General features: G+C 41.2%; 1 protein-coding gene across 8 annotated transcripts; it reads left to right on the top strand.

The window, feature by feature from the left end:
* The first annotated feature begins 15,734 nt into the window (after positions 1-15,734).
* ENPP2 (ectonucleotide pyrophosphatase/phosphodiesterase 2) lies at positions 15,735-85,831 on the top strand. 8 transcript variants are annotated; one of them, XM_042869377.1, is made up of 26 exons: positions 15,735-15,965; positions 30,125-30,227; positions 36,117-36,272; positions 38,323-38,448; positions 40,455-40,515; positions 41,741-41,838; positions 42,821-42,900; positions 44,077-44,196; positions 53,029-53,084; positions 55,260-55,325; positions 56,000-56,072; positions 60,719-60,874; positions 64,367-64,478; positions 65,868-65,993; positions 68,114-68,145; positions 68,769-68,896; positions 70,887-70,974; positions 71,134-71,221; positions 72,078-72,250; positions 72,524-72,575; positions 75,020-75,156; positions 75,582-75,717; positions 76,820-76,897; positions 79,251-79,383; positions 79,965-80,121; positions 85,220-85,831. In XM_042869377.1, exons 1-26 carry the CDS (start codon positions 15,735-15,737, stop codon positions 85,388-85,390), a joined length of 2,937 nt encoding a protein of 978 aa, XP_042725311.1. In that variant the 3' UTR covers positions 85,391-85,831. The 8 variants fall into 8 exon arrangements, with proteins under 8 accessions (XP_042725311.1, XP_042725305.1, XP_042725303.1 ...); XM_042869371.1 differs by lacking the exon at positions 60,719-60,874 and having other exon boundaries at positions 72,527-72,575; XM_042869369.1 differs by lacking the exon at positions 60,719-60,874.
* The last annotated feature ends 36,882 nt before the right edge of the window (positions 85,832-122,713 follow it).

Below are 122,713 nucleotides of genomic sequence, written 5' to 3'. Positions count from 1 at the left end.
AGGGTGTCAAGGCTTTACATTCCATTGAGATGAAGAGCAGACCTGGGAGCACCAAGATTTTTTCTGCAGAAAGTATGAAACAGCCTCTCATGCCCCTCAGATAACTACAAAGATGGTTAAAACTGTACATGTACATGAGAGCAGTCTGCTAATTAGATGCTGCCTGCTCTCATGGTTTGTTGTTTTACTTTTCCAGATGTTTTGACTTTCTCTTGTGAGTTTTTTATTGCCTGGTTCAGTGGTGTTCTGCCTTTGGCTGTCTGGATCACCTCTGAAATGTTGGAACTGAGCTGAGAGGCGGACTTGAGCAACGATAACCCATTTGTATGATCAAGGCTCAAGCAGCTCCTCTGCTCAGAGCACGCTTCCAGCACTGCATTTACAGGCAGGCCTGTCTGGGCAGCATTTTGGACTGACCAGAAAATAGGCAGGTTTGCTGAATGTCAGAGATACATATATTTCTTTTTTAAAGCCTTCTGTTAAGCATATGAAGCATGTAAAGCTGAACCTGGTCATGCATTATCACAGAATCGTAGGGGTTGGAAGGGACCTCCAGAGATCATCGAGTCCAACCCCCCTGCCAAAGCAGGTTCCCTACAGCAGGTCGCACAGGTAGGCATCCAGGCAGATCTTGAACATCTCCAGAGAAGGAGACTCCACCACCTCCCTGGGCAGCCTGTTCCAGTGCTCCGTCACCTCACTGTAAAGAAGTTCTTGCGCACATTTGTGCAGAACTTCCTATGCTGCAGTTTCTGGCCGTTTCCCCTTGTCCTGTCTCCACTCACCACTGAAAAGAGTCCGGCCTCACCACTCTGCCCCCCACGCCTTAGATATTTATAGACCTGGATCAGGTCCCCTCTCAGTCTCCTTTTCTCAAGGCTGAACAGACCCAGTTCACTCAGCCTTTCCTCATAGGGGAGATGCTCCAGGCCCTTCACCATCTCTGTGGCCCTCCGCTGGACTCTTTCCAAGAGATCCCTGTCTTTTTTGTACTGGGGAGCCCAGAACTGGACACTTACGTCCTTTTCATACAGATTTTTTTAACAGTATTTTTTAAACAATTGTAGGATTTCTATATATGCCTATATACATAATAGTTACTACATGTATTATTATATTTACATATTAAATACAAATATATAAAGAATTTTTAGTTTTTTTTACGTACTGCATATACATAGATTGACATTATATGACACTGATGATGTTCTAAGCCAATAATGCCCATACTAAGGCTTGATTCTGAAATACAGCAAAACCTCAGTAAGGCGTATGGAAACGAGAGGCCTCATTGTGAGCTAATGACCTCTGAGAATGAGTGAACATGTCAGCACCCCAAAGTGAGTACACTTAAGAGCTTTTTACAATGGATGCTTGTATATGATACACATCAGTGTACTGTGAAGTGGCTTGTTATGATAAGACCATAATAAAAAACTTTTCTGTTGAAATGGTTCTCTCTCCCTACTTCTTGGGAAATATTTCTTCAAATAAATACATGGGTTAGTAGAGAAACAGATAGTTATTTGTCTCTCAAGTGTGAGTAATGTAATATGAACAAGCATTAATGACCTAACTCCTTAATTCAACAGGAGATCCTTATTTTTCTTACATGCTAGCTTATTTCTTAATACTTTGGAATCCATTGCTCAGTTTGCGTTGTGTGTTCCCAAGGGAGCTGAACACAAGCTACAAGCTTTGGATAATTTTCAATTCTGTTCAATTTTATCATCTCTTGGACTCTCTCTTGGACTTCTTCTCAGTGGCTGGCAGCTATGTGTATCTGAGTCCTGAATCATCCACTGACATCTGCCTGAAATAATGACAAGACTTGCAATTTTCAGTGGATTTTAGAGGTAGAATTGCCCAAACCATTCACGTGGTTCAGAAGTCTTCACCCAATTTCCAGAAAAGTCTTATGCATGGTGAAATCTAAACCCCATGAATTGCCAGGAGACTTAGATCAGGGGCTGAAGAACTTTATGAAATCACTGCCTGCAGGGCAGGGGCAGCAGATGGGAATGGGTTCTTCAGCCTAGGTCGTTCTGGAGAGAATATCTGGTGGTTAGGTTGACCCCTGCCAGAGGTGACCAAAATATGAAATTGAAAGTCAAGTTAGCTCGGGGAGCGAGGGAATAAAGTCATTGGGCGAGGAGCTGGAACAAGGAAGAGCTGACAGAGAATGGAAGAATGGTCTGAGAGAGAACAGAGGCAAGGTGGAGATGCTGAACAGTGAGGGACAACGGGTGAAAATGACTGGACAAAATCCCCTTGAGTCACAATCCATTACAGAAATTGGGCTATAACTGGAGATTCAGGAATCTCCAATGCTCCTTGACAGTGCAGTCATTTGCTAAAATGTTACATGGTTCTCTTCAGGTAACTGTTACCAAACAAAGAGGGCAATCTGGAACAGCTGTGAGCTGCCAGTCTTACCTTGTGCAGTCCTGCTAAGTTTCAAACTACTGCTATTGAACCAGGAGAGGGGCAATTTGTGTCACATCATTGAGGCAGAGTAGCAATTGCTCTTCTAATTCAATCTCTGAAAGAAAACAGAACAAACAAAACCAACAACAAAAAAAGCACACCAAAGTATTCTCTTTGGAGAGTATGATTAAGATTGCAATTCAAGTGGACAAGAGACCATCTGGGGCCCCTGGCATCAAATTTTGATGAGATGACCTGAAAGCTGTGCCTTGTGGGGCAGGAGAAGTGCAGTCATGCTCAGCTGAGTCTTGCTCTGGAAAGCTGTATCTGTTTACTGTATCGTAGACAGAACTGTGCTGCCAGGTCACTTCAGCTATAGTTTTCAGAAAAGGTCATTTCTAACTTCTTCACTCAGCACTCAGCTTGAGATACACAGTCCTGATTTGGTGGACCCAGCAGCTCTGATAACTCTGACTGGAGACAACAGGGGTCTGTGCTTACCCCAGCGCAGCTCGTCTGCTCGTGCCTGTTATGGGATGTCACAGAACTGTTACATACTGCTATGCATTCTAAAAATTGGGAATAGTAATGTCCTATGCCAGGTACAATTAGTTTGTTAATTTCTCTGTGTCTCATCTGCAAATGCTGATAATGCTGCCTTTTCCTCAAGGTGTAATATCTTAGAAATCACTTGGGTACTTCTGCAAAGATATCTCTTGAAGCACAGAATGGTTTTGAATGGCGTTCCTTAAATAAAGTCAGGTATTCATAAGTAGGGACCATGCTGGGCATTCCTGAGCTGCTGTTGGTGTCACATTTAACTGGTCCTGCTGCCCATTGCGCAGCTGTGCAGCACAGGAGCAGCAGGGCTGTGATACCCTGCCCCTGTCTGCTCAGCAGCACTGAGCACTGCAAGATGGATTAACTGAAGAGTGTCACTACTGGAACATACCCCTCATTCTGTCTGCAGAGTGGTGTTGATGAGGGGAATCAGACAGACCAAAGGGACTGTAGCACCACCTACTTCGCTGTGGAGAGCATAACTGGAAACAAGGTTCCACAGCTGCAAAAAGCACCTGAATACACAGAACACATCAGGTTTGGAACAGCAGAGTGCATCCGTGTCTTGCTGGAAGACAAACTCTAGTAGGAATGGGGGTACACCCTGGTCTGGGCGATGGAGAGTGCATTTAGGGCAGTATATTTTGCATGTAGGTGACCAGATCAATACTTCTAAGACCAAGCTAAGCTGGCTGTTGCAGAGGTATGAGCATACTAACATTTTCAGGAGACTTACTGGCTTAAGCGAGTGTCTTCTGGCAGCACAAAATTGGTCTGTGTCTCAGTCAAGTTCTCGGCACCAGAGAAACACCTGATCAGCCAAGAGCAGCTCTGTAGAAGGCAGGATGCTGTCCCTCAGCTGAGCTACAGGCCCCTCAGTGCTGCATGCTGAACTCTGTGCATCCTCTCCAGATTTGATTACCATTTGTGTTTGACAAGCAGCCTTGGAGCTGGGATGCAGTACAATTCACGTCAGTGGCTACTTGCCATCCCTTGTTATATCTGTCTGCTTTAAGGTCATTGCAAAACATTAGATGGACTTCTGGTGAAAATAATTGGTTTTCTCTTTGGACAGCTTTCCAAATTTAGCACATCCTCTCTCTGAAGCTTAGCAAAACCCTTTCTTGGAACTGCATCAAACTCCAGTGTTCAGAGTTTAGTGTTAATGCCTGCTGGAGATGATTTTGTAACAATTTGAAGTCCCTGTCATATTTTGAGTGATGGTCTTGTTTTCTGAAAGCTCTCTAGCACCTTGGAGATGTCAAATTTTGGAATCAAATGCTGACTTTAATGGAGGAATGTTTCCCATGGGCCCTGCTGTTTTATCCAAAAATCCAAACCTTTGTATACAACTGTTGCTGTTATTTCCAGTCTTATGGGACTGGCTCAAATTTCCCCTCAGCTCCCACAGAGTTTGATGTCACCAAAAAAGCTCACATCTCTTTATAGTTAATCAGACAGAATGACTGGGTATTACAAGATCATCCGAGTCCGAAGACATTAAAGGAACCCTGGATTAGTGGCTCTGGAACTGAAGATTTATAAAGTGACTTTATGTATTTTATTCCTTTTACTGGATAGACTGAATCCCTCTCTGACATAACGAACCATCCCTTTTTTGCATCCCCATTCTTGTGCAGTTCATGTTCCCTGGGGATGGGAGGAGTTCCTACAATGAAATATAAACCAAAAAGAAAAAAAATCTAACATGGAGATTAGCAATTAGCACTTAAATGGTGAACTTTGAAAGTCTTTACATCTATTAAACTTCTTACAGGTGAGGAAATTGATTCGATTTGAAAAGCCCAGAAAGGCGTGGGTAATCCTTCTACTGAAACACAGAATTTCTTCGTGCAATGGATAGAGCACAAGGCTAGGAGCCCGAAATGCCAGTCCACACACTGGATCTTGAAGACTAGAAATGGATATGGATTAGTTGAGGGAACTCCTTGTTTCTGTTCTGAAATGTAAGCCCAGATACCAAACAGCTTTTTCTCCAGTTGAAAAATATTTAGATAGAAGCAAAACCCACGTAACACATCCAAGCTGCTTTGCTTTGCTGTGCAATGCAGGGTGGGATTTACTGTCAGGTAAAGGAAGGAATCCCTCTTCTGAATGAATGGTTCAGCTGTGCCCCACTGCAGTGTCTGTTGTTAGCGTTATTCTGATGAGGCCTGTTTACTTACTTTCACCATGACTGCCCAAAAATCCCATGGCAAGCAGTGTCAGAACATTTGCCAAATCACTACTTCACCCATTGAGCTGATTGTTTCATGTTATTTGGTCTGGTTCACATTAAGGGTTTGCTCCATCTCTGCTTTTGCTCTTCTGGGGTATATTGATTACTTGTGGTATTTTATAACAAACAGGCTTTTTTGAGGGATTACTCCTCCCCTGCCTCTCTCACTCAGCCTGTGGTATGTTAGTAAATATGGTCCTAACCCCTTCTGCTTCAAACACCAAACACATGGAAACCAGTGCGCAGAGAAGCATGGAGAAGCATGTTTTGTGCTTAATTTTACTTCTGCAATTTGTACTGCTCCCCTGGAAGATATACAAAGGCTAATGGCTCATCACCAAAGTTCTACTTCCATAGTAATCAAATGTTTTCTAAAGGTGGTGTGAGCATTCTCTGAAAGGTAAGATGTGATTTTTGCACCACAGTATTCATATGCTAAACAGTATGAAAGTCTCCACAGGTGAGAAGAGAAAATGGAAGATAGACTGGTACTACCACCTGTTCATCTGGGGTTAGCCTACGTTAAATGTTTCATAAATTCAAGCACTGAATTTATGGCCATTTATATTAATAAGAGGCATAAGAGGCTGAGGCTTGGTGTCTCAGTTTTATGTGCTCTTCTGGCAATATGGGTGTGTTGCAGAAGAGGTTACAGCAATCTCAACTGGACACGCTCACATCCCTGGGGTTTGCTTTTTGAAGCATGGAGGAAGATTATGTTCTAGGCACAAGTTAAAAAATGAGTGTGTTGACACCACCTGAGCTCAATTTGAGCTTTGATCAGCTGAGAAGAAACCAGTATCTCTCGTAACAGGAAACTCCTTGTAACTGCATTCTGCAAGAGATCCTCACTGTCCCATTCCCCAGTGTGCCCACCATGAAAGCAGCTGAGAGCCATCAAAACCACAGTGCTAAGAGACAAGAAGCACCATGTAAGAAAACAATGAGCTCTCACCCACCCCAAGCCTTACAGCTTATCTCTCCACTCCAACCTAACCAAACTTTATCCTGTGCACATAGAATAATAGAATGGCCTGGGCTGAAAAGGACCACAGTGATCATCTAGTTTCAATCCCCCTGCTATGTGCAGGGTTGCCAACCACTAGACCAGGCTGCCCAGGGCCCCATCCAACCTGGTCTTGAACACCTCCAGGGACAGGGCATCCACAGCCTCTCTGGGCAGCCTGTTCCAGTATCTCACCACTCTCATAGTAAAGAGCTTTCCCTTGACATCCAAACATGGACTGCAAATCTACAGCTTCGACTCCTTTTCTTCAATGAAAAAGTCCCTTGTCTTCATATCTAGCCCAGACTCCCAGCAGATTGAGAACTTCTATTCTGGGCTGGTAGGATTGCCCTGAAGTGGCACAGCCCTGTAGAACAATAGCCCTGTGCTTCTGTGCACTCTGATCATTAATCATTAGAACCATCCAGATAAATATATTTCAAGCCCTTTGTTGATTAAGAGCTGACTTAACAAGCCAACGTGATCACTTCATATATTCACTATATAGGCCCTTGTCTTCACAGAGATGCCTGGGCATCCTTTTGAAAACAAATTGACAGAAGTGGCATTGATGGTAAAAGATCCTGCAAGAAGTAAAGTGAAACCTCAGGACATGCAAATGAACATCAGTTTCTTGGTCTTCCCATGCAGTTGCTTGCTGCTTCTTGTGAGCAGTACAGTGCAGCAAAGAAATCTGATCTCATTTCTCAGTTCCTGCTTACTCTTTACCCTCGTTGGTAGGAATGCAGTGCCACTGATTGCTTCCATCATTTAGGCTGCCATTCTGTAGTATTTCATCTCATCGTGCAACTAATGAAGTATGCAAACACTTATTATAAATTATAGCCTATCAAATGGGAAAACGCTGTCGCAGATAAGTCTCCAAATTTGCTGCTGAACATTTTGAATGGCTCATTGACGTGCGGTTAAAACACAGCAGTAAATCTCTTTGTGAGACATGCGGTGAGGAAGGAAACACATGAGGTTTTTCATGACAGCAGTGAGAAGGCTCAGAGCGCCTTGCTGCTGCCAACCTGATCCCATAGGTGTCTGAAGTAATTAACAGACTCCTGTTTTTGTACCACAGCTGGAAAATGATAAAAAGCAACAATCGGGTCACTTTTACCTTGATGCCCGTCACTGAGAAGTGCAAACACCAATAAAAGCTGTCAGATGTTTTCACTTGAGTTCAAGTCAAACATTGCAAAGTTTGCAGTTCCCACCCCTCTTTTTGATCTGGAGCACTATGTTATCAAGCTGTTTGCATCTTTAATAGTACTAGCTAATAGCTAATGCCTGCTAATTCTGAAATATGTTTAAACACAGATTAAAAATTCACCCAGGTGCAAAGACTGCCTCTATTTTGAGGAAGTCTTCAACAAAATATTTTCTCATACTTTTGTATTGTGAAATGCAGACATAAAGGATAATGTGGGAGATAGATGAGTTGCCCTGTGCCTCTCTTCTCATTGGGGTGTGATTTTGCAAAGAGCTGATCCCATACTGCTGAAGGTGGTAATCCTGTCCTCCTCCTGTTCCACTTCTGGGGATTCCCATGCGTCATCAGCCCAGCGGCTGGCCTTGCAAGGTGACTCAGCTGGCTAAATAGCCAGAGATCCAATCCAACTAAAATCAGATAGGAAAGAAAAAAGTGTTTTCTGCTGGTTGGTCAGCCAAAGTCAACCTTCTGGAGTGAGTGAGAGGCACTGAGGCGCAAGGAGGGGCAGAGGTACCAGGCTGGATGCCAGCCCAAGACGTGCAGGTCTGTGGGTGAGACTCCACTCCTGGGAACCAGAGGGGACCAAGGTGTGGGGGAGTTTAAGCACGTGGTGGTGTTGGATACTCAATGGTTCCCTGCAAAATAGCCTCCTTCGCATCAACAACAACAGTAGAGATGTGAGCTGGAGGATTGAGCGTGCTGATTTGGAAGAGAAGGCGAGCATGTTTGGGAACTACAAGTGGGAGGCTGTTCCATGTGTGCAGTGCGGGGCAGCAGCTATATGAAAGGAGGCATTAATCTGGAGTGCGGCTGCAGCACCAGCTCAGAAAAGCCGTTCAGTGCTCGCTTACGTCTCTTCCATTTCATCAAAGATTGAGCACTTCGCTGAATAAAGGCATATGGGACCAATAAAGCATATTTAAGGAGATGTAATCCAGGTGGCAAAAGGGTATAATGGGAAGTGACTTATGGGAAAATGTTGCATTCAAAACTCTTCTGTTGGTTTAGGTGACCCTGTAAATTCGCGCCCTGCTTTTAGTCAATGGGACTACTCATGAGAGCTAAATTGCTTATGTTGCAGGATCGAGCCTACTGAAAGGAAGACTTTTCAAGGAGGTCCAAATAGATGTTGTAAATCATGCTTATAGTGCTCTTGTTTTTTGCACTAGCACGGTTGTGAACACAGCCAACCAATTTGTCATAATCTGTGTATTTGTTTGGCATGTGTTTACAGAGGGGAGATCTGTTTTTATTTTAAAGAACTACTTTACCCCTGGTTTCCAAATCCTCACCTTAATCCTTCTCCACAAAAGGAGCTCAAACAAAAACCTCCCAAGATCCCATCCCCCCCCTTAGCTGAAAACTTAAAAGAAAACCCTGCACAGTATACCTTTCATATGCACATAGGTACCTTGCATGAAATGAGAAACAGCAGAAGAGCTTTGCAATATCCATGACAGAGTGGATGAGGGAAAAACAAAAAAGCCTTCAGTAAAATACTGCTTTGTTAGATCTTAATAACAGAAAAATTCCCCCTAGAAATAAATCCTCAACACGATTCTCATATGAAAGAGAATCCTTCCACGTTGAAACCAAATGTTCAAAAGCTCAGCTTGTTTTATTAATGCCCATAATTTATTCTTCTTAGAAAACAGCCCTCTCAGGCTGCCAGAGCATTCAGCATGGTGTGCATCATAATAAAAACAACTTAGAAGGCAAAAACGTTGGAACAAAAACAAAACTCTTAAAGCTTTCGTGAATAAAAACCATGCAGGGGGGTCTGGAAAAAGGACACAGATGTTGTGAGGAATCAAAAGCAGAAGATAAATTATAAGCAGGAGTATAAACCAAGCTTTGCAAACAAACTGGAGTCAAATTAGAAGTCTCAAATAGTACAATTCATCTCAGAGACCACTTGCTTAGTCTAAAAGCCTTCACTTCACAGCAGCTCCTCCCTGCAGTGGCCCAAACTGAGCAGGCCAGCGAGCTCTCTCTTTTTCCCCCAGGCCTGAGTGCATCTTGGTGCAGGAGTGGCTGCCACCACGCTACCCATTCTGCCTAGCACTCAGAAGGCTCCAACCCACACTGCAGTGGGCCTTGTAGCTTCTTTTTACAAGGTCTTTCCTTGTAGGACTCAGTCGAAACTCTTGGAAATGAAAGTGTGAGTTCACTTGCATACTTTCTTCACAAAATGTTGGAAATCCAGGGCTTCATTAAAGCACAAATTATTGTAATGGTGGCCAGGCTTGTGTTATAAACATTCATTCTTGTGTTATAAACACTGTATGAACAACTCAAGTTGTGCCATGGCTGGTGGGCCACCAGCTTCTTGCTGGCACAGCAACTGGTGGGTAGCTGAGATCCCTTGGCATGTTTTGAAGGCTGGGATGGTGTATGACCTACAAAACCAGCTGTGCATCCAGCCCTGTCCTGCAATGAGACCTCTAGGCTGCTATCATCCCTTAGCCTCTTCTGGATTTTCCTCAGTTCACAGCTCTCTGGGGTATGCTGGCTTTGTTTGTTGGCTGCTCTCACCTGAACTTTGTGTTATCTGGTGCATTACTCTGTCAAAGAGGAGAGAGTCTGTGGGGAATTACATTATTGGTTCATAATTTTCTAAAGTTTTCACTGCGTGTTCCTTATTACTCATGAAATAATTATTTTCAAGCTCTGACTGCCAGCTTCTGACAGTAGATTTTCTGTAGAAGATAAAAGCAGCCTTGAAATTCATACTGTTCCCTTGTGGGACAGATTCATGTCAGGTTTCTTGAAAGATTTTATTAACTTGGTCCCTACTTACAATTTGTGAGTTATTGTTTCATTTAAGAAATCTGTACATTTCACTCAGGATGTGGAATCTGATAGAACTTGTACATACTGTACTAGACCAAAAACTTAAAAACGAGGTGGAGCAGTTTCTTCTGTGTTAGATTACAGATGTTATTCAGGACAGGACATCAGTCAAGAAAACAGCTGTGAGAGGAGAAAGATTGAAGGTGTAGAATGATATGGAAACAAGATAAAGGACTCATGGTTTCAGCCCTAGAGCTAAGGAGCAGAATCTTGACAGTGATACTCTGTTCTTCCCTACGTCCTTTTCTGAGAGAGATAAAGCTGTAAGCTATCTCAGCAACTTCACACTTTCTCAGAGTAAGCCTTGCAGACCGTTTTTCATGCCAGTGAAGGAGAACTGAACTGAATGGTTCATGATCTTTACAGTTATTCACATCTTTGCACTTGTTTCCCTGCATGAGAGCTCCTGTTCCTGGCCATTTTTCTTCCATCCCAAGTTCTCTGTGGCAGATACCCACTAGATATCAGAGAGGTGGATCCCAAGAGAGTGCAAATTTGTAAAGGAGTGTTTCTTCATTGCTGTGCACAGCCCAGCATACTGTGATTAACAGAGCTCATGAGTAGAAGATTAATTTTATTGACAGAAGCTCTTTAAAAGTTGTGGATCTGATGACTTTTCTATGTGAAGATACATTTCACTTAAGTTGAGGATAAAGGATGTCATAATATTACTGCTAATGGACAAACTGCATTGCAAACAATGACAAGGGTAAGTGTTGATTCCTACATCTATGCAGGAAAACTGCATGCATCAGTAGAGGTTAGGGGCTGACCTCCTGGGACAGAGCTCTGCAGAGAAGGACCTGGATGTCCTGGTGGACAACAGATTGACATGAGCCAGCAGTGTGCCCTTGTGGCTGAGAAGGCCAATGGTATACATTACGAAGGGTGTTGCCAGCAGGCTGAGGGAGGTTATCCCTTCTGTCTACTCCTCCATGCTCCCTAGTTGGAGGAAGACAGAGAACTTCCAGAGAGAGTACAGCAGAAGGCTTTGAAGATGATTAAGGGCCTGCAGCATCTCTCTTATGAGGAAAGGCTGAGAAGTCTGGGACTGTTCATCCTAGAGCCGACTGAGAGGAGACATAAATATCTAAAGGGCAGGTGTTAAGTGGATGTGGCCACACTCTTTTCAGTGGTACCCAGTGACAGGACAAGGGGCAATGGGCACAAACTGTAACACAGAAAGTTCCATACCAATATGAGAAAAAAATGTCCTTACTTAGAGGGTGATTGAGCACTGGGACAGACTGCCCAGAGAGGTTGTGAAATCTCTTTCTCTGGAGATATTCAAAACCTACCTGGATGCTTTCCTGTGAAGACCACTGTAGGGAACCTGCTTTAGCAGAAGGTTGGACTGGATGATCTCCAAAGGTCCATTCCAGCTCTTACCATTCTGTGATTATACGAAACAAATCATTTCATTGCAGGAAAAATGTTGAACAGGAGAAGTGGTAAAGCTTTGGAGTATGAGCAAAACTGTTAGGAAGCCATAATACTATAAACTAAGGGTTAAAAATTGGAAAACGTGCCAAAGCAAAGCCAGAGATACAAGACCACAGAATCCATTCAGGTTTCAGAAGGGGTAACTCCAACCATGCCTTGAAGGTAGTCAGGCAAAGTATGGTTTTTCCATTAGCTCAACTTGTGCAATTAAGCTTGTTCAGAGTTACATACTTCTGCACAGTTCTGGCCACAGAAGTCATTTCTTCATGCTCAGACCTGTTTGCAGGAGGTGAAACTGAGCTGGGACACTGGAGCTGCAGAGAAACTCCTAATGAAGCAAAACCGCATGAGGTTGTTCTTTGCAGGGGGTGGACGGCTGGATTAGGCAGTATATTAAGTAATCCCTTGGGATATTTTTCAACTGTAATTCACGTTCAATCAACAAATATGGAATAGATTAACTGTAGGAGGGGTCATATATTTCTTGTAAGTCACAATCTTCTTTTATTCGTGACTATCTACAGTACAATATTTTTGAAGCACTGTTTTTTTTGTGGTTGATTTTAATGCTGTCCTACCCACGGCAGTTTTAACTGCCGGTTTGATTTTCTGATGAATTTATTTCCAACAGTACTGTTTAAAAATGAATGCAGAAAATGAAGGGATTAAAAGGGGTAATGTTGAAACGATCTTTATTTCTAGGGGACTGGGATATATGTAAACACAGCTTTTTAAACCAGGATCTTAATATTAGCTCTGGAAATCCATATATAGGCGCTCAATGTTTGGCTTGATTTAAGTATATAGCTGCTCCCTCTGATTGCACAAGATCAAGAGATGTTCAGAATCCCAGACTCCGATTCTGGTGGGTAGGACAGTTGCTTTAAAGCACAGCCTATATGCCATTTTCTTCAGGTTCAGTCCCACACAGTATAATCCTCTTAAATTCTGAGTCCTGCAAAGGAAAGTGTACATTTTATTCTTCCAGTTAACCTTCCAGCATAGGCTGTCCTGTGTTGCAAACAGAAGCTTGAAACCATGTCAGAAAGTCTTCTCCTCAGTGCATTTCTTGTAAAATCAAATTCCTGAATACTCATTTCTGAACCTAGAGTATCTGGAACTTGTACTTTTTTATTAGACCAAATGTTTCAAAGGTTTTGCATTATAAAGATAAGACTTGAGAGGATTTTCAGTTCCTAATCCAAGACTTGCAGTCCCTTGTCTCTCCAGCTGAGCTGCTCCTTCACATGGGAAGAACCTGCCTGCCACACATGGAAATTTCCTGTGTGTAGCAGTAACACTCCTGAGAATGTCCAGCATTGTCCTGAGCTGAACTGCTTGTGCCTTGCTGCTGCCTAAACCAAGTGCACAAAGCAGCTCCAGCAGCTCTGCTTGCAGCTCATCAGAGACAAAGCTGCAGGGAAGGGATATTTGATAAATACAGCAATGGTCACAGGCTTTGAAAGAGGGGTGGCCTGAAAGCCTCTTACTCATGTATCCCCACGTGAACCATCTGGTTCCTGGTCATTAATTCTAAACAAGCTTTGTCCAAACTGAGCCCTGCTGCTCCCAGTGACATCTAGAGATGGCAGCGCCTGACTTTGTTTTTATAGCATGAGAGAATTGGCTAAGATTTATTTTAATGGAGTGTGACTCAGATAAGTAGATAGCTGTGGTACCAACAATGTGGTGTTAAACAGGGGTGAGTATCTACTAAAATATTTTCAGATTTCAATTAATAGACTGGGGAATGTTAAATCATGCTAGTACCCACTAACAGTGCTGGAGGGGAGGTTTGTGATTGCCTCCAAATGTTGATAAGACACAAAAACATAATAATAATAAAAAAGATTAAAGTCAGATGGGGATCTGGGAATCTAAGGAAAAAATTGTCAGTGATACAAAAAGCTGCACAATAGATTCTAAGGGAAGCAAGGGGAATCCTCTTTTAAATGGAATTTAAACAAACATCAGGGAGTAGGATGCTGGGAACAGCCTGCTATGAGGTGGGAAGACCTTGTGTCAATTTGTTAATTTGTTTCTTCTCCCATACTTTGCTTGCTCCCTTGCACTGTAGGATGCTTCTAGACCTTGCAAAATAATCAGTCAAAAAAAGCAAATGTTTGCACGTAGCACTCATAGAACTCTGCAATTACTGGATCTGACATGCAAAGATACTGACACTGCATTTTAGGATTTCTAAAACACTTGAAATCTGTCTGCCTTCATGGTGTCTGTGTATTGTAACCTTCACGTGGTGACAGTGTCTGATCAACAGCAGCCCTGTTCTGTGTGTGGCACAGGACCTGCCATCTTTCCAGCAGCTGCTTGTAGCATTCATTTTATCCTCCTTCTCGTGCGAACACCTCAAAGGACCAATGGTGAAAGAAGGGGCTTTAAGAATCATAGAATCATAGAATGGCCTGGGTTGAAAAGGACCACAGTGATCATCTGGTTTCAAACCCCCAGCTGTGTGCAGGGTTGCCAACCACCAGACCCAGAGCCACATCCAGCCTGGCCTTGAATGCCTCCAGGGACGGGGCATCCACAGCCTCCTTGGGCAACCTGCATCACCACCCTCTGTTTGAAAAACTTCCTCCTAATATCTAACCTAAACCTCTCATCTCAGTTTAAAAAAGAAGTAGGGAGGATGTTGTGGAGGGTTGTGGAGAGAGTTCACAGAGGGATTAGGTTTAGTTTTGGGGATCTATAGAGTCAACAAGCACACAGTTTTTATGGGTAAGATGTGGGCAACTTAATCTGAAGCTTTGCTGGGAGTGGGTGACCCACTCCTGGTTTCAGCTGTACATCTTTTGTAGGTCCTTTCCCTTGACATAAACCTGCAGTGCACCCCAGGCTGTAAGGGGCTCAAAGCCAACCAGAAAAGCTGACCTCCAGAGAGCTCTGTGGTTAAGTGTGAGCAAGTTGCACACAGTGCTGAGCATGCACAAAGATCTCTACAAGATTTATGACTTGACCACATCCAGCTGGAATTTGGTAGGGATGGATGAACGTATTCACTTTAAAAAGGCCATTCTTCCCTGATCCCCCATATCCAATCTCTTGCTTCGAAGATATATAATCCTGTGATTTGTTCATGGAAAGAACAGAGAAATGTGTATAATGTCAGTACAGCAAAGTATTCACCCTTTGTTTTATTCAGAAAAAATGGTTGGCATATTTTGACTCAAAAATAAGTTTAAAAAATCCACAATGTTTCCAGCACAAAAATGGCCAGTGAAAAGCAATAAAGTAAAACGGCCATTCTGTCAGAGCAGTACAGCAAAAATCAAGATCTTAGAATGGAAAATGTTATTTAGCTGTCTAATGAAATAAATAAGCCCTCCAAGGGAGCTGCCTTTGAGTGGCTACAGCTGCTGTGTTTGCAGCATCCCCATGTCATGGTGACAAACTCCTTCATCCCTCTATCTCCAGCACAGCTACAGCAATATCTAGATTTTACATGTGCTAAATACTGACAGCTTCCACTTTATGTCCTGTCAAGTAAGAAACGTCAAAAACACTTTAAAAATCACTTTAAATTTATAATACAGGAATTCATTTTCAAAAAAAGTATCCTACAGATCTATGGAAAAAATGAAAGAATGTTCTTATCTGGATGCACACATTTAAAACTCAGCTGGCCTGAGTTTGGAAGTGGCTCAGGGCACCAGATTGGAAGTTAGGGCTCTCTGGATTTGTACTTAAATTCCTAAATGCAGATAAAAGCAGTCCAGCTAGCAAATTCTGGTGAAAGACTTTGAAAGTGAAGAAAATAACCCTATCCATTACTGAATAGCACTATTAAATGATTAGAAAGGGCTCAACACCACCTTGTTATCTGCACATGACCTCTCCTGAGGCATTCGTGGCCAAAAAAAAAAAAAAAAAAGAACAGATTAGGCAAGAGCATCAGTCCGCTGCATTTGAAAGCAGATCTTCAGGACAGGGACGCTTTCCATAGAGTCATTTCAGGCAAAGGTCACATGTGTGCATATAAAATCAATCCTGAAAGCAGTGCCTTTGTCCCCAAGCTCTGTCCCAATGGAGCCATTGTCCTGCGGGGCAGCTGGCACCCTGACTCCAGCTCCCAGCCCAAGGCGGCCGGGCAGCTCCCAGCAGCCGGCCCGGGGCCAGGGCAGCCGCTGCAGGGGCCGGGGAGAAGCGAAGTTTCTACGTCAAACCTCAGCCATGGAGAAAAAAGACCCGCTGGTACGGTAGGCACGTCCTCCCTCCCCTTCTGCCCCGTGTTTTTCTGCCTTGTGGCAGTAGGCTGAAGTAAATATAATTACAAGCAAAGTCAGGCTGTGAAGCGGCGTGAGTGTATTTCTGCCAAGCGCAGCTCGGACTGGGACTTGGCAAGCTGAGCGTCCTTTCGATGTGCATTTAGGGGTGATGATGGGAGTCCTCCGAGTCATAATTAAAGTAGAACACGTTATTTAATGCACAGAGCAGTAAGGATATTTAAAAAATCACAGTAGATCTCTTACAGCTTGTTCTGCTTTATGTAGATATCCTTCCCTCTTAACCTTTTACATTTAAACTGCCTTTCCTATCTTATTACCCTATGGCAGTGTTAAAATTGGCATCCAGTACAGACACAAGCAAAGAAATGTCTGTTTTGTTTGTACTGACCTCCTGCAATATTAACGTCACGTCAAGAAGTGATGATGAGTTCAGCTCCACATCACCTGGCATTTGATTTGTATAAAATCTTCACCATCTGTTGGGTGTAAAGGCAATCTGTTTTAAATAAGGTTCCCATTACAAGCACCTCTACCTATTCCTTGTTTTCCTGAAAGAAATGGATAAAGTTTCTTTAATCACTGCAGTATTACAATATTTGTGTTTGTTTTTCCTAACTCCCCCTGCCAAAGATGCAGAGTGCTGATTAGAGGTGTAAGTCGATAAGGAGTTAACAAAGCCATGCATACCTTGCAGTGCTCAGCGTGGTTGGAATTAAAATGATTTTTTAAAAGTTTGATTCTGAAGTAATCATCATTGGTTCCCTCTTCTGAGTCTCTTTGGCATCTGATTTGCTTAGATTTTAATTGTGATTTCCTGCAATTACTTCTGTCTCTGCAAGCTTCCTTTCAGTGTCCATCAGCACTGAGGGTGCTGGGTAGACAGCTGGAGCTCTGTATACCTAAAAGAAAACAAAAGAGGCTGACTGTGCTCTGAGCTGCCTATGAGTGACCTGCTGATCTTTTAGGGATTATTATGGACATTTTAATATTAAGAAGGAGCTTCTTTTGAAGTGCATGGCTATAGAAATGCTTCCTCCCAGCAGGTTTATCTGTATAGCGTGTTAAGAAAATAAAACTACTCCATTTTGTATGCTACAGAATTCTGCCTCACTTTAGAGCATGTAATACAGTGCTTAAACTATGAGTTTATGTCACTGCTGTCACTGCAGCAGAGGTTTCCAATTACTCCTAAAGGACGCTAGCTGAGCTCGAATGCCAGACAGATAAAGATAGGTTAGGGTCATTCTTGAAAGCTGTAACTGTTAGCAGCAATGCTCACGTAGCATCCTTAGCCGGAGTGCTCCTTGTAATCCTTCCCACATCAAACTGAAGTGGAGGTACTGAGTGGTTCTGAGGGAACAATGACAGGTGGTGGCATGAAACCGCTCCTGGCAGTGCTGGAGCTAGCACCACCTTGTCTGAATTTCCATTTTGAGTGCTCCTTCATGATGCTTCACCAAATTAACAACCACAATGTGACTGTGTTCACGGGGTGTCAGATCTCACAGGCTTTCACTGTCTCAAAATCCATGAAACCGTGTGTGCTCCACTCACTTTGAGTAATGGATGACAGGGTCACTGTCACTTCAGTACACAAGGAAATATAAATACATAATTACATGTGGTCCCTGTTGGCATTGGAGAATGACTTTGCTCTTCTGTACTGTTTGAATTCCAATAGGAAGATCCATAGTCAGTGATCTTTTGTCCTAGCAGCCTTCATATTTCAAGACACTGATTTTCTTCCAGAAATGAAAAAGTCCTTAGAAGTTTCAGTTGCTGAATATACAGGAATAATTCAGTTCAGTACATGAATAACTGGATGAAAGATTTAAAATGTAGCAAGTATGATTAGCTCCTGTGTTCTGTTTCTGAACCAAATAGAGCTGTTCTGCTGTGGATGGATCTTCCTCACTTATGCAACTGGAGAGAAATTGTGTTGCCTCTTCAATACAATTCCTGTCTAGTTCAGTCTCTTTCCATTTCTGTAGCAAACTTTATGCCTTCCTTCCACTCTTTCTATTGTGAAGTACTTCAGAAATCTGCAGGATTTCTCCTTTGTTTATCTAATTTCAAACTATTGTGTGAAGATTTTTTAAGAGGAAGCTGTGGTGGGTTGGCTTGGCTTGGCTGTCTGCCCGGGACCCACCAGGCTGCTGTATCTCTCATTCCTCAAGAGAACAGGGGAAGAAAACAGGGTGGAAAAGCCTGGGGGTTGAGGTAAGGACAGGTTGGGTGAATGTACTCCAGTGTGAGTTTCTTCCATGGGCTGCAGGGGAACCCTGCTCCAGTGCCCCCATTCCTTCTTCCTTCACTGACTTTGGCCCTGCAGCACCCCTGCTACCAAACCCTAGCACAGACACGCAGTAAAGATTTTAACCCTCTCATTTTGGAGGCCACCTCTGGCTTTGCTATCAAGCAACTCTTTGCTGGTTTTCACTTTTTAAGTATGCTCATCCTTTAACATAACCTTACGTTATACTCCCACGTCATCTGGTAGAAACCTGCACACTACTGGCAGAACATGGCCAGAGCTATTCCTGCCATTCTTCTGCAGAAACCCTCCCTCCTGCAGCAGTTACATCCCCTCTCCATTACTGCAATTTCCTGTTTTATTCTCTTTGTGTCTCTTTATAGAAATCAAAAGACTGCTGCTCGTTCTTTAACAGTACCTTCATCTGAGGCCCTTCCTCTCATCTCTCTAATGCTCGAAGAACTCAGGATATATAAACTATCCTGGATAAAAACACTTTTTGCTTGCAGGCTTTTTGACCTAATAACAGTTTCTGGTCTTTATATTGGCACCTGCTAAAATCAGACAGATGTAGGACAAGGCCAGGGCACACTTCCTACACTGCTGGGCTGTGCTGCTTGCACTTTGTCCAGAGGTAGCCCATGGAGAGGTTGTTTACACACAAGCACACCCACCAGCTCATTCTTTTGCCAATCACTCCAGGTTTTCCAGAGAGCCCAGCGCAAATCTGGGACAGGATCTGCTTCCCTGGGCACTTTGCATGCAGCATAACAAAGCAGATGGGAGGAATATGGCCTATGGACACCCCATCCCATCCCTATGTATTCAGTGACTAGATTCCAACAGCTCATCTCTGCCAGGATTGCTCTAAACTGCCCAATTTACGTGTGAGTCCTCCAGGCAAGAAAAGGCAGGAAAAATTAGCAATGCTGACTAATAAAAAGGCAAAGAGATTAAGATAATTTAAAAGTAGAATTTAATATCTGCAGAATAGCTGCTTACACGTGCTGTATATTTTTCCCTGGGAAAAACCATTTCAGTTGTACTGGCTACATGTGCCTGATAGATGTGACACTGATGAATGCAATATCTTGAAAATGCTTTATGGGATGAAGAGAAAGAATTCTGATGAAACAGTGCACTGCAAATAACTAAGCTTGAATCATCTGTAAGTTCTTGTTTTCCTTTCTTTACAAACTGCTACCAACAGAGCTAAGGTGGCAGTGAAGACAACAGATGAACTCAGGACAAGGTTGGGCAGAGGAAAGGGATCACTGCTATGAAGTTGGGCGAAATTCCTTTGGAGCTGATAGCCCTTCATTCAGCATAAATGTAAGAAGTCCTTAAGTGCCTTTTAGATATCCAAAACAATAGGATTCCTTTCTGTGCTCAGGGAAACTGCATTTTTTGGACATTCTTTGTAAACGACAGGATTGTACCAAAGAATTTCTTGATGCCACAATCTAAGACCTCTATTAAAGGAAACATGTCCAAAAGGATTAATTATTCAGGTCACTTGTGCTTCCCCAAATAAATTCAATTCACCTACATAAGCTCTAATTTTGTTATGTCCTTCAGCCTATATTGGACTTGTGCACTAGTGCACAACAGAAAAAGAGCATTAACAATAGAAGAGAGATTACAGGGATGGTTTTATCCCCTGCAGTCCCCCAAAACAGGAAACAAAAAGGAAATATTTCCTCTTTTGGAGTCTCCAAAGATCTGTCCTCCTAACATACTGTCTCTTTTCACCCCTAAATTCAAGGTTAACTTTTCTGCCCTTGCATCACATAGGTTGGAAAGTAAATGTTCTTTAAGGTCCTTCCAACCCAAGCCACTCTGATTCTATAATTCTCTGCCAGCCATTTCCTCAGGGATGCTGGAATACAGCTCTGACTGTAGTAGGACATTGGGTGCCTCCAGATATTGCTGGCAGCATTAAGTCTAGCTTGTTTGCTGAAGCTGCTGCCTCTCCAAAGACCTCCCACACCTCTGCTCTATGCCCTCTGTTCTTACTATGTAACAAGCAGTTTTCCTTGTTTAATTTCTTTTTGCCTTATATCTTCTGAAATCATCTATAGAATCAAGCAGATGTTTCAGCAGGCTCAGATTGCTTACAAACAGGGCTATGAACATGAGGTTTGGTCTGATACTCATTTGCAGAACAGCTGTTGTGACTTAAGCTACTATAGAGGAAGCATGTACGTGCTCCTGCTCTTGTCATAACGCAAAGGGATCCAGGTTTGCCCCAGGGATAGGGATCCACCTTTTATGACTTCACCTAAAGGTATTTCTGCTCCCTATCAAGTTCCACTGCTCATCCCTGCTCCTTTACCCAAGATCTGTTTATTTGTTTTTCATTTTATATGTAAGGTGATTTTATCATAGAATTCCTCAATACCAAGTTGGAGGGAAGATTAGCTGAGCAGTGAAACTCCTTTGGTTGTTGCAGCGCAGTGCAGAGGGGACAGGGAGAGACAACTGGAGTGGGCAACTCTTCACCTGAAAGGAATAAATGTTGAGCTTGCAGATGTCAGCAAGGGCAGCAGGCCTTTCCTTCAGCTGCCAAAGATGGGAAAAAAAGCTGAAAAAGCTGGAAAAATAGCTCTTCACCAGAGCTCTATTTCACTCAAGTCCATTTTACATTGCATTAGAACAGGCACTACTTTCAAGGGTGTTACGTTGCAGCATCTTGGAGAAGGGGCAGCAATGAACAGAAGAAAGAATACAAAATTAAACAGCCCCAGCTGTTCTGCAACCTCTATATGAATGCCCAGGAACATCTGTCTCTGCTCTGAGAAGCTTCAGCAAGTATAATTTGGAGTTGACTTTACTTGTGTTTGCTGTGGAAAAGGGATTTACTGGGGTGGGGAGGAAACATGCATCTCTTTTCTGTGAGGGCTGAGCAAAGCAGGGCTTCTTTTATTGTACAGCAGTCAGAAATCATTAAATGGAAGAACAGATTAATTCTGAAAATCTTGTATAATTCGATGGAAAAAAATGAATTAGAAAAACAAAACCTAAGTCTGTAAAATTATCCAGTTTAAAATATTGAAGAAATCTGTTAATAAAGTGGCCAGTTTCACTGCAGTCACCTTGTTTAATCCATAAAAAATGACTCTTTGTTCCATTCCAAAGTTTTATGCTAAATAGATGCAAAAAGAATTTACAACAACAACAGCAACAACAGAAAAGGGCTGATAATCCTTGAGTAAATCCATGCAAGCAGAGAGTTGCATACTTTTGCTTTCTAGCACTTTCCTTCATGGCTCTTTCTTATTTTTTTTTCCCATATTGCACTCCTGCACAGCTTGAAATGTATTCAGTTACACATTATGATACGGGTAGGAAAAAAAAAAACCAGCAATGGATTGCATTGTTATGTTGTTGAAACGTTGCTTATACTTTTCTCACCCTGAGAATACAGGGAGTACTGTTCCAACAGGATGTTTTTCCCTTTGTTCCTACATTTGTCATCTTTGCACTCAGCCGTCATCAAAAAAAAAAAAAGCTGGCATGACACAGTTCAACTTAGGAAAATTTGTGATGCTTGGAAAATGACCCATCTGTCCAAAATGACCTAAAAAGTAATATGCAATTGTTTTAAGCTTTTGTGCTTTGCTGTTATAACAGGCAGTGGCAGATGCATGATAGGGAACACAAAGAGCTATGAGGGAAGAGACGAGTTGCTCTGTGCTGTCTCCAACCAAGAGATGCTGCACATTGACATTACCCAGATCCTAGGGTTCAGAAGCAGTAGCAGCTTGCAGCTTGCTGCTGTCTACAGCAGACATGCTACTCCCAGGTCTGAGAACTAGAGCACAAAACTCATTCAACTGCAAAAACCAATGAAAGAAAGGATTTTTTTTTTTTTTAACTCACATTGTGACCCTAGGTAGGAGTGAGAGGAATTGAAGTGATTGCCAGCCAGTCTATGGGATTGTTCAAATAAGAGCAAAGATGCTGTGAAGGGTTTGGAGCACAAGTCTTATGGGAGTGGCTGAGAGAACTGGGATTGTTCACTATGGAGAAGAGGAGGCTCAAGGGAGACCTTATTCTCTACAACTGCCTGAAAGGAGGCTGTGGTAAGGTGAAGGTTGGCCTTTTCTCCCACGTAACAGTGATAGGATGAGAGGCAGTGGCCTTAAGTTATACCAGGGGAGGTTTGGGCTGAATATTAGGAAAAACTTCTCAGAAAGAGTGGTGAGTTATTGGAACAGGCTTCCTGGGGAGGTGATGGACTCACTGTCCCTGAAGGCATTTTAGAAATGTGTAGATGCGGTACCTAGTGATGTGGTTTTGTGGTATGGTGGGGATGGATCAACAGTTGGACTTAGATGATAGTTCTTTACTATAAGAGTGGTGAGGTGCTGGAACAGGCTGCCAGAGAGATTGTGGATGGCCTGTCCCTAGAGGTGTTCGAAGCCAGATTGGACGGGGCCCTGGGCAGCCTGGTCTAGTATTAAATGGGTAGGAGGTTGGTGGCAGGAAGGTTGGAGGTTCATGATCCTTGAGGTCCCTTCCAACTCTGGCCATTCTGCGATTCTGTGATTCTATGATTCTGTGATTCTCTGATAGAACCATCAAAGAATCAAGTCCACCAAGGTTGGAAAAGGCCTCCAAGACCATCCAGTCCAGCCACCCACCTACTACCAATATTTCCCCACTAAGCCTTGTCCCCTAATACAACATCTTGTGGCTCTGGGCAGCCTGGTCTGGTGGCTGGTGACCCTGCACATAGCAGGAGGGTTGAAACTCGATGATCATTGTGGCCCTTTTCAACCCAGGCCACTCTATGATTCTATATCATTCTACGATTCTATGATCTAAATGTGTGGAATCACCTCATGGTATGGTGATTCCACCAATAGGCAGCCCATTCCAGTGCCTGACCACTCTTTTGGAGAAGAAATTTTTCCAAACATCCAACCTGAACCCCCACTGGTGCAACTCGGGGCCATTCCCTCTAGTTCTTTTGCTAGTTAAACAGGAAAAGAGGCTGACCCTAACCTCACCACAACCTCCTTTCAGGGAGTTGCAAAGAGCTATAAGGTCTCCTTTGATCTTAGAGTGCTTTTCCAACCATGTGATGGTTCTATGATTCTATGACTGCTGACAGGTGCCTAACATTTGGACTGTACCTGCTGGTTTTATTCAAACACCTAATTCCTCTTCGTGGCTGGGGATATCTTCAGATTGTGGTATAAAATGAGTATTTCAACTATATGACAAAGCATTCCATCTAGAATGGTTCTGCATCTGTGAGAGCGTTAGCTGTGTTGTCATTTTATCGATTTTTCTTTAAGCAGCAGCCTGTGCAGTTGCTATTGTATCCTCCTCTGCATGAGAAATCATGGGGACATTCAATGAATAAGATCCGGAGTGTAGCCAGCTTTTAATAAATGTGTAGGCTTTTCTGTTGTTGTTTTGGTGGTTTTTTCTTTCTTTTTCCTTTTTTTTTTTTTTTTTTTTTTTTTTTCTTTCACCAGAGTACATCTCTTCTTCATCAGCTATTCTGATTTCTTCAGAACTTGTTTTTAGTAGACTACCTTCTCTTTGTATTGGACTAAATGCACCACTGCATTTAGTACTCGACTTTTGTAGGCCCTCTGCAAATAAAACAGCACTGAGCTGGAATCAGACTTGTGTTCATATGAAGTAGGTTCAAGCTTCAGATGGCCCATAGCTCTTTTCTGTGTAACTGCAGCTCTGTCACAGCCTGTCGCAGGACTGCAGCACTGCAGTCCAACATACCTTCATGCATCCATTCACTGTGCCAAAAAAGCTTTCACAGGTACAGGCACGGGTTGCTGTAAGAGCAGGCAGTTCTTCAGTCTTGAAATACCTCCTTGTGCAAGTGCAGAAACAAAAGGAGAATGTTCCCAAACGGGGACATGCCGCTGCTGGTTGAGGAAGAATCAAGCCTGATCTCTCTTTGCTATTTCCTCAGAACATGCATTGGTGCTGGAGAGCACAGATGGCCAAAGCAAGTTGAGAATATTATTCTCAGTGACGTATCTCTTTAAACTGAAATCAAATAGAATTTTGCTGTTTAGAAAACAACAATTATTTTTTTTTTTAGATTAACAAGAAGAAAAATATCAATTAAAATACTTTTCTTGATCCAAATGCCAAAAACTTTTTAAAAAAAGAGATTTGAAACAAAGAAATAGAAACTCTTGTTTGGAAAAGAAAACAAACTGAAAGTAAACAGCGCAGTATTAATTATATCCATATTTTACTTGAAGAGAAGAGATTAGCACTTGGAAGTTTTTTAATCATAACCAAGCCTTGAGCTTGGAAAGAGTGCCAAAATGAAGTTTGGGCTGAGAGTAAATACGCTTACGTAGGAGAGCTATCTTACAGGATTATTGTAGAAGTTCTCACAAGTTATTTTATATATCCAGGAAGTTCAAAGCTGATATTCTTCTGAAAAAGGGTCAAACATGGTAAAGGATGTTTGCACAAGTTACAGAAAGAAAGTAGGAACGTGGTTTGAGGTCTAGGAAACCAGCTTTCTTGCATCTTTAAGTAACGCTACCAGCTTTGCTCTGTTTTTTAATTTTTCTTTTCTCTTTTAGCTTTAACTCATTGTTCCTAAAGGACTGTGGTTTTCACAGAATGGAAGAGATTGTACACTTTGTATAAAAATCAGGAAATTAACAGTGGTTATGTAGGCACACGTTTGCTACCATATAAAGCCATCAAGACTGGCTGTGATGAACTCACAAGTGCTTGTGCTGCTTCTTAATAATAACATTATGCACAAACTGAATTCAGAAGGTGTTAACATATTTGAAGGTGATGAAAGCATGTGTGTTGGAGTGATGTTTACGCTCTTATTCTTGTATGTGTGGCTCTCAAGGACATGTTAACATGTGTTGGACCAGCTGGTCTGTTAGGTGCCATACTGCTGGAAGGAGGGAGGCTCTCAGGTACACACAGCTTTCTAAACTTGCCTGTTTTTTATTTGACTTAGCTGCCTTTGCTCACAAAGCTTGCTTTGCTTGTGTATGGTCACAAATGTCAGGTGTGTGTGTTGCACTATTGATAATGTCCTGCTATGGGCATCCCAGGCAGCTTCAGGAGCTGCGGTGCTCTCACCAAACTCACAGCTCTCTCTCAGTCACTGAAGCAGTCATGTATGATGTGGGGTGTTGTGGAGTTTATCCTTGTATTGCATTACACCCTCCTGTTCTCACTGGGCCAGCTACTGGGATTTCAGTCCTCATCCCAGTGAGGACGAAGCAGAGCATGATCCTCTTAGGTCAGTGGTATCTTTTCTCTCTCAGGATAGGCAGCAGTTTAGGCCAGGCGTCTGGACCTGTTACACCTATGTTTCATGCATGTTTCATTTTGTTTGGTAGCTAACCATCCAGGAGGGCAAAGTGAGGAGGACGGCATGTGCCTTGCTGCTCCTTCTCAGTAATGTTCAGTCTGGATTTGGGCACTCCCTGTGGGCCTCCTATAGGGTGCTCAGAAATGCTGATGGGCCTGTAGGTGCCTCAGGCACATCTTGCCTCAGGTTGGACTGCAGAGAACTGCAATTTTGAAGACTGTAATTTGTCCATGATCCTCCCTGAGGGTCTGCTGCCTCTTTACAGATCTTTCTGGCCCAAAAAGTCTTTCTCAGCCTGCTCTTTGGGTGCACTTGAGCACAGGGTTTGCATACCTTTCCCTTCAGGATGGTGATGAGCAGACAGATAATTGATGAGGCGTTCGTTAAGCCCTCAGGCACTGCTGGGTGGTGTTTTGAGGCTCTTCATAAGCAGGCACTTTCATGAGCGCAGCCTGGCCTGTGGGTCTTCCAGTCTTACAGGGTAGCAGCAGACATGGTGGAGGAGCCCATCATCCCTTGGACTGATGCCCTCTACAATGGAGATCACCTCCTTGACAAAATGGAGCTTTTCCATGTACAAGGAAAAAAGATCCTTGCAGAAGCTTCTGTTATTCTCACCACATGTTCAACAACCCAAAGAAGGGACAGTCTGATTCTTGTCTTTCCTAACTGCTTCTTGTGCTCTACACCATGCCTCCACCTTCACGTATCCATATGAACATCTGTATCCTTACCTACCCTTTAGGAATGGATTGCATGTTTTTGTTTTCCAGTACAGCTTGCCAGCCATTTGAAATTTATCCCTTGCTGGAGAATACAGTTCCGTTTCTGGGCTCCTGTATGGCTGTGGCCTGATTGCCAGGCTTGTCTCTGCTGAGGTGCTGTTCATTGCAGGCCATTGCCTTCCCTCTTGGCTCTCCTTCTGTCCTCTGACACTGATGGGCCTTGTCTCTTCATCATGTTGGCTTTGCTGAAAATATTGGGTGTTTTCAGTGAAGTGCCTGCATCTTCTCATGTTTGCTTCAGTTGCTGGAAACTTATTTGTTTCCACTGTACGTGGATCTGAGGGCACTCAGTTTGGAGATTGCTGGAATTCTGTGACAGAGTTTCTGTAGCTTATCAAAAGATTTTGTGATTAGAAATTTTTCTACCTAACAAAACTTTTTTTCTTGGCCACAACTATAATGAAAGATGTTTATGGAGGGAGAGATCAAATTCACGTTTCTGCTACTCGTGTAGCTATCAACTACACTGGAAACATTCATGCTGGTCCTCTTATTATTTAATTGCTCCCAGCAGTGCACCATGGAGATGAGGAACTAAGAGGGCTCATTTCTTCAGAGCCTATTCTCCATTCCCAGCTACTGACTCAGCCAATGTACTTGATATCTCTGTAATTTCCTTTCTCATTAAAAAACAGAAACCAAGAACAAAAACAGACACAAACAAACAAATCACAAAACAAAACAGGTCAAGAAAAAGCCAATTTTATATAAGACAGTAAGTATTGCCCTTCTTATATTAACTCTGTGTATTAACAGAGATAAACTAACTCTGGAACTGTCATAATATGAATTTCTCATTTAAAGTGTCACCTAGTGGCTGGTTGAAAGTTCAGCATTCTGAATTAAGCATTTAGTACCATTACATGTATTAAGCAGACATAAATGCTAAATCCCCATGCTCATGGATAATAATTGATAAAAATGCATTTCGTATTCTGTTGATCTTGTTAAAATCCCCTTGTCATGTGTTTTATTTAAGCCCTAAAACTCATACTGAACCACTGCGTGACCAAAGGGTCAGGAACATATTATTTCTACTCTATTATTTCTTTTTCTGATGAATAGAATGGAAATTAATTGCTAAAAAGTTAATTGCCAGTGCTCCCAGCAGTGAAATTTTCCCTGAACAAAATAATTAAACCTTGTTTATGCTAATAGGTTCCTTGTGCATCTGCGGGGTGGCTTCGGGCAGAATCCTTGTTACAAAAAGATGATTGTGCATCTGAGGATGCGGTCAGTTCAGAGCTACTGGAAAATGTGTCTTACATAACACATAAGAAAAATATTAGCAGTTTCAGGATCGCTGTCATCTATAGTTCTCAAAGGATATTGCAAAGGATGTTAATTAATATAACGTACTTGTAGTGTGAGCCAGGAAATTTAAAATGAACTTCTCCATTAACATGAAATCGTGCAGTTTATAAGCTGCAGATGTTACGTGAATGAAAAAAAAAAGATATCTATATTTTTACCTGGAGAAACCTATTCTGATATATATTTTGGTTTTATTTCTTGCTTCATTTTTCTGGGTGGTCATTTTTAACTTTTTTTCCAAAGAGCTAAGCATTTGCACATTAGGAAGACATGCAGAAACTGCACGGGCTTAGCATCTCTGAAATTGAGGCTAGATATGTTGCCTTGGTCACTCAAAATGGACAACTCGATTTGAAAATTCAATTGTGTTTTGCCCAGGATCACTTGGTGATCTGAGAATCCCAGGCTGGAAGAGCTCAATCTGCTGATTCTCATGCTTTACTCATCAAGTCATGAACTTCATCAGTTGTGATAATTGACATTGTAGAGTAATTTGGTGTGTGCTTGGTTTTCTTTCTGCTGCTGACACGCACTGCTGTAATACCTAGCACTTGCTGGTGAAGATGTTTAAGCAAGGATATATCAGAGGCTAAGAGTGAATAATGTTATAGGAAAGCTAATACAAAATCTGGTTATTACTCTTCTCTAGCTCTAGACCACTATACACAGGTCTTTCAGTTTTGTTTTTGTTTTTGTTTTTGCTAGAGAAAGACTGCCTTCAGGACATTATGCAACCTGTACTTCAGCTGCCTATTTCATCTTCAGCCAAGGTGGTGATAAAGCAAACTTTAGAAAAGTCTTTACTTCAGACTCCTGATCTGTGCAAGGGGAGGAATACAGTGTCCTGGTACAGCTAAGATTGAGGTCTTCCCATGCTAATAACATTTCCCTGAAGCTTGCAATGCAAAGATACAGCTGCCCAATGGATCCTCTCTTGGTTAAAAAACTGCATTAAAAAACATAAGCTCTGAGCCACGGGTGTCAGGCAGATGAATTGGGAGAAGCAAAGAGGAGACTCAGCCCTGCAAAGCTATGCAGTGGAGAGGGACAAACACTGCAGCAGCTAAAAAGTATCTCTTAGCAGAGCTGCAAAATGCGTGTGCTTCATATTGCAAGATGGCTTAAAGAAATCTGTTATGTATTTCTCAATGCCACTATATAGTGTGACAGTGTTGCAAGAGAAGATAAGTCTGTCAATAGGCTTAACAGCCTTGATTCTGTCCCTTTAAATGCTATTGTTAGTAAATACCTTAATGAAGGGAACTCCCATCAGGAAAAAAAAAAAAAAAAAAAGCAAACCACACTGGTCAATAATTTGCCTTGGTAAACAATATTTAAACAACTGATTTGAACCATAATTCTCAGCATTACCGTCTGCTGTGTAAATAGAAGCGCTTCTCCAAACGCTTTAGCTTTCTGCTGCTGGGGAAGAAAATGGGAAAATGTGGGGCAGAAGGAACGTGCCACTTCCCTTCCTTTCCGAAAGGCTGTGGTTTCCAGCCCTCCGAATAAAACCGTGTGCGTTGCCATCGCTCTGCGCCTTGCACCGCGCGGGAGCTGAATAGCACCCCTGCGCTGGCGTGGGGACACTGCGACCCGGCTGGCAGCGCAGAGCGAGAGCGGTGCCCAGGTCGCTGCCCCACGCTTTGTGGCACTGGAGGGTGGCGTGGGGATATTTCCATTTCGCAGCCTGGGCGAGCTTCCCCCCCTTCTTCTTCTTCTTCTCTGAGCCAGATGGAGACGCATTTGGTTTCTCTTTTAGCCATGTTACTTTTGCGAGGAGAATAATATGAGCAGGAAAAGCTATTGGCCGCAGTGAGAGAAGAAAGCCCTGCTTTGCCAGAGGAAACCACATAAAAGCGTGCGTGTGTGTGTTTGGGGGGAGGGCGCAGCGAGGGATGATGCCTGGAGCTTCTTGTACTCGGAGCTGCGATTTGTGAGTGAAACATGATGAAATCACCCCCTGGACAAATCACACGAGCCTGTCAACCTCACCAGGTGGGATTACTTGTAGCTAATAGCCCGAACTCTCAGAGCAAACAGAGCTCTGCTCTCACTATAAAGCAAAAGGGACGGTACCGTACGGGCTTTTCAAGAATCCTCTAGTATGGCTAAGAAGGGCTGCTTCCACTTCCACCAGGTAGGGAAGGAAAAGAGCATGTTTGCTTTTAAAGGAGGAGTAACCCGTCTCTCCTGAATAAGGTCCTACAAAAAGGAGCGTTTCAGCTTCAGAAAGAGATGTTTTATTCATAAACCCCTTCTGGTTTGTGCGACTCTAAAAGGGTGACTCTGTCAGCTGCTGTGCCAGTGATGGGAACTGCAGCGCTGGGAAGCTCGAATGTACAGGGACCATCTCTGCCCCTTTAATCCTAATGCTCTTGGCTTGGAAGTCTGGGGATTTGCACCGTCTGATCACTCTGCTGTTTTGCTTTTGCAGGTTATATCTTTATTTGCTTTTGCCTTTGGAGTAAATGTCTGCATGGGATTTACAACAAATCGCTTTAGGAGATCTGAAGAATGGGATGAGGGCCCAATCTCAGGTACAGTAACGGGCGTAAATTGTGGATCGCAATGTCCTTGTGTTGTGTGCAGTGGTTAGAAGCCATTCCTACTCTGAAACAGTAGTTTGCTTGTTCCTTTTACCTCTAGAATATAATGAAGAAATAACTCACTGAGCCTGAGTCAGTTGACCTTTGGGACTCACCTATAGGTCTCCTATTTACTTAAACTTTTGCTCTGTGTGCATGCGACTATGGAAAATCTAGCCTATTTTAGGATTGAGCACCATCAGTCTTGCAGAGATCGGTTTCCTTAGCTGCTTCATCTCTCCCGTGCTGTTTTGTGCTCTGTACAGTTTCCCCTTTAGATCTAAAAGAAACAGCCGTATCAGTTTAACAGTGCCGGTTTACTTTTGGTAACTACTGAAGCAATTTCTCTAATTTTGAGTAACACTTTCAAGAATGTGCTGCTGAGGAAAGCTTTGGGGATTTCTGTGGCGTCTGAGGTCATGATAGCTTGTGAACAGTAGAAGGCAGACATCTGACAGTGGCGAGGCTGAGCAGGTGCTAGTGTCCTGCACTCAGCAGATGTGCTGTCTAGGGGAGGAGAGCAAGAATGTGCCATAGAAGGGACTGTTTGTGTTTGGAAGCACTACAGGGTTTTGTGAGCTCAGGCATCGTTTGAGTGGAAATAACATATACAATGGAAAACTGGTGTTTTTCTTAACAAAACCTAAAATAGATGTAGAGTTGAGTTGTGTCTCTGTTCCTTCTTTTGGGAGGAGAAAGGGAACCTGTGGTTCTTAGGGCTGGGTAATATAACTGAAGTGGAAGGGTTTCATTTCCAGTACCCATCTGTAATGATAGCCTGTGAATTTTCATTGTAAATTTGTTTATGGTGGCCTGAGTTTGTTGTGTTCCTGGTGAAGAATATTGTGATCTCCTTTCCCCTTCTATCACAGAAACCAGTCGCATCCAGGCTGCTGATCACTGAGCAAAGGTATTTTAGGTAACTAGAAAGATAGTGGCAGTTACTTTTGGTATTTATATCACAGTTAAACAAATTTGCTCATAAATCAAATTTCTTTCTAATTTAATCTCTAGTTTGTAGAGCATTTGGGTAATGTGTGTAACAGTGATGCGAAGGATTTACATTTTATACTTGCAACACCTGACTGCTTTGCTTTCACTGGTGGCTGTCTAGGTTTCAGGCAGAGATGCCTTGCCTTGAAGTCCCAAAGGTCTGATACTGGGAATCAACTGCAGCTCATCAGTGCCAACTCTGCTGAGCACACCAGCACCATTCAGCGCTGCCAGGGCTAGGAACAGCAGCTGTGTGCTGTTTCCAGTAGCAGGAAGGTTAGCTCAGTATCCCACGAGAACAGCAAGCGATACAGGATATCTCCCAAAAAGGCTTAATATAAAAATAACCCAAGTAAGGGTTATTTTGGGGCAGTCTGTTTAGGATTTCACATATGGTTGGGATTGGACCTGAACCTGGCGTTGACATCCTCTAGTCTAAGTGTCAACAATGAAAGACAAAAGGTAATGGAGGGTTTTGTCCCTTGTGTGTTTGGGCAGCCTCGTTACTTTTATTGCAGTAAAAACTGGAAGGTGATAACAAAGACAAAATTATTGCCACATGAGTCTGGAAGAGAAAGTAAACTCTTATGATGGAGAGGTGCATTTTTAACAAAATAAAAACACTATGATCAAGTAAGCTATTTAGATTCTTGCAGTTGTATGACTTCCAGTTGTACTTCATCAGAAGCCCAGCGTTAGGAAATGTTCAGAATGAAAGGTTGCCATAAATTCTTTCTCAACTCTAGTCTGCCTTGGCTTATTCATTTCCAAATTTGTTGGTGTTCAGAATTAATTGTTTTGCATTGACTCTCTTTACCAACCATTGCCACATATTACCAAGTTTTGAATTCTCTAGGAGTATGCCATGATTGTAGGCAAACTTCAGTTCTCATCTAGTGTAGAACTGCTCTGTAAGTCAAATCCAACACCTGTTTTTTTTCCATAGTCCATTATACATAGTACATGCATGCCATAGAAGTACCATAGTGCCTATAAATGTTTTCTTGGTCTCATTTTATAGTGTATACATAGTGTATAGATTTCTCTCTAATATATATAAAAGACAATCATTAGATGTTTTTTTTTTTTTTTTTTTGAGTTTAGTTGGACAAAAAAGAATGCTTGAAAGGGATATGGAAAGCTCTATCTATTAGAAAAGAAGAGCAGGATCTTCATGTGCGAGGTTCCTTTGCCTGTTGCATGGAGGCAAATGTCAGTGTAGAATTTGCAGACAGATACAGGAATTTTAAAAGAAAATCTGAAACTGCATAAGTTTGTTCTGTACAAGGGCTTCTGTCAGTATGAAAATGCTAACCATGAATGGGGCTCCTGATGATATATTTTCAAACTATTCTGCATGCACCGGTAGTTGTGCCATGGCATTGTGCACGACCTGAAAATCATGGTCTGGCTGCAAAGTTGAGGTCAGGCATGGTAAACAAAGGAATGATCTTAATGTATAATATATAACGTATACAGAGATTAGGGTGTTAAGCCACATCTACTTTTGTATTGCTGCATGGAAAGTGTTTTACATTGACTCATGCTTTGTATTTGCTATGGAATTTGGGAAAATTTGGCACACCGCTAATAGAGAGGATGCCAAAAGATCTGGAAAAAATGACAAATGAGGTAGCTAGGCTAAGCCATCCTCATGTGAAATGGAAACCCTAATTACAGTCGCAGAAGATGGAGCTAGAAGGAAGCTTGACCAGCTCTGTAGACATTATCCCAAGACATGGGCAGTTATTCCTGAAGTGCTGCTGACAGATCTTGGTCTAACCTGTTCTTCAAATCTCCGAGATCTGAGATTGCACAGCTTCTGTTAACAATTTGTTGCAGTGGTTTCCGGATAAGTGAGCTGCCCTTTACAATAGCTAGGCATTCCTTTAGATAGAATTGATGCTGTTACTTCTATAATCGGCAGTCAGGTTTACACCTTCTTCCTAAATCTATGTTAGTGTGTGTCTCTTTGCCTTCTGAAATGGTGTCCTTCTCATTCCTTTGAAATGAGGAGAGCAAGGCCAGTGTAAGTACAGTAGAGTGGTGGTTTTGGTGGAAGGGGAAAGGGCGATGGATGTCATCTACCTGCACTTCTGCGAAGCCTTTGACACGGTCCCTCACCACATCCTTCTCTGTAACTTGGAGAGGTGTAGATTTGAAGGATGGACTGTTTGATAGATTAGGAATTGGTTAGCTGGACACAGCCAAAGGATTGTGATTAATGGTTCTGTGTCAGGGTGGAGACTGGTCACAAACAGTGTCCCTCAGGGGTTGGTCTTGGGACCGGTGCTCTTCAACATCTTCATCAACAACAAACAATGGAATCAAGTGCATCATCAGCAAGTTTGAGGATGACATCAAGCTGAGCAGTGCAGTTAATACATTGGAAGGAAAGGAAGCCATCCAGAGGGACTTGGACAGGCTGGAGAAGTGGGCCCGTGAGAACCTCATGAGGTTCAACGCGTCCAAGCGCAGAGTGCTGCACTTGGGTCAGGGCAATCCCAGGTATTTATGCAAACTGGGGGAAGATCCGCTTGAGATCAGCCCTGTGGAGAAGAACTTGGGGGTCCTGGTGGACAGGAAGCTGGACACGAGCCAGCAGTGTGAGCTTGCAGCCCTGAAGGCCAACTGTGTTCTGGGCTGCATTAAAAAAGGGGTGGCCAGCAGGGAGAGGGAGGTGATCGTCCCCCTCTGCTCAGCTCTTGTGAGGCCCTATCTGGAGTACTGCAACCAGGCACTGGTTACACACTGGAACAGGTTGCCCAAGAGGTTGTGGATGCCCCATCCCTGGAGACATTCAAGGCCAGGCTGGATGTGGCTCTGGGCAGCCTGATCTGATGGTTGGCAACCCTGCACACAGCAGGGGGTTGAAACTAAATGATCTTCGTGGTCCTTTTCAATCCCGGCCATTCTATGATTCTGTGATACTATATAGTCTGTCGTTGTATGTAATACCTTTGAGTCCAGATTTGCAGTTTATTCAATCTGTGATTATACGAGTATGTTACCTATCTTCCAAAAGGAATGTAACAGGAGAGGTTAAATAACAGAACCATTCTTTAGTAACATATATTCAGGAGCATTTAGCACAAAGCAGCTGCCATTAATAGGGACTAATACTTCATATCTCTGAAAATCCGAGTGTTTACATGCTTTGAAACAATTCTCACGTGATTAATTTCTGGCAGAGACTTGTGGCCTTTTTGTGTGACCAAAGAAAACACTGGTCTGTGTATTGCCAGCACAGATAAACCACTTTTAGCTCCAAGGAGGTCCAGGTGACCAAAATATTGAGTGGAAGTTAATTATTCTTCTGGGTCCCTTCCAACTCAGGATATTCTATGATTATTTATTTATTTTTTTTTTACCTTTACCAGCCTGCAGATGAATGTGCCTTCCCACTATCGTGATCCATGATGACAGCCGTTGTCATCCCAGCCTCCCACTGTAACCTTGCTGAAGGATTGATCTGCTGCCCAGTTTGTTCCTTGAAGTGATTAATGCTGGTGTCCAACCTGCGTTGTTACCAGTGCCAAGAGAAAAATAGTGGATCAGTAGTGCTGGTGATGGCAGCCGATAGGACATATATCACCTCTAACCTTCCTCTCCATCTTCTTTTCTATCCATCCTCTTTTCTATCTTCTAATGCTAAAAGTGTTGGAATAGTGCCATTGTGTTTGGAAATAGTTTTTTTTTTTCACAGTTTATGTGGAGACTAAACTTTCAACCATGTAGAAGAGTAGGGAAAAAATACATGAAAGATCAGAACAGCTCTTTTCCAAAAGTGCCATTGCATCAGTTCTCTTAAAATCATACTGCTAACTATGCTGAGCTTTGCCAAAGTCGAAGCCAAAACATAGTCTAAAAGAAAAATACTTAATTTAATTGGTTCCTCAAAGTACCAGTGAAATTGTGAAATATTCCTTGGAACACTTCTGTTTTTAAGGAATAACATGAATGTGTCTCAGTTTATTTTATAAAATAGCATTACCCCAATAGAGCAGCACACAACTGTCCTGCTTTATACAATATACTATGCTTTATAATGTGCTGCTACATAGGAATCTTTGGTAGGAAAAATGTGTGAGATAATAAGTTTTGAGAAAATAGCTGGGAAGCACACATCAGCTCTGACAATAAGGGCCACAGCTAGTAGATTATTGAAGTCTAATGCATTATTCATGGTTTCAGACTATCCATCTTCCATTTAGTTTTACACATCAAATACATTGACTTCTTCTATATTTCAGTCTTTTGTTTAGATATTATAATTTAACGCTCTGCAGAAGCCCATCAGAAAGCCTTGCTTTACTTGCTTCTCCATTAATTTATAGAGCATCTTATGGTTTTCACCCATGCTTGACATTGATTTGGCACCTTCTAGTATAGCAGACCAAGTCCTGCTGACTGCGTGTAGATTAATTGCAGTTCTTTCCTATGTGAACTGCCCAGCCAACCATGAAAATGTCACTTGGTTTTTGAAAACAAAGGCCTGCTTCTAAGGAATAGCTGCAGCTCCTGGAATTGGGCCTTGCAGATATTAATACATTTCTGCTAACGATCTCTTGATTGTTATAGGTAAAGCCAGGTCCATTTCTATACGGAATGTTATGACAGCATGCTGCTTCCTCTCCCCCCCCACCTCCCAAAAGCTGCCTTTTTGCAATCTTTAAAATTTTTTTAATTATTTTTTTTGTTCTGCAAGCAACCCTTTTCCTTTCCCTGCTCCCTTCCCTTCCTTCAGCAGGCAGCCGAGGTTTCACTCATCCAAGCGGCTTGGGGCTGAGTCACCTGTCCCACTGCTACTGGCCTGACAGATGTTGCCCTGTTTTTTGTTCCACACAGTCCTGTCAGATTCCCCCTGGATCAGTACCTCTGGCTCCTGCAAAAACAGATGCTTTGAACTTCAAGAGGCAGAGCCTCCTGGCTGCCGCTGTGACAACCTGTGCAAGAGCTACAACAGCTGCTGCTTCGACTTTGATGAGCTGTGCTTAAAAACAGGTAGGATGGGTCTCCTGCCCCGCGTTGGTGGGGGCTGATGATGCCTGGCTTATGTGAATAGTTGGGACTGGCCGCTATAATCCAGCACTCCCTGCCATAATCCGGGTCTTCTTCTGCTCCCCTTGCTGTCTGGGCTTGTCTTGATCCAAAATGCAGCCCACGTATCCTTGCTGGGAGTGGTAGGGATATGCATCTATTGCTGCTGAGCTTCTGCCATAGTTTCTGCAGAAAAAGGCAGGGTACTGCTTGTACTATCTGAAAAGGAGATATTTTGATACTCATTCACAAACAATAATTGGTATTCAGGCACCAGTTGTCCTTCCAGATTACAGTGTAGAGATAGTAAAGATGGGAGGTTGGTCTCTCAGTGTCAACCATCCTTTTTTCTCCAAAGTGATAACTTAATAACTGAGCAGTTCATGCTTGCTTTTGGATTGTTCATTGCGTTTATTTGTGAAAGTACCTTGGAAGCTGGGAGTGCTAAAGCAGTGCAGGTCTGTTCAGAGGTGACAGGCTGGATTTGTTACCATTGCTCCAGACTCTAATTTCCAGATGTCAGGACAAATACAGCACACCGGTAAAGACGTTTACCTTCTATTCATTAGACCCCAGGGAATGGAAATACAGCTCTACATTCACTTTCTTTTTTCAGGACTCACAGGAGAAGGGAACTTCAAAGAGTGTTATGAGTGATGCTTTGTTTCTTAACATAGTGCGTCTGAATTATTAGTTGTACTCATCTCTTTGAGGGTTGGCTTAGTGGTCAGAGTTGACACAGGTGCCTTTCTACTTTTGCCATTAAATGTTTCCTTGCTTTATCAAGGAATTACACTTACAAAGCAAATAAGAGAAGTCTAATGACTAAAATTATCTCTGCTCATGGATGGGAGATGTTTGAGAGTACTTCCTCAATTCTGTTTATTATGTTATCATTTCAATAGCTTGGTACCAAAAAATTGTAAGCTAATCCATGAAAAAATCATTTGATTCCAGGCCAAGAAATTCCAAATTTAAAGCTAAGACTGTTTTGTCCCAGTGAAAATGACTGAAGAATATGAGGATCTGAAAACTTTCAGTGCATTGCACGATGTTTTCTACAAAAGAACAGGCTTTCAGTTCCTCAGCCTCTGGTCCACAGGGTACATTATCCACTTAAATGTGGGGATACCTCTGTAGCTCTTAGAATTGTTGTGTACATTTTCTTATAATCTCATAGGTATTTAATAAGACAATTATCACTTGTACAGTCTGTAAATATTAAATATTTATTAAAAAAAAAAAGTCCCAAATCAAGGAGAAATGGTGAGTAAGAGAAATTGCTCTTTTTTTTTTTTTTTTTTTTTACTAGTTGCATGTTGTCAAAAGCAATCTTTTAAGTTTCCTGTTCCTTTGGCCAGAGCATACGGGAAACCATACAGTTACATCCTCTGGCCCTATTCTAAAATGTAGCACTGTGCTGCCCTAATTTAGACAGGCCTTTAATCCTAGCGTCATTTGCAAGATAAGAAGACTGTACGTTTCTTCAAGTTCTTCTAACTTTGCAGTTGGTTTGAATCTCATCCACTGAGTACTGAAAGTTCCTTCTGTCTTCACAGAGCTGATGGGAGCATAATATCAATTTCTACCCACGTAATCTCTTCCCAACTTTCTCTTTTATTTCCCATTGGTTGATCTGGGGTCTTGAATATTTGGGCAAAAAAGGATGAATTGTACAAAAAACACCAACATTTCTAGTTTGCACTCCAGACAAATCCATTTATCTTTCAATAGCCTTTCTTTTCTTCTCCCCTCCATGTATTTTCTGGCATTCTAGTTGTACAAAACCTGGACTACAACAACTCTTTGTAGCTGAAGCACTTCTGTGAATGCAGGAGTCCTGTATCCGCAGGACACAAGGTTCCCTTTTATTTCTGCTTGACATACTTGAAATCACGAAACTGGGACAATAGATTTAAGACTCTATAAAGTTGGATGTAGTCGTTATGGCTTGAGTGAGTGCTTTTCGTTTCGATTATGATCTCTCATTCTTGCTTACTTGTGAATATTTTAGCTCGAGGCTGGGAATGTACCAAAGACCGCTGTGGAGAAACCAGGAATGATGACAATGCTTGTCACTGCTCTGAAGACTGCTTAAGTAGAGGAGACTGTTGCACTAATTATCAAGTCGTTTGCAAAGGTATGTCTTTGGTCTTCCTGCCTCTTATCTTTTGAACCTGATAATAGGCAACCCTGTTGGTAAAGTTTTTTTCTAGAGAAGGAACCCTCTTTGTTTTGTTCTGAATTTTGGGAATAGGGTGAGTTTTGGACTCCTAGTGGAGGTGAACGCAACTAATTTCTTGACAGTAGAAACCCTGTAAAGATACTGAAAGCAAAGAGTTTAAAACAAAATACAAAGGTATTCAGGTGCATTTGACTGCATCACAAGGAAAGCTGGGAGATCTGATGGTTTCAGAAGGAACTGAGCATTCCTAGATAGGTTATCTCTGTCTCAGAAACCTCTCCCATCCCTACTACAAAAGCATCTGTTCAAACTACTTGCATCAAGTAGGCTTTGTTTCTTGCAGGACAGTGTTTGTGAGAATATGAGAGCTTTAATTTATGGATGGAGCAGCATGGGCTCCAGGTGACAAGATGGGAATGACCATATCACCTTCTAGACACATGATGTCTGCAATACAGCCTGAACTGGCTGATGAGGGGACAGGCTGTGAAGGCTTAATTACCACCCTATACCTAGATGGTTTGGAGCATGTCCTGCCTTGACAATGTGCCTCCCATTCTGTGGAGGTCTTCTGATCCTTGGAAATCAGCCTTAGAAACTCTTACTATTGTATTTCACCTAGTTCTAAATTCTTCATTTGTTTAATGGCGAAGAATTTAAGCTTTGATTTCCTTCCCGCCCCCTTGCACCCTTTTGGCCAACTGCACAGTTTCCAAATGCTGAAAGTGGGATTTTCTTTACTTGAATTTCGCTGTTGGGAATTCAGGTGAAATATACACATTCCAACAAGTCTCCATAGATTATTATTATTATTATTATTATTATTATTATTATTATCATCCATAGATTATTTTCTTCCTATTCCCAATGAGACCCAAGGCTTAGTCTACTTAAATACTGATGATACAGTTCTCAGTTCCTGACGTTTTTTTGAGTTCCCACTTACAAGGGTCAAGACAGAGGAATTTACATCTGCTGTTCAATGTACATAATCTTTTTTTAATTGCCTAACAACAAATCTCAAGTGTCCCTGATATTCTGATAGGAATAAGCCCTATCTGAGATCTGTGTTTCCTCTTTATCCACGCTTTTGCTTACCTGAGGATAGTGTTTATTTTTATTTTCCCTTGGAAATCATCTCTCTACATCCCATTGTGGCCAATTGGAATTGCTGCAGGACGCGTTTCTTGCCGATATTTTCTATGGTGCTTTTCCTTTTGTTCTCTTTATTGAGCTATGGTTCCCTTAATAGTGCTAGGTTGGGGAAGTAAGCCTCATTAGCTAGTAATTTGTTTTTCAATTGACCTGTGAAAGTGCAAGTCATGAGCCAATCTATAGTCAGCATTCAATAGTAAAAGCCTTAACAAAATAGTTGATTATGTAAAGTAATAAGCTAGCTCTGAAAGACTATTAATACTTTTTTTTTCAGCTGCTCCTGAGTCTTCACCTGATCCATGAGCTGATCAGCTCCTTCAGTCTGTTGAAAGCTACTTAGAGTTGTTTTTCTTCCCTAGAAAGAGTTTTTATTTTATTATTTTGTCGTTAGCCAGCAGAAGCAGGAGATGTCAGACCTGTCGGGATGGAGGGTATGAATTGGCAACCAGAAGGAGTGCTGTGCTTTTTTGACAAACTGAAAATAATAGAAATTTTTTTTTTTTAAATGACTGGTGTTGCTAAAGCTTTACTACCATTTTTCATCTAGGAAGTTTTAGCTTTAGTTTTAAGAGCTGCTCCTAGAAGTGACAGTTTGGATATTCTTGTTGAATAGAACATAGCCAGAACATTTGTTCAGCTTTGTGGAAGGGACATTGTCCCTTCATTGATCACTGTCTGCGAAAGTATAATGAGACAGTCTGTTAACAGATTTAGACTTCATTTTTTTGAATTTTTCTTTGAAATCTGATGCTGTGTTCACAGATATTTTTTTTTTTTTCTTAAACTCTGATTTGAATTTCTGGTAGGAGAAACCCACTGGGTGGATGATGACTGTGAAGAGATAAAAACTCCTGAATGTCCAGCAGGGTAAGTGGTTTGCTTGTTACCCTAAAGCCAAGTACAACAAGGACAGTGGTCCAGCACTCTGAGCATCATCTTTCTGCCTTATCTTTGTAAAGCCTTTGCTGAATAGTTGAGTTGCTTACTTCCCTGTCCTTCAGGGTTTGTACAATTGGGTTGTTAATGTGAGCAATGATGGGGGCTTGAACTCTTGTCCTCGGATCACCTTTGATGGGTTTGCCTGTTTTACTTATCTGAGCAGGAAAGATAATTAAGCACCCTTTGAGACCTTGGGAATCTTTTTCTGATTTCTCTGAAATTTAGGCTGTTTTTTTTTTTTTTTTTTTTTTTTTTTTTTTTTTTAATCTTACTAAGTGAAGGGATTTCAAAACTGCAATGGGTAATAGGCTTGACTTAAAAAAAAAGAAAAAAAAAAAAAAAAGCAGAAGAAGGGCATCGAAAATGTAAGAGCATCTGAAACCAGTTATCTTACTAATACACTTAAAGGCAAACATCTGCTTAGGTGCTGCACTGGGCTGCAGCTCAGTCTGGAGAAGAGTTTGGAGGAAATAGGAGCTCCTGTTCTCCTGGTAACAATGATATCTTACCCCTGCAGTGAGTGACCATCATTAAGCACTCAGGCATGTCCATCCAGGACATCTATGCCTGCTTGGATTCAAATCCAAGTAGAAGTAGTAAACAAAATGTAATAAAATGACATGAAATACCATCGTCTTTAGTATGTGAGGATGGGCTGTGCCTCTTAGAGCTTGCACAAGATGCCACATGGACTTTTTGTGAAGACAGAAGACCAGCTGTCCTGAAACATGTGGTTTTTAACTACAGGCTGTGTGCTAGACTGGGTACTTCTGCACACAACTTTTCAATTTTTTTTTTTTTTTTTGCCTCTACTCCATCTCTTTCTGTAAGCATTTGCCTTTTTGGGCTGTGTACTTCTGGCTGCTTAGGGAAAATTTCTTTTATGTTGGAATGTAGTCATTCAGCTGACTGTGACCACAGTCTGAACGTTACTAAGAATGAAGATTATCAGTTTATACTGATCTGTTGAGTAAGCAAGTAAGCCAAATAAATAAATTAATTAATAAAAAAACCACATAGCACATGTAGTAACCATACTTGAAATTCTCTGGAGCCTCAGTTAGCAAGCAAAAATTAAAAAACAAACAAACAAAACAAAACATAAAATCATTTTGAAATGCTGACTTATACTCCTGCTGCTTCTGCTTTTTAGCTTTGTTCGTCCTCCTTTGATCATCTTCTCTGTTGATGGTTTCCGTGCATCATATATGAAGAAAGGGAACAAGGTCATGCCCAATATTGAAAAACTGAGTGAGTACATCTGTTTTCTTACAATAAACGAAAGACAGTCTCATGCAGTCTGGTTGTTTTCATTGTGTATTGAGTAACAAAAGTCAGCATGGGTCTGGCGTGTAGAAGGGCTCTGCCAAATGCAGGGCTTTTCTGACTCAAAACTCTAATAAAGATTACATTTATTTTCCATAAAAGCAAATTGCATTAGTCCCCTTAGGTTTAGATGGTATCATCTGGTGGCTTGAAGGACCCTGGCTAAAGCAGCTTACAGCAAAGAATGAGAAGAGAGCTGCTTTAGGGAATGCAACCCAGAATTGGTGGGGTTAATTTGGTTTGCCAGCAAATAAATGAATCTTCAGTATGTGATATGTATCATAACATTGTATAGCCTAGTTGAGGTGTGCCTGCAAAATTTTGCACTTGAATCACACATGTGGAAGACGTGGGTCCTGGATTTGCAGTGTACTGAACACACTGTATGTTTGAGCTTTTTAGTGTAGTATGGTAGCTTAAGATATTTGAGATATTGAGATATGTGCTCATATCCTTGAAAGGTGTTTTTTTCACTGTCTATTTACTGCCCCTTGCATTTGTGTAGCCAACTGGGGAGCTGTGGCCAAAGCCTATTGTGAAACTCCTGCTTCAGTGTATTTGTCATTTAAAATTAGTCCGTGATTTCTCATGTTCCTTTACTTAACAGCAAGACACTTCCAGTGAGTATGAACACTGAAAGCGGGATAACTGGGAAGGGAGTCCATGGAAATGTAGCTAGTTTAGTAGTACTAGCTTCTCTGTTTCAGCTGTTTACTGTGAAGTGCAAAGTAGCATGTGTGGATTTAGCACTGCAGGAAGTCTTGCCAGTGGTCATCAGAAGGTGTTCATTTAAGTTGGTTAAAGTTTAACCACTTTCTGCAGCATTTTCAGTGAAAGCAATTGACTCTTTTTTGTGTGTCTCAGAGCTTCACTTTTGTAACGTTTGCATTCCCTGCTGATTTTTCAGGATCATGTGGAACGCATTCTCCTTACATGAGGCCGGTCTACCCTACAAAAACCTTCCCCAACTTGTACACCCTCGCTACTGTAAGTCCTTGGGAAGGATTTTTTTGGTGATAAGATGTTGCACTTCACTAGAAATGTGGGTTGTGGGAAGCAATATATATATATTTTTAATAGAACTCCTTCACAGTCAATCCTTCTCTCCCTTATGTTAAGTAGTTTTTTTCAGTATTTTGAAGTTTTGAGATAAAGCATTTCTCTCTAATATGCACGTTACTGTTTTCCTGCATTTTCCTATGCCTGTTTTTGCAGTTATTTGTACTGCTGTATAATTACAGGTCATGGTTTTTCTGGGGGGAAAAAAAACAACAGCCCAGAATACAACCAGCAGTTGTTCCTTCATTGGAGGAGCTGAAGTCAGTAGGGCTGACTTAGCAACCCACTTAAAATTTACAGCTGCTGAGTGTGTCTGGATGCTGCTTGGGTTCTACAGTAAACGAACCATTACTTCTGTGCCCTGGTGGCACAGCTGGTGGCCAGGCTGTCCCCAAGTCTGAGATGCAAACACTGCCATGTGTCAGTGCTCCTGAAGCAGAAGCCACTTTTTTTCCCACCCTTTTTCTTCCTTTGCACAAATATTAAGATAAAAGAAGGGATGGACAAACAAGTAGCTGAGTATGGGAGAGGGCAGGAGAGAAAGGGAGATCAGAAACCTCTTAAATCACCTTTACTTCTGGAGAAGTGGAGGTATAAAACCTCTGGGTTTATATCACTGTTTGGGTGTCTTGCTTTCATTTCTTCTTAGAAATAGCTCTAACAGAGGCACTAGTAAATATAAACTATTATAAAATGAGCATGCAGATTCTAACTCTTGCTACTGGAAAATGAATTACTGTTTCCAGAAAGGGAATTCATAAAGAGGAACTCAAAGTTCAAATAAATCTTCTTCTTTTTTTTTTTTTTTGCTTATTTTTGATGGCCTCAAACTAACTTCTAACCAGTGAGAAAATACTTCAAAATACCCAGCAGCAGAAGTTTTTGTGCTTTTTTTTTTTTTTTTTTCTTTTTAGCACAATTCAGTCATTTCCTGCTGTTTTCACTACTACAGCCAATTTTAAATGTTCTTATCTTGAAGTTAAAACCTTTTTTGCTGTTACAAAGACACCCATTTTAAAATAATTCAGTGGTATTTGCAGATAGCTATAGGGACTGCATTTATGTGCATTAGGGTTTTACTAATTAATCTACTTCTGCACAAAGGGACTCTATCCTGAATCACATGGAATCGTTGGCAATTCAATGTATGACCCAGTGTTTGATGCCAGCTTCAGTCTTCGAGGGCGAGAGAAATTCAATCACAGATGGTGGGGAGGTCAACCAGTAAGTTTCAGTTTCCCTCCTTCTCTCTCCCTCCTCCTTCCCCTCCCCCTGTGCTGTGGAACATAGCCAATAATAATAATTAAAAAAATACATCTGTGAACAATTTGTACCTGATCTCCCCATGGCTGGCCTTGTGTCTATCAGTGCAATGTAACGTTTTGAGTTGGCTTTTGCTTTTCAGAATAATAAAGCCATTGATTATGGAAAGGTGCTTGTGTTGATAAGTATAAATTAGATGTGGCTGGGAAAAAACCCTCATTTTAGGCAGCAGTTTAACACGAATTACTGTATTTTTGTCACTGTGGCACAGTGTTTCCTTTTCATTACGGGTTTCTCAGGTTTTCGTCCTAGTAATGTTCTTCTGGCAGTTTTAGTATTAATGTTCTGTCAGAGTAGCATGGCACAACTTCATAATTATTATTTGTTAAGTCCACAAGTGATTGCTGTTACCTGACATGCTGCAGAGGGTGTAGAAGTTTGTGAATTAATTTCTGCCTAGAACACAGCAGCAATGGGTGAGTGGATCTCTCTCTTGAATAAGCATTGCAATTGGTTTTCTCCAGGTCTGAATCCTTATTTTAGGCATGAAAATGGCCTCTTTCTAAGGATTAAAAGGAGTTCCCTTTGCTTCTACTGAGCTTTCTCCTATTACCATATGCTTTAGTGACCTGCTTTAGTTTGCCAACAAAGATAGTTTTAAATTAAACTAATAAGTTTTACATGCAAGCAGCCAAGGTGCATATACTACATTGATTACTTAGGGACTAGCATGTGAAAACTTCCTGAGCAGTTAAACCAGGTAGTGCCATTTTCTACACCAGAAATTGACGCCATTTTTACAGGAAGCAGTACAAGTCTTCTTACTCCCTGAGGAGCCACTCTGTAATCAGAAAGAATGCCTCTAAATGGGAGCCAGTGCTAGATTTCTTCATACATCGGTACAGGTTAAGGCTTGATGGAAAGGAGCTCTGTGGAGAAGGACCTGGGTGTCCAGGTGGACAACAGGTTGACAGTGAGCCAGCAGGGTGCTCCTGCAGCCAAGAGGGCCAGGGGTATCTTGAGAAGAGTGTGGCCAGCAGGACAAGGGAGGTTCTCCTCCCTCTCTTCTCTGCCCTGGTGAGGCCACATCAGAAGTTCTGTGACCAATTTTGGGCTCCTTGGTATAACAAAGAGAGGGAACTTCCAGGGACAGACCACAGAGATGATGAGGGGCCACTCCCATATGAGGAAAGCTAGGAGACCAGTGTCAGTTCAGCCTGAAGAAAAGACAGAGAGGGGATCTTATCATTGCTTACAAACGTATATAAGGTAGGTGTCAAGTGGATTGGGCCAGGCTCTTTTTAGTGGTGCCTAGTGACAGGACAAGGGGCAATGGGCATAAACTGGAATACAGGAAATCCCATACAAGCATGAGGAAAAAAATATATTTTGAGGATGATAGAGCACTGGAGCAAGCTGCCCAGAGAGGTTGTGAAGTCTTTCTCTGGAGATATTCAAAACCTGCATGGATGCTTTCTGCTGCAGCTTAATCTAGCGAACCTGCATTAGCAGGGGGTTGAACTGGATGATCTCCAGAGGTCTAGCCTCTATGATTCTGAAATGGAGGTGTGTATTGGAAGGGGACTGGGAATACCATAATCTGTCATTGCTGTTTACTCAAATGATCGGTGTCATCCTCCAAATCTCTAAGACATTAGTATCCCAGGAGACAAAAGGAAGTTACTTAGCAAGCATGTGTTATTTGTCCACATGTAGTTTTAGTCCACAACAAATGCGAGACAAGACCATTTAGAGTTGCAGACAGATGTGTGACAGGCAGATGTCTGGCTGTAGCTGAGCCAGAATGAGGTATTTGTGCACTTGTAAAATTTGTCAGCAGTAATGAGGGGCGTAGTTGTTCCCTCACCCAGCTATGACCTGGGTTAGTTTTTAGCATAGGTTGTGTAGAGTAGAGAAGGTGATGCAGTGCCAGGCTGTTATCCATCTAGATCAGAGCAAAGCAGTGGGGTAAAACTAGGAGCAGTGAAAGGGAGGCAGCAGGTAGCTTCTTCCTTCATCCTAGCTACAGCAACAGCCACACACTGAATGGCATCTGCAGTGTGCTTGCTGCAGTCAAACATGGATCTCATATGGACAATAGTGTGGGCCAGCTGTTTGGTAGCTTGTTAGGCAGCAGCAATTTTAATTGTACATTGCAAATTTAATTGTGCATCTCAACCGAGTTTATGTAGGAATAACTCAAACTTTCAAGGACTGTACAAATATCTCTATTTTTAAACTGCAACATTTTAATAGCCTGTGTATGTTGCATCAGCTGTCATGTTGAGTGGGGGATATTGGGTAATTCTAACACCCACTCATTAGGAACACCTCTGCTATTACAGAGAATATAAGTCATTCCAGATTGTAAACAAGGGTCATGAAAAATGTCAGCTGAAAAGGGTTCAAGGAAGTTACACAACTATGGATGACCACACGCTAGAAAAAAATTCTCAGAGGATAAAGGGGAGTGTTGTATACACAAATAAGAGTGTTAAAATAGAACAGCTGATCCAAGGAAGTGTTAAAAGAAAAATACAGGAATCAGATAATAAGCTGGAAATCTCCTTGGAGAATTGGGAACATGCATAGAGGGATGGCTGTAATTCAGTTCCTACGCACTTATTATGAGGAGAACCTGTAAGTCTGGCAAATGTGAGTGGCCACACTGCCTGGGTTAGAAGAGAGAACATTTCTGCAAGAAATCTACTAACATAAATGACCTTCACTCTGCACATGGAGGAAATGCATGGTTTGCATGTATTTATTTGCAGAATCAAGGAAGTGTGAAAATGAGCTACTAAAACTTAGAGGGAGGAGATTTTGATGGGAGAAAAAGTTCTTTCTCCTTTATGTGGATTAGATACATAGTTCTAATTCATTTCTAATTGAATTTGATCTCTAAGTGAATTTCTAATTATTTTTTATTATTGTACCTAAACATCACACTGACTAAAAACTGCCAAAAAAAGGACAGGTTTTCAAAGACAGTAAAATTAAGGGAGGAAGAAAGAAAATCTTGCCTGTACATCACAAAGTGATATTCAACCGATCCCTTTTAGGTCTTGGTCTCAAAGTGTAGTATGCAGCTTCAGAGAGGTACTTGGTTAGCACAGAGCAGGGAATTATCATCTAAAACTGCCCACCTTCCCCAGGAAGGAAGAAGTTGTTACTGGGGTCCCTAGCTTCACATTATAACTAGAAACTGCCTTGAAGAGAATGTCATTTAACATTAATCATTCCTAAAATACTTCCTTGCTCCTGGACAAGTCTATTGTATATAGTTTGTTAAAATGTATGTTGTGGTTTTTTTTTTTTTTTTTTTTTTTGCTAAATTACTTGTTTTGATAGTGAGCACTTTGCTAGGAAGCAGCCAAGCTAACACATGGCATCAGTGAGATTTGACAAATGAGTAGTTTAATGTTTTCACACAAGGAATTGTGAGAAATTTATTTTAAAAGCAATAGGAAAAGGGGAAGGAGGGAGCAGGTAGCTTTGGAAGTGCTCAGGGATCCTCTAACTGGTGGTGAGACTTCCTGAAACCCGTTTTTCTGACTTAGTATATAACCTTTATTTATTATATAAGCTTAAAACCACCTTGTTTTTTGAAAGAAAAAAATGTGTGACAGGAAACAGCTGCATAACCTCTCCTTCTCATATTGCTACAGCATCTCACAGAAATTGTGAGCATCAGAGCCCCTGTTCTCAAAGGAGAAACTAACTTCACTGCTCATTTTTCATGAGACTGAGACTGTTTTCATCCAAGAAACTTCAATCACTGAAGTCAACTGCCTAAATTAAGACCCCAGCTGCCTTTGGCTTCTGTTTAGCAGTAGTTTTCCACATGTTGATTTGGCTTACATTGCATGCAATATGTTGCTCAAAAAATGCCTCTCTTTTCAGAAATATCTTAATTATAACAGCATAGAGGGTGCTTTAGGGCACCTTGTATGACACTTTCACTTTTAAAATTGTAAGAAAGAGGAAATATGGCTAAAGCAAGGCCTGTGGGAGTCATGACTCCAACTTTTACCTCACTGGCAGGAAAAGTGCAACTGATGCAGGAAGGTAACAAGTAGCATCACTGTGCCAAGTTAACTCTACTTGCATGCATCACTCTTGTTTATGTTTGTTTGGGAAATAGTGATCATCAATCCTAGACACAGGGATTTCCCATTGTTGCATGGCCTCCTCCCAGTTGCAGTGGGTGTCTGTGCTACCTCCATTCCTGACATGGATTTCCTTCCCTGGCTGGCAGCTGTGTTTGCTCAGCTCTCAATGAGGCCTGCCCCTCCTGTTGGCCCTGACCTGAGGTGTGCCACTGCTGTTCTTGAATGATGCAACAGGACACAGGCAGACCTTGAAAATGTATGGGCATTCATTTATTCACAGAAGGTTAAATGTAGGGAGATGCTGCGCTGTCCGTGCAGGTTTTCAAAGACAATTCAACAGCCATTTGAAGAACTTTGTGGTATCTGTGCAAACACATGCCTAGCAACTGAAAGAAGGGAGAACTTGGGACTTGTGTATTGCATAGTGCACTTCCACCTGAAGTTGCTTAGCCTCTCTATTTTTACCAGTAAATAAAAGAGAAAAAGAAAGAATAATTGTAGTCTGTCAATAAAGAGGATCTACCTAGCTTACAGTAGATGTCTTGTAAGCATCTAGTTAACCACGTTTATCATGTCTTGGGATGTTTGCCAGTGTACTTGAGTTGAAACAGTGGTTCTGTAATTTACCAAATCTTTTTATGATGGAAAATTTAGATATCCTCCAATTCCCAATATGCCACAGTATGAACACAGACTAGTTAACCTTTGATATATATATTTTATATATATTATATATATATATATATATAATAATATATATATAATATATATATATTTAAAATATTATTTTAAATATGCATTCCTCTTATTTGCTTAAGCAATTAAATCAGAAATATGGTCTTTTCATAACTTACAATACTAAATTGTGTCCCATCTGAAAACCAGAGTGCTCATCTGACGTAGAATTTTATAGGTATCTGTTTAACTAACATTTGCACTTAAAGCCAATGTATTTATGTATGGCAAATAAATTACATAAGTTCACAAGTGGAACTGACCTTGCAATGGGTAACACAGTACACTTTATGATAAATGACTTGAACAGATGTGACAGATGTGTATATAACATATTGCATTTACATGCTCAGTACTGGAATATCTAGGATTAAATAACTTAAGGACTGTGACTCTAACCAACAGAGAGGAGATGAAACAATTTTTATTCAATTTCTGATTTTGACTGTTTCACATGGACAGTGTTGAGAGCACATCTCCTAATTTTTTCTTTTGTATTGTACACTGATTGCACGGACTCATATTAACTTGGAAGAGGCATGAATGACTTGCACTCTCTCTTGAAAGTCAGTGAATTTAAGTTAGTGACACTGAGAGATGAGGCTGTAGTAGCAGCTTACCTTGATTTTGTACTGGAGTTAATATCCTATAGCCAAGAGTAGGAAGTAAATTTGTGCATGCCCATCATCTGTTCCAGCTGCCAGTCTGTTACCTGATTTTAGCTAATCAGTAAAGGGTTATGGCTACCAGGGGCACATCTGGTAGAGAAATAGAGACTGCCATCACTATATTCTGTCACAGCTCCAAAACATATTAGAAGTTTGATGTTCAAGTTTGTAGGTGAAAACTCTTTCATCTGGGAGACTGCTGCTGCTTCAGTGAGTACTGTAAGGTCACAGAATCATTAAAGTTGGAAAAAACCTCTGTGATCATCTAGTCCAATCAACCCATCCCTGCCATGCCTACTAAACTTCTCATTTTAAATTATGTCTCTGCAAACGCTTTGTTATGTGTAGTGGCTTTAGGTATGATGTTGAATCACATTGGGCTTTATTATTTTGCTTTTAAACAAACCAAAGGTTGTTTTGTTTTTTTAATATCCTGTTCAAAGAAAGAGGGATGAATGTCCAGTAGTTTTTCTTTTAACCTTGGGTTCAACCAGTCTCTGCCTGGAAAAGTCCTAAGGGAGTAGTTTCAAACTTACGTACGTTGCAAGTAGATATGGACCGTTTGACTTGTTGGTCTTACTTTAACAGATCGCTGTCTTAGCCGTTTCAAGTGCAGCAGATGCATTTTCTCATTCAAATTGTTAATGCCAACGTAAATTGCTGCACTGGGAGCAGAGGGAGTGCTTTTTTTCCCTATCTGAAGCCAATCCAGGTGCCCTTTCAAGGGACATGCTGTTCTCTTACTGCTGACAGAAGATAGTACAACTAGGGGTGATCCCTGCTAAGATCACCTGGGAGAGATTGTCAGACCCTACAGTATGATAGAGGAGAAGCCTGAAATAGACATCTACAAGTGATTTCAGCAATGATTACAGTCAGGAGAAGCACAGGACATACTCAGCTGCTGTGGGTGGAACTTGGCTTGTTTCATTTAGTTGACAAGATGCAGACTGGACCACCTGTATGCGTGCAGTCCAAAGCACTAGAAAGTCAAACAGATGGTAAAATTCTAAAACTGAATTCCCCGGACTTAGTTTATTGGTACCATCCCAAAGTTAACTGCAAAATTATTTCAAGTTTGCAGGAACACAAACACTTTCAAAGAAAAATAAATCTGCTGCAGCTCTGGAGGGACAATGGTTTTCCAAGTATAGCAAGACCAAGGAGCATAACAGCAGTGGAGCTGACGCTCGTTATGCTAAATTTATATTTGACCTCTCTTCTCTGCTGCGGTAGGATTCTGCTCTGGGAATAAATCTAAAGTGCAATGGAAAATGTATTTGCTTTAAATGTTGACTCTTTTTCATGTGGGAAGGCCGAGAACCACTAATGAGTATGGAGTAGCTGCTGTCTTAGTTTGACACAGGGTCTGGGTTGGAGTTATATACCCTTTGCTGACATAGATGACACAAACGGGCTTGTGGATATGTCTTTGCGTTACAGGCACACCTCTGACTATAGCATACAGCCTCCAGCTTGAAGGCACCTTTCCTTGTCTCTGCTCACTTTCAACCGCATCTTTCTGTCCAGTCAGTGTTTGTCCATGAGCATTCCAAAACAGTCTCTCTGTTGTTCAGTAGTGTGCAGATTCCCATGTAAAATCAAATTCATGGACTTTCTGCTTCTGTTCTTGGTGCGTTCATTTAGTAAACAATCATTTCTATAGTTACCTTGGATATATTCTTCCCTGAAAAAGAGAGGATACATTACCAGAACGTTAGGATGTAATAAAAACCACTGCTTTTTTTATAGCTGTGATTTTAAATGAACTGGATTGAGTTCTGTCAGATTTGAAGGAGTAAAAGATGTAAAGATAAGGTAGGAGGTATGTTCGTGGCACTAGAAAGGAAAATAGGATCCATTTTTCCATAATTGTGAACATAACAATATTCAAATTTAATTTCCATTAACTACAGGCTCAGTGTGGAAACGATCTTTCGTTAGACTGTGACAAATTAAATTCAGTTAAGGCTAATACATGAATAATTCATGCATGACATTTGAATAATGCATGCCTAGATGACAGTTTATAAGTGCCCGTTAGAGCAAGGTAGAGTGGCCTTGAATGTGTTTTGAAGAGCTGATTTAAAGTAAGTCAAAGATTTTTCAATCATTAAGGAAGGGATCTGTGTTTTGGCTTAAATGGTCATGAAATGACTAAACTGTAGAATGCATAAATAATGACACGGGAAAGCAATTTTCTAGTTTTATGCATAATATTAGCATTTAAGTCATTACCACTTTTGAAATAAGTTTTAAAATAATTTGCTAGATCCTTGCAAAGAAATTCAGTCCCACCAGGCTACAAACTGATTATGGACCTTTTTTTGATTTTTGGTCATTCTGATTCCCCTGCCTTCTATAGGTATTCTTAGAATAAAAATAAAAGAGAAAGAGGTAATGAGGATAACTAGAGTATGATGTGGTTTTCACTGAAGAAAGATCAAACTAACTTGAAAAGTAATAAACAGGAGTGAATATAGTTGCAATGTTTTGTAGAAGTGAGAAGAGAATTAATAACGTGTTTTCACAGTATGGGAACAATATTAAGGTATGTGACACTGTGATATTGCCAGTTTCAAACCAAACAAAACTACACTCATACATTGTGTGTCTATACTGTAGAACGTGCTGCTCCAAACTATTTTATAGCCAGAAAATAGATGAGTTTAAAAAATGTATTTGAAAAACTCTGGGAGATTGTTCCTATCATTTCCATCCATCACCACTTTGGGTGAGCTCAAAAAGTTCTTCAACTTCTATGGAGCAAGATGTTCCTTCACACTTGCTTTATACCTCTGCTCCCTTTTATTTTTTGGTACTCTTTATCAGCTCATTATTTGCTGATGGCTACTGATGATAGAATCAGCAAAGAGGGCTTTTTATGTAGACCCTGCTGAGTATTGAGCTGTGTTCTTTCCTACCTGAGTGTCCTTCAAATCTTGAACGTTAAAGAGCTCAGGTGAGGCATGTCTGATTTTTGGAAATTAAATGGGGTGAGATACTTGTGAAGTTTCGGTCCATGTATTGTAATGCTTTCTGTTAGAAGTAACAAAGATATTTAGGGGTGAAACTACAAAACATTAGCTGATGCATTGCTACAGAATCTGTGTAGGTTTGTCACTCCACATGTTCAAATTAGGGATGGAAGCTGAAGCCTGCAATTTTTATTTCTAAGCTCAGGGTAGAAGAATGTGCCTTGAAAACATTTTCTTTTGATTTCAGAGGGTCATTAAGGATCTGAACACATTCTAATCCTCTTATATTTTCCTCATTAGATTTGGATTACTGCAGCCAAGCAAGGGGTGAAAGCTGGCACATTCTTCTGGTCTGTGTAAGTGTCTCTGTTTTCTGGAGATTTGTAACTAATAAGCCTGAATTAATTCAGTGCAAATATTTATTAATTGTTTTCCTTGCTGTAAACGTTTGGTAGCTGCTCAGTTGGAGACTGTACCTGTAAGCCTCTCATTTCATTTCTCAAATGTTTCTCATAACTAAAGCTAACTCTACAGTTTGATACAGGTTTATACACTGATATTTAGCAGCTGTTCGAACAAAAGTAGAGTGACTGTATCAAAAATTACTTTCCTTCATTTGACTGTGTTGTTTTGCCTCCTCAGTATTGCTGGCAAAGTCTTCTAGACTTCTGAGTGTTTGTGCAAGACTTTTATTTTCCTCACTTCACGTGACATCAACAGCCTAATTCACTCCCTCCTTTTACGATCCAGCCTGGCCTTTGAATAATAACAATCTAGTTCCCATTTATTAAGAGATAGCCTTGAGGACCTTTGCTCTTTTTTCTGTTCTTTAATGGTTCTGAATTATTTTCCCTTGTCCCAACTAAGACATTTTTCTAACTAAAAATGAATGACTTTTAATAACTTCTGAGTTCCGAGAAATTCAGATGTATCAATGTCTCCGTTTCCTTTAAGTGGCAAGATTGCAGGAATGAAGAAAATGATCATACTATCAAGATCAAAAGTACTTATGGGATTTGCCTATTTTTTGGTTCCATTTTGAATAATATTCTTTGGTGCTCTGAATATCATAAGCATATGGAAGAAATAATAAATGTACAGTGTATATAGCTGGTGAGAGGTTTAGGTTTGCAAGTCATTTACCAGGCAGAGCTTTGATCTGCTTCTCTACAAAGCATAGGAATTTATGCAATACCAAAGCACTACAACTACATGGGAACCAGAAGCACCTTGGCTGATCCATATCTGGGGATATATAAAACATTAGGAAAAATAACAAAGGCTGTATTGTAGATATATATGCCTGTAGCAAGAAAGGGATTCAGCCACTTTACATATGAATGAAATACATCCTCCCTAAAACTGTACTATTTAATTTGGAGTATGGAATATTTTTGGTGAAAAAAAACTCAGATAAACTCTTTTAAGGAAACAGTAGTATTTAAACACTTCTCAGTCTCAAGTGATTTATTTTTTAAATAATGAAGATTTTTCAAATTGGGCAACTAGTAAGTTTCAAAACGGCAACACCTAACATTATTCTGTCTTACGATATTTCTTTGTCTGCAAATTTTAGCATTATTTCTCATCTTATAATTCTACAAGTGGAAGTTTCCTGTGTAGATGGAGAATGGCAACCAGTGTTGTTGTACAAGCCATTAAGTAACTTGTTTCAAAATGACATCTGCATTTCTCCATCAAATACACTTCCAAAAAATGCTGAATTTAATTCACTAAGGTGAATCCAAGATGGTTGTACTTGACTCTTATTGGGATTCTGCAATTGATCTAAGGGAATTTGAAACCACTGATGCTGTTGTATTAAAACACTTGTATGGTCACTGATCTGCAGAGCTTTCTTAAGATGAGATATTTTGAAATGTAATAGCTGTTTACGTGTTTAGTAATTCCCATAGCAATAATTTGGCCTCAGCAGCCAAGTGAGATGTCTCAGGATAACAGTGAATCGTGATTTATCCATTCTGCAGAGAGAAGTTGTAAATGTTGTGTGAGTCACCATGCTGATTGCCTGATGTTTCAGATGACTCTGGTTTGATTTACACCTGCTTAATCCTGTTTGGTTACTATTAAGTCAGTGGGAGTTTTTCCAATGTCTTTAAGACTAGCAGTTAGATTTGTACCAGTGTGAGAAATGTCATGGTTTTCACTCATGCCAGCTATCCAACGGCAGCACTACTGTGCCTAAAAGCAGTTCATCTGGGTTAAAGATACCAGGATGGATCTTTAGTCACTGCTATTAGAATAGTTCGGTTTCCTACCTTCAGTTCTGACTCCGTTTATGAGCTTTTAATCCAATTTATTTAGGAGAATGTGGACATTCAAGAGATCAGATGTGACTATTTGCAAAATAAGAATCAGTACCAAACAAGAAACAAGATGCAATATACTAAAAGGAAATGACATTATTATGATTGATGATAGTCACCGTAGAATCAGTTCATAGCAAGACTGTTTTGATGCTTCTTGTAGTCTCTGATAATAAGGCATTTTTTTGTGTTTTTGTGGTCTAGTGTCATTCCCCATGAGCGCAGAATACTAACAATACTGCAATGGCTGACCCTTCCGGATAACGAAAGGTAATTCAACCTGTTATTGGTTAATTTCTAGCCTATACTCTTCTCAAAAATAACTGGAAAAGAGCAAGAGGAAGTTTAATTTTGTTAAACTACCATTGATTTCAGGATTTGGTTTGATTTGTTTTGATTGGTTGGCTTTGTTTGTTTTTTTATCCTAGCTTTTAACCATCTTCATTTTGATTCTCAATAAAAGTATGGTATCAATTTCTTTCCCATCTAGAAGCATTTAATTAAATAGATTAACATGGATAGCTCTTAGCCTACTGAGTCTAATATGGCTTAACAACCTTGTAGGCAGTGGCAGAACTGGACTCTGAGGACTGGGAAAATTTTAAGATTTTAATGATGACTGTTTTTTCCATATACAAGTTTGCACACTCTGCTGGCTGCAAAGCTCCAGAGGGCTACTGTTGTGATCCCACTTACAGGGCTAAGAAAGCACGTGTCCTCAGATGGTACCCTGGGTGCTTCTCGGGATGTGTTCTGGGATTTAATAAAGTTGTAGAACAATTAATTACTTAATCATCATATCATGGAAACATATGATTGAGAAACAGTTCTCTTTAAAGCCAACTCTCATTGCAAGGTTGGTTTTATTTGGCTTGAGCTGGCAGGTTTGGGGCTTTTTGTTGTTGAAGGAAAGCTGTCCTGAACAAGGCCTTTCTTTCTTTCAGGCCTTATGTTTACGCTTTCTACTCCGAGCAACCAGATGCTGCTGGCCACAGATATGGACCTTTCAACTCAGAGGTTAGTAGAGATTTTCATCCGTAGAAAAAGCACACATCTAGAATACATTTTTAGAATAACTGCTGATGCTCAGAAGTAATATTTTTAGCAAATTTTTTCACTCGTTTCTGTAGTATGCGTCACCTCTGCCAGAGAAAGCAAAATTATTGTTTAAGGATTTATCTTGTGATTCAGTTCTGAGAAGGAACGGCCCATGCCTTTCATAGATTGTTTCTCTTTGTGATATGGAAATGCAAATGGAAATTTCTCTTTGGCAAAAATGAGATTGTAATTGGGTGCGACAACAGAATTTAATGTTCCTCAAACAGTTTATCCTTCTTAAACATTATAAAATTATATGCACAAAATACTGAGGAAAAGTACAGTGAAGAGAAAGGCTTATTTAATGCTAACAGCCTGCAGTAGCCAAAGTAATAATTCTAGTCTGTCATGAGCTGTAAAAAGCAGCTATTTCCAGTTTCATATAGACCCTAGAGGATTTCAGTTAGTTTTGCCAATACTGCTCCCTCAGGGCTGGTCTGTTGAGTTTGGAAAAGATTTTGAAGCATTGTAAGGTATTTTAAAGAAAAATTATGTGCAAAACACTGCAGTAGTTTAACCCCTTGTTTGGGGTTCGGATTGCCAATGAGTACAGCTTCTCTGCCAGCATGGTGCAGGTTACAAGAACTTAAAGACTGTGTGGTTGTCTGGGATTTGTGGGGAGGGAAAGTAAGTTCTGTGCCCAAGTGTTTTACTGCTTGGGGTGGCTGGGGGCTGAGCATCTGGCAAAGCTCCTCTAGTCTCAGTGGAAACATATGCCTGTAGGTTGCAGCCACAAGACTTCAGGAGTTTTCATATGTGCTTTTTAAAGGGTAAACAAATGTTTTCAAATCTTTGAAAACTGAGGAGTATATTTACGCTTTGGAAGGTAATACCAATCTCCCTGAGCAGCCAGTTACCAAGCAGATGTTTCTTACTTGTTTGCTATACATCTGGTAGCTTTCTCTACTGGAGAAGTAGCATTAATCTTTTTAAATGTACTTGAATTATTTGGGGCTGTTTAAACAAATTTACAGTGATTATGGATTTGCTGTGGGTAGCATCCCTGCTGGAGTAGTTTTAGCCATGGTCTCAAGAGCAGCATCAGAGAGGAGTTGAAAACACCATAGTGGATGGGAAGATAAAGTCCATGTTATGGATATCCTGCAGTTAATATCTGCCAAAACTCCTGCTAAATTGATAGGCATTGATATGTTTTCATGTTGTCATCTGACTCCAAACAGGAGAGGTATCTGACTGGGCCAAGCAAGAGATGGATAATGAGAGCTGTCTGATTCAGATGCAGCTCAAGGATACACCACTTAATGATGCTTTATAGTTCCTCTTTTTGAAATATTACAAGTGTGCGGCTTATGACTGACAACTGTAATTTTATTTGTCTGTAGACAACCGCTTCCGTCTGAGCAGAGTTGTGAGGCTCTTTCCATGGACTTAAAGGACAATATAAAGAAGATGACAGTGAATTTGATCTTTACATTCCAGCCTTTAACAAACCAATTTAGCACTTCATGCTGAGTAATGTAGTTTCAGATTGATCAGAAGTTTCTAAAAAGTGAAGTGTAACTGTATCATCACAGGAAAAATCCCTATAAAAGCAAAAGTCCCTAATGGCTTTTATTGCTTGAGGGTTCTTCTGGACGTTTATCTGAAGGCTGACCTCTAATTCAAGTTCTTAATAAGCATGAATTAATAGCTTGTGAAATTTTTACAAATGAATTGACTTATGCCATTTGTATTAAACACAAGAAGTGCTTGAAATTGATTTCTAGCCCATTGAGAACAGACAATTTAGCAGATGAGCATGTATGGGCTTGGAGTTCAAACAGTGGCCACAACTTTCTGAATGGAAATTTAAGTAAATGAATACAGCTGTGTAAGTATACAGATGCTGAGATTTGTGAGGGGCCTCATTTCAGGATAGAGAAGCTGGGAATTACTTTATATTGTTTCTCTTGACACTTTGTTTTCAATATTATTTTTAGGAGCTACAAAATTTACATAAAACAGCTGGGAAGGAGTCCTCAAAGGGACCCTGTCCAGTTGCTTCCTAGATACCGAGAGCATGACCTCCTTGTGCAGTCGTTCTTTTCTTGTATACAGCTGGCTGTGGCTGGACAGTTGGAGTAATTCTGACCACTTCATTTTTCTTCATACAAAGGCAGATCAGTCCAACACTTGCATTTGAATAAACCCTGTAACAACTATCTGCTATATTTAAGATAGGCTTTTTATTTCTTTTTTGAAGAGTCAAGATTTCATGCTGAGCTTTTGTTGCTGCATATGGTAGCTTGATAAATTGTTTCATACCTCAGAATCTTCCAGATCCTACAAAAGTCCATTAGAAAAGTGGGTGTTTACTAGAGCTTCTTATGCCAAATAATATTGTGAATGTTTTTCAAATGTATAATCTTAAAGGTCAAATGGCATCCATGGCCAGTAATCTTCGACTTCCAAACTTCCAGACTTCAGCTGATAGCACTTAGAGCTTCAGAGGACGTACACAACAGCCTATGGACAGAGTTAAAAGCTAGGATTAAAGGGAATTAGAAGAATTTAAGCTTTATTGGGTGAACTGTCAGCACTGTTGATATAAATGGAATACATATTATGGTCAACATCCACTACGCTAACTTTGCATGTTCTCTAACATTATGAATTTCAGTGCAAATGAAATTGATTGCCTATGTAGGGTTTTTGTTTGTTTGTTTGGAGGGACATGAAGGAACTTCTCAGGAAGCATATTAATGGATTCTGCTGCATTTCCAGGGGCAGTTATGCAAGTTATCAAATATGTGCTTGCTCTTCATTTACTTCTGCAATTTTTTTTCTTTCCCTCTGTGCTTCTGCAGTTGAACTCTGGTATGTTGGTCCATCTGGGTCAAGAAGCAGAGCTTTGGCTGGCTAGTTACTCTTGTGATGTTACAGTTCCCTTCTGTAAGCATGGAGGGATTAGTTTCCCTCCTCCGTAACTCTATTCTGACTCTTTTCAAGCAAAACTAAGATGTGGCTGGTTAATAAGAACTTGGCTTTTTTTTTTTTTTTTTTTTTTTTTTTTAATCTTAGCTAACTTTTATTTCTGAAAATAAAACTTCTAGATGTATATACTACTGAAAGAGCTCTAAAACACATCGAAATCTGGCATTGCTACACTGTTCCTGCTGCTCCTCTAACACGCTGTCTTGAGACAGCCATTGTCAGTGTTCAGACCTGGGTCTCCTACGCTCGCGTTTCTGGCATACTGAAGCTCTGTCTGAGCGCCTTCAGAGAGAGTAAAATGAGAATCCTTCCTTTCCTTGCTGCTCCTCTCATCAGGACTGCACAAAGCTTGAAGCGTTTTAAAAACAGAAAACTCTGGTGCTGCTTTATTAAAATGCCTTTCTGGAGAGAGACGAATGAGACTGGACTAGAATCTCCTTTCCAGCTGCTTGCCTTGGAAGCAATGAAACAGCATGGCAGATGGTAACATTCCCTTCCTTCCCTTCCCTGTTTACATTGCACTGTTACTGAACAACTGTGAGAAGCTGACTAAACACATAGAAGTAAAATATCACCATAAACCAACTCTTGTCAAGCCCACTCAGCGTGCTCCGTTGTGTGCAGCGTATCTTAGTAAATATCTCCTTGTAGGCATCATCTGTCACTGCTTTGTATGCAACCCTGAGCAGTGCTGAGAGCCTGTGACTCACGTAAAGTCAGTGAGAGTGGTAAAGTTCTAAATTACGAGTGAGTTGATTAATGGGATGGTATTTTTTTCCAGTTATGTCTTACAAGGTTTTTCCCCTTCTGTTTATATATCCAGATATTTGTGCATTTATGAACAATTACCCACATGAGATATCATACCAAATGTACTAAGAAAATTAAATTTTCAAGTTGCCCTTAAAGCTGCTAACAAGGCAGGTGCTGCTTTCAAAGGCTCTGCCACTAATAAATATGCCCTACCTAGCTGATTTGAAGGATGCAAGCTCCAAGCTAACTGAGTCTCACCTTTACGGCTTTGTTCTGTGGAACTGCAGTCCCCAGTATGGATTAATGGGACTCTGGTGATTTCAGTGGGGTTTATGGCCTGGCACACAATGCGAATGCTACTGATGAGAATATCTACTGTCACCTATTTGAACAAAAATGTGTATGGAAAATCATGCAGAAAGCCATTTGATCTGGACAGGTGCTAGTACTCGTACCTGAACCACCCCCCATGTGAGATGCACGTCCACCTGCCTTCTGCCCCAGACAATCATGACATTTTATGCAGAGATTTTTACTAAAATTGAAATTAAGCTTACTTTTGATAATACTAATGAATTGACACTTGATCAGTTTTGAAAAACAATACTCATTCAAAACCAGAAGCCCCATCTATTTTCTGAAACACCAATTTCATTTGCTTTTATCCTGTCTGCTCTTGTAACTGCTGTTCTGCTTTCAGTACAATTTGGTGTATTCCTCTTTAAAGAGAGACAAATGCTAAATTGTCCAAAGGCCTGAATTTTTGAAAAGGCCTCCATTTATGCATAAGGACTAGCTGGCATAGGTGGCTTTGCTCTCTGATGTAAGTGGAGACAGGCTTTTTTTCTGAGTCCAGACATCTCTCCCCGCCAGTACAGGAGAGTAGTTATGGCTCCCCTCTTACTCCGCCTAAGAGACCTAAGAGAAAGCTTCCTCCTAAGAGGAGACAGGAAAGACCAGTTGCAGCTCCAAAGCAAAGAAGAAGAAAAGTACGTAGAGTGGATCAATATGCTGCGGAAGCTCGTCGGAAGAAAGTAAGTTTATGCATATTCCAAAATTCTATGACAGAAGTGCCACTTTTTAGGCACTTCTCTAGCTTTACCTTTTTCAACTTGAGAATCAATCCGTGCTTCAGGTTGGGATTTTGCAAACTTGCTTCTGTAAGTGTACTGAAGCACACAAAGGAAAGCAGCCAAAGCAGACCAAGTCTTCTGGGAGCTATGTTTTGCTTGTTTCAGACTGTTTGCTTTAGGGAAAGTCATCTTAAATCCTCTTATGATTCCAACCATCAGCTGGAGGCAATGTCAGATAAATACATGGGAAGGCAGAACTAGTGCTGCCAGGCCTCATTAACTCCCCAACTCTTTGGAGCCTGGTGACTATTTGAGACTCTATGTCTAGTTGCCCAAGTTCTGGAGATGTCTTGAAAACATGACTTATAAAATCTAAAAGGGAAAGAACTTGTAAAAGTTGTTTCAGAAACAATTACTTAAAAACTAGTTAGGGGCTTTGGAGTGCAAACGAGTCTTGATAATGTGGTTTCCGAATGCAGTGTATTTGCAATGGAAATGGTGCCAAAGTCTGTTTTCATTGGGCAAATGTCAGATGGGAATTGTTTTATTAGGAAAAGATGCAAGAGAACAAAAAAGCGTGTTCCCTATTATATTGTCTTTCTCCACCTGGCAGTAAGTAAACATGTCAGGGGTGGGAGGCCACTTCAGTATTTCTTTCATTTCAGAATTTTAAGTAAACAATACAGAAACATAAACAAAATATTATATAAACCAAAAATATTTCTGCTTTAGGCATCAAACAAGAACCTTGGCGTGCTCCCTTGTTTCCTAAAAAAGCTATAGTCTTCTTCTCAATAGCATTTTAGTGGATGTATTTTTTAACTTGTTCCATGATTGAACTTAAAATAATTGTTTTGAGACAGATTTGGGAAGTGTGAAGGAGCAGACAGGGACACACAAAGCTTCAAGAACAGTTAGTACAGATCTACTTGAGAGGAGAACTTATAACTGCTGCGATGATACTGCTATTACTCATTAATTTACCTTCCCAAGTTTTAGCCGTCTGGCACAAGCCTGCAGTATTCCTACTGATGTGAGCACATGTAGCTCTCCTTTTTCCTTGTTTCTCGTTCTGTGATTGAAAAGGTCACACAAGCTTCTTATCCTTCTTCTTATCCTTACTGTGTGTTTATCACTATTATTTTGAGAAACAAAACAAAGGTTGTTACACAATGTTTCTCATCCTATCTGCAAATTCATCTTCTGGTGCTGATTGGTAAGGGTGGAATACAGTACAGATCAGATTCTACCATTTAAAATGAGCAGTGACATTTCTTCTTCCTCCTAACAAGGCTTCTTTTAAAGGAAAACTCAGGAGAGAATCCAATTGTAATCTGTATGATTCAGATCTCATACTCAGTGTTTTCGCAATAATACCAACTCTTTAGTACTTGGATATCTATGTATCTTGAAAGATTATATGCTTTCATACATCTTTGCAAAGCCCTGATATCAACATACTGGGTGAAGAAAGATATACGCAAGACTTACTTGATCACCAATAATTCTTTGGAAGTTGCGCCTGGGGAAAAACACCAGCTTTGCTTCAGCACAAAAAAAGTAGCCTGAAAATGCGACCTACAGCCTTGCATTGCAGAGGCTAGTTAAGGAACAGCCTGTGTAGTAGACTAATGAAAGCTAACTGAACTTAAAAAATAGAGAGAATGCAGTGAGGTGAAGTCATACTACCAAGGACTGTTTTCTGGGTTACTCTGAACACAGTCAAAATAGTAAAAACAGAAAGGTGAGTTGTGGATTTCTTTTATTTTTTTTTTCCATGTGTGTCTTGTTTCTTTTAAAAATAGACATTTTCATTTATATTGACGTTTATACATTTTCAGAAATGTCACTGCAGACTTGTAGATGAAACTGGGAACGAGGGTAGTTAAACAATATTACCATTAAGCATGAATTCTTGAAATCTCTGGAAGCCTGCTGAGGTCCACCTGGCTTTCCAGTTTCCCTAAATTAGCTTTGGATTCAGCATTTGGATTCAAAAATTGTATTTCCTTATATGATAGATATTGTGCAAATAGAATTTCATAAAAAGCGTGCTCTCAGTCATTGAAGAGTTGATAGTGAGAAAGCGCCGCTGCAAGAGGCATTTTTTGTTGTTGTTGTTTTTTCCTTTTATTTTTTTCCATTTTAATTTGAACTGTCCCATGGTTTTAACAAAACCAACTACTTAGTCTTTCCTGATTTCAAATATTTCAAAATATCACCTGTTACTTGGACATCTTACATAGTTTATCAAAACTATTCCTCCTCTATCCTCCTGTTTTCCTCTCCCACAGGTCACTTCTTCATCAACTTACAGTGCCAACTGGGAGATGACATTTCCCATCTCATCTTCTGCACACTATCAGACTCGTTTAACATCCATCCCTTAATTCAGGCAGAGGGAGCTGAATTACTGCTTTCTGGGTCATACTAAAGTGATGATTCTTCTCAGAAAATTCTGCCAAAATTTTGCTTTTTCTCATCCAAAATTTGTCAGCTTTCTGTTTTTCATTGGAAGAATATTTTGTTTTGTGTATTTGTACCAGCCAAATCAAACTGTCTGTGTACAGTGACAAGATATGCTTTCTTACCAAAACCAGAGCAAAATCCAAATCTTCTGCTTAAAATCTTACTTTAAAACATTTTCCTTCTCCGTTCTACCCAGTAAAATTGTTTCATTTTCTTATAGCTAAAATCACAATGCTGTTAGAATTTTTTGGTGTTTTCTGTTTTCTTAAAGAAGCTTGAATTAAGAAATCACAATACCATATCTGTCTTCTGGGACATGCTGACACTTTTGGCAAAACTATCACTTGAGATTTTGGAAACTGTTGGCTTTGAAGATGAAGAATGCTCCCTCCAAGCCCCACGTGCTACTCAAGTGACTTGCATGTTGTCATCCTAGTATCAAATGTAATTTGAAGTGAAATTCACTAACTAATTTGAATGATCCATCTTAAATCCAGAGCTTCATTTCATGTTTTGACTAAACCATTCACATAAAATAGCCACTTACAAGGAGCTATTTATAAGAAACAAACTGAAATTCACATGCATTTTTCTAATATTTTTACATCGCTTTACAAAGGCATGTATGCCATTGGGAGGCCCAGGATCATCCATAAAGACCTTCTGCTGTCCTGTGACAGCATCTCAACAAGGCTTTCTCATGTTGCAGTAGATGTTTAGTGCTTGATCTAGTAGTGGTTGGCAATACTGCCTGTGACAAAGGGGTTGGATCTTGATGATCTCTGAGGTCCCTTCCAACCCAAGCCATTCTATGATGAAAATGGAAATATTACAGTAATTGTAGGTGTAACAGCTCAGCCAAGGTTTTGCCTCTTGACCTGGATGTTATCACATCAGAGTTCTGCCAAAGGACCTTCACTTGTAGTAGGAGGAACATTACAATTACAGTTAACTTTTTTCTCTCTTTTCTACGTATTTGTACAGATGATGGTAAATCCCCTGAGAGAGATTGACAAGACAGTAGGACAACTAATGGATGGACTGAAACAGCTGAAACTACATCGATGTGTCAATGTCATATTTGTTGGTGATCATGGTAAAATAAACAAATTCTTCATCAATATATGCAACCTTGCACAATGTAGCTGTACATATAATAGGTAGCTTAAATGAAAGTTCAGTTGAAGTTACTTTTGTGCTGTTTTTTTCCCCCAGTAGTTTAAATACTAAACCACTGCCAGTCAGTGTAAACTGGTAACTCTATTTTCCCATTAATTGTCATTGGAGGACACTTCTTTCACATCAGAGATCTGGGTGTTCTCCATTTAGAGTTTCTCAAAACTTGGCATTTTCAATATGACATCCAAGCTCAGCTCTCCTTGCATGTATTGGAACACCGTAATGTGCTTAAAATAATCTTTTTGTAAGTTTTTGTAGTAGAAAACATTTTAATAGCATGTGAGGAGAGGAGTGGAGCAAGACATTTCTTGGCAATTAATGAGACAAGTTTTTCTACTAGGAGAAAGACTAGTATCTGTAAGGAGCTGTGTCCAACTTCAATAGAAAATGTCATCAAAGTAGTGGAAGAAGATAGAAAAACAGTCAAAAGTTATTTTCAGATCAGATGAAGAGTCACCAGAGAGCAAATATATTATTGGTAGGGTTTTTTTGTTTTGTTTTGTTTTCTTAAGTCAGAAGAAACTTTGCAATGAGAATAAATCGCAAAGTCAAAAGAAAATTTTATTAAGTGATAAATATGATCATGTTTGAGAGAAACCTGCTTTATCATACCATTTTAGCACTCCTACTGAAAGTCACAGATTAATCATGCATTTGTAAGGAATTCTGGTCTGTGTAAGTCTTTGTCTAAGAACGTCACACAAGAATGGCTAAATGAGCAATAAAATGGAATATGCCTTCTTTCTGGCCTTGGGGAGAGAAGGTTAAGGAGCAGGAAGAATTTCCAGGGGAGGTAGTGTAGTGCTGTACTGACTGTGACTGGCAACACATTCCTCCCTACCACAAGTGGCTGTAGGAGAGAACTGTTTATCTGTGGCTGACTTAGAACAGACCACCAACAGACAATACCTTTTGTGTATGACTTTTCTTAAAATCCTTTGTTTAAAAAAGTTCAACAACCCCAAAGCAGTACACTAAACTAAAAACAGACTTTGATTTTTCCATGAGCTCAGTCTGAAGACATGTCAGTGCACACATGGTGGATGTGGTGCCTGTTGCTCCAGTGTTCAGTGCTAAGACTGGTATTTCTCTTGTGCAGGCAAGTACTAAAAGTACTCTTGATTCGGTTTCTATCAGTGTCTGTCGTTGCAACTAGATGACTGGAAAAAACAAGAATAAGATTTGTCACCCAAAGGAAAAGAGTACATAACCTGTTTGGTTGTTTTTGTTTTTTTATTGTTCCTGTGCTGTTTTGGAAAATGTGTTTATTCTCAAACTGGTTTAAACTTGTATTTTCTTTCTGCAGGGATGGAAGACACTACTTGTGAAAGAACTGAATTTTTGAGCAACTATCTGACCAATGTGGAAGATATCATACTGCTGCCTGGATCTTTAGGGAGAATTCGCCCTAGATCTAGCAATAATCTAAAATGTAAGTTAACTGTATTTTTTATGTTCTGAGAACTAGACTCCATCCTTTCCTTGGGATGAAGTATTCCAAAGGGTGTATGTCTGCAGAATGTTGGTGGGACATTCAGAGTGGAGCTCACTAAAGATCAGCTGTATTTCCAGTCTCTAGTTCACAGACCCTACAGTGTCAGAGCTGTGTCAAGTGGGTAACTGAAACATTCTGGGTTAAAAATCATCTATTTTGGTAAGAACAATCTTGAAGGCAATTTCAGACAGCAGCATACATGTGATTGTAAGTTTATTTATGCCTTTCTTCTCTCTCCTGGTGAAAATGGGACTTGAGGGAGCTCAGTAGTGCATGGTTTGGATATAAGGAAAAAGTCTGATTCCCTTTTGAGCTAACAGAGAAAGTGAATTACTAATTTTGAGTTCAACTTCATGCTTTTAGCATAAATGAGGAACAGAGCAGGTTGCTAAATAGCAACAGACTGGGGAACTGTAGAGCACGCGTTCAGGCATTATAGTAATAATTAAACTTTGCGAGAAACTCACCCTGACTTGGTGTTCAAGGTTATCTGGTCTACAGCATGCTCAAGAACCAATCAGGAGTCCTCTGGTGAAACTTAACTCTGTGATTTAAGACAATACTGTCCCATCTGTACATCTGTTGCCCTGATTTCCCTCCAGGGAAGCAGTGCCACAATGGGCCTTGAGCCAGCACCATGACTGCTCTGGTTCTGAGTACTGGGACAAACTTTACTTTGCCAGCATTTTAAGCTAACAATCAAACAGTGAAACTTATAAATTAACCATAAGTATCTATGGTGACACAAACCGTGCTACAAGAATGATGACTTTTGGAAGAGGGGAAGATCAGATAAGTGGGACATCCTATTGATTCATCATAGCAATGCACACATATGCAGACTGAGGACAGATTTTACAAAACATTGGACTCTGAAGATGAAAGATTGCTAGAATGATAGCAAAAATAATAATAATAATGTGGTTAAACTTTTAGATACTGATTTATTTCATTTGAGACTTAATTTATCTGGGTATTTGTGCTCAGAATACAGGAATACAGAATGGATGTGCAAAAATTTGTTGGAAATAGTCTGTACATTTTGCAATGTACTAGGATAGCATAAGACTGAATTTCTACACTTCAGTCTACTAAAAATTTATATTTTAGTTCCTCTGAGAATATTTTTTTATGATCTTTCAATCTTTGAGTTCCCAAATTGCTGAGCAAAGTTAGTTTTCTTTGGAGCATGAACAGCAATATCTTTCAAAAAGATCAACTAGACTGATCTCTGAGTCATACTTCAGGGTTTCCTGCAATGCAGTTTTCCTCTTTTGGCCTCTGTCCACAGCTTCCTTGTTGGATATCTGCAGTCACACATAAATCATCTGTTTGAACATAGAACAAAGAAGAATATTTCTTGACTTTAGAACTGGAGTTTACCTCCAATAACTGCCAAGTCACCCATTTTTTGAATTCCTTTTCTGCTGTCCTATTCCATGATACTGCATCAAGACCTGCAGACACTCCTTTGCCATGGATAAGCCTGTAGCTCGTTTTGGGATTCGGTGGAGCTCATTTGATGCTCAGCAACATCATGCTTTCAGCATTGAAACAATAAGAGTTAAGCAAAAGATTCACCCCTACTAAGAATTTGTCTTTACTTTTTTTTTTCTTCTCAAGACTGAAGAAATGAGTGAAGTACTAAGAGACAAAAAACACAACGTATTTATCTTACTGTTTTTAAGGAAGCATGTTAGTGCATTCGAATGTGTTCTCAAAATCTTTCAGAAGGGATGATTTTGTATTTAAAGCAAACATAAGACTTAAAATTATATTTCCAGAAAATAGAGTAATTGTTCAGCTAAGAGTATTTCAAATCATAAAACAGTGAGCAACACTACCTGAGCAACTAAAATATCATTAAGTAAAGGATAAGAGGTTAAATTTAGTTCATATTCAGCATATCCCAACTGATGCATTCTTTTAGTAAATATCAGCCAACCTCTAGGAAGAATCCTTCTGTAAGTATAAATTCTGACCTTGTGACATCTTCTGCAAATGTCTTATTTTATTAATACTTTTCTATTTCTCTTTCTTTTTTGTTTGCTTAACAGATGACCCTAAAGTGATTGTTGCCAACCTTACAGTAAGTATTTAGCACTGCTCACTTTGTGTCCTAATTTGGACATTATTCAACATTCCCTCCTATTTATCTGTTTATCTATTTATCTGTTCCTTCAGAAATGGCAAATAATCTTTTAGGATAAATATTTTACTAGCAATTTGAAGATGCTGAAAAAGCTCATTTGATAGCCTTCAACCATAACCCAGCTTAATGGAAAAAAAGTATTTTAAATAAAAACTAATTTAAAAAAAAAAAAAAAAAAAAGGAGATTTGCTAACCAAAGTGCTTTAAATATATCTGCAGACGAGATGTATTTTCAGCATTTATCTTTCCTCTGAAATTTAATCTTGGGTTTGGTTAGCTCGCAGTTGAAGAATTTTATTCTTAAGTAAGCATGACATTTTACATGATGCTTTCAAAAAGACTTCAAAAAGAATGAAATTTTCCAAAAATCTTTTGATTGCTCCATGTGCCCTGATTTTATGTAAACGTTGCAAAGAAATGACTGAACCACGTATCTAGAACTACATTGCTTCCAAGACATCATCGATAATGCACTTAACAGCTTCATTTCTGTACTTCAGGGTTTCGTGTGCCTCTGAGCTAATTGACAGCAGTGTCATCTGCAACCATTTATTTTACAGTGCAGGAAGCCAGACCAGCACTTTAAGCCATACTTGAAACATCACCTCCCTAAACGCTTGCATTATGCTTACAATAGACGAATTGAAGATGTCCATTTATTGGTCGATCGCAAGTGGCATGTAGCAAGGTAAACTTTGCTTTCAGCCTAGTGTCAGTGTGTTTTTCTTTCTGAGAAAGCAAGACCTGGGACTATTTTGTCTCCAGTGTCCTCCTCCTGCCATCTGGGAACAGGAGCAGTTTTGAACTCCTGGTGAGATTCATTAGGTTCATGGTCCCAGTTTGGAAAAATAGTTGTTGGATGAAAGAGAGAAACCCAGATTAGTTTCCTTTCCCAAACAACTGTGTTTTTTGCCTAATTAGCTTATATATAGGAACTGATAAACTTTTTTAGTAAGGTGCAAACTTACTCCAACCAGGTAGTGGGGAATATGGGAGGACTGGAGAAGTTAGGGTACAAGAGGCTGGGTGGACGAACAGGGTAAATGGAAAGAAAATTGAGATATTTACATAGTGAATGTAAAGCTGAGAACATGTGAAAGAGTAGTATAGGCTCATCACTGAAATGTCTGCGTTGTATTTTGTTGCAAAACAAATCCACAGCTAAACAGGATGCTTTCTGTCAAAGCAAACCCTGTTTTGGCTTGGCCTTTGCCATTTGCCTCTGAATTTTCAGTTATAAAGCATGGACAATTTTTAATGCTCTTGGTTCAAAATGATGGAGAAAAACCACAGAGCGAGCAAAAAAAACAGGGATCTCTTGGAAAGAGTCCAGCGGAGGGCCACAAAGATGGTGAAGGGCCTGGAGCATCTCTCCTATGAAGAAAGGCTGAGTGAACTGGGTCTGTTCAGCCTTGAGAAAAGAAGGCTGAGAGGAGTCCTGATGCAAGTCTATAAGTATATACGGTGTAGGGGGCTGAATGGCGAGGCCGGACTCTTTTCAGTGATGAGTGGAGACAGGACAAGGGGAAACGGCCAGAAACTGCAGCATAGGAAGTTCCGCACAAATGTGCACAAGAACTTCTTTACAGTGAGGTGACGGAGCACTGGAACAGGCTGCCCAGGGAGGTGGTGGAGTCTCCTTCTCTGGAGATGTTCAAGACCTGCCTGGATGCCTACCTGTGTGACCTGCTGTAGGGAACCTGCTTTGGCAGGGGGTTGGACTCGATGATCTCTGGAGGTCCCTTCCAACCCCTATGATTCTGTGATTCTGTGTGAGCAGAAGAGGAGTTGCCTTGGCTTATGAGTTTCTGATTTAATGTATATTGCTTTTCTTGCTTTGATCTTTTGCCACATTTTGTATTACAGCAGAGAACGACTGGGTCTTAACGCATAGAGCTGACTCAGTGGTTCCTGGAAGATGACAGAGATTTTAGCATATGCCACTCTGTTATGAGCTTTAAATCATGGCAATTTTCTTTACCTATATAGCTGCCAGGCAAACACAAGGTGTGCTGTAAATGCCTTTTGACATCTGTGCATACCGTGCTGTGAATTATGCAAGGATCATTCTGCTGAAGCAGTGAATGAGAAGCTCCAAATGCTTTCTTGCATAATTTCACTAGCCAGTTGGCCATTTGCCTTGTATAGTTTCTGTGGCTAGGGCTCACGTACATCTCAAAGAAGTAGACAGAATTTTAGGCCTATCAAAATTTTTAATTTTAAGATTTTTACTGAAATTGATGGGATTAGGCTGGAGGGTCAAGTTTATTATTTTTTTATTAATTGCATCAACATATTTCCTTTATTTATTATTTATATGTTCTGAAATCTGATTCACTAGTGATCCATTTGTTAGTGTAATTAATTGTATACTCACAACCAGAAAAATGGTTGTTTTTGACCCGGTTGCTGTACTGAAAACTCTAGTAATTTACAAGGCTTGAATAAAATTTTTGCAGGGCATAATTTTAATACACATGAATAAATGAATTTGTAGGATAGTCTGGTCCACTGCATGGCTTGCTTATACATGGCCCTGGTGAAATCAAATGCAAAAAAGTGTTCAGGAGCAAGCTGATAATTATACTTCTTAGGGTGCAGTACTTATTTTTCCACATATTTTGTAAAATAGTATTCAGTCACAAGCTGAGAAAATAGCTAATACTTTTTCAATTTAGGAAAGCTGTGGATGTTTACAAGAAACCAACAGGAAAGTGTTTCTTCCATGGAGACCATGGCTATGACAACAAGATAAACAGCATGCAGGTATGAGCAATGCAGTAATCTTTACAGAAGTGTTGTTAAGCCAGAAGATATTTGAGATCTCTAAAATGTAAATATTCACTGAAATAAACCCTATGATTTAAAGTTGTTCTTCTGTATTCTTCTCACTCTTTTTTTTTTTTTTTTTTTTTTTTTTTTAAGACTGTCTTCATAGGTTATGGACCTACATTCAAATACAAGACCAAAGTACCTCCCTTTGAAAACATTGAACTTTACAATGTCATGTGTGGTAAGCTGCCTGCTTGAGGAGTTGTAAGAGAAACATGCTGCTTTAACCATAAGGGTTTATTGGACACCTCTGGGCTCAGGCCCTGTCTCTCTCCCAGCATCCCTTCCCCAGGGTCTCCTTCCCAAACACTAACTGAGGGCATTTCTCAGGGGGCTGGGCTTGCTCTACTTTAGCAGCTTGCCAATAAAATGTATTAACATAGTTCTGCTGCATGCAGATTGGCACAAATCAAATATGCACCACTGCAGCGCATATTTGCACATACAGACCTCATTAGTCTAGGAAGGAGGCTTCTGTACCTCCATGTTTCGGGGAGCAGTTCAGGGGCATCAATTAGCTTTCTATGGCATTTCCTAATATTATTATATTTCCTAAACTTTTACTGATGATGCATTCTGATATTCTGTACAGTCTTTTATTTAATAATGATTTAACACAGGAATAAAACTTGCTAGCTGAATGTATAATTAACTTATTTACTCTTTTTTTTTTTTTTTTTCAAACATGAAGTATCAAAAAGGCAGTTAGCACATATGTGCAAAGCAGGTCACTAATAACACTGTGTTCCAGATGGTTGGATTGTAGGTTTGTGTTGGAAACTGCAGTAGTTATAATAAAATGGTTTTCTGGTGTCTTCATGCAAATTAACCTTCTTTTCATACAGTCTACCATGTTATTCAGGCAGGATTAGCAATTTTATGTTTTGGATTAGCATTTTTATTACATTAAATGCATTCATTAGCATGGCATAGATGTAAACAGTATTGCAAATAAATATCTTTGCTAAGTATATTTACTGCTAAATACATATGTTTCCAGTCTAACCATCATTAACTTTCCTTGGGTGTTTCCACAGATCTGCTTGGATTAAAGCCTGCTCCCAATAATGGGACCCATGGAAGTTTGAATCACCTGCTAAGAGCCAACGTTTATAAACCAACTGTGCCAGATGAAGTTGCTAAGCCACTTTATCCTGTAGCTCTACCTTCTGCATCAGATTTTGATATAGGATGTACATGTGATGATAAGGTAAGTGTTAGTATCTGTTGATACTCCCACTGTTAGCCACAACTGTCTAATAAAGTTTATAGCCATTATAGCTATTTTGAGAGTGTTTGATCTGCAGGAATTTCCCAGATCCTTCCTGTGAAATGTTCTTTGCATCTGGAACAATTATTGCTTCTTGGAAACAGGAAACAAAACAGTTGTCTTTGTTTTATAGTGTTAGTTTTGTTTTGCTAGATGCCTAGTACAACAAGATGCTCCAGTGATCCTAATCTTGTTCTTTTTTCTGTTCTTGAGAAGAACAAGTTGGATGAACTCAACAAGCGCTTTCATGTCAAGGGAACAGAAGGTAAGAGCTTGCTGCATCAGTTAATAAAAGCTATTTCTGTTTTCTTTTGCAAGCTAGTTTGCATCACTGATACCAAACAAGTTCCTGTTTAATTTTAGTTAATGTGTAGTAAATCAACTTTTCAAATAACTGTCAAAAGAACACACAGACATATATGATTTATGTGGGCAAGACTAACTGCTGCTCACATGGCAAAGTGCACACTACCTTTTGCTGTGATCATAACTGAAGAATCCCTCAAAGTGAGACAAGTTTTAGTTCTTTTTCATCACTGTTAGGAGGTTTAATCTCTGCTGTAGAAGCAGAGAAAGGAGGAAAAGAGAGCATGAAGCAGTGCTCTATTTAAGCACAAGAAATAAATGGGGTAAAAAACATAGACCACATCTGCACACTGGTTTTCCAGCATTGATTGGGTGTTTCACCAGATCATCATTGGAGAGCACGGTGTAGCTTCTTTGACAACTCCTGATTGGCTTGTAGTGCTTGTTTTTTAGAGTGCAGGTTATCCACTCAACTTTCATCAAACAAGTACATCAGCAGTTCCTGGTTCAGGGATACTCAGTGCAACTTTGTCCTTCACCACCAGTGTTTCTCCCAGGAGAAAGCATACTCTGCTCCTCTGGATGGCTGTTCTTGTGCCCTTGATGCTGAACCCGATGTTCTTGCAGCTGTGTTGTCAGCTGTGTGTCAGGCTGCTATCCAGGTTAAAAATGTACCAGTAATAGTTGGCAGTGTCCCCCTCATCATAAAGATTTATATTTCTTCTTCTCCATCTTAGCAAATTCTAAATCTTTGACCTCCTGTAGGGAACCTGCTTTGGCAGGGGGGTTGGACATGATGATCTCTGGAGGTCCCTTCCAACCCCTACAATTCTGTGATTCTGTGATTCTGTGAATTTAGACTTAAGTTTAGACAGGTTTAGACTGGAGATACTTCAGATAATCAGATGACTGAGATTCCTTACAAAGCTGCTTTAGTTTTACTTCTGTGAGCAGGCAGTGCAGCCTATCCTTTAGTTTCTGCAGGTGAAACTGTTAATTTTTCTGTGAGTAAATTGCCTTTTTACAGCTTCCATCTTGCTAAACTGATTTTTACAATTAGTGATGGGCTACTCCTGGCTGTAGCTATTTCAAGAAAAGAAAAAAAAAAAGGAAAAAGAAACAAAAAAAACAAGTAGTTGTGCTCCTGGATATCTCAACATCTTTATTTTGTTTAGGTTTGGATACTTCCTCATTCCAATAGTATAAAAAAAAATACTTTTGCTGTATTTTAAGAAATAAGCATTTGTATCTTTTTCAGTTACTTGTTTGTGAGCTGTCAGTTATGTGGAACTAGGTAGGCTTCCCTTATGTGAACAACAAAAAGTTCTACTTTGTATCAGTTATTTTGTTATATTTTGTGACAGGCTATAGCGTGCATTCTTGGATCTTCCTGCATTTAGTTGGTAATTCACTTGTCCCATTTGGGGAACATTTACCTGAACATGATTGTTATTCATAAGCAGCAGGAAGAATTCCTTCAGCTTCTCTCGAAGAAGGGAAGTTTTTCATCTTTGTCCTTACACAAGGTTTTTCCTACTTATTTTCTGCATCCTATAAAAATATCTTCTATTTGGACTCAAACACTAATAAAAGATGCCCTTTTCTTTAAAGTTAAATGCCTATCTATGAACAGCATTTAGGCTGGTTACCTCACTTCTATGCTTTGATTTCCAAAAGCAAGCCAAACCTGTTTTTGGTTATCAAAATGAATGAATGCAGCACAGTGCAAGATTAGCCAGGAAATTTGTTTTTCCTCTATCTTGTTTAATTTTTGTTTATGAAAAGATTAAAAAAAAATTATCAAAGGTATCTAGTGACTCTTAACCATAACACATCAGAACAGCAGAAGAAAAGCAAATTGTATGGATTTGGAAGTGTTTTTCGTAGCCAAAGTTAGGAAAAGGGTTTTTTGTTTTGTTTTAATTTGATATTTCTGACAGAAAATAGCATGAAAGTCTTCAGAATATCATCTGTATCAGCCAAGTGAAAAAAAAAACAACGAAACTCTTTTATTGAGTAGACTCCTTTGCCTTCCTTTTGTGAAGATCTTAGTGTTGTACAGAAAACAGAGGAAGAGGAGAAAAACAGGAAAACTGAGACAGTGAGTGATAGGATGAGAGCAGATTTAAGGCAACAAAATGATTTTCACCTCACATGCTTCAAATGTAGACACAGAGATCCTTGTCTCCTGTGCCTGGAGAAACATATTATGACCCCAACAGTTTCTCAACTGCAGAGAAAACTTATAAGCTCAAAGTGAATTTTGAGCCTGGAAGTGGGATCCCAATCAAAACTATTGAAGAACAGCTATTCCCTATGTTACAGGATATCCTTAGCAGTTTTTTTTTTTCAACTTCAAGGTTTTGAGTGATAAATTTAAGTGTAATTTCATCTGATCTGTAGAGAAGCATCTTCTGTACGGGCGCCCCGCAGTGCTGTACCGCACAAAGTACAATATCTTGCACCACCATGACTTTGAAAGCGGCTACAGTGAAACATTCCTGATGCCTCTCTGGACATCCTACACTATTTCCAAACAGGTTGGTGATGACTTTTCTCTTGGAAATTGCTTTTAAAAAATCCTGGAAAGTCTATTTGCTGTGTGTGTTTTTGAATTTGTAGAATCCCCTTTCCCAAACAGATTTTCCGAAAAGAAATTATCTCCCAAATGCCACTGAAAATAATACCGTAGGAGAAACAAATTTTTAAGGCAGATTGTTTGAATATTTCTTTTCCTGTTTTCATTTTAACTCTCAGCTTTTCTCAGTGGGCATTTGTCTTCCCCATTTCTTTCGATCAGCTACTTCATTTGAATTTCAGCTGCCTGAAGGAGGGGCAGACTTGGTTGTAGAGCTGTGGTACGGATCACTGTACACAATGTAGACTTACAATCTGTAGACTACCAGATGCCATTTTCTTTTAGCTATAAGTGCTGGAATTACATTTCTTTCACTGCTCAATGCAGGCAGAGGTATCCGGTGTGCCAGAGCACCTGGCCAGCTGTGTCAGGCCCGATCTCCGCATATCTCCAGGAAACAGCCAGAGCTGCTCAGCCTACAGAGGTGACAAGCAGCTCTCCTACGGCTTCCTCTTCCCTCCTCGTAAGTTCAGTAGCAAGTCTACAGAATTCAAGGACTTGAATGTCATTTATATGCACGACACTTCATTTCATTTTTAAAATAACAAATAGTGGTTTTATAAATTTCTGTTTAACTACAGAAAAACTGAGGTATGAAAAAAACCCAGATGGAAATGGAAAGGGACTCAAGGGTTTTTTTTTTTTTTGAGATTGTTGAGGAAAAAATATAGGTAGGAATCCTCCAATTTCTCAACTTCCTGGGGTGATTCCTTCCTTCACACAGAGGACCTGGTTCAGCACCAGCATCACATATGATGCCAGATGGGATGGATACATTATTCTTGCTGCGTGTGCTCAGGACCAAGGGCTGAATGCCAGAAGTTTCCATCATGACTGTGACCTCTCACTTTCACAAGACTGGAGAGGTACTCCAAACTGGAACTTAGCTTCATGCGTGAAAAAGATAAAGTGTACCTCTTGAGTTAATAAAAACAAAGGTGAAAGCAGAGTTGCACAGACTAGAAGCACAAGCTATAAGACAGTCTTCAAAAGCTGGCCTTTTAATATCAGTGGACATATATTGGCACATGTAAGCTGGAAATCTATTTGATTCATAATTTTGACTTCAAACAACAGAAGAATAAATATATATAATGTGTAAGTCCATATTAGATTGTTGCATAGTATAAAAACAAAATAGAGTTCTACCATCTACAGAAACAGTGCTAGTAGAAAATCTCTGTAAATGAGTGTTCTGGTGCAGATATATTTGTCAAGTCTTCGAAAAAAAACTTGTATATTTAGTAAATGTTCATGGGAAACAACTTTGCTGTGTCACAGACGTGAACTTCACTGCTCTGCCTTCCTTATACAGTGGCTGAAAGAGTTTAGAATGGATTTCTGATGTAGAATTACTCATGCTGAAGGCTTGCTCAGAACTGGAAGATAATCCCACAGCCCTCTGCCTATAAATTGTGTGACTGTTTTATGAAAGCACACAGAGCAGCTGACTTCTGTTTTGATGACAGTATTCCATTTGGTTACTCACTAAAACCACTTTTGAAAACATTTTTATGTTCTTTGAATTCTGACATTTCATCTCATCAGTGTTTTTCTTTTTTCAGAACTAAGTTCCTCTGCAGAAGCAAAGTATGATGCTTTTCTAATAACAAATATCATTCCAATGTATCCTGCTTTCAAAAGTAAGTGTTGTTTCTATGGCTTTGTCTCTTTTTCCCAAGCTTGTAACATTTTTTTAAAATGTCTGCTGAACTGTGGAATGAATGGATGGGAGAAATTTAGAACATAAATCCAATTACCTCTAAGCAGCAGATAATATACGTGGGAATCTCAGTTCAATGCATAGGCTTTTTGTACCACAAGAAACATGTACGGTTTAGGGAGGGTTTATTTTCCTTGCTGCTGGGCTAAGAGCACAGGCACAGTCAGTTCCTGGAGTTCAGCAATTTTGCTGAAGTGTCAAAGTCAGTTTGTGCAAAACCATTCAGATTTTCTTGTTTGTGACCCCAGTTTGTGCAAAATGTACTCAGACGACATGTTTTTACTTCCCAACAGAAGCAGTCTGGGAGTGTGCACTTAGCATGTTGTAGTTCAGGGACAAGTGGCATCTGGAGCACCTTTGATTTTTCTACCCCTACCCTTAGAGGTAGACCAAACATTTTTATTACCTTTCAAGAAAAAGGAAAAATAAACCAATTTATGGAAAGTGAGGAATGACTTAAAACCAACTGAAACTTTCAGTGCTGCAAGGATATAGTATTAAAGTTCCTTTTGTCTGAACATCACTTTTCTCTCGAGCGTTGCCAAGAGGTAGGAAAACCATCAAACTATTCTGGTGGCATTTTTTGGCTTGGCAGGAATTGGGAAGCCTTGAAAGAATCTCAAGAGCCTGTTCTTGTGAGATTTCCAATTCAGATTTTAGGCCAGGGAGGTTTGGATAAACATCAAAGACTATGGGAGGCTTTTTCTTTTTAGCCTAAGAAGAGTGCTTTTAACTGCAAAACCTCTGAGTAGGAACAAATGGTGATGTTTGCTGGAAATTTGAAGAAAGGCACACTTAACTGATTATAGAGAGCAAAATTATTGGGGATTTCCCACTCTAAAATCACTTCATAAAACTGCTTTTTATGCTAATTTAGTCAATGTAAATTAGCTGAGATGCTCATCACAGGACAACAACACACCACCAGCAGTGCTTTATATCCCAGTGCCACCAACTTCATCAGAACTGAGTGAAGAATCACCTGAGAACAAATGTTGTAACTTGTAGTACTCCTGGGGAATTATGAACTAATACACAAGTGCAGGTTGCAATTCAGAGCTCAGACCACTCATTACATGGAGCTGGCTTAAGCAGTTCCCACTTTAGGGGAGCTGCAGGATCATGCCCCGAGGCTGCAGCACTGGCATTGCTGTCTGTGCGGCTGCAAGTGGAAAACCAATGTGGGAACTGATTCAGCTGCAAAAATCTTTCCTTTTGGGGCTATTTTTGTTGTTAAGGCTGATGCATCAAAGGAGTGAGCAGCTGGAGGAGTGGGACTGCCAAGTGGTTACTGCAGCTGAGGTTCTTGTTAGACCAGCTTGTGGGTGCCTCTGCACCAGCCTGAGCATCCATTTGGCAAAACACACTAGGGAAGGAAGTTCTTGAGGCTGGTGCTGCTGTCAGTGCTGGGGAACCATGAGCTAAGCAGTCCGAGCTGGCAACGCAAAAGTTAACTTTATACAAGTTAGAGCTGTTTTGCTTGCACACACTTCTGTTAGTGTTAAAATGAAAAGGGGAAATAAAGAAGGAAAACAACTATGCAACTGGAGATCCCAGTGTGTTTCTCAGAGAGTCTCTGTAAACAACTTGTTAAGATTCAGAAGGTTGTAGTGGAAGAAAGTGTCATGCTTTTCACAAAAATCATGGTTAAAATTCTCTACTAGGCAAACCTCTGCCTTCATGAGATGCTTTGTTATAATTTGGCCATCCTAGATTTAGAGGTTGGACTTTTTATATTCAGTGAATATTTGTGAGAAATAATATGACCTTTGTATTTCCCTGACTTTTAAAATATTTGAGCTTTGCTTTTAATCATGGTACTATTTCCTTTTGTGAATTAAAAAAGAAAAAAAAAAAAAAGGAAAAACCAACATACACAGTAATTAGATAAAGAGGACAAAGGAAATGTTTACAAGGACATCAAAAGTGTGAGAACAGCTGCTTCTGCTGGCAGTGAAGGAACAGCAAACTCTCTGTGCAATGTCTAGGGCAATGCCAGGCTTAGGATGGGACCATGCATTTCCTTTATTGCTAGTTGGGGAAAAAAAATTCAAGAGAGAACAAAGAATTCTGAATAGGCTTTATTGACCAAAACAGAATGAAGTTGCAGTAAACCTGTAAAGCTTAGTCTTTGATTTCCTCTCCTATTGTCTGAATGATGCCCACTGGATTTTTTATCTTCATGCAAAAAAAAATTATTTACAATCTTGACATGTTAATTTGTTTATCCAAATTTTAGTTGTTGTTGTTTTTTTTCTTTTTCTCCCCCATAGAGGTATGGAACTATTTCCAAAGGGTTTTAGTGAAGAGATATGCCACTGAACGAAATGGAGTCAATGTTATAAGTGGACCAATCTTTGACTATGACTACGATGGTTTACATGACACACCTGAAAAGATCAAACAGTAAGAATTTGTATTTAAATTGGTTTGCTGCTGTTTCTTTTAGTGATAACTTTATCTCAAACAATTTATTGTTTGCACTTCATTTGATTTTGAGAAGGAGTTGAATTTCGTGGCTCTGTCCAAAATGGTTCATTGAGACTGAATAAGACAGGGCAAAAATTAAGGGAATGGCAACTCGCCACGTAACTCTTCACCTTGAGTCCTTCAGACGAAGCTGATTTATATTCCAAATAATGTTTTCTCTAAAGCTGTCTGGAAGCTTAGAGTTGCAACTGGGTACCAGAGCACACCATACTGCTATTGAGTTAGACACTCTAAGCTTTTGTTAACTCTGTAAAACTTGCTCTGTGTTTCCCTGAACTGAAGAAACCTTTCAGCATTGGCATGTGGTGTTTCTGTGGCACAGTGTCAAAACATGATGTAACTGAAACGCTCATTTTCGAATCGAGCTTGTGAATCAAACACATCTTAACAAGTACATGCATCCTCACACGTAAGGAAGGAAAGACCACATTGCCTGTGTAATTCTTCTTCCAAATGGATTAGTCCTTTGTGGGTAAACGTTTGCTTTACTTCCCCAGGTTTGTGGAAGGCAGTGCCATCCCTGTTCCTACTCATTACTATGCCATCATAACCAGCTGTTTAGATTTCACTCAGCCAGCCGACAAGTGTGATGGACCACTCTCTGTTCTCTCGTACATCCTTCCCCACCGGCCTGACAACGATGAGAGCTGCAATGTAAGTTCTGCTGCCTGATGGTAAATGTTCCCTGGGATATTCCCAGGGAAGACGCTAGTTAGCTGTTAGATGATCTTAAATGAAAGTACATGGTATTGACTCAGTCACGTTCAACTCATTAGACAGGAGTACTCTTCTATGAAAAATGGGGGTAACAGAGAAAATGTGGAACTATTACTGCACCTAAAATTGTCTGGAAGAACTAAAATACATTAGGTTGGCTGTAAACAGTGTGTGGGCTTCTATGCTTTGGCAGACACTCTCAGAATAACCTCAGGCTGAAAAAGACAGTGTGAGTAGATGTATTGTGCTGGCAGCCAGCCTAATGTTTTTATGGAGGTCTGTTTCTGTATGCAGGTACAATATAATCTGTCTGCTCTTGCAGTCCGGATGCATCAGACGGCACGATTACATCCAACCCACACAGCGTTAAACTGTATGCTAAAACCTGCTGAAGGCAGAGCTGCCAGTAGCTCTTGCTGGTTCCAGATCATGTCTCAATTCAAGGGAAAAATTAAGATTCTCTTTACCAGAGATCAAAGATGATGAGCCACCCTCCTCATTCCTTTTCTATCTTCCTTTTGGATGAAAAATGCTGTAGTATAGGAATCTTGGTGAAGTACAAAGGCTTCAGTTTGCTCAGAACTGCAGAAAGCAGCACAAATGCCCTATAGCTGATGGTGTGGCAGGAGAGCCATTAAGGTCCCCATGAGCTCCAGCATTCTGCAAGGACAGCAGTCCTCCCAGGCAGCTGTATTTAGACTTGTCCTTCCGCCTGAACTTGTTCTCCCATTACACAGCTGTGCGGATTCCTGCACACAGACGCTTCACTATAGGCTGCCAGGAGTCTGTTTCCTGAATGAACGCATTAATGTTATGAATTTTGTATTGGCACAAAAAGTTAAGACTCCTATTCCAGCTACAAGCAGAAATAGTAATTCCAACTCTGTACACAATTCACCTGGAACACTGTTTCTTTCTCATTCATCAAACATCGCCTACTTTCAGGTCACTCTGTTTGAAACCACGCTTTTGGAGCAGTACTCCTCTCTTGAGCAGGTCTGGATTCCCTCCATTTAGACTCTTAACTGTTTTGGGCAGAGATGTCTTCTATCAGAAGACTTGGAAAGTCTTCAAGGTATTTCACTGTGATTTTATTCCAGCCTGCCTTCATCTGAATGAAGGTCTAGTTGGGGATCTGCAAGTTAGTATCTGGCATTTATCTGTCCTTGTATTTCTGCCTGTTTGTGATTTTTTTCTTCCTTCTACTGTGTGTCACTGTGCTTTTAAAATCCTGAAATCTTTTTTAAGAATGGCTTGTAATAATTTTTACTCTTCGATTTCTTACATTCCAACCCAAGCTTCTTTTCTCTGTTGGTCATGCTACTTATGGTATATGTATTTAGAGTACCTTCAGTTCTGCTATACAAGCTCATTAGCAGCTGTTGCACTATGCTTGACATAATAAAGAAGCAGTGGAAAAATATATCAACTGTAGTTCTTGAGTGAAAGAACAAGCAAAATTTTGCTATTCCAATACAGTTTGTCTTACTTTTGCACTTGATATTTCATCTCACGTATTCAAAGAAGTGACTGTCTAAAACCTTACATAGTTCACAGATTAAATGCTTGGGATAATGTAAGAATTTTCCCCTAGCCTCTCCACAGCTTTCTTTTCAGATGCAAAGAAATATTAGCTTTCCTCAGCTCTGCTCTTGTCACACATACTTTCTCTCTCCTCACACAGCCGTTGGAGAACACCATTACTCTTCTCATTAGAATTTGTTCCATTTCCAAACTGTGTTTATTCATGGTGAGGTTATACCCATTTATTCTTGTGTCAACATTTTTCTATGGCTTAAATAGCCCTTCAGTGGTCTTCTTTGGGATTTATCCCTGCTGATGATTTATGATGATTCTCAAAGCATATACTTTTCTCTGTTCATGGGTGACCGGGATCTTTTATGCTCTTCTTGTAAGAGAGGAAGAGCATTTTATTAGCCTTCCTCTGTATCTATTCCTGTCTGACTTTTTTTCTGGAACACGAATGAGATAAAGTATTCCAGCTTATACCTCAAAATGGAAATGATTATCTTTCCATTTCACATAATTCCTCTGGTACTATCTAGGATTTGGTTCTTCTATAGCTGCATTATAAAGGTGGCTCACAATATCACATAATAAACCAGCACACCCACGACCTTTCCTTCTATCTGCTGTTTCACCTGAAAATCTCCCAGGTTAGCAGAAATTCTTACTGTCAACACGGGTAAGCAAATTTCATACAATACCAGGGACTCCGTCATCTGCATCCTGCAGTATGGTATTCCAGCCTTCCTCTGCACTGACAAGAGAGCCCGGTTGCTTTTAGTAGCAAACTAATGACCTTGGCACAAAAAGCATGTATGAAAATACTAAATAAAAATCCTTTCCAAAACCAAAGCTGGAGGAACTACTAGAAACTTCCTCTAGTACACAGTTCCTTTTTCTGTGGTGACTCTAAATTTCTTTTTTAACAAGAAAGTTCCTCACCCACCTATATAACTGGTCATCTTGAGCTTTCCAGCCAACAATCTGATATTTGAGAGATGGGTAATACAGGAGTTCTTTTTCATAGAATATCTGATATCTGGATTTTAGGTTAGTTTCCTATTTTATTGCTTTTTTCTATTTACCTCCAAGTTCTCGATAGTTATTTTTTACTTCTAAGACCCACTGTACTGCTGAAGTGAGACTAACAAGCAAAGATGGAGAAAAACATCATTTTCAATGTACACTTCATTTTCACAACAATATATACCATACTAACTGATCACTATGCTTAAAATCCTTGCTGCTTGAGGTGAGATTTTGTGGGCCAGTTATGGAATGGAAAAATTAGTGTGGACCAGTTGACCAATCTTCTAGGCTCATGGAAATGCTGTGTCACTGGACGTGGTTTGAAACAAACCCGACAGTCCTGTGAGCTCTGTCCAGAGCAGATTTGCTGATCAGAAGAAGGTTTGAAGACAAGAGAAATGTTACAGTGTTTGCATTTAGCCTCGTTGAGGCCTGTCTGCAGACAAGCAATGCGACTGGCTGACTAGGACTCTTCTATTCCCATGGCTGCAGGCTGCCATGTGGTGCTCCTGCGGCATGGCACCCCAGGTGGAGGAGAAAGAGCAGGGCATACTCCTTTCTTTTCCATCTTAGTAAGGATCTTTATTTCATGCTCCAGTCATGGTTTTGGGCCATGCTTCCAGTGTGGAGAGGAAAGTGGGTTTGGAGCTGAAAAGTTTAAAATAAATGAGCAAATGTCATTTGTTGTTGACAAATGGACATTTGCTTTAGAGCAGCTGGTTGTGACTAAACTAGTACTTTGTGTTCTCTCTGTGCAAACCATCAAGCTCACCCTCCTGGGCTTTACAGAGTGACCCATAAAATGGTCTGTGGGACATCTTCTGTTTCGGTTAGGCTCTGGCATGACTGTAGCTTCATGTGAGGGTGTGTTTTGGAGGGAGACATCCTCTGAGGCCATCAGAGGCTCACTTGGAGCAAGCCCAGAAAGACAAATTTTATCAGCTAGATTTCTAGGTCACATACATGAGCCTCAACCTGAGGCTCAACCCCTCTGTTCCTGATGCACGTCCCCAGATGTACCAGCGGGGAAAAAGTCCTATTTGCCCCGTTCTTTTTCCAGGTCTGTTCCTCACCATGTCCCCAGGGGTGCTTGGAACATGACACTGGGCTGATTCAACACACTCAAACAGCCTGTAACTGCAGGGTTTTGCAAGGCAGGTTTTTCTGATTTCTGTAGTGAGATAAATTAGGTTGTGGATGGCTCCAACATATGCTGGATCTGGTACAAGGTGAGCAGCAGGGAGCTGATGTGGTGACTCCCTGTGCCTCTTGGAGCAGTTCCTTAAGAGAGATTACACCCACGCAGTCCAACCCCATCACTCTGGCAGCAGCACCTTCCTGATTGTTTTTCATATTGGCAAACATCTAGTGAAAGGTTTTTTGTTTGTTTGTTTGTTTGGCTTTTGGGGCTGTTTTTTGTATTTTTTTTTTTCCTATCTGTGAATAATATGTATGTTTTAATAGCAGTATTTTCCAGCTACCAATAAAAGGTGTAGTCCCAGTTGTGTAAGGAATCAAAGAGGTCAACAAAAAATAAGGTGGAAAGATTAAAATAATACTGTATTAGTTGAGTCATAGAATCATAGAATGGCCTGGGTTGAAAAGGACCTCAGTGATCACCTAGTTTCAACCCCCTGCTGTGTGCAGGATCACCAACCAGCAGACCAGGCTGCCCAGAGCCACATCCAGCCTGGCCTTGAATGCCTCCAGGGATGGGGCATCCACAACCTCCTTGGGCAACCTGTTCCAGTGCGTCACCACCCTCTGTGTGAAAAACTTCCTCCTAATATCCAGCCTAAACCTCTCCTGTCTCTGTTGAAAACCATTCCCCCTTGTCCTGTCACTGTCAACTCATGTAAACAGCCATTGCCCCTCCTGTTAATGTGCTCCCTTCAAGTACTGGAAGGCCACAATGAGGTTTCCCCGGAGCCTTCTCTTCTCCAAGCTAAACAATCCCCGTTCCCTCAACCTTTCCTCATAGGAGAGAATCATCTTAGTGCCCTCCTCTGGACCCGCTCCAAGAGCTCCACGTCCTTCCTGCACTGGATGCCCCAGGTCTGGTCGCAGTACTGCAGATGGGGCCTCACAAGAGCTGAGTAGAGGGGAACAATCACCTCCCTCTCCCTGCTGGCCACCCCTTTTTTAATGCAGCCCAGAACACAGTTGGCCTGGTCCCCATTTGAGTTGCAAATCAGATGAGAATAATGTTTAAAAACGGGGCACGTGCTAGGATTTGGGTTTTGGTGACCTGGAACAGCTGATTGATATGGAGCTCTTTCAGTGACAAATTTTTTTTATGTGGTGACCAATGAATTTTCTGAAGTTGTAAGCCTGTTCTGAAATACCTACAACATGGGATTAGCTTTTCCAGGTGACTATAGTCCTTGTTAATTGTCCTAATGTCTGGAAAAGCTACTTTCACTTTCGGAGTTAACTTTAGATGTGAAAAGTTATAAACATTTTGTTTTTTTCATTTCAGAGCCTGGAAGATGAATCAAAGTGGGTTGAAGATCTTCTTAAGATGCACACTGCACGGGTGCGGGACATCGAGCAGCTCACAAGCTTGGACTTCTTCCGAAAGACCAGTCGCAGCTACACAGAAATCCTCTCCCTAAAGACATACCTGCATACATTTGAAAGTGAAATTTAGCTTTCTAACCTTGCTCAGTGCATTCTTTTATCAACTGGTGTATATTTTTATATTGTTTTTATATTTATTAATTTGAAACCAGGACATTAAAAATATTAGTATTTTAATCTTGTATCAAATCTTAAATATTAAACCCTTGTGTCACTTGTTTTGTTTCTCTAATGTTTAATGTAGGTATGCCTCTTGGTTTATTTAGTAGCGCTTGTAATACTGCAGCTTAAGTCCTTACACCAAGCGTTTATCTGGTGCTGCAGAATTTGATACGTGAATCAAGGAAATACTAAATTCCCATGCTCCTTTACCACACTTTTAGTCCTGTACTGTGTATCAAAATACTGAACATGTAAAATTACATTCATTTACTGTTGACTATGTGACAGACATATTTAAACCCTATAGACAAATAGCATCTTAAATATAATAAACCACACATTCAGTTTTTTTAATGTCTTTTGGTTTCCTTTCACAGGGACTTTCAGAGAGACTTGGTAGCAGCTGACTGCTGCTACATCTTTCACATTCAGCCTTCTCAAGGGCTTAGGTTTTCTGGTAAGATGGATGACAGGGGCTCAGATGTCCTGCCCTGGGGCGTAGCAGTGAGACTGCATAATAGCACCTGCAATAGTAACTGCTGGTTAGGTTTTGCTGCAGTGGCAGAGCTGGGAGAGGAGGTAGGCTGGTACCATAACTTCACCAGGAGTTCCCTGCACTTGGCCCAATTGGCCCTGCTCTGGAGTTGTGGGGAGGACATGAGCTGATAGTATCTGCTGTTACCCATAAGGCTGCATCACATCCCTTCTCCCCCAGTGCTGCTCTGAGCTGGTTCTTGGGTATACCCGCTCCACTGCCTTTTGCTTTGACCTTGAGGGAACTGCAATAAGGCAAATGTTGAAGGAGATAACCTTGTCGAAAATCCAGCAACGGGTTTTTAACCAGGAGGAGAAGAAAGTCTTATTTCCTGTATCTCACTCTAATGGTCATAATGTGCAGCTTTCTCCTAAGCTGAGACTGATTCCAAGTCCTAATGCCAACCCCCATTCTCAGAGGAACTTCCTTGGCCTGACTGTGCGTACGCAACTTCTGTTAATGTGAACACCATACAGCACATGTGATTTACAACCATCAGTTGGTCAAGCAGGCCAAGTCTCCGTCGGCTATTTCTGTGCAGTCAGTCTCATAATCCTGACAAGCCCCTCCACGTGACACTGATGGCACAATCCCAAAGCAGTGGAAGAAACGCTTGCATGCTGATTTCTAGATAATAGCCTGATTTGGCTTGGATTGTTTTTTATGCAAGGCACATAGTATGGAGCATAAATAAAGACTCGCAATAATGTTAGTGTACTAGAATGTGTAAAAGATCAATTACTGTGTAGAATACCTGTTGAGGAATTTGGAAAAACAATGAGGGCTGAAACAAGTGCTAGCTCTGTTAGAAAGCCATCTTTCAGAGTTCCCTCTCTGCTCCAAAGTGATTTGCATCTGTTTTCTCTTTGAGGGCTGCGAATGTAGGTGGGAAGAGGTGGGAAGCATCTTGGCCATGTACAAAGATGAATAGTCAGTTCTCCTAAGTAAAATTAATCTGCTACAATTTTCGCAACTTACATCCCTGTAGCATCCATCTAAGAGACAGTGGTAAACTGGAATTAATCATGTTAACACTGATGATCATTGTAATGATTTGATTCCTCTTACCAGTAGACAGTTTTATTATTCCAGGTGCCAAATTCTGTTTAAATTAGAAGTGCATGAAATATGAGAGCTTTAAAATCCCCCCAAAATGTTAGGATGGAAATTCTGATATGAAGCACTGGGAAACATCCTATCCTTGCAACTTAAAAGTTGTCTCTTGTGGTTGTCTGGTAGCACAGAAATATTTTTCTGTAAGCTTTTGGCAAGGCTTCCTGCCATGATAAACTTTACATTCTTATGTCTGATACAAAGAGTATTTCCTCTGGATTTAAAACAGTCTTCAGCTAAGACTTAATTTCTCCAATTCCGACTTTAGCAATGATGTAAGTACTGGTTCATAAACTAAACCAAAGACCACCACTATTATGTTGCATTGACATTCATCAGTTGCCTTTTTTGTTTGTTTGTTTGTTTATTTATTATTCTTAATGCAAATGATGCCATTCCATTGTTTTCTCCCAGAATAAGACGACATTTATAGCAACGGAATGTTTAAGCTCTGAAAGATGCTTTTTTTTTTCCTATGTCCTTAGAGAAACTTGCTTTTGAAACACGATTATTGTTGATTGTTGAGAGAGAGGCTTTATCTCAGATTCAAGGAAGAATGGTTAGTGTGTAGGGAAATGTTTTGTTGTTTTGAAACTCAGTTTCTTGCCATGACAATAAATACTGGGGATTTACTTCTGTTCTCCTCACTTCTCTTCAGCCCCATGCTGCTGTATGGAATTGCTGTTTCATTTCACCATGCTGGCAGAAGTCGCTGAGCTGGGGAATGTTTGTGGTGACCTCTGTGAATTGCATGTTCTTTTTTCCTGTTGAAAGATGTCTTATCAACACAAAAGCTCCAGTGCAAAGCTAAAGCCTTGTAAATCCTTTTAAGCAGCACGGGCTCTGAAGGAACAACAGACTTCTGAAAGCAAACTTGTAATTTCCCTTTTGTATTCATTGTGGTAGATGTTAGCTGAGGGCAGCATGTAGGAAGGAACCCCTCTGCTTTGCATTCATGTTAGAGTGTTTTGAAAATATGAAACACTGTTTGCTTCTGTTGCATGTTTCCTTTCTTGATATTACTTTGGCTTCTGGAAGAGGTCCGCTGAGGAGAACAAGTACTGAGTTTGTCTGTCAGGCAAACACCAGTTTTGAGGGTTTGGGTAATTACTGTTTGCAATTGGTGATGTAAATATGAGGCATGTTTAAGGAGTTGGAGGCAGTTCAGTTGAGCAATTGTCAGAGCAACAAAAACTGTAAGCGTCCTACATGCCTAACAAAGTTCTTTTGCTTTGAGAAAAATTCTCTAGAGGCAGTTACACAACTGGAATATCCCTGCTAACAGAAACTTACTTTTTTTAACTCCTTTTCCACAATCGCATACCAGAACAAAATCAAAATCAGTAGTAGATAAGCTCTGAAAGCAAGCCAGGTGACCTGACCTATGGCATGGTATGGTTAAGATGGCAAAATCGTAGGAAAAGACGCAATGTGAAGACAGAGCGATCTGTCCTGAAAATCTCACCTGAAAGACACAGACCTATAGCAGCTGGAGCTGATGTTCCACTAGTGTCTCACACCCTCCTCAAGTATCTTTAATTGACTTTAAATTCATGTTACAGAGCCATTCAGTTTTGTCCAGCTGCTCTGTGTGGGAGATGGAGGAGATATTGCTCATCAGAAAAGTCCTTTCTGTGACTCTCCTTTCCATTTCTCTTCTTACCATCCTACGCAATTGTTGCACTTGACCTGAGACACAAGGTGCACTCAAGCTAGTTTGAGTATTCTCCAGTCAGGGTGGGACTTGCCAGCAAATGATTGGTACCACATTAATAACACGTCTTCCAAGTGGGGCCAAGCATGTTTGAAATGTTTAAAGTTCAGTCCTTGTTCAAGAAAGGAGAAGAAAAAAACCAACATTTTCAACATTGTGGAAAAATACCTAATCTCGTTTCTTTGCACTTGTTGTGTAAATATGAGATAAGAGCACTATTCCCAAGGTTACTGCAAACAATCCATCACTACAGAGTACAAGCTAACATTTACTAAAATGCATGTTGACATAAAAAGCAGCATTGCTGCAGTCAACTGCGGTAAGTGAAACCACAGCTTTCTTTGCCTTCACAAATCAAAAGTTTGAGTTGTAACCTATTTAGACCTTCCCTCATAAAGAAAAATCTCTTCCCTGCTATTAGCATCCACAGTGTATGCACTGATGTTCTGGAGCCTTACCTTTTCCCACTGTTTTCTAAATACTGCAGGTTTCACCATGGAGAGAGATAAGCAGGCAAAATGAGTAATCGTGGATTAGCACTGCTGTAACTGATTGACCCTAAAACTGGAATTTACTAGAAAAGAAGTGGGATTGTTATCATAAACTCTTAACAGAAAAGGAGGAAATCCTTTGCCAGGGGATGTTTTCCTGAGAAGTTTTCTGTTTCCTGGCCCTGTGCAGAAAGAAGGGAGCCATTTCATCTGTTCTATGTAAAGAATGGATCTATGAGAGGATGGATACAGGGGCAACAGGGACTTCATAAACCTGCCAAATAAATCTTCTCCAGCTCCCATGCCCTTCTGCCAGCATCTCCTGGACCTTCAACATGTTCTGTATCTTCTCTCTCCAAAAGTGGGCAACTTCCTATCTTATCTCTTTATCACTACTATTCTTTTTCTGACCTTCTACTTTTTTTTTTCCAGTTTTGATCTGTTCACTGTTTCCAAATAGCTCAAGTGTCAGCCTAGCTAGTGCACTTTCTGTGCACATGCATATCTTTGCAGCAAGGACTGTTGCCAGCTCTTCTAGCTCTTAGTACTGTCAGGTCCTACACTCTGCAGAGGAGAGGATGTGGGTATAACTGCAGTTTCTCCTCTAGTACAGTTAAACCCAGAAAACCAACTTTTGTAAGTGAAAGCTCTCTTCAGAGAGTTTGAGGTGGTGACTTGTACCTATGAGTGGCATTGCACGGAGGTATCTGACATCACTGAGTGTTGGATGCCCTAAACCAGGAATTCTCCACACAAGCCTCGACCAACTAGCCAGTTAATAGTAATTGAGAAAATTCCTGTTTCCTATTATGTCAGTATTTTCTCCTCTGGGACTGTGAAATTTGAGCCCAATCCAGCTACACCAGAGGATGGAAACTGTCTCAGCGTTGTCTTCTGTGGGAATTATGGAGAAACATCTTCTCCACTCATCTGTCCTTTTCATCTAACAAATTCCCAGGAATGGTGGTGATGTTTAGTAGTTTTACCTGCCATTTTCCTGATGCACTTTGTCATTTGTATTCTTAGTCCTTTCTGTATCTCAATCTGGCTCTTGGGAGGTGTTTTGGGATGTGTGGTCATGGTGCTCTGGAAAACTTCAGTCAATAGCAACTTACCTTTCTCTTCCTCCCCTGTCATACAACCACGCGAACACTTGTCCCTACCCCTCTCTCTTAATCAAGTATCTCTTAATCAGTATCGACTGCAAGACCTGCCTGCACCTATGTGCCCTCTGGCTGAATTCTGTAATCCATTCCCTGGATGCACATGAAGGAGAAAAAGACAGTAGAAATAAAAGTTATAAGGAACCAGCCTCAAAATCCACCAGGGAAGATGTAAATTATGTATCAGATAGAATTTCTTCATGCAGCAGACGGTTAGGCATTGTAAGATGCTGACAAGCGAAGTGACAGTGTTGCCATCCATAGAAGTATATAGGAGGTGTAGTTCTTAGGGACATGGTTTAGTGGTGGATGTGGTAGTGATAGGGTTGATGGTTGACCTTTATGATTTTAAAGGACTTTTCCAACTTAAATGGTTCTATGATTCTATGAAGCAGGTCAAGACTGTGTTTTATCTTCTTTTAGGCTGTGTCTAAACCGTGTGGGGTGCAGGCTGGTCAGACATTGATAGTCCTTTACCATGTGAGTAAAAGTTAGTCCCAGACACCACTAAAAAACCATTTGATTTCAAAGAGTCTCCTTATCAGTAACATCAGTAGAAATATTTGCTGCCTTAGAGAACTCAGATCTGGCATCTTTTAGTATTTCTTTCATGGCAATAGAGAAAAAGAAATCTGCAGGAAAATAGTACCTTTTGTTCATCTGAAGAAGCAAACCATTACATTGTGACATGCTCAGCTTGTTTAGCAAGCATCCGGTCTGAACTAAGGATGCAGCTCCAAGACTTCCTTGCTTCTTGATCCATTTCTAACCTTTTACAAAGGCTTCCATATGCATTCATGAAACCTGGGAGCCCTCCTGTGGTCAAAATCATGAGCTATTCTGGTTGTTACCCCAAATCCGACGCAGTCCTTAATCCAGTTCTAAACCTTACTACTGGAGTGTTTGTTGAGAGGCTCAGATGGTTTGTTGGGTGTCCAGGGATGACTTTGCTGCACCTCACTCCCCTTAGCCTTCATTTGATGCTGTCCGCATTTCTTTCCCAAGATGATGGGATTGACCATTTGCCTGTTCTATCTTTCTTCCCTCCATTCTCCTCATCCCTTTCTGCTGTCCTGAATAAATGATCTAGCCAGTTTCTCATTTCTGCATTACATCATGTAATTAGTGTATATTCCATGCTTACTGTCTCATTTGCTTCCAACCTGGAAAAGTTCATGATTTTGAACGTAGGTCCATAAGAACTTTGCACAAAGAGTGACGGACCAGTGGAACAGGTTGCCCAGAGTGGTTGTAGAATCTCCTTCTGTGGAGATATTCAAGACCCAGCTGGATGCCTACCTGGGCAAATTATTGTAGGGAATGTGCGTTAGCAGGGGGGCTGGACTCAATGATCTCTTGAGGTCCCTTCCAACCCCTGTAATTCCATGATTCTCTTGATCCATTTGAGAGTTTTGGTGTGCTTAATTTTCATGTTGCTCTGAATTTGGAGAAAAGATTCTGTGGGAAGTTCATTCCGTCTATCTCATGGGAAATTACTTGCTTATTAAAAGTGTTTCATTGTGCCAGATAAGCAAAAGTGCCAGCTACCTGGAGCAGGCTTACGAGGGAGTAAGATAAGGTGAAGTAAAGATGGGAAAGGAACAAAGGAGTAGTAGCCCCTTTGGTTTTGCCTTTAACTTAATAGTCTTTGTGTTGTACGTTCTTTCCTGCTGTATGACTAAATAGGGGAACAGCTGCACAGTTGGGCTAACACCCCTGACATCATGGCTGTTTGTGGTCTACATCACATAACTAGAAATGCTGAGCCATCAGAAATGCTGGAGTCACTGCACAGAGTGACTTGCAGAGCAGAACCAAGAACCTCAACTCTTCCAGTACGCTCCCTGCCATTGAATATTTAAAGGCATATAGCTTTATAATACAGCATTTGTCACAAAGACATTAAGAAGATTTGAAGCTTCTAGCTTGTACTATGGTTTCAACATTTGAAGATACGGAGGAGCATGGAATATCCCACTCAAAATTTCTGCACAAACTATTAATTGAGAAGGAATTGCAAGGCTGTCACAGCATGGGACAGAGGTTAGAGTTTTCTTATCAATAAGCATTACCTCATAACAAATGAAGTATCAAAAACTCCACCATCTTAGAGTTTGCACTTCTGAATTTCATGCCAAAGGGTGCACAAATACTTTGCGAAGTGAGAATCTTCCAAATTACTTGCATCCCAAATTGAACATTGAAGGAAACTGGTGTAGGAAACTGCTAGCAAGGCCTGCAACAAGTTGGCGCTACGATGGTGTTGTATTCACACTCTAACTGGAAGCTCGATTCAGAACAGTAATGATAAGAAATGACAGGCCTAAATATGTTTGTGGTCAGATTATACCTTCTTATCCCTTTTGTGTCAACATCATTCTTATCTTAACAAGCTCTCCTTCCTTTCTGGTATTTAAGTAAAACACCCACTCTCTTCCAAAATGTATTTTTTTAAGCTGCAAGCACATCTCTTCTGAAAAGACATGAAACTGTTGCAACTGATTCCTGGAAAAGGGGCTTGTTTAATATTTGTACTTATTTTATGGATTTAGATTTATGAGAACACATGCCTACATTTTATGCCCTGGGTACTTTTGCTTAATTCTAGTTTTAGTCATAGAGAGGATTGTATTTCCCTTCCTCATAGTTAAATGTACGCCAGTAAATAAAGTTTGCAAAAAGATAATCGTTCTCCAGCAGCCACTTAGTCCGTCCCCACATAATTTAGTGTTGTTTTTTGCCTGAGGACTTATTCCTGTGGGACTTTCTGGAATGGCTTAACAAATCACCACCTCCAGCAGAAGGCTGTATTTTCTGGCATTGCAGAAGCGGGTTGTGTGATGTTCCTGGGCTCTTGATATGGACGCTTTCAACTTCACTGAGCTGGGTGAAGAAATCAGTGCTTCCTCTCCCAGCAAGGGAGCATTGCTTCCTCAGTGCCTGCAGAATTAAATTACTAAGCCACTCCACCTGGAGTTACAGGTGACTTCACTGAACAACTTAAAAGCTAGAGATACATTTATGTGGCTCATTGTACTTGGAAATGGGTTAAGAATCAACAGAGGATATGCCCAGTTAGATAAGCAAAAAGAGTGGTAATTGGTGATGGAGGGATTGAATTGTCCCAGAAGGACTAGACGTACTTTCATCTGGAACAGATGGAATGAGGAGAAATGATCCACCACAGCCTTCATCTGCGTCCAGCACAAAGCATCCCAATTACTTTAATTCACCTTTACTAGCGTTTCAAATGAATCCAGTTACCCTTGTGGGTGTGGGCTTGTCCTGTAGGTGCTTTGAGACAGCTGAGCCTCAAATGGTCTCACTGCTCCCCAAACCTGTGGCCTTACCAACTTCTATAGCTGCCCTTCCTCATCTCCCAGTCGCTTTGTTCTGCTTCCAGTTCCTATCTGATTGAGCATTTGTCAATCCAGATCACCGGTATGCCAAAAGTTGGGTTCCTTTTGGACCAAGCCTCCTGCCAGTTCAGAGAGCTAGTGTGGTCTCTTGTCTTCTTTGACCTTGACAAGACTTTGTCTTCTTTGTGCTTCCAGCTTAGCCCAGCTCCTGGCACCTCATCCCAGGGCTGCTTCCCAGGGCAGTAACTGGGTGCTCAGCCGGTACTGCCAGCTGCTACCAAGGAAATCTCTGCTGCAGTTCATGACAAGTGAAAATGAATACATCTCTAGAGTGTACCCCTGTCTCCAACTGTCTCCTTAGCTGCACTGGGGCAGAATTAAGCAGTTCCCAATTTTTCTTCCTATCTTGCGTTCTAACTCTCTTGCCTAAGAGAACTTCCGACAAAAGCATGAGGACTTTGCTTGTATGGAAGTCATTATTTTACAGAGTTAAAGGAAGTTGCCTGGTTACCTGTTTACTCAAATAGACACTACTTGATTTTCAGCACTGCTGGCAGCTTTCATTGACTCCAATGGGATTCATTCCCAGCTCATAAGCCCTGAAAGCAGGGCTTTGGCTTTGCTGAGTTCTCTGTTCAGTAAAACATTTCAGGAACTGCTTATGTCCAGGTAATGTCAGAGTTTGAGGATACTGCTGAAAACGCTCTGTGAGTGAAAAATTTACTCCTCTTCAAAGTGCCAAGGTAGTCTGCCCAGTAATGAGATCATGCCATTTGTGTGAGCTCCTCCCTTCCACAGCCTTTGTATCTATGGACCTGCAACAAGGAAGATCTGAAAAATCTAGGTCCAACAGGTGTTTCAAATAGGAGTGACAGGCTGCCCAAGCTCTGCTTGGGAAGAGGACATCTGCAAATGGACATGTATGAACTGATGGATCATAGACTGATTTGTCAGGAGGAGGCAGAAGATGCAAACATCGCAGGGTATGTTTTGGCTTCTATATGTCCTATGTGTGCCTCTTTTCTGAAAGGAAACTGCAAGCCGTGAGGAGAGGTGGAGCTGACGAGATGAAGTTTCAGCCAGTTCTTCTGTACCAGACACTATTCATGGAAAGTCCCTGTTAGATCATCTTATTCTTGCCTGTGCAAATGTTCCCTGCTGTGCTTTTAAGGGACACAAAGGTTCAACCAGTTCATAAGCAGCCCTTTTCACATCACTCTGTCGGGAATCATTTTCCTACACCCAATACTTTCCTCATTGTTTCACACCTTGTTTCCAGCTGAAAATCCTCTCACTTCACCACCCACTGCTCATTTTAGTCATTGTTCTCTATCAGCTATTGTGCCTTTTCAGTGTCAGCAGGTATTTCTGCAGGGCTGCAGGAACAGGAGGGGCAATATTTGCAGCACTTTGCTGCTTGCATTAGGATATGTGGGAGCTGTTCTTACAGCTATGCTTAACATTTGAATGAAAAAGTTGCTATGTGATTGATTTGTGTTTTCTTTGATACACTCTATTTGCAATATGAAAAGCAGTATTTCCCTCTGAAAGGTGCTTAATCTCTTCCTGCCTTTCATCTTGATCTCATACTGCATTATCTACAGATTGTGATTCTCCATGATTAACTACTTTTTGTCCACCCTGCCCAAGCAGAGGTTTGCCAAGCCATTTACTAACCACATTTATTGAGGGAAGAAGGAGGTTAGTTTTACATTGTGTCTTACATGTGGTCAAAATGTGGGATTTGCCTGGTTACCTAATTTGTACAAGTTAATAAATTTAAGTGTAAATCACTTCCAAGAAGTTCCTTCCCAACAAAAAGGTATTTCAGAGTGCCAGACCTTTCTAGGAAATATGAGTGTTTCATTCTGCACGACATATTTTACTGCTAGAATAGATGAACACTAACTGTTACAGCAGAATAAATTGAATTATAATAAATAACAGTTACTTCTTTCTAGCCTGGCTAGCTATCCAAAACCCTGGAGACATGAAGGCTGGTTAAGTTAACTGGAAGGTCTGGTGATGTTGCTCCTCTGATACCATTTGTTTCCAGGGAAGTATTCTGCAATTTAGCCAAATATATGGGAGGGTGCAGTGGGCAACAGTGTCTGTGGTGCGCCCAAGGATCACTCCTGCCCCAGGAGTCCTGGCTGCTGTGAGCGTGCAGCACCCTTGGGCATCGCAGGGCCCTAGAGCAGATGCACGAGATGAGCACAGCACATCTGGTGTGTGCTGCTCAGACCACAGCTGGATCCCGAGTATCTCATAGCTGGGCCTGAAAGGCAGCAGGGACCACGTCTTTGGTTTGGAAGCTGCCTGCACAAAGTTCCCAGCTGGAGAAAGAAGAGGCTCTGTGGGAAGCGTGATTAAAAAGTTGCATTTTTCTAGATAAAGCAGGATGCCAGCAAAGGAGAAAACTCTTCTCAGTGTCTGCACTGTTTTCTACTTCTTTTGGGTAGACATCTACCCCTTTGCAGAACAACTCCTGAATGAAATACTGGGCTACTGTACCTGACACAATGGATATGTTGTACCACACAACTGCCCTGGATACAAAAATATATCTGTAACTGGAATGTGGATTCAATTGGCCACGTCAAACCTGTGTTAGTTTGTGAGCAGTGTGTGTGCTTAGATCACCTTTGTGGATGTAAATCTCTTTAATTTCTTAGGGCACTTGAATGTGTGTTTGAAACTCTAAAGTGTTTTTCTACATTGAACTTTGCTTTGATGGAGAAGTGTATTGGGGTTTAAAAAAAAAACATTTATAAACTATAAATCCTTCCATGGCTTTTCTGCTTTGTTTGCCTGCTCCCCTGCAAAGCACAGTTATTCTCTTATGTACTTTCTGCAAGAGTGTTGGGAGTGTTGCACGGAGTTACACTGCATTTTCCAAGTGTAAAACGCTGTGTCCTATTGCAGCCCCGGTGTAGGTGCGAGATTTAACTAATGCCCACCTGAGGATAACTCCTGTTGCACTGCAGTAGGAGGCTTTGTGTTAAAATATGCTTGGTTGTTACACCATGAGTCGCAGGATCGAGCTCCTACATAGTGATACCAGCTGTGACTATGATACATGTTCCCTTTGGAAAGAATTCACAGTTTCCACTTGTCCAAGTCTGTCTGACCATGTCCTTGGCAAATCACTCAATCATTACTCCCAGTTCCTAACCTGTACTAAAAATAATGTAGATTGATTTTCCAGAAATGGTAATGTATGGTTGCAAACAACCTTGATCTTTATAAGTAAGTATTATGTCTGTCATCTGCAAATTACATGTATAAATTTTCCTGCCCATTGCATTTCTGTGTGAGCTCTGCATGCTGGAATAGTAATTGTTTGCTCCATTAGCTTGAGTTTATTTCAAAATTCAGGGCTCTGGGGAGTTTATTGTTTGTTTATTTTCTTGTTTTCAAGTATTACGAATTATGGTAAATTCTTAAATACTTGGATTGTGCAGAAGAGCTTATAAAAGAAAATAATCACATATCTCTAAGTGCATCTGCAAAATAGCAGTGATTACAGGCCCTGAAGTAAGACCTTAATATTTTATGTCCTATCAGGTAGTGAACTTTCAGTAAAAACAAACAAAGCAATCTTTTAATGTTGTTGTTTTTATCATAAATTATGAACAATGTCAAAATTGCCTTTTATTTTGGTAAGATAAAGTTCCTTGGCCTGAGGCTGTCCAGGATGTTGTGAAAAGTTTTTCTGGAAGGTTTGGAGGAACAAAAAAAAGAGAAAATAGATGTTGGCATTTTTGACTGCTATCTTGATATGAGCCGTTGACTACTGTAGTGTTTGTTCTGGTGTTGGTTTGGATCACAAGCTCCCAACTTAATAAAGTATCTGTTTGACTATCCTAAAAATAGACACTTAACTTGCCAGTACCTTTCCAAGTCTGTTCTATTCTACGTAGTACATTCATTTCAACAGATTTCTTCTCTGTATTGATGAATTTTAAATGTGGAGCCCTGGAAGATCTGTAAGCACTAAGCATAACGCTCAAAATAGTTCTTAAATGGTCTTTAAATGTTGAATTAAACATGAATTAAATGATGTAATGAAGTAAAGGATAAAATACATGTGTAACATTTAAGCAGGTGGACTGAAAAGAATTAAACTTGCAAAAAGCTATGCAGTGTCAAGGCCAAAGATAAGAATACCAACCTTGCAACCTATTTGTAGACCACTTATCTTTTTTTCACCCATAGAGCTCAGTCCTTTTTTTACCCATTGTGTTAAATCTGTTCAAACACATCAATAAGGCTAATGTATAAAAAGTACAAGATGAAAACAAGGCATGAAAAATCAAGGAGCAACTCATTATTTTGTTCTTGGCAGTGAGGCTCAAATGAAGTCCAAATTTTTCTGAGTTTAAAAGATGAAATCAGAAGACCAAAATCCATAGTTTTCCTAAACTTACAATGAAGCAAGTCTCCCATTTAACTTTTGTTAAGCTAAATGGGACATAATTTAGGATATTAAATGTTTATTGAGCAATGTTCCTTGAAATACCTCCCACAGTGAGGGATGATTGCATGCCTGAATAGGACTTAAGTCTAGGAATATGTCTGAAGAGTTTCTAAAGAGATGCCCAACCTCTTTCCCTTCCCATCTCCTTGCCTTTTACAGGGAAGTGGCCAAATTTCCCAGATAAAAAAGTGAGAGGAGAGTGCTCAAAGAAGAGATTGTCTGGAAAGGTGGAACCACAGCATCAAGCTAAGAGCCCTGGGATTCATGTCTTGCCTGCAGATGATGCTGACTGTGAGAAGACTAGGAGATATCCAAAGCTGCAGAACTGTGCCCTTGCCAGCAGGCCCAAATGCAGGAGGAGCTTGTGAACCATGCTGCCAGATGTTGCTGGAAGAGAAAACACCAGAAGAAAGCTTCAGGGAAACTTGGAATTAAATTATGAAGATTTGTAAACAAATCTCACTTCTGCTCATGCTGTCCTTACCATCAGGTTCTTTCTATCAGGCTGGAGCTTAAGGCAGCCACCATCAAGTGGTATCCCCAACAGCTGCCAACTTCCTTGTCCCTCTCTGGGCACGCTCTCCATCTTTCTGCTCTTTTCTGGGCAAAGGAAGGATATTTCCTCTGCTCACTGCATCCTTCCTGCCAACCACCTGTGTTCCTTTCCCGGGATTTTTGGGGTGAACACCATCTCAGCCTGACCCGGAGCACGGCAGCCAGGCCGGAGCAAACTGGTGGCATTTCTCTTTGTTGTTTGGCCAAATCTTTTCAAATGAACGTAACATATTAACATACAACCAGCTGTGAGCAAAATGCATACCATCTGTCACAGCAATTTAAAACCACTGTTCTCATGGACTGGCTTCTTGGAAGTTATTGTAAATGCCATGGATCAAGTTAGTACAGGAGTCTGGACTTTGCAGTTACTTTAGGGATGCCTCTTTTTGGGCAAATAAATACATTTCCAGTGAACATAAGCACTGACGTCAATGATCCTTTGACGCTGGGGTGTGAGACTACATTGGAGGCTAAATGAACTGGCAGAAAGCCTACATAGCCCAGGAGGTCATGTGTATGTGCAAGGTCCCAGGCCCTGCCACGTCAGAGACTGTGGGAGTTGGAAATGGAGGGTGATGGACGCTTTCAGCTGACCCAGTCTTGCTGCCCAGCTCTGCCCAGCTGCTGTTTCTGGCTCTGGGGACCTGGCACTGGAATGCCTTTCAGAAACCTGGGTTCAATTTAGGCCTTGAATAGGTTACGCAGCTTGCTTTGGGCTCATGAAGTGTTCAGAGACCAACTTGTAAACAAGTAAATGGCTTTTGCTGCCGTGGGTAGGGTGCATAAAGGGTGTAGAAACCTGTAGCATAACATCCTGATAGGAAAAGAGGAAATTGTTTGAAATAGAACAGGGGAAATTTAGACTGGATATAAGGAAAGAATTTTTTACAAGGAGGGTGGTGAGGGCAATGGAACATGTTGCCGAGAGAGACCCCAGCTCTGCACACATGCAAGATCAGGCAGCACAGGACTCTGAGTCCTTGTTGGCTGCAAGCAGTTGGACTGGATGACCTTTAAGGGTCCCTTCCAACTCAATGGGCTTTATGATTCTATAATTCTATGTTTCTAACTCTGCAGGAAACTGTGAGGTACTCACACCTGGGAGAGTGACCTCTTGCAGACCATCTCTGTCAGCCTGCCCTGCTAAGTTGAGATGGTCTTTTTCCCCTAGCACAATCCTCCAGGCCTCAGGTGCAGAGTATGTGTGATTTGGGATCTGTGGTGGGACAGGCTTGTGTCTGCAGCCAGAACAAGCACATCTTCACACTTTTCCTTCCACGTGCTGTCCTTTGGATCCTATCGCAGAGGCACTGAAGAGTGCTACCTTGACTAGTCATTTTTGAGCATATTCATTGTGCACTAACCTGAATTTCTGCTGTTGCATTACTTTTTCCAACTTCTTCGGTTCCAAACTGAAAGAACCTTATGGAGATCTAAATACACAGTGACAACATGATGGCCTTTACTAATCTTTGTAACCTCAACAGGAAGAAGACGTTTGTTTGACAGGAGCTATTTCTCATGTATTTGTTGCAAAGAAGTATGTTTCCTGCTACCCCTCACTCCCAGTTCTTTGCTGACTAAGCCCCATTGCAGCTATGCTGTTATTCTACCTGCATTCAGAGTCAGGCAGGTAAGTCTGCAGTTCCTTACATTGCCCTAGAATTCTGAAAAGTGGCCAAACTGCAATGTTCGTACAATCTTGTATCCTTGTCAATGATCTGAGTAGCTGGAAATCATGGAATGATAGAATTGCTCAAATTGGAAAAGACCTTAAAGATCATCAGGTCCAACCGCACCTGTCTTCTGGATGAGACACTTGATGCAAGGTGATGTGGGCCTGTTTATTTAGGTCTTATTTTTGTATCCTTTTTGCTACTGCATTTCATGAGCACCAAAGTCAGTCCAGTACAGGACTAAGACTTCTGTTTTCTCCAAACAAAGCACAAAAAATCTGGAGGAGAGGGGGCAACATTTCTAAAATCTTCCATTATGATTCATAGTTCTACATTTAACATCTAAGAGTGAAAAATTACTGTGCTTTGGGGGCCTTTTTCTCCTAATATACTTAGGAAGAAAGCCCCTTCCAACTGTCATTCTCAGGGCCGTGCACTCCCATTTGTATCCTGTTGCTTCCCATTCCAGGCATCTACCTTTGCTGAGGTCTGATACACAGTTGTTTTCAGCAGTTCCTTCCTTATTCATTATGATATATGTGTTTTTGGTTTGTTTAATATTCTGTTGCTGGGAGAGTGGTGGAGGGGGATTGTTTGTGGAAGTTTTTACAAAAGCTGATTTAATTTCCTCTCTAAGCCAGCTTGTGCTTTTGTTTTGTTTTGCTTTTGTTTTTAACTCCACTTGACCTCTTTTGTGCAATGTGAGAATGTGCCTTTTGGGGCATTTAGAAAATTATGTTTAAATAGTTCCCAATTATCACTCACATTTTTCCTGTTTAAATTCTGTCTCAGAAATAATTTCACTCATAATTGTTTTCAGCTTTGCGTAACTGAACGTCTTGAAAGCACAGAGTGTATACACAGAGTGTATAGAATTGCTGGTTAGCATTTCATTTGGGCTGCATTCAATTAATGTAAAGCAGCCCTTCTGATTCCTTCCTTTGTAGCTGTCAGGACAAGTCTAAGACTGATGTTTCCTTGAGTTGGCTGCTGCTTTTTTATGTCTGAGTTTCCATATTTGTCAGTATGTGCCCACTCCTGTAAGAGCTGTGTGCTCTCTTGTCCTTCACGTCATGTTCTCCTGCTTGCACTTGGGAATCTTCAGGCTTCCTTCTCAAGCTGGAGGTGTTTCTTAATTCTCTTTGCCAGGATCGAGTGGGTAAGAAATACCCCTCCACCTGCTTTTTTTTCCATTGCTGGTAAGAAGCACTGTGGGAGGAGTGGAATATCTCCAAATTCAAGCTTCCCCTTGCCTTACTGTGGTGAAAGAACTGTGAATTGGTGACTTCCTGCTTTTTGCAGAGCTCCAGTTGTGCAGAGCCTTTTGCTGCAGGACCTGCCATGAGGTCATCCTGTGATTACTATCATTATTTTTAATATTGACTTGGTTAGATACAGGATCTGAACTTTCTCCACACTCCCATTTTGAGTGACTATAGCCAAAGGCAGTTGATGGGAAGTGAGATCTGGAATGACACACTCTACCCAAAGCAAGAAGGGACCAGTGTGGGAGCCTGACCCCATGGAGTGGTGGTAGGAACACCTGGGAGGGCTGAGAGGACCCATATTTGGTTTGCTTTTCCATCCAGGGAGGACTGTACATGTGGTAGCCTCTCTTCAGGCACATACCTCAGCATTCATGGCGTGGGCAGATGGATTCAGGGCATTCCCTGCACTCTTGCTCCTGGTGGCTCCCACTGCAGGTAATCCTACAGCACCTCTGGTGCCAGAGGAAGCAGCAATCGCTGCCCAGCTGAGTGCTTGTGCCCACTCCAGTTCCAGCTGCACTAAAAAGCTCAGTAAAGGCAATTTATGCTGGAAAAACAAGACCTCATTCAGGAGCTACGCACCGATGCATCTGGGTTAGCAGGGAATTTAAACTGAGTCTTGTAAGCCCACCATAGCCTTATTTCCCTGTATGTTCTGAAGGCTCACACAACATGACATTTATTCAGCCACAAAATATTTACTTGCTTATTCTTTTTGCCAAGTGATTCAATTGTTTCTCATATGCTTCTAACCTTCTATCCTCATCCACATTTCATTGCCATGCATCCAGGACTTTAGCTTAATGGTCCCGATTTGGCCCATAAAAATCTGTGCATTTCATGGGAGAAAAACTTCATGCCAAAAGGGCCACTAATGAAAGATGATAACAGCCTTGCACAATGAAAGGAGGTATGGTATGGGGCAAACAAAAAGCCCTTTTACAACATTATAAGGTTGTTCCCTTCTGTTTTGCTTAAGGCTCCATTCATTTTAAACTGAATGGTGTTTCTAATTCCACACTCTCTAATTTTTCTGCCTCCAGGAAGGCATTGATCAGTATCATTGCCTGGGTCACCATGTCAGATCTCAAGCACTGCTACTGTTTACTCCTTCCCCAGCATGCTAACTTTGGTTTATTTGCCCATCATTAGTAATCCCTGAGGTTTGGCTATTTTTTCCAAACCATATGATGAAAGTAATTTTCAGTCTACTCAGAGTAAGAAGTTCACAACGTCTTTAAAAGCACAGCTGCTGTAGCAATCTGTCCTACATTTGCAGAGATGGATTTGTATGGTTTAAACATCACTGCACAGCAAGGGCAGTCGTCATAGCAGCAAGCTGATCTGTCTCAGAATCTGTTCTTGGTTCCACTTTCTGAACAGAGCTGCCCATGACAAATAAGGAAATAGAAATAATCGTTAAGGCATATACTAAGGAAACAGAGCTTGCTAAACAGAAGCAGCAGCAGTAGCTTCTTAGCTGGCTAAATAAGCCACAGCAAATATGAACCATATGAGAAAGAGAAGTATGAAAAAAAATCTATTAAGTTTGAGAAAAGTCTCAGGTATAACCATCTCTGTTTCAGATGAAGCCTTTAATTTCTGCCACTGATGTCCCTTAGTCCAGATAACACTAGTTCAGATAGACAAAATCTGCTATTAGCTGTGATTTCCTCTTGCGCAGTTTACTCTGGTTTCAGGCAGGGGAGAGCTGAACCAATGTAAATTGTGGTTTCTAGGACATTTTCCTGCGTAATTAAGAAGATGGTTTAACCGCAGCAGCTGCAGGGGCTGAATCTTGGCTTTTGAGTCGCTGCCGGCCACCACGCCATCCTGGCTGTAGCAGGACCTGCTGAACTCCTCTGCCCAGCCCTGGAGAGCCAGGCCACCGCTGCTATTCCTGGAGAAGGCACGGAAGGATGGGCAGCTCCTGCTCCCACTGACCCCGAAGTCCTCCCTGCTGCCTGGGATGGCCACAGACCTGCAATGAAACTCAGAGTGAGGAGAAATGCGAGGGACAAGCAGCAGGCTTTCTCCCTGCACCTGCCCTGGGTCTTTGCTTAGTGGGCACAGCCTGGGGAGCCTTGTTCCTCAGGAGCTGCAAAATCTCTCTTGAGCACATGGGCTGAAGACTGTTTGCACTGTTTAATGCAGAGGAGGAGGTTAGTGTAAGCATGACCTTAGCAGCACACGCAACAAGATGCTCTGATCTCAGCAGGCTTGTGTAGCTGTTTGGGATGGTGCTACACCTCAGTTTGCCTTACATAAATCAGGAGATAAATTGCCTCGAGTGACAGATATTTGTGTCAGTGAATGTCATCACATTTCACAGGAGTGTAGGTGTGAGAGCTTCTGGCATAGCTCAGGAGGATCAGGACAGCTCAGTGATGAATAAGTCCATGTTGCACCCCATCATCAGCTTCCTGCTTCTCCACGGATCTCATGTGTGATCCAGTGAGCTTTCAAGGAGCTGTGGGGGTTCGCCCCCGATTGACAAGGAAAACCCAGATGGAGGCTTGAGATCCTGCCAGTGCAGAGAGAGAACAAACCGCCTCAGGTGCCAGTGCGAACACAATATGGGGTGAGGAGCAGCCTGAAGCCAGACCTTAAGGAGCACAGCACACCACTGGGCCTGATGCTGGGTGGGGTCTGACTCCTGCATGGAGACTTGGTCTTTTTGTCCACATAGAGATCACCTCTGGCAGCTGTCAGGGCAGATGCTAAGGTGATGGCAATTTAGAGGATCTACATTTTCACACTTTCAGGTTGAGGAGAGTCCCCAGACTCAGCCTCCCTGAACACGTACCTTCTCTTCTGGACAAAGAAGAGGAGTTGTGGTTGTTCCCCAGGCTCATGTGGCCTCAACAGAAAAAAGAGCTGCATATTGCAAACAAGGCAGATTCTGCTAGTGTGCATTATAGCCCAGATGTCCTTGCTGAAGGCGTCTTGGAAAGAACTGCCCCATCCAGGTATCCGATTTTTGGTTCCTAGCAGGTTTTATGTAGGATTTTCATGATTCTGTGTTGAGCAATCATTGCTAAGAGAGGTCATATGGCAGGGCCTGGGCAGCTGCTGACTCGAGTTATTCAAATTGAGAATTGGACTTAGGGCGAGAAGTGACTCTGGTTAGAAGAGAGAACTCTGTGAGGGGCCTCAGAGATGGTGTTTGCTTTTCAGTTGCCTTGTGGAGAGGGGACAGTTCTGTCTCCCAGCCATGCTGTGCCACAGGGAGCAGAGGTGGGGCTAAGGGTGATATGCTGACCCTCATGTAAGCATCTCCTTGGTATTATTCTTGTTTCATGGGAAGAAGCTATGTCTGAAGAATTATGACTACACTGATGGAGACAGATAATCCCACAGAGGAATTTAAAGTGAAGAGTTTTTTTGTTAGCTCTCCAGTGGAGTGAAAAATAACTGCCCCTGGGGAATTCAGCTCCTTTCCTCTTCTAAGATGGAGTTTTTGTTTGTTTGGTTTGGTTCTTTGTTGTATTAATACTAATTCAAGAGAAAGCTGTGGTGAAAAACTGAGGCAGGCTCCAGAGGGGCTCTTTTGTGGAGCAGTGTCATGTCCTTTACAAGCGGGCATGGGGAGGCCCTGCTGTACCCTACATCAGCTCCTGGTGCAAGGAGAGCTGTGTGATAACACTGCTGATGAGTAGGAGGAAAAAATGTGGTTTCCTATGAAAGTATTATTTTCCTTTGCACAGCGCTTCTTAATCTAGCTCCCCTAAATAGTCTATTTTTCGGCAGCTGAACCTCTGGGTGTGCTGTTACTGAATGATGCCACTGCTATTTTATGGGCATATGACGATCTAATGCACTAATAATACAGCTTCAGATTTGCTCACTGAATGCACTAGAATATGAGAAGTTTGCATGAGAAAGTGAAGAGTGCTAACAGGCTTATTGGAAGAATGAAAAAAACAGTGGTATCATTTGCTTTTCATTGTTAAGAACAATATCAGCACCTCTTATTTGACTTTGGTCTTTTCAAACATAGGGAATGGGAAAATAGACTGTTTGCAAAACAGGGCAGACTATGGCATCCAAAAGTTGCTTTGAAACAAAGAGATAAATTCAGAGCAAAGAACTAATTTGTAAGTCTTCTCATCCTAAAAGGTCGTGATGGACATAGTCAGAGATGGAAGGAGTTACTGGTAGGCAGCTGGGAAAACTAAATAAGGAGAAGAATGCAAAGGGATAGAGACAAACTAAATATGCACCACTTAGTGCCCCAACCAATGGCAAACATCACTTATGTAGCTCTATGAGTCATGAGACATCTGAGGAAATATCATCTCAGTGAGAAGCACTATGCAGTTGAGAAACATGTGTTTAGGGGAAACCCAAATAAAGATGGATTTCTTTGTCTGTGGGTTCCTTCTCTTTCTCTGCTTATTTTTTTTTCTTTTCTCTTTTTTTCTTTCTTATTTCACAGGCTTTTTGAATCCCTCAAGGAGCATCCAGGATGGAATGAGATTAGGTCTGGTCTTACCCTGCTTCTTCCAAGCAGGCTCTGAGGTATCATGAGAAAAACAGACCTGCTATTTCAGACCCATAGCCTCCTAGCAATTCTCAGCACTTCCAAAAGCTCTCTGTGAAAAAACAAGTGTATAAATGCTAGCTCACATGTATAACCCTTACAGAAGCTAGTTATCTCCTCCTGGAGAGCTGCAAAGCTGCAGAAGAACACCGAAACCATCCACTCCCTAAGGTGGGTACAGGACCACCTGGAGGTGCATTCCCAGAGCAGCCTGCCACGGGCTGGCTCTGTGCACTGGAAGGAGAAGATGACAAAATCTCTCTGTTTATTTCTTCCCCAGAGCATCACAGGATTATTTCATAATGTGTTGCATTCGTATCTCAGTTAAGGAGACAAAGCAGTGCATGGTGGTGGGATGCCATTGGCAATGGCAAGCATTAGCTTCAGCCCTGTGGCTGTGTAAACTGAGTTTATCTACATAATCTTCGTATGAATAAACAAATCTCCACAGCTCCTCCATCTCAGGAAGCCATGTGCTTCTAACTTATTATTTTTTTCCCCAGAGTAGAGCTGTGTCCAGTTTTACTTTCTTTTCTTCTTCTTCTTCTTCTTCTTTTTTTTTTTTCAAGAAAAGGTCAAGGATTAAGAAGGAAAAGGCGAGTTTCTGCTACAACCAACCAAAGATGAGTTGGCTTACTGGGTCAAGTCCAATCTTTAAGTAACTTTGTCTCTTTCCTTTGCTGAGGTTGCTCAAGAGATAATTTGTCTCCTCAGGCTTGGCCTGGGAGTGCTGTTCCTGTGTGACAGCCTTTCAGGGAAGGTACGCAATGTCTTCCTCTCTGCAATCTTTTTTCCAGATTTTTTAATCTTACTCTTCTCTTGCTTCCTCCATCTCCTGTGTTTGGCTAAGTGAAAAATGCCTTTTGCAGCAGTGGGTCAGGAGCATGGAACATGTAATCAGCACTCCCCTCTCGGTTTCTGGCCCTGCTGCTGATTTGCTGTGCGATTTAGAGCAGCTGACCCAACCTTTTTGTATCCAAATGATAGCATGCTGTTTGCTTCCCAAATGGCCAGAAGTACTGTCCAAAGAGGTGTACTGAGTCCAAATCAGAAAGCGCCAAAGATGAGTTTTACATAAAATGTCCTCTCAGCCTTCAAATGCATTTGCAAGAGTTCATGTTAGCAATGGTGATGGAGATCCAAAGAGGCCCACTTGCCACTTCTGGCTGCTTGAAATCCTCCTCCCTCTGTGCTTCCTCATACTTCCCATTTTGTAACAATCCTATTGCCAACTGGGGACTTTGCTGCTTCTTAGAGAGAGTCCAGAGGAGGGCCACTAAGATGATCAGAGGGCTGGAGCACCTCTCCTATGAGGAAAGGTTGAGGGTACTGGGCTTGTTTAGCTTGGAGAAGAGAAGGCTCCAGGGAGACCTCATTGTGGCCTTCCAGTACTTGAAAGGAGCGTATAAACAGGAGGGGGAATAGCTGTTTATGAGGGTGAATAGTGATAGGGGGAATGGTCTTAAACTGAGACAAGGGAGATTTAGGTTACATATTAGGAGGAAGTTTTTCACACAGAGGGTGGTGACACACTGGAACAGGTTGCCCAAGGAGGTTGTGGATGCTTCAGGGATGGGGCATTCAAAGCCAGGCTGGATGTGGCTCTGGGCAGCCTGGTCTGCTGGTTGATGATCCTGCATACAGCAGGGGGGTTGGAACTAGGTGATCATTGTGGTCCTTTTCAACCCAGGCCATTTTATGATTCTATGATTCATGGTGTTCACTTACCTCTCTGTGACAGAGTGAGGACTGGATGTGATTTTTTTATTTCCTAAGGCACCAAGGAAACCTGTAAGCTGTAGAGAATATGCCACTTACAATATACCTACACTGCTCTGTGAAGTCTTGGCAACACTATTTTTGGCATTTGAGAAGTTGGGTTAGAGACAGCATGTGCCTCTCTGCCTTGTGGTGTACACACTACACCAGAAGCAAAAAGGCTCTGGCCCTTAAGGTCCTCCGGGTTTCTATGCAGAGCTCTGTGCAGAGCTGTGCACTCCTCAGCAAGGTCACTGGGAGATAGTTAAGGCAATCCTGCACAGCACCTCACTGTCCTGCAGATAAACCCCCTGTGTGTGTGTGTGTATGTGTGTAAACGTGTATGCTGCAGCAGATTAAACAAGTATCTGCTATTCAAAGATTGATGTGTATTTAGAGTTTGGATGAACCTAAAAACATAAACCAAGAATTCAAGGATGCCCAAAACATATAAGTAAACTGTATTTGGGCAAGACTCGAAGTAGTCATTTGTGGCTAGGGATCTCTGCTTTTCCCTGCTCCACCTCCTCTATGTGAGGAAGAGAACCAGGCCTTAAAATACAGACCCACAAGACTTGGGGACTTTGAAAAAGTAGCTCAGGTCCATAACTAGTTAAAGAATGAGGCAAACAAGAAGCCCAATTAAACTATTTTATTAGATGTAGGAGAACCACCGGTTGTGAAATTTACTGGTAGCCAAGTTTTCCTCCTGGCCCTAGCACATGTAATTATTTCTTAATTGTAGCTACTGGCTGTGGCACAAAGCTCATGCATATAAACAAATCCCAGGATGTGCTGCAAAAAATATGGGAGGCATTAACAAGAAGATAATCAGGAGCTGGAACTGTATTCCCACATGGAAAGCTGTGGGTGGTTTACAGAACTCTTATCCATATGGGTAGTTACGTGTAATGGCATTGTACACTATCATTGCTTTTTCTGGCATGTTTCTAGCCTTCAGTCACTTGGCTGATATATACCAAACTGTGGTCTTCAGACCACTGGTGGTCCATGAAGTTACGGTGAGTGGTCCACAGGTGGTCTGCAGAGCCATATCGAAAAGTTTTCATCTGTTTGTTTTTTTTTGTTTGTTTGTTTTTCAGTTAAAAGGTTGATAAAGTTCACGGTGGTCCACAAAAAGATCTTAGCATTAATGGTGGCCCCACTGCCCTAAAAATTTGGGAACCATTGACTCAGACAATCACGTACATCAGCTGTATTTTTGTGTTCTGTTATACCAAGTAAAAAGTTACAGCATGCCCTCTCCTTTATACTAATAACTTTTAATAATAATGATGGCATGAGATAGTGACAAATGAGGGCTGCTCTGAAAGTAATGACTCCTATTTTATTGTTGGCCCATTACATCAACAGTGGGTATTGGTCATATGGCAGTAAAGGATGAACCTTCCTGCCAATATTTTGCTACATGTTGTTGCTATGTTAGAGATGACAGCAGAAGAGCAGTCTAACAAAATGGCATCTGAATTGGAAGTGCACATGAAGTAAAGATGTGGAATTTCACTCAGAGTGGTGACACACTGAAACAGATTGCCCAGAGAGGTTGTGGATGCCCCGTATCTGGAGGCATTCAAGGCCAGGCTGAATGTGGCTCTGAACAGCCTGGTCTAATGGTTGGCGACCCTGTCCATGGCAGGGAGGTTGAAACTAGATGATCATTGTGGTCCTTTTCATCCCAGGACATTCTTTGATTCTATGATTCAATTCATTCCTCCATGCAGAAAAAATTGATACCCATTGACATTCATTGATGCTTGCTAAATGTTTATGGAGACCCAACAGTAGATGTGAGAACACTGAGGTGGTGGGTGATGTATTTCAGCAGTGGCAACAGTGATGTGAAAGACAAGCCACATTCCAGACAGCCATGCACAGCTGTCACACCATGAAATTAAGCATCTTGATCAACTCATCCACACAAATCAGCAGATTATGACCAGCAAACTGTACACAGAGATGAATATCAGCTTCAGCACACTGGAAATGGCAATGTTGGAACATCTCAGCTTGCACCAAGTAAGTCCCACAGATGCTCACACAGGAACAGAAAACACCATAGGCAAATTTGTCTGGACCTAATGAACATTGACACTGAAGACGACAGTTTCCTGTATCACATCATCACTAGTGACAAGATGTCACTGTCACCACTACGACCCAGAGTCCAAACAGCAGTACATGAAATGGCAATGTGTGAAGTCCCCATCAAAGAAAAAGTTCAAGATGCAGCCCTCAGCAAATAAAGTGATGTGCACTGCCTTTTGGGATAAGAAAGGGGTGATCCTTCTGCACTTCTTCAAACCAGGACAAACCATTGATTCTGACCACAGCATTGTGATGCTGACTAAGCTCAGACTTCAGAATCAGACCAGAAAAGAAGACAACCTTTCTCTTGCAACACAATAACACCAGGCCCAATAGCAGTTTGAAGACTGTTGCCAATTTGAGCTGGGCTGTCCTACCACAACTATCATATAATCTGAATTTGATGCCTTCTCACTTCCATCTGTTTCAGCCAACTGCATGGGCAACATTTTCCTAGTAACAACCCTAGCAGCTGTGTAATAGTGGGTCACCAGTGCAGATTCTACAAGCACAGCATGTGGACTCCTGTTCATTGCTGGCAAAAGAAAAAAAAAAAACAAAGGCATAGCTAGAGGTGGTGGTTGTAATGAAAAAATGAAATATCGGGTTTTGTAGCTGAGAGTTTGCTCTATCAAATAGTGTTATTGTGCTCATTGTATCCGTTGTATTTTCTATGGAAATAAATTGAAGACATCACTTTCTGAGTGACCTACATATTTAGTGGTCTACTCTTCACAGACCTGCAGTATTTTGGGAGGGAAAAGGGAAAAATTTTCCTCCTGAAATATTTCATTCACTGAAGTGGGAGTTGGGAAGATGTGTGAATAGATATGAGTAGTAGAGAGACTTCTGAGAGATGGTCATTTCAGCTTGTTGGGGCAGATTAAGCTGAGATGAATAAACAAGGTGATAAATCCTACTTTCTTTGGGAAATTGTTAAGTTAAAAGCTGAGTAGTTCTCTAAAATGGAAAGTACCTCAGTTTAGGCTGGATGTTTAAGATTAGGCAAAAGTTTGCTAGATCTTTGCAAACTCTGTGTGAAGGCTCATAGCCTTTAAAGCAAGCACTTTCCAAATCTGTCAGCTTACAAGTAGGATTAGCTCAAGGCTATTCCAGTGAACACCAGTTCCACTTTTGTACCTGGAGGTAGGCTCCAGGAAAACCATGGGAGCATTGTGGAAAAGGCACTTGTGGCCATGCTTTGGACTGCAGTGCTGTCAACGGTGAGACATCAAGGCTGCCTCGATGCTGGGTACTACCACATTTAACTTCTGAAGTCCCTATTAGTCTGAAGGATGGTGACTTTCAGCCTCATGGAGCAGTGTCATTTCAGACGAGTACCCCCATCCACAGCAAGCCAAAGAATGTTCTGAGTACAGGAGAATGCCACTCCTTGCAGGATATCCTGGAAAGGCTTTGTGATCCTCAGCCTAGAAACCCTCCTGAAGACTTTTTTCTCTGAGATATGAGAAGGTGGAGATGTCTATGGTATATGACTGCAGGCTACTGCAGCTCATGGCCTTTGTACACCACATCCCCAACAACATACATTTACTGATAAAGGGAGGAGTAGGAAAGAAATATGTCTATCCATGCTTGTTTTTGGTGGTTGCAGCAGATGTCCATCACTCAAAGCCATGGCTCCTCTCAAGAAGCAGCCTCTCAGTCACCAGCTCTGGCCTATTGCTGCATTGTTCTTGGGGAAGCTGCAGGGAAGAATTCAGGATGCCTTGGAGGAGAGGGAGAACATAAACATGACCTTTTAGTTTAGGGCATGGGGTGTTTAGCTGGGAAGGAAGTGGCCTGGCTTCTCATGTCTGCTACCAAAGCTATTTTCTTGTCTTTAACCAGTGTTTGGTAAAATTACAGAAAGACTCCTGGGAGGAGGAACAAGGCTTACATTTCCCTTCTGGACTTTTGACCCCCTCTTGCCTTTCCTGACTCACTGAGCTATGTGGTCCATACCCAACACTGAACATGGGTCAGGATGAGTTCCCACAGGTCCTGTATCCCACTTCGTGGGCAAACATATTTCTGCTAGAATGTAACAAGAGGACAGCAGCATCCTTGTCTCTGTCACCTCACTGAAAGCAGAATCACAGTTGTGTGGATACAGGTGTCTGATACTGCCGGCTGGTGGGGTTGCAGCAAAGCTAACACCTCAGGCTGAACTTCTGAGCTGGTTTGGGAGGAGTAAAAGACTAATTCTCGTGTCTCACTCAAGTTCCAGTGTCAATCAGGTGCTTGACTGCTTGTTCTGATAAGGCTGTGCATAGCTGGGATTGTCCAATGTCTGTGTAGCAATCCAACATCAAACTCAAGACCTTTGATACTGCCCTAAAACAGATGGTTCAAATGAAATTAACAAGCACTGCACTGGAAATAAGTTAGTTTGATGATTTTCCTCCTTCTACTGGAATATGCTGTTGACCTCATGAGTAAAAAGCCCTTTTAAAATTTCCAGCCTAAACTTCTTCATTGGCAGTCTGCACCCATGTATCCTTGGCCAGGCTTTTCTAGTTTATTGTGTCTTTTACTTCTCCATTGCTGGTCTGTTTTTCTGTAGAGAGTAATCTCAGTTTTTGTCAGTGTTTATTTCAGATTCTTCTAATAGTCTTTTCTAAGGCAGCCCTTCCACTTCTCTGTTCTCTTTACTCTTGCTGAAATTCAATTTTACTAAAGAAAGTATCTAAGAAGAGAAAATGCTTATTAGATACTGCCCCCTAAAAAATACTCAAGTAAACAAACAAACAAACAGACAAACAACTCCTGAATTCCAAGTAAATCCTGGAATATCTGGTATATTCTGTAGTCACAGAAATATTTCTTATTCTGAGTGCCATAACGCATCCCTGGCTGCATCTAGGATACACGTAAGTCTTTCTCTGACATTCTCAAATCAGATTACTTTGTCTTCTATCAAATCATGCTGTCCATTTCATGCACAGCTTTGTATTACATACCATAACGTTGCATCTTGTTTCTGTTCTTCTAACCTCCAGATTCATACAAGTCTCCTTCCGTGTTGCATTGCTCTTCCTCCAAGTTTAGCAGGGCAGCTACCACCAAGCTGTCAGCCAGGGCCAGATGCACTGAGTAGTTGGGATGTCAAACTTCACTTTGATAATAAGTAACATGACCTAACAATCCCAATTTTGAAGTGGCAAGGCAGTGTGAAGTCACTCTATGCGGACACCCCATGCAGACCAATATCCTGTTTCAATTTGACCTAAACCGGAACTATCTTTGGTTAGCCAAGAAGATGAAAAGTTGACCAAAACACAGAGGTTTTCCCACTGGATCTAAAAGGCTTTGCAACATTCAGAGACCAAGAGGTCAGATTGTTGGTGGTGGCTTCAGCTGTTGGTGAGACGTAAGCGTTATCCCAGTTAGAGAAGCTCCAAGTATTTGTGTGGAGGTTAATTCTGCAACATTTAATCCATTATTACCCTTGTATAATTTATCATGACGTATACTGCATCACTACAAGCACCATGATGCCAGCTGCAGCTAACTAGGCTTTTTTCCAAGCCTAATTCCAAGCAAATACAGTGACACACATATTTGAAAAAGTAGCTACAGAAAGTTTATGCTGAGATTTTCTCACATCTTCTATCCAGAAAATGCTTTCCATGACTCTTACAACCTTTGTTTCAGGAATGCGCCTGCTTTGTGTGTGCTGTCTCACACTGCTGCTTGACAGAGGGCTAAAACAGTAAAACTCACAACAGAAACAGTAAAACTGAAAACTGAAACAATAAAGCTCAAAGACAAAATGATTCCAAGTTCAAAAGAGTCTACCAAATGGTCATGTTTGATGCAGTATTCTTTTGGTCACCACATCATTGCTGTCTGCACAATGTTGTAGGCATTTCAGCTAAATCTTTAGATCTATTTTAAGGGAATTAAGGATTGTAGTGTTTTTTTTGAATTTTTTTTTCATTATTATCTCAACTGCAATTAATATACTGTTTTGTTCTATGAAGAAAAAAAAAATCTGATCAACTGGCTTTTATTTAGAACTCCTGAATCAAAAGTATAGAAATGAGATCCAAAGATCTCGTGAGAACATGACACACAGCGACAGCATTGCATGCAGGCTGGCTCACTACCCAGAGTGCTGTGTGAGCATTGGGAACCAGGTTTTGCAGGCTTTTTGATGTGGGTCACACTGAACAGCGCAGTCTTTACAGACTGGGCCTTGGTTACATCACGTTGGAGGTGATTTCACAATGCTGTTCTTTATTTATGTATGCAGTACCATTCTGAGGGTTGGGAGGTGGATAGAAGGACTGCCTGGAAAAACAAAGTGTATTAAAACACATCTTGATGCAATTTTTTGTGGTGATTTTTTGGATGCAAATATCAGACAACTTCAAAAGCATGAAATCGCACAGTGGAAAACAGACCTGCAAATGGCACACAACAGAGAGAGCCCTGAAGGCTGGAGCACTGGCCCTCACCACTTGTGGCTCAACTGCCAAAGTCGTTTATGTGAAGTGTCCCCTCTGTGCTTATGGGGCAACTTGTGAAGATTTTTATATTCCTTGGACTCCTTTCTAATGGGTCATGATCCAGATATTTTATTAATATATTTCCATTTCTTCTAGCTTTCCAGGCTTCTGTTCTTGTCCTGCGCTGTCTTATTCTATTCCTAGAAGTAAAATATAAATGAGACCATAATTTGAAATGTAGAACCATCTAAAAAATGGCCAGGTGAAGATAGAAGATCCAGGCACAGCCTACAAAGAACTCATGCAAAATAAGTAAAAATAACGCAAGAGGGTAAAAAGAGGCCATGAGGGAACATACGAACTAAGATAAGACTGAAACTGCTAAAGGACAGCACTCCCCATGACAAAAGCTGTCGTATTATACTCCATACTGCCTATGTCAGTGACTGTCAGTCACTGACAGTAATATCAGCTATTTAAATGCAGTATCACAGAATCACAGAAACACAAGGTTGGAAACGACCTGCAAGATCATCTAGTCCAACCACCCTCCCATTCCTATCAGTGCCAAAAGCTACTAAACCATCTCTCGTAGCTCCTCATCCAGGCGCCTCTTGAACACTGCCAGGGACGGCAACTCCACCACCTCCCTGGGCAGCCATTCCAGTGCCTGACCACCCTCTGAGAGAGAAAGTTTCTCCTAATATCCAACCTAAACCTCCTCTGGTATAACTTCTTGCCATTTCCTCGGGTCCTACTATTTGCCTGGGAGAAGAGGCCAGACCCTTTTGCACCACAACCTCCCTTCAGGAAGTTGTAGAGTGCAATGAGGTCTCCCCTGAGCCTCCTCTTCTCCAGACTGAACAATCCCAGCTCCTTCAGCTGCTCCTCATAAGACTTGTGCTCCAGACCCCTCACCAGTTTCGTTGCCCTTCTCTGGACACGCTCCAGGGCCTCAATGTCTTTCTTGTAGTGAGGGGCCCAAAACTGAACACAGTACTCGAGGTGCGGCCTCACCAGTGCTGAGTACAGGGGGATGATCACCTCCCTGCTCCTGCTGGCCACACTATAAAAGTAAAACTTTTTCGTCTGAAACAGTAAAACTGTCTGAAAATGTTCTCTGTGATTCATTCTTTCAGAGAGATAAATTCAAGCATTAATTTGTAGTTCTGTAAGAGAACACATGTCCCGAAGAGGTAGAATCTTGAGGTGCTTTGAACTGACAGCAAGTAAGATCTGTGCATGAGTCCTGTGTTGAGAATGACGAGACCCTTGCAAATGAGCTAACTGCTAACTTCCTTTAATATCTCTCTGCTGGGTGTCTGTAGGAAGTGAAGACCTTGGATTTTCAAAACTTGGAGTTGGCAGAGTTCCACCTTTTCCTATGATCATCCAAAGTGGCTGTGGTGTGCTACAACCTCTGCCATCTTTTGTCTGTTGTCACAAATGACATTTCCACTACAGCCATTCCATCTTCCACCTGGCTGATCCACTTTATTTCAGAAATAGCATGGATTGCCTCATACAGTTTGCTTCTTTGTCTGTCTGCCAGGAAAACCAGCTCCGACTGATTTGTCCCCTGTCATCTTGGTTTGGTGTCATGGAGCCTCCTCCAGCTGCTGTTTGCATCTGTTATATCCAGTATACCCAGTACACTACAAGAGAGTTTCTTGGGGCTTGCAGTAGTTGTTTTGACCACAGATCCCAGGGAAGATGTGAGTTCTTGGTTGTATCCTTGAATCTTCAACTCAAAGCAAATTAGAAGTGGACCACACCTCACACAGGCAATATTACCTGGGGCATTCAAAGATTGAAATGACTTGAGTTTGAAAGGCTACATGTTCTCTTTTAATATAAATTTCACTTTTTGCTATAGATACTTCTTTTTGTGCCTATCACTTCTGCAGGCTGATTCCTGGATGTCCTGTGCGTCGGAGGGGCTCTATTGATTTTCCTCTAATGTGATTTGAAGCAAAGTTCAACCAGGATAAGTCCCTCTGTCGCTCAGTGCTGTCCCTTGTTCCTGCGTGCCATCTGCATGCCCTTTGCCCTTGGCTACAGCTCCCTCTTCACCACAGGCTTCCTGCGCATTCCTTTCGGTGTAGTTACATACACCTCCATCAGAAAGCTGGCAAAGTGAGGGGTTTTCATTTCGTGGAAATACAGGAAACTACTGTGCCTAATGGCATGTGACCCTGCCAAGTGACATGAATAGGTTTGCACTAAGGTCTAAGAATTTCTTCCAAGATTTCTTTTCTATGAAGTTGAGTTTACCCCAGGCCATGGGACACGATCTGTAAACTGCGTGGATCACAGGGGGCATAAAATGCTCGTTGTCTGCTGTTGGCTCTGCTGCACATAGTGTCGTGTAACCACGGGGGTGAAGATACCTTTCCAGCAGGAACACATTACAAAGGTTGCACTGTTGTATCCCTTCCTATCTGCCATATCATACAGTTCTGGTTCCTTGCAGCTCAGCAGGCTGTTACTACAGCTGTGGTTTGAGCAACTCATGGTCACTGATAGCTGAAAAGCACAGATATGCATCTCAGCAGGGTACTGGACGAGCATAGCCCACCTTGCCTATACTGTTAGCACCACACTGAGCAATGCAGCCTCAGGCTTCATGGACCAAGGTGCTGCAGTCTCCCCACGCCATCCTGCTCAGCATTCAGGCATGCAAACCTCCTGCAATTAAGTGCCACATCTTCCAGCAATCTGCTGTCCATAGAGCAGGGCAGTTCTGAATGTTGTCCTTCCCCTCAGGAATCTGAAGAACTCAATAATATGTGATGGTGAACATCCAGAAGCTGCCACATTGGGCAGTGGTTACCTCCCGTGAGCTGGCAGATGTGCAAGTAGCTTTGTTCTGGGCTTTGCAGCATCCTCCTGTATCGCAGCCCTGTTGCAATCCCTCACTTTTTAAGCCATGGAAACTGAGGCAAACAAAGGCTGAGTAAGTCGACCAGTGCTACAGAGCAAGCCTGTGGCAGAACTGGGAACTGAACGCAGACTTTCTGACTCCCGGTCCTGGGCTTGAGCTACCCACTGAGCTCCAGCGTAGGACGAAGTGAATCTCACCAGAGACATCAGATAACCACAGCTTAATTTGGTTTCTCTGTGCTTCATACCCTGGGGAGATAGCAGACCTCTGGCCACGAAAGGCACATTATTGAGAGATTTACTGTTAATTCCTCCTTATGAGGTCCATCTTGTTATGTTTGGAGTTGCCATAGGTTTCTGTTTGTTTTGCCTATTTTTTTTGCGTGTGGGGCTTGTGTATTTTATTAAGCCCTTGGCTAGTGTCTTGCGCATGTTGAAGATTTTATAAGGATTTCTTTCGAGGTTATTCATTATAGTTTTCAAAGGTGACCTATTCTGCAGGCTTGCTACTGAATGACAATCTTTGACAGGCCAAGGCCTCATAGAAGGAAGAAGACTATTTCTCATATGCTCCTGAGGGTTCCACAGCTGCTTTTCATAGCACCACATTGACACTGACCTTGGACATTAAGTGCTCCAGGGCTTCTTGAAGCATAGTCACTGGAGAGGCATGCTAAGAGAGCAACCTCCTCTTATTTTCTTCACTTAAAAAAACAAATGTCTTCCATGACATACTAGCTAGTACCTAATACTCTTGGCTCTGTCACTTATCTGTTGGTGACCATTAGGAAGGCAATTAAATCTTCTGCCAGCTTTTACCTGCCTTGTTGCTGGTGCTGTGGGTTTTGGTAGTTAACTGCTTAAAAAAATGTTTCAGACACACACAAAAATTGGGTTGGAGAAAAGACTTAGAATGTATAGAATATTCCAATAGGAAGAGAATACAACCTTTGTTATTTAGTACAAATATGTATTTTTAGGTTCAATGTATGCCATAACACATTGAAATTTAGAAGGATTTTTCCTTTGATCTACTTCATATGAGGCCAATGGGATGAGTTTCAACAAGGCCAAATGCCGGGTCCTGCACTTCAGCCACAACAACCCCAGGCGACGCTACAGGCTTGGGGCGGTGTGGCTGGAGGACTGCGTAGAGGAAATGGACCTGGGGGTATTGATTGATGCTCGGCTGAACATGAGCCGACAGTGTGCCCAGGTGGCCAAGAAGGCCAATGGCATCCTGGCTTGCATCAGAAACAGTGTTGCAAGCAGGAGCAGAGAGGTGATTGTTCCCCTATATTCAGCACTCGTGAGGCCGCACCTCGAGTACTGTGTCCAGTTTTGGGCCCCTCACTGCAAGAAAGATATTGAGGCCCTGGAACGTGTTCAAAGAAGGGCAACAAAGCTGGTGAGGGGTCTGGAACACAGGCCATATGAGGAGAGGCTGAAGGAGCTGGGAATGTTCAGCCTGGAGAAGAGGAGGCTCAGGGGAGACCTTATTGCTCTCTATAACTTCCTGAAGGGAGGTTGTAGTGAGCTGGGGGTCGGCCTCTTCTCTCGTGTCATTAGTGATAGGACCAGGGGGAATGGTTTCAAGCTACGGCAGAGGAGATTCAGGCTGGACATGAGGAAGTATTACTTTTCAGAAAGGGTGGTCAGGCACTGGAATGGACTGCCCAGGGAGGTGGTGGAATCACCGACCCTGGGGGTGTTCAAGGAAAGGCTGGATGTTGTGTTGAGGGACATGGTTTAGTAGGAGCTATTGGGAATAGGTGAACGGTTGGACTGGGTGATCTTTTAGGTCTTTTCCAACCTTAGTGATTCTATGATTCTATGATTCTATGATTCTATATAAATCATGCAGTAAGAGTTAGCTGGTTGGAGGAAATTTTGGAGGAACTGTTTTTGTTATTTCACTCCTTGTACAGAAGCAAGAGCATTGTTTCAATTAGCAGATTTCCTTCCTCTGGAAAATGTTGACTTACATTGTAAATGCAATTATTAAGTTTTTAAAAAATCTTACTTAAATGAATATGAGCGGATAACAACCGCAAAAAAGATTAATATTTCCCTCAAAGTTGAAGACAGATTGTTTATGCTCTTTCGGTGGACATTTCCTTTTCTCACTAAGAGCAGAATTCTAAGAGTGGCAGTTTGATAATTTTTCAGCTGCCTCCCTCTCGTGGTCAATCTGAGGCACATAAGGAAATGTTGAAAACAAAGTAAGCTCAGTTTGTGTATTTAAGCTGACTCTTTTTAAGATGTGCCTTTCAAATGCTGAACAAATTCGAATTAAGGCAAGACCATATCAATTCTTCCTAGGAACAAAAACCCAAACTAAATTTCAATGAAAGACTGAAAATACCACAAAGAACATGATGTGCAGCTGCAACTGGCGTCAGCAATTTTTGTCTCTCTCCAAACTATGCTCTTGCCGTTTTCTCTCTTCATCCCTTCATATGGGCCTGACTATTACAGCACGAACTTTTCCTCTTGCTACTCTATCTGCATGCCAAATGCCTTGAGAGCAGGCCATTGACTCTTCCTGGCCTCTTGGCTTCTGTCTTCATCGCTTTCTCAAGAAATGGTTCTGTTTCCATATATGATCTGCAAATATTTGATTGATCCTTAGGTTTTGTGATGGATTTTTATTACGAGTTTGGTTCCTGGACTCTCATATGAAAACTAAAATGTTCACTACAGCCTGAAAGAGGAAAGATTGACCAAGAAGTCTGGATAAAAGTCAATGCAAGTGAAAGATGACCATTATCTCCAAAGACATCCTGAGAAAGACAGATGCAAAGCCATATAATAGAATATAATAGAATAGAATCATCAAAGTTGGAAAGACCACTAAGATCATCTAGTCCAACTGTCAACCCATTCCCACTATGCCCTCTAAGCCATGTCTCTCAGTGCCACATCTACACATTTCTTGAACATCTCCAGGGATGGTTACTCCATCACTTCCCTGAGCAGCCTGTTCCAAAGTCCCACTACTCTTTCTGAGAAGAAATTGTTCCTAATATCCAACCTGAACCTCCCCTGGCACAACTTCAGACATTACCTCTTATCCTATTGCTGTTACGCAGGAGAAGAGACTGCCCCCTACCTTGACACAATCTCCCTTCAGGTAGTTATATACATAGTTACTGCCCTTCAGGCAGCAAGGTCTCCCCTGAGCCTCCTCTTCTCCAGACTGAACAATCCCATTTCCCTCAACTACACCTCGTAAGACCTGCGCTCCAGACCCTTTGGAGCTTCGATGCCCTTCTCTGGAAAGTCTCCAGGACCTCAGCATCTCTCTAGTATTTAGGGGCCCAAAACCAAACACACTACTCAAGGCCATATTCACCATGTGGTGTGAAACCTGAAATACAATAATAAATAAAATACAATAAAAAATAAAATACAGTAACTTAATAATTTGCCATCAAATGAAGTAGGAATGTCACAAGTAAATGCACATTGTACACAGAAAGCAGTATTTTCACCATGAAGCACATACTCATATTTCCTGAGACCATAAATTTACCTGAGCTTGTTGGCCTTCTAGATTGTAAAGATATTAGGCATTAGGCCTCAGACCTCCACAGTTCTCCAAAAAGAAATCATATTACTTCATTTTCTCTGCAATATGAACCGCTGAAGTTCAGGACTGACTTGAAAGAAAACCTCTAAGAGCAGGAGGACAGCCCGTGTGGTGAAGGCAGAAGTTGTTCGCTTCTTGGTTTCACCACAAATTGTGTGTGGTATGAAGGAAGCTGCTCGTGTATTCGGAGCTTTTAGTGCCTCGTGTGCCAGCCAGAGAAAAGGGCCTCTCCTTTCCTTCGTCTTTCGTGTCTTTCTCACTTAACTGCATCAGCACTGTGTCAACATGATCCCAAACCATGCCCTGATGCGGTGGGGGCATGCAGGACAACTGTGTTGCTGACAATAACTTGAAGGCATTTTAAAAGGAGTCAGCTACCCAACTTCTGCTCTGCTTCACTGTTAATGTCACCATAACCAGTGATGGCTGTCGTATCAGTTATGATTTTCAGGATGAGATCCTAAATAATTCTCTCATTTATAAGGGGAAATGGCCTGCAGCCACCAGGTGTCCTCCTTCTCCATAGTTTGGAGAACCAGGCTGTTGCAGTGAAACACACGCTGGATTGCAAATTGGAGATGGAATACTGCTTGTAATTCTGGACCAAAATTAGGGGCTCTGTGCTGTGATGGAGGAGGCAGTGTTTACCACCCCAGTACCCAGGACTGGAGGTGGGCCGGGGTCCTGGGATGAGAACAACAGCAGTTCAATATTCAGTCACAAGTTGTTATCCCATAGAGTAAGAAAGTCACAAACCATGTAATCTGCAAAATATTAAAGGTGTATGCAGATGTAGCGAGCCCGATTCTTCTTCTACCCAAAGACATGCAGTTTGTTTCTGAATCAAGAAGTCTACTATACAGTCTAAAGGTTTTGCTAAGTGGAGAGGGTGCAGAACTTTATACATTTCAGCACTTGCAGTCGCTTATGAAGGCAGCTCATGAAGCCTTAATCCATGCAAGGATTTTTCTATTTGCAAACACAAAACAAAACAAAATAAACAAACAAAAAAACAAGCCCACCAGTTTTCTGTGGGTTGTTGAAACATAATTATTTAACTCAAAAGAGAGGGAAAGAAAGAAAACAAAGCAGCAATCTTTCCACAGGGCCTAGCATGCAGATTTTTCCACCCTGATAGAGAACAAACTTGTGTTATATATAGGTTCAAATTTCTGTCCTGATGTCTTTTTCCTTTCTGGAATACTCCAGCTCAGGTGAGCTGATCTGAGCCAGATCCAGCGATATCGCAGAGCAAACCTTCTTCAACACATCTTTCTCTCTTTAGAATAGCCTTGTACATTGTTTACCTTCAGCAAAATTAAAATTGGATTTGCTTGAAAAAACTCAGATTAGTTCCCAGCTCCAAGCAACATTTCTGTTTCTGCAACAGCAATGGATATAACACAAACCCTGAGTGCTGCGAGGCTCATGGAGAAATGAAGGAAGGCAGGACATGTAAGGTGCATGGGGTGCATCACAAAGACCTCTGGCCATGGGATATGCATGTGTAATTTGCCACTTGAGGGCACTGTAGAAGT

This window comes from Lagopus leucura, unplaced genomic scaffold (assembly GCF_019238085.1).
Source record: "Lagopus leucura isolate 7727_CA_CO unplaced genomic scaffold, USGS_WTPT01 Super-Scaffold_100002, whole genome shotgun sequence".
Lineage (NCBI taxonomy): Eukaryota > Metazoa > Chordata > Aves > Galliformes > Phasianidae > Lagopus > Lagopus leucura.
Note: the sequence above shows the minus strand (reverse complement) of the source record. Positions and strands in the feature narration are given on the sequence as shown.

What these genes read in the sequence shown, in the direction of transcription:
- ENPP2 (XM_042869377.1), top strand. Translation starts at nt 15,735, where the DNA reads ATGTGTGCATATAAAATCAATCCTGAAAGCAGTGCCTTTGTCCCCAAG. An exon ending in ATCTAGCAATAATCTAAAAT is followed by an intron (nt 65,994 to 68,113) that starts GTAAGTTAACTG and finishes TTTGCTTAACAG; the next exon opens with ATGACCCTAAAGTGATTGTT. An exon ending in TGATTGTTGCCAACCTTACA is followed by an intron (nt 68,146 to 68,768) that starts GTAAGTATTTAG and finishes TTTATTTTACAG; the next exon opens with TGCAGGAAGCCAGACCAGCA.